Genomic DNA, 144,179 nt, shown 5'->3' on the forward strand with positions numbered 1-144,179 from the left:
CTGTTCGCAGATGACGTGAAGTTGATGAGAAGAATTAAATCGGACGAGGATGAGGCAGGACTGCAAAGAGACCTGGAGAGGCTGGACATGTGGTCCAGTAACTGGCTCCTCGAATTCAATCCAGCCAAATGCAAAGTCATGAAGATTGGGGAGGGGCAAAGAAGACCGCAGACAGAATATAGGCTAGGTGGACAAAGACTACAGACCTCACTCAGGGAGAAAGACCTTGGGGTGACCATAACACCGAGCACATCACCGGAGGCACACATCAACCAAATAACCGCTGCAGCATACGGGCGCCTGGCAAACCTGAGAATAGCGTTCCGATACCTTAATAAGGAATCGTTCAAGACACTGTACACTGTGTATGTTAGACCCATACTGGAGTATGCAGCACCAGTCTGGAACCCACACCTGGTCAAGCACGTCAAGAAGTTAGAGAAAGTACAAAGGTTTGCAACAAGGCTAGTCCCAGAGCTCAAGGGAATGTCGTACGAGGAAAGGTTAAGGGAAATCGGACTGACGACACTGGAGGACAGAAGGGTCAGGGGAGACATGATAACGACATACAAGATACTGCGGGGAATAGACAAGGTGGACAGAGATAGGATGTTCCAGAGAGGGGACACAGGGACAAGGGGTCACAACTGGAAGCTGAAGACTCAGACGAGTCACAGGGACGTTAGGAAGTATTTCTTCAGTCATAGAGTTGTAAGCAAGTGGAATAGCCTAGCAAGTGAAGTAGTGGAGGCAGGAACCATACATAGTTTTAAGAAGAGGTATGACAAAGCTCAGGAAGCAGAGAGAGAGAGGATCCAGTAGCGATCAGTGAAGAGGCGGGGCCAGGAGCTGAGTCTCGACCCCTGCAACCACAATTAGGTGAGTACAATTAGGTGAGTACACACACATACACACACAAGAGATGTTAGGAAGTATTTCTTCAGCCATAGAGTTGTGGGAAGTGATGTAGTGGAGGCAGGATCCATACATAGTTTTATGACGAGGTTTGATAAAGCTCATGGAGCAGGGAGAGCGTGGACCTAGTAGCGATCAGTGAAGAGGCGGTGCCAGGAGCTATGAATCGATCCTTACAAACACAAATAGGTGAGTACAAATAGGTGAGTATACACACATACACACACACACACACACACTGCAGGTGGTGGAAATTGCACTCAATAACTGTGACATACAAGACATGGTATATGAGATGACCATTTGTGACAGCATATGTAGGAGTGAGCGTAGAGAGAAATATAGCAGAGCAAAGAATGGGTATATTTGAATTCAGACAAAAAAACTATGCAGGCTTGAGGCTTTTCCTGAATGTATGCAAAGAGGAACTTAGCAAACCATTTCTTAGTTTTTCTCAGTAGATCGCTGTAAGTGTCAACTAATGAAATAAACAATTACGGATGGAATTTGAAGCCATCTTGAAAGATATAATTTGGCCAATGAATTTCAAGGAGCCTTCTCTCAAATTTAAAAACCTTTTAAACCGCTATGGTTTTCGAGATGGTAGACCAAGAAGGAATACAATATTACGAACAGATGTGATGAAGGCCTCTGACAGAATTCTATACAGAAGACTGATAAAGTAGCGGCATATGACATCTCTAGATCTGAGTAACGGCTGACAGATAAACAAAAGTGTTTGTCTATAAATGGGAAGAAATCAGAATGAAGACCCATTACAAGTGGTGTTGTACAGGAGTAGGTACTGCATCCCACGTAGTTCATTATGTACGTTAAAGATGAAGGTGAGGGAATAAAGAGCGAAATATATAACTTTGCCCTTGACACAAAAATAGGCCATGGGGGGGGGGGAATTTCTAATGAGGACAAAAGGTAAAACAAGAAGATGACGTGGGTGGGTTGATGTGTTCGGAAACGTTGCAGATGAAATTAAATGCAGAGAAATGTAAGATTCTAATCAAAAGAAAAGATAATAAGTGTGGTACATAAAAAGTAAATAACGCTGATGTTAAACTGAATGCGATAGATAAAAGAGAAGATATATACAAAACGTGTTGAAAGTATCTAAGACAAAACTCTTACCAATGAATTTAAAATGGACAAGTTAAGATTTAGGAAGCATATGAAGTACAAAGTATGTATAAAGTGTGTAAAGGAAGTTGAAAATGAACATAAATATGAGTGAGGTAATAAGGGTATCAAACGAATTAGATAAAGAAAAGCTGGATATCACACTGGAGGGAGGAAGTATAGAAGAAGTTAATGTTTTCAGATATTTGGGAGTACATTTGTCAGCAAATGGGTTAAGAAGGACGAAGTTAACCATAGAAATTATGAAGGAAAAAAGATAAGTGGTGCACAGAGGTGTCTGTGCTGATAAAAACGTTATCTATGGAGGCAAAGAAGGGAATGTACGAGAATATAGTGGTACCAACTCTCTCACATGGGTGTGAAGCTTGGGTTGTAAATGCTGCAGCGAGGAGGAGGCTGGAGGCAGTAGAGATGTTGTGTCTGAGAACAATGTTTGGTGTAAATATGCAGAGAATTCGTAGTGTGGACTTACTGAAAGTATTATTGAGAGGGCTGAAGATGGGCTGAAGAGGGGCTGAAGAGGGTTTGAAGAGGGGCTGTTGAGGTGGTTTGGCCATTTAGAGAGGACGGTGCAAAATAGAATAACTTGGAGGGTGTATAAATCTGTAATGGAGGGGAGGAGGGGTAGGGGTCATCCTTGGAAATGATGGATGGAGGGGGGTAAAAGAGGTTTTGTGTGCAAGGGGCCTGGGCATGTAGCAGGCATGTGAGAGTGTGTTAGGAGTAAATGGAGACGAATGGTTTTTGGGACCTGACGAGCTGTTGAGGTGACAGCAGGGTAATATATTGTGAAGGGATTCAAGGAAACCGGTTAGCCGGATCTGAGCCCTGGAGATGGGCAGTACAATGCCTGCACTTTAAAGGAGGAGTTTAGGATATTGATTGTTTGGAGTGACATCTAAACTGTCACATCTGGGCACGTCTGCAAAGACAGTGATTATGTGTGAATGATGGTGAAAGTGTTGAATGATGGTGGAAGTGTTGAATGATGGTGAAAGTGTTTCTTTGTTGGGTCACCCTCCCTCAGTGGAAGATGGCCGATGTGTTGAAAAAAATGAAGTACCGTCTTGGCAATAGAGTTGTAGATGAGCGAAACGAACTACCAGGTATCACCAACTGAGTGAAAATTTTGGATGGCTGAAAATATGGGTTGGAGGGGTATACGAGCAGGTGTGGTTGGGTGTGAGTTAGATCTCCCTAGTATGGGCAAATAGGCCTGGTGCAGTGTTCCTTCATTTTTATATTCCTAACCATAAACTAAAATTTCAAAATGTTTATCCTTAATCATGTCGATCTCACTACCTAATTAAGTTATCATACCCAACACTGGTGTAAAAATCACGAACCACCCCTGATCGTGATAGACATGTGACAAATCATTACGTTTTCCTGCTGGGAGACTGACATTTATCACACCTCGGTGTCAGGTAATGTAATCACTCCTACTACTGCTGCCTGATAGGTTAGCTGACAGAACAATATACTATGTACAATGTGCTACTGACAGGAAAAAAATTGCTACCAATAATTAACCTGTCCAATATAATACTAAAATTTAGAAAAGGGCCATTGGTGGCTGAAGCAAAAATAATTCATATTAACCATATTGGGATCTTAATACTTAGGAATTCTTCGCTTGCCTAATTCTTGGGCACGACCTACTTCCACACTGAACAAATGTGACACTACCTATGACTGCTACACCTCTCCTGCCATACGGTTTATAAGCTGCTTCTCCGCTCATATACCGCATTCTACGCAAGACTGATGGACTAAACACATCGACTCAAGGTTGAGGGACTGATTACCTCATTCTCCTCCTGTTCTTCAAGTTTCTCCTACGTATGGACTGATGAAGCCACTGTGTGGCGAAACGTTTCCTCAATAAAGATACCCAAGAGTTGCACATGTGTCTAATTTATCAACATGTCGGTTCTCTGAATCATCCATCTAAAAACCATATAACAGTCTGACCCTTTTCTAGACTTGAATTTATCAAAGATCTATCAATTTATCATTCATAATGCAGGGACACACATCCACCTTTTAGGAGAGATACGCTCAAAAATTTGGGAACAAACTTTATAACTCTATCTAAATTAAATATTTCTATTATGTTACCTGTTCCCTGTTGAGAAGCAAATTCTCTCTCTCTCTCTCTCTCTCTCTCTCTCTCTCTCTCTCTCTCTCTCTCTCTCTCTCTCTCTATCTATCTGTCTCTCTCTCTATCTGTCTCTCTCTCTCTCTCTCTCTCTCTCTCTCTCTCTCTCTCTCTCTCTCTCTCTCTCTCTCTCTCTCTCTCTCTCTCTTTCATTAGCCCTAAGGTTATCTAATTAATTTTTCTTCTGGATCTTTGTATGTCCAGTCTTTCTGAGTTCTTTTCGTTCACTAAGTCTAATTTCAACATTAAAATCTCTGCGTCCTTGCTTCCTTTATGGGCAGTGGGATTTGCTCCCGGGTCTTCTCCAAGATCCCCGTCACACTAGTGTCTCTACTGTCTCACGAAATCGTAATGACACGATTGCAAACAAACCATACCACGGGTAGGGTTAGAACCCGCTATCAGAGAGTATTGTAGCTAGGTGGACCAGTAGCTAACGCGTCGGTCTGGAGTTTTGTGACGCTAATCGCGGGTACTAACTCCACCCGTCACACTAGAGTCTACTCTTTAAACATTTTGGCAAAGAGTAGAAAAAGAAGCGTCTTTATTATTACCGCAGAAAACTAGTGAGGAGAGATAGTAAAGCATAATAAAGCAAAACACCAGAACTGTTACTCAGAATTTTGTTACATTCGTGGAGAATTACTTTCGTGAAATGATTCCCTGAAATACACTTGACCTCATCTTCACTAATAATGATGACCTGGTACAAAGTATAACAATATCAAAGAGAATACATTCATATCACGACATAGCAAAAGTCCAGACATGTATGGGTAGGACTCCAGTCCAACAAAATGAGATCAGTTATGAGGGTGCCCTCCCCAGATCCAACTTCAATAAGAAAACCATTCAGTGGAATGAAATCAGCCATTTCCTAAATGAAACTACCTGGGAAGATTCCCTAAACAGCACGGATCCGAACGATTGTCTAAAAGGAATTAATTCTGTGGCTCTTGAGGTGTGCTCAAGGCTTTCAAATTAGCTGAGATAGGCAACAGATCTTTGTCTGTTAATGAATATAGGAACTCTCAACCTAGCACTGTGAAATCCCTTGTGTAATGAGAGAGAGAGAGAGAGAGAGAGAGAGAGAGAGAGAGAGAGAGAGAGAGAGAGAGAGAGAGGGAAAGAGACAGACAGAGACAGAGACAGAGAGAGATAGGGTTTGACAAGGTTAAGCTCTATGTAAAAAGAGAGAGAGAGAGAGAGAGAGAGAGAGAGAGAGAGAGAGAGAGAGAGAGAGAGAGAGAGAGAGAGAGAGAGAGAGAGAGAGAGAGAGAGAGCATACATGCAGTATATAAGCAACAACAAAGCACATTCGCCTAAAGTTCAATAAACTGGCCACAGTTGGCTGCTAAAGTTTGCTAACAATGTACACTTGAGCAATTATAAATTTAGAAGATGAGTGTTATTAGTTTAGCAGCAGCTGCTTATAATAAGTCCTGTAGCAGCTGCTTATAACAAGTCCTGTAGCAGCTGCTTATAACAAGTCCTGTAGCAGCTGCTTATAACAAGTCCTGTAGCAGCTGCTTATAACAAGTCCTGTAGCAGCTGCTTATAATAAGTCCTGTAGCAGCTGCTTTAACAAGTCCTGTAGCTGCTGCTTATAACAAGTCCTGTAGCAGCTGCTTATAACAAGTCCTGTAGCAGCTGCTTATAACAAGTCCTGTAGCAGCTGCTTATAACAAGTCCTGTAGCAGCTGCTTTTAACAAGTCCTGTAGCAGCTGCTTATAACAAGTCCTGTAGCAGCTGCTTATAATAAGTCCTGTAGCAGCTGCTAATAACAAGTCCTGCAGCTGGATATAGCAAGTCCACCTGCAGCAGCTGCTTATAAAAAATCCAGCTGCAGTAGCTGGTTATAACAAATCCAGCTGCAGCTAGTCATAAAAAAGTCTAGCAGTAGCAGCTTGTTAAATCAACTCCAGCAGCAGCAGATGGTCCTAACAGGTGCAGCAGACGTAGCTGCTCAGAGCACGTCCAGAAGAAGCTGGTCATAACAAGCTCAGCAACAGCAGCTTGTCAGAACAGTTGCAGCAGATGCAGCTGGTCATAACAAGCCCAGGAGCAGTAGCAGCTGGTCGGAACAGATGCAGCAGACGCAGCTGGTCATAACAAGTTCAACAGCAACAGCTGATTCTAACAGGTATAACAGCAGCAGCAGCAGATAATCATAACAAGTGCAGCACCAGCTGGTGAAAACAGTTGCAGTAGCAGCTAGTCAAAACAGGTGCAACAGCAGCTGGTCAAAACAGGTGCAGAAACTGGTGGTCATAACAAGTGCAAAAGCAGCTGGACACAACAGATGCAGCAGCAGCAGCTGGTCATAACAAATGCAGTAGCAGCTGGTCAAAACAGGTGCAACAGCAGGTGGTCATAGGTGCAGCAGGTGGCTAAAACAGGTGCTGCAGTGGCAGAAGTTGCTCAAAACATTTGGACAGTATGAGATAACAGGTGCAACAGTAGGAGCAGCAGTTGATCAAAACAGCTGCAGCATCTGGTCAAATTTGGTACAGCAGCAGTTAGTCACGAAAGGTGCAGCAGCTCCTGGTCATAAGAGGCGTAACAGCTCCTGGACATAACAGTTACAGCAGCAACTGGTTAAAATAGGTGCATCAACAGCGGTTGGTCAAAGCACTTGCAACACTAGCAGAAACTGGTCAAACCAGGGGCAGCAGCAGCAGTTGGTCAAAACAGGTACAGTAGCAGCAGCTGGTCCAAAGAGGTGTAGCAGCAGCAGCAGCTGGCCGAAGAAGGTGCAACAGCAACAGGAGTAGCTGGTCATAGGTGGAGCAGCGGGAGCTGCTGTTCATAAGAGATGCAACAGGAGCAGCCGGACATAATAAGTTAAGCATCAGGAGATGGTCATAACAGGTAAAACAGCAGCAACAACAGCAACAGCAGCAACAGCAGCTGGTCATAACAGATGCAACATTAACAGCAGTAGCAGCTGGTCATACCAGGTGCACCATCAGTTACAGCAGCTGGTCATAACAGGTGCACCATCAGCAGCTGGTCATAAAAGGTTGGCCATCAGCTGCAGCAGCTGGTAATAACAGCTGCAGCAGCTGCTCTGAATCTGGTGTTACAACTACGCTGGCATCCAACTCTCCCTTAAAATTAAACAATTGGAAAACTTTAAGTTGTGTATATTTCTCAAGTTGATAAATAAAGTTAACGTTATCAGAGGTAATTTGGAGTAGGTTGTGGCGTGTGGTGAAAATTAGACACATTTTGCAACTTCTGGGTACCTTTACTGTAGACGTTTCCCCATGCAGTGGCTTTATTAAAGTAAATTCAAGGACATAGTTGGAAGACAGTAGAACTACACACGAAAGATGTGGTAATCAGTCCCTCAGTCTTGGAATTGGTGAAGAGCATCGCAGCTGTGAAGTGTGTTTAGATTCTTCACGACTACGGTGCTCGTCACTCCAACTCCAAGATTGAGCGACTGATTACCTTAAGTTTTGTGTATAGTTCTACTGTCTTCCAATTATGTCCTTGAATTTGTATTGATAAAGGCACTAGATGGCGAAACGTCTGAAATAAAGATATCCAGATGTTGCAAAAGTGTCTAATTTCTTCTTGTCGGTATTGTACACCATGGCCATCACAGTTTGTATACACGGAGTATACTTGGAGATGGTTTCTGGGGTCAACGCCCCAGTGACCCTGTCTGTGCAGGTGTGGAAACACCTGCAATATAACACTGAGTCCAGGGTAGCAATACTACCCAAGTACTTTGAGGAAAATGTAATTAAAGGAGAGTTCCCTCATACTGTGTGTCTCTCTCACTTACTCGAGGTCTCTATCTTACTTGAATTACCAGCTCGTTATTATTTTCTTAATGTTACAGTCAGAGGGGAATCAGAGTTGTCTAGCAAGTGATGTAGTGGAGGCAGGAACCATACATAGCTTTAAGACGAGGTATGATAAAGCTCAGGAAGCAGAGAGAGAGAGAGAGACAGAGGACCTAGCAGCGATCAGTGAAGAGGCGGGTCCAGGAGCTGAGTCCCGACCCCTTCAAACACAATTAGATGAGCACTAAATCCGTACGAGTAATATTGTGCCTAGGAAATGGGGAGCCATCAAGTTCGACAAGAGTTAAGGGAGGATAGTTCAGGTAGAAGGACTTTGTTTTCTATTTCGTATTAATTTAAGGATCAGATTAGGTTGAGACGAGGTTTTTATAACTGGAAGATTTTCTCTGATTTTGTACAGTGTCTGTCACAGACACACACGCACGCACACATACACGCAAAAACATCCGCGTGCGTTCGTGTGTGTGTATGTATGTGTAAGAGAGTACAGAAATTTTAACTCTTACGATGTGAAGGATAATAGTGCACACAAGAAAAGTTTTCGTTGGTTTTCTCTTCATTTTGAATTTAAAATCATGGTTCCCCTTGATAATTAAGACATCTCTAAAAGGCAATGTTATTTTGCTGAAACTCAGCAGTAAAATTTATAGAATGAGCTAGACTATTTAATTTACATAAGGAAATGATTTATATCTATATTCATCATCAACATATTTGTACCAACTCTACGGTGCACAAATTTCAAAGAGAATTCCCATTTCCATACCAAACTTCTGAGTGTAAAACTCGTCCTTAAACACAAACTTTGCGTCAGCAATACAAAGTTTAATAAGCACAGTGATTGTGGATACTGGCAATGGTATATCGTAATTACCGAATATTTCCGACAGGAAACTTAATGAATCACCAACTGGAAACAATGAATCACCAACTGGAAACAATGAATCACCAACTGGAAACAATGAATCACCAACTGGTAGCAATGAATCACCAACTGGAAACAATGAATCACCAACTGGAAACAATGAATCACCAACTAGAAACAATGAATCACCAACTGGAAACAATGAATCACCAACTGGTAGCAATGAATCACCAACTGGAAACAATGAATCACCAACTGGAAACAATGAATCACCAACTGGAAACAATGAATCACCAACTGGAAACAATGAATCACCAACTGGTAGCAATGAATCACCAACTGGAAACAATGAATCACCAACTGGAAACAATGAATCACCAACTGGAAACAATGAATCACCAACTAGAAACAATGAATCACCAACTGGAAACAATGAATCACCAACTAGAAACAATGAATCACCAACTGGAAACAATGAATCACCAACTGGTAGCAATGAATCACCAACTGGAAACAATGAATCACCAACTGGAAACAATGAATCACCAACTGGAAACAATGAATCACCAACTGGAAACAATGAATCACCAACTGGAAACAATGAATCACCAACTGGTAGCAATGAATCACCAACTGGAAACAATGAATCACCAACTGGAAACAATGAATCACCAACTGGAAACAATGAATCACCAACTGGAAACAATGAATCACCAACTGGAAACAATGAATCACCAACTGGAAACAATGAATCACCAACTGGAAACAATGAATCACCAACTGGAAACAATGAATCACCAACTGGAAACAATGAATCACCAACTGGAAACAATGAATCACCAACTGGAAACAATGAATCACCAACTGGAAACAATGAATCACCAACTGGAAACAATGAATCACCAACTGGAAACAATGAATCACCAACTGGAAACAATGAATCACCAACTGGAAACAATGAATCACCAACTGGAAACAATGAATCACCAACTGGAAACAATGAATCACCAACTGGAAACAATGAATCACCAACTGGAAACAATGAATCACCAACTGGAAACAATGAATCACCAACTGGAAACAATGAATCACCAACTGGAAACAATGAATCACCAACTGGAAACAATGAATCACCAACTGGAAACAATGAATCACCAACTGGAAACAATTAATCACCAACTGGAAACAATGAATCATCAACTGGAAACAATGAATCACCAACTGGAAACAATGAATCACCAACTGGAAACAATGAATCACCAACTGGAAACAATGAATCACCAACTGGAAACAATGAATCACCAACTGGAAACAATGAATCACCAACTGGAAACAATGAATCACCAACTGGAAACAATGAATCACCAACTGGAAACAATGAATCACCAACTGGAAACAATGAATCACCAATTGGAAACAATGAATCACCAACTGGAAACAATGAATCACCAACTGGAAACAATGAATCACCAACTGGAAACAATGAATCACCAACTGGAAACAATGAATCACCAACTGGAAACAATGAATCACCAACTGGAAACAATGAATCACCAACTGGAAACAATGAATCACCAACTGGAAACAATGAATCACCAACTGGAAACAATGAATCACCAACTGGAAACAATGAATCACCAACTGGAAACAATGAATCACCAACTGGAAACAATGAATCACCAAGTGAATCACCAACTGGAAACAATGAATCACCAACTGGAAACAATGAATCACCAACTGGAAACAATGAATCACCAACTGGAAACAATGAATCACCAACTGGAAACAATAAATTACCAACTGGAAACAATGAATCACCAACTGGAAACAATGAATCACCAACTGGAAACAACTGGAAACAATGAATCACCAACTGGAAACAATGAATGGAAACATCACCAACTGGAAACAATGAATCACCAACTGGAAACAATGAATCACCAACTGGAAACAATGAATCACCAACTGGAAACAATGAATCACCAACTGGAAACAATGAATCACCAACTGGAAACAATGAATCACCAACTGGAAACAATGAATCACCAACTGGAAACAATGAATCACCAATTGGAAACAATGAATCACCAACTGGAAACAATGAATCACCAATTGGAAACAATGAATCACCAACTGGAAACAATGAATCACCAACTGGAAACAATGAATCACCAACTGGAAACAATGAATCACCAACTGGAAACTTTGTAAACATAGACGTAACATCAAACTTGACCATATTATAGTCATCTGAATCAGTTATGGCGCTTAATTTATCAAATCGATATTATAATAACATAAAAGTGAGAAATTTCTCCAAGAATTGGGTTCAACATATCTACTAATTATTTAGGTAATTTATAGGAAAGTGAACCTATTGAGCTAATAAGAGTTCTGGCTGGATTACCTGGTTTATATGTTTTTATTAATGATACATATAAGACAAGATCTAAAGCGAATTTATTAATTTTGGGATTTCATCCACAAAGAAACTGACTGGGACTGGTAGCCCCACTGGGAAACTGACTGGGACTGGTAGCCCCACTGGGAAACTGATTGGGACTGGAAGCCCCACTGGGAAACTGACTAGGACTGGAAGCCCCACTGGGAAACTGACTGGGACTGGTAGCCCCACTGGGAAACTGACTGGGACTGGTAGCCCCACTGGGAAACTGACTGGGACCAAGCTCCACTGAGAAACTGACTGGGACTGGTAGCCCCACTGGGAAACTGACTGGGACTGGAAGCCCCACTGGGAAACTGACTAGGACTGGAAGCCCCACTGGGAAACTGACTGGGACTGGAAGCCCCACTGAGAAACTGACTGGGACTGGAAGCCCCACTGAGAAACGGAAACATGGAGAGCCAAGATGAGGGAGGTAGCTATTGATAACTTTTATACCAGAACGTTAAGAACATGGCAAGAGAGAGTGCAGACTAATGAACAAAACTGGATGATGTATTTACCACAAGTATATCTGACATAGGTGAAATAGAATGAAGGAGCGCCTGTGCTCAAGCAATCATCCAGTATTGAACTTTGTATTTCTTGTGCAACTAAATATTTAAGGACGAGAGGCAGGTGGAGGGTGAGACTCCAGACTTCAGAAGAGGGAACTTTGAGGGGATGAGAGAATTCTTAAATCCAGTGTAGTGGGAAACAGAGGTGGACAGAAAGTCAACGAATAAGATAATGGATTACTAGCCGGGAAGTGCTGGGAGGGAGAAGAGAAATTTATACCCAGAAGGATGGGAAATCTCAAAAACACAGCTCCTGTTCCAACTCAAAATGCAGTGAAGAAAAACTCTAAGAACACAGGAGCTAGGAAAATAATAGAAAGTGAAGAAGAATTGACAGCAAAGAAGTGAGAAGAGAATCAGAAAGGAATATGCAAGGGAGAGAAGAGAGGATAAGCAGTATTTGAGAGTGACTTAGCAGCAAAAGCCAAGACTGAATCAAAACTACCTCACATCCACATGTGAAAAAAGACGACAGTAAACGATTAGTAAATTCCACTGAAGAAGAAAGGAGAGCACACGAGTAATTATATTGAAGAAACGGTTAAAGATGTTCTTTCTTTGTAAATGGCCAATACCTCATGGCCAAGAGCAACGGAGACACCAACGAGTACTGGAAAAAATAAATATACAATAGGGGAAAAGAAAAAAAATCTTTTGTGTGTGCTGGATACATCAAACGCAATTAAACCAGGCAAGGTGTCACTATAGATTCTCTAAGAGGGGCCAGAGCACAATATAAGCCAGTGGCTAGAATTTACAAGGAACCATTGGACACTGGACAGTTGCAATACAACAGGAAAATAGGGAAAAGAGCCACAAAATAAGACAGAGAGAAACTAAAAGCCAATATTATTACATGCAAACCATATATCAGAGAATTGTTGAGCGCTTGAAGGTTGTGATTTCATAAATAGTAATCAGAACAACTTTAGAAATGGCAAGTATTCTCTTGCTAACCTTCTGGCAAAGTGGCAGAATTGAGGCAGAAGATGGGTAGCTTGCATATTTTTAAACTGCAAGGAGGCATTTGATACTGTACCTCACAGGGGTCTGGGGCCAAAAACATGAGGTATAGGTAAGGGTATTAATGAATGTACTCCAGTGGATCAAAGAGTATCTTAGCAGAAGCAGATAAAGAGTGATTTCCCATGAAAAGATGTCAGAATGGAAAAGAGTGACAAACGAGGTTCAACAAGGAATGAGATTAGGGCCAGTACTGTTTCTGATGAACGTGAATGACTTATCAGACGGGACTGAGTAATATGTATCTATTTGCTGACGATGTAAAACTAGGGAGAAAAATGAAAGCCAATGAGCACAAAGAAACACATCTAAGCAAACTGCGCGATTGGTAAAATAGGTGGATACCTGAATTCAGCCCCAGCAAATGCACTGTTATAAAGTGTGGGGAGGAGGCAACACGCCAGAGACGGAAAGCAGACTCTGGAGACAGATACTGAAAACCTCACTCAGAGGGAAAGACATAGGGATGAACACAGTACTAAGCATATCGCTAGGAGGCACACAGCAACTGAATAATTTCTGTATCCAATGCAGAGTTATAAAAGACCCACTACACAACATAAGCCAGAACCATCTTGGAGTGCACAGAATCGTCATCGAACTCACGCTTGTGAAGAAACTGGAGAAAGTGCAGATGTGTGCAACGAGACTCGTTATGTGGAGAGACTAAAAGAATTGAAGTTGATAACATTACAGGAAAGCTGAGCAAGGAGAAACAAGATAGCAACTTACAAAATTGTTGGTAGAATTGACTGGTAGATAGGGATAGACTTTTTGAAAGGCGAGAAACAAACATACAAAGCTTCTATTTGGAAGCTAAAGTCATAGATGTGTTTGAGGAATGTCAAGAAATACTTCTTCAGCCCCAAACTGGTAAGGAAGTGGAATGACATAGACGAGGGTGTGGTGAAGGCAAACCCCATAATTAATTTTAAGAGCAGGTACGACAGGGCCCACGAGGCTTGGAGAGGGGAGCAAATCTGGCAAACGCTAAGTTGAGGGGCGGGGCCAGGAGCTGAGACTCCACCCTTGCAACCACACATAAGTACAAATAAGTAAATACATTACACCCATGTTGAACATGTAACTCAGCAAAGATATCGTTCTGTAAACTATTGTACATAGTGCGATGTCCCTTCCTGGATCCCACACATCAGTGCACCTCGCCGAGATTATTTAAAAAGCAATGCACTGATTTTCCAGCACCCTGATTTCCAAAGCCTTGCCGGATTATCCGTTTTGCTGGACCAACAGGGGACACGTAATAATAATTCAACAATATACGCCCCTGACCCACTAATTATGCACCTCTCATGTCTCTAAAGCACCCTGGATTAATGATGCCAATGTTATCAAAGGGAGAGACGGTACGAGATACAACAGCATACCGTGTTTTCTTCCTGGACTTCAACTGGTTATCCATGATTGTATTCTAGAGCAGAGATTAATACAAGACGTTACTGAAAGCAACTTCAGTGACTCTCCACTAACTTGCAGTAAATAGATCCCTTTCAGGGTCAAAAGAAATGATAAAAATACAAGTCCATTCAAAAAGCTCCTGCCCTCTGGAAAAATGCTAAATGTTAGGTCGCATCTGTAAATAAAAAAATAACCATTGCTTCTTCGGTGTCAAAGCAGAGGATGAGTCATGTAAAACAAGACTTGATAAAATTGAGAATGAACTGATAGAAACACAGGAGAGTGTTCAGCAGATCGGCTATCAGCAGCTGGTCGGGTATCAGCATCAAGCAGCATCTATTCTGACACTTGTGCAACATATGGGAATCTTTATTGAAGAAACGTTTCGCCACACAGTGGCTTCATCAGTCCAGTACAAAGCAGAAGGGTATAAGGAGAGGAGGAGCTTGAGGTAATCAGTCTCTCAGCCTGGAATCGATGTGCTCAGTCCATTAGTCTTGTAGAAAGTATAGCATAGGGCCAGAGAGAGGGCTTATATACTGCAGTCAGGTGAGTGGAAGCAGGAGGAGGCGGGATCACAGTGGAACCATCCACTAGTGTAAGTTGGTCTTCGTCCAAAGGTTGGACAAGTGTTGAAGAATTCCTTGTATCAAGTTCCCATGATGTTGCAGTGTCTGACATTTGTGATAAATGGTTTGAAAACTAAAGAAGCCACTGTGTGGCGTAACGTTTTTTCAGTAAAGATTCCTATACGTTGCAAAGTGTCTCCATCTTCGACTTATCGGTTTTCAAAACCATTTATTACATCTGACAGACACTGCAACATCATGGGATCTTGATACAAGAAATTTTTCAATACTTGTCCAACCTTTGGACGAAGACCTACTTACACTAGTGGATGATTCCACTGTGATCCCGCCTCCTCCTGCTTCCACTCACCTGACTGCAGTACATAAGCCACCTCTCTGGCCCTATGCTATACTTTCTACAAGACTAATGGACTGAACACATCGACTCCAGGCTGAGGGACTGATTATCTCAAACTCCTCCTCTCCTTACGCCTTTCTGCTTTGTATTGGACTGATGAAGCCACTGTGTGGCGAAACGTTTCTTCAAAAAACATTCCCATATGTTGCATAAGTGTCTCAATCTTCAACTTGTCGGTTTTCAAAACCATTTAGTATAGCATTGATTCTTGTGAAGAAAGTCAAGATGATGTAACAACCACTGATAAACTTGATTAGATTGATACTGATAAGTATTATGAATAAACTGTACCCAGTGTTCCCAACAAAAAGTAACATTGCAAACAAAATCACTTGATTCATATTGTCACAAACGTAAAGACAGAAATAAACAAATATATGACAGTGGGATTATTGCCTAAGTAAGGAAATCCACTAAAGTGGTGGAGAGAAAAATATGACAACTCTTACATCACTGGGCAACCTAACTAGTAAATATACGAGTCCACCTTCCTCTTCTACAGTGTGTCAGAGATGGCTTAGTATTGAAGGAAGATCTACTGTCATCTTGGCAATAAAGAATAACTTCATAAAATGGGTGAATGTTGCCATTCCTTAACTTCATTTTGGGATTTTTAAGTTTAGCTATTCTTAATTTTTAATTTCAGTTATTATGTGTGGTTTTTTTTTCATATTTTTCGACGTTTTTCATCAAAGTTTACAAAAATCAAATTTTGTAGTGGAGACGTATCAGTTAATTTCGCTTATTAATAGAGAGACGTTGATTAAATACTAAACCGAAATTTAAAATTTTCCTACATCCTACAATGCGTTTTTTTCAATGTTCGAAATGTGTTTGAAATTTTAACTGAAACAGTATTGGATACTTTTATTTTCGTAACTGATTTCTGATTATGTCTTCATCAGATAACTAAATATGAAGAAAGATACAGAAATCAGATGTTTTCTTTGATCTCTTTATAAGCTTCATGGAGGAGCTTGTAATTAGATGTTCAACATGAAAAATTATATTGCCAAAGATATTCGTAGGTAATTAGTGCAGTTTATATATATAGCAACAATACTGTTTACTGTGATCTTATTGTATGTATATATATATATATATATATATATATATATATATATATATATATATATATATATATATATATATATATATATATATATATATATATGCAATAAGATCACAGTAAACAGGTGATTTCGGAATATGCAAAACAACCACTCTGAAAAAATAGAGAAATTCCAAGCGCTTTCGTGACTACTCACATTATCAAGGAACTATGAAAGTAAAGCATACAAGGAAGCTATATAAGGGGTCAGGCCAGCACCTCACTATCAGATCCCACAACGGTTAAACACCTGACGCGCGCCGACCCAACTTGGATAGGTCCTTTGCATAACTCACCCCACAAACTATTCTACCCAAGAAAATTTAAAAATTATTTGTCCAGTGTATTATTAAATTCTTCCCAAATTCTATTAATTATAAATGGATCTAATTTATATAAACCAAAGGAAATATTCATATTATTGTCAAAACTGCTTTTTATGAAACAAGATTCAATTATATTCCTGTCGACCATGGACTTGCTTGATACTACTTTCTCAACTTTTTGAAAATCAATTGGATGGTTAAAATCTCTTACATGAATAAATAGAGCATTGGAATCTTGTCCAGTTCTAATGCTATATTTATGTTGTTTTAATCTTAGTTCGAGATTTTTACCAGTTTAACCGTAATAAACTTTATCGCAAATTTTACAAGGAATCTTATACACACATCCATCAGCATTTTGGGGGAAATTCTTTATCAACAGTTTTTTTACTGTATCAAGATTTTTGAATACAACTTTAATATTAAAAGTCTTAAGAAGAGAAGGCATATCAACCAAGTTTTTATGGTAAGGGAGAACCAACATATTTTTAGTTGAATAAGGCTGGTTGTCCCTTTTTGGATTGTAAAAAGTATTTCTAGCAACTTTAAAAGATTTATCAATTACATTTCTTGGGTATTTTAAATCATTACCTATTTCATATAGATGAGGAAATATCCAAAATTTATGAAATAGGTAATGATTTAAAATACCCAAGAAATGTAATTGATAAATCTTTTAAAGTTGCTAGAAATACTTTTTACAATCCAAAAAGGGACAACCAGCCTTATTCAACTAAAAATATGTTGGTTCTCCCTTACCATGAAAACTTGGTTGATATGCCTTCTCTTCTTAAGACTTTTAATATTAAAGTTGTATTCAAATATCTTGATGAAGAATTCCCCCCAAAATGCTGATGGATGTGTCTATAAGATTCCTTGTAAAATTTGCGATAAAGTTTATTACGGTCAAACTGGTAAAAATCTCGAACTAAGATTAAAACAACATAAATATAGCATTAGAACTGGACAAGATTCCAATGCTCTATTTATTCATGTAAGAGATTTTAACCATCCAATTGATTTTCAAAAAGTAGAGAAAGTAGTATCAAGCAAGTCCATGGTCGACAGGAATATAATTGAATCTTGTTTCATAAAAAGCAGTTTTGACAATAATATGAATATTTCCTTTGGTTTATATAAATTAAATCCATTTATAATTAATAGAATTTGGGAAGAATTTAATAATACACTGGACAAATAATTTTTAAATTTTCTTGGGTAGAATAGTTTGTGGGGTGAGTTGTGCAAAGGACCTATCCAAGTTGGGTCGGCGCGCGTCAGGTGTTTAACCGTTGTGGGATCCGATAGTGAGGTGCTGGCCTGACCCCTTATATAGCTTCCTTGTATGCTTTACTTTAATAGTTCCTTGATAATGTGAGTAGTCACGAAAGCGCTTGCAATTTCTCTATTTTTTCAGAGTGGTTGTTTCCTGGCCCTAAGCGAAACAAAGCTGAAGGGGGTAGGAGAGTTTCAGTGGGGGGAAATAAATGGGATTAAATCTGGAGTATCTGAGAGAGTTAGAGCAAAGGAAGGGGTAGCAGTAATGTTAATTGATCAGTTATGGAAGGAGAAAAGAGAATATGAATGTGTAAATTCAAGAATTATGTGGATTAAAGTAAAGGTTGGATGCGAGAAGTGGGTCATAATAAGCGTGTATGCACCTGGAGAAGAGAGGAATGCAGAGGAGAGAGAGAGATTTTGGGAGATGTTAAGTGAATGTATAGGAGCCTTTGAACCAAGTGAGAGAGTAATTGTGATAGGGGACCTGAATGCTAAAGTAGGAGAAAATTTTAGAGAGGGTGTGGTAGGTAAGTTTGGGGTGCCAAGTGTAAATGATAATGGGAGCCCTTTGATTGAACTTTGTATAGAAAGGGGTTTAGTTATAGGTAATACATATTTTAAGGAAAAGAGGATAAATAAGTATACAAGATATGATGTAGGCCGAAATGACAGTAGTTTGTTGGATTATGTATTGGTAGATAAAAGACTGTTGAGTAGACTTCAGGATGTACATGTTTATAGAGGGGCCACAGATATATCAGATCACTTTCTAGTTGTAGCTACACTGAGAGTAAAAGGTAGATGGGATACAAGGAGAATAGAAGCATCAGGGAAGAGAGAGGTGAAGGTTTATAAACTAAAAGAGGAGGCAGTTAGGGTAAGATATAAACAGCTATTGGAGGATAGATGGGCTAATGAGAGCATAGGCAATAGGGTCGAAGAGGTATGGGGTAGGTTTAAAAATGTAGTGTTAGAGTGTTCAGCAGAAGTTTGTGGTTACAGGAAAGTGGGTGCGGGAGGGAAGAGGAGCGATTGGTGGAATGCTGATGTAAAGAGAGTAGTAAGGGAGAAAAAGTTAGCATATGAGAAGTTTTTACAAAGTAGAAGTGATGCAAGGAGGGAAGAGTATATGGAGAAAAAGAGAGAGGTTAAGAGAGTGGTGAAGCAATGTAAAAAGAGAGCAAATGAGAGAGTAGGTGAGATGTTATCAACAAATTTTGTTGAAAATAAGAAAAAGTTTTGGAGTGAGATTAACAAGTTAAGAAAGCCTAGAGAACAAATGGATTTGTCAGTTAAAAATAGGAGAGGAGAGTTACTAAATGGAGAGTTAGAGGTATTGGGAAGATGGAGGGAATATTTTGAGGAATTGTTAAATGTTGATGAAGATAGGGAAGCTGTGATTTCGTGTATAGGGCAAGGAGGAATAACATCTTGTAGGAGTGAGGAAGAGCCAGTTGTGAGTGTGGGGGAAGTTCGTGAGGCAGTAGGTAAAATGAAAGGGGGTAAGGCAGCCGGGATTGATGTGATAAAGATAGAAATGTTAAAAGCAGGTGGGGATATAGTTTTGGAGTGGTTGGTGCAATTATTAAATAAATGTATGGAAGAGGGTAAGGTACCTAGGGATTGGCAGAGAGCATGCATAGTTCCTTTGTATAAAGGCAAAGGGGATAAAAGAGAGTGCAAAAATTATAGGGGGATAAGTCTGCTGAGTATACCTGGTAAAGTGTATGGTAGAGTTATTATTGAAAGAATTAAGAGTAAGACGGAGAATAGGATAGCAGATGAACAAGGAGGCTTTAGGAAAGGTAGGGGGTGTGTGGACCAGGTGTTTACAGTGAAACATATAAGTGAACAGTATTTAGATAAGGCTAAAGAGGTCTTTGTGGCATTTATGGATTTGGAAAAGGCGTATGACAGGGTGGATAGGGGAGCAATGTGGCAGATGTTGCAAGTGTATGGTGTAGGAGGTAGGTTACTGAAAGCAGTGAAGAGTTTTTACGAGGATAGTGAGGCTCAAGTTAGAGTATGTAGGAAAGAGGGAAATTATTTCCCAGTAAAAGTAGGCCTTAGACAAGGATGTGTGATGTCACCGTGGTTGTTTAATATATTTATAGATGGGGTTGTAAGAGAAGTAAATGCGAGGGTCTTGACAAGAGGCGTGGAGTTAAAAGATAAAGAATCACACACAAAGTGGGAGTTGTCACAGCTGCTCTTTGCTGATGACACTGTGCTCTTGGGAGATTCTGAAGAGAAGTTGCAGAAATTGGTGGATGAATTTGGTAGGGTGTGCAAAAGAAGAAAATTAAAGGTGAATACAGGAAAGAGTAAGGTTATGAGGATAACAAAAAGATTAGGTAATGAAAGATTGAATATCAGATTGGAGGGAGAGAGTATGGAGGAGGTGAATGTATTCAGATATTTGGGAGTGGACGTGTCAGCGGATGGGTCTATGAAAGATGAGGTGAATCATAGAATTGATGAGGGAAAAAGAGTGAGTGGTGCACTTAGGAGTCTGTGGAGACAAAGAACTTTGTCCTTGGAGGCAAAGAGGGGAATGTATGAGAGTATAGTTTTACCAACGCTCATATATGGGTGTGAAGCATGGGTGATGAATGTTGCAGCGAGGAGAAGGCTGGAGGCAGTGGAGATGTCATGTCTGAGGGCAATGTGTGGTGTGAATATAATGCAGAGAATTCGTAGTTTGGAAGTTAGGAGGAGGTGCGGGATTACCAAAACTGTTGTCCAGAGGGCTGAGGAAGGGTTGTTGAGGTGGTTCGGACATGTAGAGAGAATGGAGCGAAACAGAATGACTTCAAGAGTGTATCAGTCTGTAGTGGAAGGAAGGCGGGGTAGGGGTCGGCCTAGGAAAGGTTGGAGAGAGGGGGTAAAGGAGGTTTTGTGTGCGTGGGGCTTGGACTTCCAGCAGGTTTGCATGAGCGTGTTTGATAGGAGTAAATGGAGACAAATGGTTTTTAATACTTGACGTGCTGTTGGAGTGTGAGCAAAGTAACATTTATGAAGGGGTTCAGGGAAACCGACAGGCCGGACTTGAGTCCTGGAGATGGGAAGTACAGTGCCTGCACTCTGAAGGAGGGGTGTTAATGTTGCAGTTTAAAAACTGTAGTGTAAATCACCCTTCTGGCAAGACAGTGATGGAGTGAATGATGGTGAAAGTTTTTCTTTTTCGGGCCACCCTGCCTTGGTGGGAATCGGCCAGTGTGATAATAAAAAATAAAATAATATTGTACAAAAGATTTAAGAGATACATTGTTGATATAAAGGTTGCATATACGGTACATTATATATATATATATATATATATATATATATATATATATATATATATATATATATATATAAAGAGAGAGAGAGAGAGAGAGATTGGATCCCCTCTTGTTCAGTCTGTGAGGATCCATAGCCTCGGAGAAGCAGATACATGCATTTTTAAAACTACACAGATATTCACCTTTTACAACTCACAGACTCCACAAAGTTATCCTGCTACCCGATACTGAAATAAAACAAAATCAGTAAATACCCCCTTTACCATTATTCATGTAAATCTGTAATACTAACCATGGCGACTACCACCCTTCTCCACGCTATACTGCTATAACGGTAACGAATGGAACGATCAGCTTTACAAAAATACACAAGACTTTATGTTTGGTGCTCGACTTTTGTGTTGACTCACTGATCACACAGCAGGGCGGGTAACTTCTACAATAAAATGAAGATGAAGATTGCGCATGTTCCCTCTGCGTGATCACAGGCCAACAAAATTGGCGTGTTGAGTGAAGACTCACTTGGACGGTGATCACGGACTCATCACAATGTCCATCGGACTCACTATAAGGGTCATTTCAGAAGCAATAATATATAATAAGATTCGCGACAGGGAAGAACACTTTCACAAGATTAATCCCACACTCACAACAAAGGTGATCACAGACACACTACAAAGGTATCAGAAACCCAAAAGAATGATCACACTTACCTCAAGGGTGCTGACAGGCTTACGAAGGTGATCAGAGACCCATTACAAGGATGATAACAGATTTACCACACAAACTCACCACAAGATTAACGACATCTGACGTCTCATATTGTGTCTCATAATACTGCTCATTCTCACACCTTGGGTGACATCCGCTCATATTTGGACCTTAGCTGGTTTTAGGAAAAGTATCGTGGCCTAAAGCAAGTCAACATCACCTAGCCTAACTTATCCAAACTTACAATAAGTGTCATGGTATTTGCAAGTTCAGAAGTTGACGTTCGGCTGAGAAAATTAAAAGTTAATTAAGGAAATTATTAGAGTTTCTAAATTATTTTCATTCCATTTATGCGTAGTGAAGATATTGATCACTGCGTATATAAACAAACCATACCACGGGTGGGGTTAGAACCCGCTATCAGAGAGTCACAAAACCCCAGACTCTCTGATCGCGAGTTCTAACCCCACCCTTGGTATGGTTTGTTTGCAACCGTGTCATTACGATTTCATGAGTCACTGCATTTATAATTCATGGCTATATATTTTTTTTTTCTGCAGGAAGGAGTTTGTTGCGTCATTACAGACAGAAGGCGAGTATCTTGACTCGGAAATCATATTCATTAGCAACTTAAAGCTCGTACTAGTTATGCAGTAGATTTTAGTTTTAAAACAGTAGAGTCGGAAGGTAGACTTTATTCATGTCAACAGGCACTTACTGAAGTGATTTGCTGCAGTAGAACCCACTAAAAAGTGCTCTTTAATATGACTACAGGGCATTAAATATAGCCCAGCTTGGCGATGGTACAGCAACACCCACTAAACAGTACGATGTAATTACGGGTAATAGTGTTAAAGGGGTTGTTATCAGCTCAACGTTGTACAAATCACCCCACCAAACAACGTTCAGCAATAAACTTTACGGCTACTGAAACCACCAGACGTCTATAAGACCATAACTATGCCAGACCTTCACTACATCATCTCAACATTCTTCCTTTATCATATATTTTTCCCAGAGTGAAGGACTTACCGAGACATTCCAGTTAAAATGACGCCTTCTTCGTGTCCTCGACGCTCGTAAAAACAGGCTTTTGGTCGCACCTTCTGGACATTTACAACGTATGGTTTCTGCCGCAGATGTGTACAACTAACAAAGACATTAATGGCATTATTAGGGAAATATGGTGTTATTTGTTATTTGATACAATCATAAGAATAGCTGTCCGTTGTCTTTACTTTCTCCACAAGGGTTAAACTCTGAAACTAGTTTTTGTCACAGATGCCCCATTCCCTGGTACCATTCTTTTAGCAGCGAGTTGCCCAGGAAAGTGGCGCGGGAAATCTTCAGGTGGATAGACAATAGGGATTTTAGGGGCAGTGCAGCAGCGATGGCTGGCTTACTGATGATAGTGTTGGAGATGCTATAAGGACCTCATATTGATCCTAAAGAGATAGTGAGGTACCCAGACGAAGATGGCAGTGATATGCTGGTAGTGAGGTACCCAGACGAAGATGGCAGTGATATGCAGGTAGTGAGGTACCCAGACGAAGATAGCAGTGATATGCAGGTAGTGAGGTACCCAGACGAAGATAGCAGTGATATGCAGGTAGCGAGGTACCCAGACGAAGATGGCAGTGATATGCAGGTAGTGAGGTACCCAGACAAAGATGGCAGTGATATGCAGGTAGTGAGGTACCCAGACGAAGATGGCAGTGATATGCAGGTAGTGAGGTACCCAGACGAAGATAGCAGTGATATGCAGGTAGTGAGGTACCCAGACGAAGATAGCAGTGATATGCAGACAGTGAGGTACCCAGACGAAGATAGCAGTGATATGCAGGTAGTGAGGTACCCAGACGAAGATAGCAGTGATATGCAGGTAGTGAGGTATCCAGACGAAGATAGCAGTGATATGCAGGTAGTGAGGTACCCAGACGAAGACAGCAGTGATATGCAGGTAGTGAGGTACTCAGACGTAGATAGCAGTGATATGCAGGTAGTGAGGTACCCAGACGAAGATAGCAGTGATATGCAGGTAGTTAGGTACCCAGACGAAGATGGCAGTGATATGCAGGTAGTGAGGTACCCAGACGAAGATAACAGTGATATGCAGGTAGTGAGGTACCCAGACGAAGATGGCAGTGATATGCAGGTAGTGAGGTATCCAGACGAAGAGGGCAGTGATATGCAGGTTGTGAGGTACCCAGACGAAGATGGCAGTGGTATGCAGGTAGCGAGGTACCCAGACGAAGATGGCAGTGATATGCAGGTAGTGAGGTACCCAGAAGAAGATGGCAGTGATATGCAGGTAGTGAGGTACCCAGACGAAGATGGCAGTGATATGAAGGTAGTGAGGTACCCAGACGAAGATAGCAGTGATATGCAGGTAGTGAGGTATCCAGACGAAGATAGCAGTGATATGCAGGTAGTGAGGTATCCAGACGAAGATAGCAGTGATATGCAGGTAGTGAGGTACCCAGACGAAGATGGCAGTGATATGCAGGTAGTGAGGTACCCAGACGAAGATAGCAGTGATATGCAGGTAGTGAGGTATCCAGACGAAGATAGCAGTGATATGCAGGTAGTGAGGTACCCAGACGAAGATAGCAGTGATATGCAGGTAGTTAGGTACCCAGACGAAGATGGCAGTGATATGCAGGTAGTGAGGTACCCAGACGAAGATAACAGTGATATGCAGGTAGTGAGGTATCCAGACGAAGATAGCAGTGATATGCAGGTAGTGAGGTACCCAGACGAAGATAACAGTGATATGCAGGTAGTGAGGTATCCAGACGAAGATAGCAGTGATATGCAGGTAGTGAGGTATCCAGACGAAGATAGCAGTGATATGCAGGTAGTGAGGTACCCAGACGAAGATAGCAGTGATATGCAGGTAGTTAGGTACCCAGACGAAGATGGCAGTGATATGCAGGTAGTGAGGTACCCAGACGAAGATAGCAGTGATATGCAGGTAGTGAGGTACCCAGACGAAGATAGCAGTGATATGCAGGTAGTGAGGTATCCAGACGAAGATAGCAGTGATATGCAGGTAGTGAGGTACCCAGACGAAGATAGCAGTGATATGCAGGTAGTGAGGTACCCAGACGAAGATAGCAGTGATATGCAGGTAGTGAGTTACCCAGACGAAGATAGCAGTGATATGCAGGTAGTGAGGTACCCAGACGAAGATAGCAGTGATATGCAGGTAATGAGGTACCCAGACGAAGATAGCAGTGATATGCAGGAAAGTGAGTTCTATCTTTTCACAGGCACCCGCATTTTTTTTTAATTAAACCAGTGTTTTCATAACATATGATTTTTTTGCTTTAGGGTTATACTGATTTTTCTCGGAGTTGCATCTGAATTTTCCGAATGGCGCCCTCATTTTCAGAGTGTCAGTCGAATTTTGAGAGTAACACCCATTATTTTTTGTCTGCAACATGACATCTGTATTTTAAATGATATTCGTGTCTATTAAATTGACTCAAACATTTTCAGACACACATCTGTAATTTCAGCGTAAAAAAATTTGTTTTTGGCATGGTATCTGAATATTCAGAGTTACGTTTGTATTATCAGTGATGCTAGTGTATTTTCAAAATAACACTTATATTTTAAGTGGCACTTGTATTTTCAGTATATCATGTATATTTTCTCAGTGGCACTTGCAATATTTGAGTGCCAACTTTATTTTTAGAGTGACACCCGTGTTTTTTCCAGACATATCCGTATTTTCTTCCCCACTCGGGAAGCCTCACGACAGCACTTGTTCTGCAACTCCGGCAAGCCACTCAGTAAGCCTCACGACAGCACTTGTTCTGCAACTCCGGCAAGCTATCAACAGTATTATTTTCCCCACCCATAGACTAGGAGATGACTTATCACTGGCTTTATCTTGACGTAATGTTGATTAATCATTTTGTTTACAATTACACCACTAAGCCTGAGCTTCAAGTGCTGTGAGACGTTATATCTCAGTGTCCTGCGAGATATACCTGGACTCTCTCTTTATTAAGTAATTTTTATTGTTTGACCTGTTGAAGTGTAAGCAAAGTAACATTTATAAGGTGATTTGGGGAAACCGGTTAGCCGGATTTGAGCCCTAGAGGTGGGAGGTACTGTACGGTGCCTACACTCTAAAGGAGTAAGAATGTTGTAGATCAGAATGTCACTGAAACTATGGCGTCTGCGCCCCTCATGCGAGACAGCTATTGAATGAAAGATAGTGAGTGAGTTTCCTTTCCCTGGGTCACCCATCACGAGGCATTCCCATTCTAAATTTATCTGCAATATTCCTGATCCCGTTTCATTTGCGTCATCTTCTGTTGAGCATCTAGAATTACCATTGGACTGAAGGGAAGAAAAAGGTGGGAAATTTGATAATCAAGAAAAACAATAAGATAAATTAATCATTTATTAAACTTTTAGTTTATAATATTCATTAGGAATTTATTTGTATTTTGACGATGAATTACGTCGTAACGCAGTTCCCCAGAGCAGGTTAAAAGCCTTGGTACAAAGTGCAGTACTTCTTAATAGTCAAACAATCGGATATTTAATGTGTGACTCTCTCCTGCTGGCGTTGAACGCAAAATATTCTTTCTTCTATTTTTAAGAAGTCGACAGCTTATAGCGTCTCGAGTCCAATAAGATCGCTGGAAGGAGATCGCTGGAAGGTCTGATGGGTACAGTGAGATCGCTGGAAGGTTTGATGTGTGCAATGAGATCGTTGGAAGGTCTTATGTGTACAATGAGATCGTTGGAAGGTCTGATGTGTACAATGAGATTGCTGGAAGGTCCGATGTGCACAATAAGATCGCTGGAAGATCTGATGTGCACAATAAGATCGTTGGAAGGTCTGATGTGCACAATAAGATCGCTGGAAGGTCTGATGTGCACAATAAGATCGTTGGAAGGTCTGATGTGCACAATAAGATCGCTGAAAGGTCTGATGTGCACAGTGAGATCGCTGGAAGGTCCGATGTGTGCAACAAGAACACTGGAAGATCTAATGTGTACAATGAGGTCGCTGGAAGGTCCGATGTGTACAATGAGATCGCTGGAAGGTTTGATGTGTACAATGAGATCGTCGGAAGGTCCGATGTGTATAATGAGATCGCTGGAAGGTCCGATGCGTAAAATCTTATCAAATTACTTGGGGAAAGTCTACACTGTCACTCAGACGTCGCTTGATACTCTCTCCTTCCATCGTCTCAATGGCCAGCGGATTTCAGAGATCAAATTATTTTCTTTCATGCAAACATATCTTCTTTAATATCTCCTTATTGGTTCTCAATAATCATTATATATTAATATTATGCTCAGCAAGAATTTGAATAACCATAAAAATGAATATTGAATTTAATATTCACGTCGAAACAGGTGTTTTAATTTGGTAATGATTTTTAGATGTCACCTTCCGGCTCACTCAGGATAAGCATCGGTCGCCTGATTGGCAGCAATTTTATAAACCCGAATATCGTATTAAATCACAGCATTATCGATATTGAGTAATAAGAAATACCTTTCTGATTCCTTTGTCAATAGTTTCTTTAGCAACAGCTGGTAAATATTTGTTCAAATATTATTTGCATTGCATCATTAAAATTTCTTCCTGGTCTTTCATAAGTTGTAGATTCGATTATTAATTATCTTGAATTATTAGTGCTTAAGATGGCTTCGAAATTAATCTTTAATTACCGAGCTCTCTTCGTTTTGGAAGCCTAAGACATTAATTATTACTTAAACTAAACATATATAGATATTTACACACATGGAACATAGAACTTCACCACGTCATCTGAAACACGGCAGCTGTCAGACGTCTAGAAAACAGATATTGGATCCCATTATTTAATAAAAGGAGACAGACAGGTGGCATTGAGCTGCAAGTTAGTGTCACTAACATGCATATCATGTAAGGTTATGGAGAAGATTATCAGAAGAGTAGTGGAGCACCTGGGACGAAGCAGAATCATGAAGAGCAACTAGTACGGTTTAAGAGATCTCGAATCCTGTCTGACAAATCTGCTAGAGTCCTAAGTCAAAGTAACAATGATGTTTCGCCCACACAGTGGGCTTTATCAAGTCACAAACAGATCTGTCTGTGACTTGATAAAGTCCACTGTGTGATCGAAACGTTGTCAATAAAGGATCACATAATACCGCATTTGTGCTTATTTTTACTCCGTGGTGGTTGGAAGTGTGGAACACAGCAAATGTTGTCCCAGTTTTTAAGAAAGGAGACAAACAGGCAGCATTAAACTACAGACCAGTGTTTCTGACATGTACAGTATGTAAAGTCATGGAGAAGATTATCATGTGAAAAGTGGTGGAGCACATAGAGAGGAACTGGCTAATGCATGATATCCGGTACGGATTCAGGCATGGGAAAACCTGTGTCACAAACCTAATGGAGCTCTACGACAAGGAAACAGTAGACAGGAGAGAGAGACTGATGGGTAGACTGCATTTTCTTGGACTGTAAAAAAGCTTTCTACACAGTACCAAACAAGAAACTGGTTGAAAAGCTAGAGGAACAAAAAGGAATAATATGAAAAGTTGCGAAATGGATCAGGGAATACCTAACAGGAATGAAACAACCTGTGTTGGTACATGACGAGGTGTCAGAGTGGGTGCATGTGTCGAGTGGGGTTCCACAAGCGTCAATCCTAGATCAAGTGTTATTTTTTGTGCATGTGAATGACATGACGGATGGGATAGATGCAGAGGAATTCATGTTTGCAGACGATATCAAATTAATGAGGAGAATACAAGCGAACGATGATCAGTTATGTCTACAAGGGGATCTAGACATGCAGTAAATCTTCTCTGACAAATGTTTCCTGGAGTTTACCCCTACCAAGTGTAAAGTCATGAGACTTGGGGATGGGCAAAGAAGACCGCAGACGGAATATAGCCTTGGGGGTCAGAGGCTGCAAAACTCACTCAAGAAAAATGAGCTCGGGGTGAGCATTACACAGAGAACATCTCCTGAAGCGCACATCAACCAAATAACAGCTGCAGCATATGGCGCCTGGCAAATCAAAGAATAACATTTCGACATCTAGATAAGGAGTAATTCATAACACTGTATACCACGTACGTCATTTGTGGCATGCAAAGAGTACGTAACCTTTATTCGGCGCATGTACACACCCTCATTTACAGGCTATCTCCCCCAACCAGCGAACCAGGTTGCTAAGAGTTGGTGATGGGGCCCCATCGTTCAACTAGTGACCAGGTTCTAGCCAATAAGAAGGTGGGATTGGCAATCGCAGAGGTTATGTGGATACCGCTCTCCTGTCTGCCCTTGTCATTCCCATTCTAGAGCTGGTTGAAGCACGGTCTGCTATCTTGTGGCTTCTATTTCTGCTTTGCTTACCGTGGAGTGCACTATACTTATCACTGTACATAGTGTACATAGTGTACATATTGCTGTTATAAATTGGTGAAGGATAATATAAGTCTAAACTTTTTCTACTGTGTTTATTTGCTCCCATTACACCTGGGATAACAGGCCTTTGAAATCCTAGGTTGTAATATGGGTAGCCTGTCCGAGAGCTGGAGCTGGACTTAGAGAAACGGTTGAGCTTAGGGTGAAGCTTGTAGCAGGAACATTGTGTAGCTTGCTGTCTCGCTTCGCTTTACAAATTTTGCGTGTCAGTTGCTTATGATCAGCCTTGCTATTGTGTGATCGTTCAACAGCTCGCTACTAGCTTGTTCAGTGTGCTCGCTTCGCTACGGTCAATCTTGTGTGCAGTCGGCTTTGCTTGTATGCGTATTCTGCAATCGTACTGTGCATAGCTAAGCGTGTTCTGCAAATTAACGTGTTACGTTGGGGTATTCGTACTGTGCATAGCGAATAACTTATGCCACCTAGACGAGTCAGACGCCTGGTGTCGGCATATACTTTGCATAACCTACCTAAATTGTCCCTACAGCGTTGTTGGCAAATTGCTCGTTCCATTGGCATTCCCTATAAACGCACTCTCACAGCTGCGCAACTGCGTTCACTTATTGCTGACAAACTTATTGAAGAAGAGATGGCACATCAAACTCCTCCCTCTACGGGAGCTGGGGCAAAAACTCTTATGTTCTCGCATGAGGAAGATGATACACCTACGGAGCAAAATGGTCAGTATAGTGCAGCTGGGTTGTCTCGAGGTGAATCAGCGTCGTTGGCACTTGAGCTGGCAAAAATCACGCTGGAGCAAACTAGGGAACAGAGAGCATTCGCAAGGGAAGAATTTGATAGGGAAAGAGAAAGGAGGCAGTTTTCGCATTCTGTAAACGATTTCAGTTTACAAAAAGCAGTACAGCTTGTTCCCCGCTTCAATGAGGCCGAACCAGAGCAATTTTTCGAAAGCTTCGAAAATCAGGCTCGAGCCTTGAGGTGGCCGGAACAGCACTGGGCAGCGTTGGTTCATACAGCATTATTGGGTAAGGCACAGGAATTTACGTCGGTATTAACTGACGCTGAATTCTCTGATTATCAAGTAGTGAAGACCACAGTGTTGGGAGCATATACATGTATCCCAGCTAAATATCGTAAGACCTTCAAATTGAACAGGCGGCAGCTTGGTCAATCCCTGGTGGACTTTGTGAGACAGCAAACCAAAGCTTTTACCAGCTGGTATAAAGCGAGTGGTGTCTCTAACTTTGAGGAGCTGGTGCAGCTTATTCTGATTGATAACCTGCTGGAGTCTGTGGGACCAGAGGTTCGTGTCTTTCTGCAGGATCGTGACTTAACCACTGCATTGGAGGCGGCCAGGTTGGCTGATACCTTCGAAACGAACCGCTCCTTGTCCGAGCGGTCCCGTCTCTCTTTTCAACAGTCTGGCGTGAGCAGAGATCGACAACATTGGAGAATGAAGTGCCAGCCGGAGGGAGAGCGTCTACGTCATCCAACCAAGTCACCTGGTGAGCCACGCTTCTCAACATATGGTCCCCCTGCGGAGAGGCAAACTACTTATGGAGCATCTCGACAACAATATCCAGAGAGGCACCAGCCAGAACGACACCACTTGCAACGTCATCAGGGAGTAAAGGGCAAGCCTGTCGTCTGCTTCAGGTGCAATAAAGTAGGTCACATCAGTTCCAACTGCCCCCAAAAACCTCAACCCATTGGGAAAATCTCTAATATCCCTAGTAACATGTCCCCTAGAGAAGTAGAAAAAGGTATGGCCCCTTATTATTGCGAAAGTCTTATTTCCCTTCAGGAAAACTCAGAACCAACTAAAGTAAATACCTTTAGAGATACTGGAGCATATTGCTCACTTGTCAGAGAAGGAATATTACCCCTTTCAGAGAATACTTCTTTGAATTCCTCAGTTTTATTGGAAGCATTTGGAGGAGCTATTTATTCTGTTCCTTTGCATAAAATTTATGTACAGTGCAAATATTACACTGGGTACTTGACTGTAGGTGTCTCAAAAGGATTTCCCATGAAAAATGCCATGTTATTACTGGGTAATAACATTACTACTGTTAGTTCGTGTCCTGAACCTATAATGATTAATGCTTCTCCGGTGTTGGCCATAACTCGGGCAACATCCCAAGGGTTGTCTGGAGAGAATGTTGACCTATCCTTGGACGACTCCGATCTCGGAATAGCCACATTGTTTTACGAGGAAAACTGGCCAGAGCCTCGTAGATCAAGTGAACAGACCCCGATCAAGCCTTCCTATTCCCAGGTTGCAGGATTGCCAGATGTCTCTGTTTCCATGCCCGAGGGACTGTCCTTCCGGGAGGAACAACGAAAGGACCCTTCTTTAAAATTCGCTTTTGAGGCAGCCATGGGTAAATCCTCTTTGGGTCATCCAGTCAAGTATGAAGTTAAAAATGATTATTTGGTCTGCACTGAGACTGGTAAGGAGATAGAGGGCCGGCAATTATACGACAGGTTAGTGGTTCCAACCAAGTATAGACCTCAGATATTAAATATAGCTCATAATACGTCATTAGGAGGTCACTTAGGAATTACAAAAACCTTGTATAGAATCACAAAAGAATTTTATTGGCCAACATTAAAGAAAGATATGAAGAATCATATTAGGTGTTGCCGAGAATGTCAGCAAGTTGGAAAACCTGGACATTCCATTAAACCTGCACCTCTCCAACCCATACCTGCTGATGGAGAACCTTTTGCAGATTTAATTATAGATTGTGTAGGTCCACTACCTAGTTCAAAGTCTGGAAACCAGTATTTATTTACAATTATGGATAAAGTAACCAGATATCCTGAAGCAATCCCTATGCGTAGTATCAATACTAAAGCTATTCTCAAAGCTTTAACAAAATTCATTTCTTGTTTTGGCATTCCTAAAACTATACAAAGTGATCAAGGTACTAACTTCACTGCCAAAGCATTTAGGGAAGTATTAACTAGGTTAGGGATAATTCACAACTTATCCACTGCCTATCATCCTCAGTCCCAAGGCGCCTTGGAAAGATTCCACCAAACATTAAAAACAATGATGAGAAGTTTTTGCATGCACTTTCCGACAGATTGGGATGAATCTCTACCGTTGTTGCTGTTCTCAGTACGAGAGACGGTGCAAGAGTCTACAGGGTATAGTCCGTTTGAGCTGATCTTTGGGCACAATGTACGAGGTCCTCTTCGGGTGCTCAAAGAAGGATGGATGGGAGAAGACGTAAGCTCAGCACTCTACAACCCGTCTTCAAGGTTGCAGGTGGCACGTGAGTTAGCCAAGGCTAACCTAAAGACAGCTCAAAGTAAGATGAAACAGAGGTATGACAGAAGTGCACAATTCCGCTCCTTCCATCCAGGAGACAAGGTGTTGGTGCAGGAACCTATACCTGGCCACACCTTGAAAGCTAGATTTACGGGACCTATGCAGATAGTAAGTAGATTATCTGATTTAAATTATGTGGTAGCTCCCATTGATAAGACCTCAAAAACAAAAACTTACCACATTAATCAAATCAAGGCCTTTCATACACCAGATAAAGTCCCAGTAATGACTCTGTCCTCTACCTCTGAGGACGACTCGGACTCTTTGCACTCTATCTCTGAAATTAATACTAAACTTTCAAATTCTGTCCTCCTCAAGGATCCTAGCCCTTTAATGGCTGGATTATCTGAAATACAAGCAATCAATTTAACTGAGCTTCTACAGTCATATCCTAATATTTTTTCGGATGTGCCGAAAAAATGTACGTTAGGTTACCATGATGTAGATGTGGGAAAATCTAAACCAATTAAACTCTCCCCCTACAGAGCTAATCCTGAAAAGCAAAGGCTACTTCAGCAGGAAGTAGACTTCTTGTTAGAACATGGTTTAGTGGAGGAGTCATCTAGTCCATGGGCTTCACCGTGCATCCTAGTAAAAAAGGCTGATGGAGGGTTTCGTATGTGCACAGACTACCGTAAAGTGAACGAGGTCACAATTACAGATGCTTACCCTCTTCCTCGTCTGGATGACGTAATTGACTTTGTGGGTAAGGCTACTTTTGTGTCCAAATTAGATCTCCTTAAAGGTTACTATCAGGTACCTTTGACAGATAAGGCGAAGGAAATCTCTGCCTTCGTAATTCCAGGAGGTCATTATCAGTATACAGTTACCCCCTTCGGAATGAAAAATTCCCCCTCTTCATTCCAGAAACTCATCCATCAGGCTATTAAAGGACTTGAAGGCACGGCAGCATACCTAGATGATATTGTTGTGGTGTCTGATACTTGGGATCAACACCTACTTAGACTTAAAGCTCTGTTTGAGACCTTTAAGAATTCCCAATTAACAGTTAATTTATCTAAATCTTCCTTTGGCCAGGCCACTGTCACTTTTCTAGGCCATGAAGTAGGTAGTGGTAATGTTGCACCTAAACTTGCTAAAATTCTTTCGATTAAAGAATATCCAGTTCCTCATGATAGGAAATCTCTTCAACGTTTCCTAGGCATGATCGGATTTTACAGAAGATTCTGTAAGAATTTCTCAGATATTGTAGCCCCTCTTACCTCTCTTACCAGTCATAAAGTTCCCTTTATTTGGACTTCAGATTGTAACACTGCTTTTAATAAAGCAAAAAGATTATTGTGCTCTGCACCCATTCTCCTGTCTCCAGACTTCTCCAAACCTTTTTCATTACAGGTTGATGCTTGTGAGTCTGGGGTTGGGGCGGTACTATTACAAATCGGGAACAAGGAGCTGCAGCCAATAGCATACTTTTCAGCCAAGTTCCAGCCACATCAGAGAGCTTACTCTACCATTGAAAAAGAAGCCCTCGCGCTGGTACTGGCTTTGGAGCATTTCGATGTTTATGTGGGCCAGACATCGCAGGTGGTCACAGTCTACAGTGATCACAACCCGTTAGTCTATCTCCAAGCCATGAAGAATCACAACACAAGGCTTATGCGTTGGACGCTCAGGCTGCAGCCCTACAACATAAAAATTAAATATATTGCCGGCAAAGAAAATGTGTTGGCAGACTCTTTGTCAAGAGTCTAGTTTAATATTTTATTTAGGTTAGGATGTATTTGTGGTAACCCCCTTTCAAGCTCTTTTTTTTTATCCCCTGATGTGGGGTTTTTTTTTTAGTGAGGGGATACGGGCTACCGTCCGCTTGTATCTTGGACCTATGTTGGCCTATCTGACTGCTGTCTCACTCTAAGTTTAGGGTTTGGCTTTGGTCACTAGGAAAGCTGAGCTCTATCTAAGAGTTGGATGGTGGAGAGGATAGGCGGTCCCATTATTTTGTGCCATGGCGGCACGGTTACCACTGGGAGGTGGCAGCCTAATCCTGAGCCTTCTCGGGGGTGGGGGTGTGGCATGCAAAGAGTACGTAACCTTTATTCGGCGCATGTACACACCCTCATTTACAGGCTATCTCCCCCAACCAGCGAACCAGGTTGCTAAGAGTTGGTGATGGGGCCCCATCGTTCAACTAGTGACCAGGTTCTAGCCAATAAGAAGGTGGGATTGGCAATCGCAGAGGTTATGTGGATACCGCTCTCCTGTCTGCCCTTGTCATTCCCATTCTAGAGCTGGTTGAAGCACGGTCTGCTATCTTGTGGCTTCTATCTCTGCTTTGCTTACCGTGAGTGCACTATACTTATCACTGTACATAGTGTACATAGTGTACATATTGCTGTTATAAATTGGTGAAGGATAATATAAGTCTAAACTTTTTCTACTGTGTTTATTTGCTCCCATTACACCTGGGATAACAGGCCTTTGAAATCCTAGGTTGTAATAATTGCATCCAGCTAAGTGAAACTTGAGGAGCAGAGAAATCTGAAGGTAGAAGCCAGGTAGGAGATGACTGGAAGCTGAGGAGGACTGCAGCACTAGTGTGGATTCCAAACCCAAGAAACCCAATGAAATGGAGAAAGTGCCAAGAGACAATTCACATAGCTAAGGAGTATATGCAACGAGGAGAGAAAGAAGTGCTAGGGGGTGATATAAGAATGTACAAAATATTGAGTTGTATACATAGAGTGGATATGGTCAGAGTGTACAAGGGTACAGTTATAGGTTGAAATTGCAGATGAGTCACAGGGATGCTAGAAAGTGTTCCTTTGGATTTCGAGTGGTCAGGAAATGGAACGACCTGGTCAGTAAAGTGGTAGCTTCATGAAGTCCATAGCTTCCGAAGAAGGCTCTCGATGCCAGGAGTAATCCTAGTACTGACCAACGTAGAGACGGTTACATGAGCTAAGACTCGACCCTGCAACCACACTTAGGTGAGTACACACACACATACACAGGACCTGTGTCTCGACCCCTGCAGCCACAAATAGGTGAGTACACACACCTCATAGGTCTACCTGAATGAAATATTAACCGGTTCCTTCACTCGAAGTTCACTAGTTCACTAGTTCAGACTATAGTACAGTTATCAATGTGCTTTGATACTCTCTTCTTCCTAAGATATCACGAATCAACATTTGATAGATATTACGTTATCATTTAATGTTACAGGTACAAGAGTGTCGAAAATCATAAGTCGGGCCTTGAAGCACCCATGTACAGTGGAACCTCAAAAATCGAACTGCTCCCAACACAACCAATTATGTAAGTGTATTTTTGTAAGTGCTTTAATAAGTGTATTTTTGAGGGTCTTAAATGGTCTAATCTAATTTACATTATTCCTGGTGGGAATAAATTCGTTCAGTAGTGGCACTCGAACAGCCTTCTGGACCGAAGAAAGTTAGATATTTGAGGTTCCACTGTATACAGGAAATTCCGTTACTTCATCGCATCCGCCAAGGATTTACTCGCCAAGTCGCCACAGTTGACCACCCCTCACGTAGCTGTGGTCGTGCTGACGACCACTCACCACAGAGTCAACAGTTGTGCCAGCCATACAGCATTCTTGTTTCACATTTCTCATACATTTGCTATTCTTTCCTCCGCTTTTATTTCTACCCAGGGTTTTCAGTGGAGAGTTCCCCACCCTTGTACAGGTATACTGTATACGTCCTTATGTATTTATCGCCTTTGCTATAGAATCTACACCAGTGCCAAGAACTATGAGAGAGAATTAGTTCCTTTTCTAGTCATTAGAACAGGTTGAAATGTTCTTTGTGGCTATCGTATTTGCCACCAACGGCCTAAACAGCTGAGACACCGTCTGGCGCCGGCACTTGGCCTAGCGTACGAGGAGTTTCTCTGCCCAACACTGAGAACCAAACTGTATGGGAAAATGAAGGAAACAGAAAACTAGAACCTAGGTCACTGAAATGGGAATAATTTGTTAATGGTATACTCGTAAATACATCTACCCCTCTAAATCTAACCTGAGAAGGTATAAATAATATTTCTAGGCATAAGTGGTAATGTTGCATATTCTTTTTCTTTAGAAGCTCACTAGTTCAGACAGTAATACAGTTAGAAGCTCACTAGTTCAGACAGTAATACAGTTAGAAGCTCACGAGTTCAGACAGTAATACAGTTAGAAGCTCACTAGTTCAGACAGTAATACAGTTAGAAGCTCACTAGTTCAGACAGTAATACAGTTAGAAGCTCACTAATTCAGACAGTAATACAGTTAGAAGCTCACTAGTTCAGACAGTAATACAGTTATAAGTTCACTAGTTCAGACAGTAATACAGTTATAAGCTCACTAGTTCAGACAGTAATACAGTTATAAGCTCACTAGTTCAGACAGTAATACAGTTAGAAGCTCACTAGTTCAGATAATAGTACAAGTAGAATGCCGCTAGTTTAGATAATAGCACAGCTAGGACTCATTAGTTCAAACAGTAGCACAGCAACAATCTCACTAGTTCAGACAATAGTACTGTTGGAAGCTCACTAGTTCAGACCATAGTACAGCTAGAAGCTCACTAGTTCAGACAGTAGCACATTTACATGCCCACTAGTTAAGACACTAAAACAGCTAGAAGTTAACTAACTCGCACACCTTCTCACCCGAGAGGTTACTAGATCAGAATAAATTCTGAATAAATTACTACTGACCTCGCTATCGTTATATATGTAATTCAGATCTTACATTCTTGTAAAAATATCTTAAATACTCTATTTCGCTTGAATCTACACAACCCTTGAACCGTATCCAAGGGCCTTTGATTTGACTCGATAATATTTTGACTACTGTTCACAGTATGAGTTTGAAGTGAATGATTAATCTGTCAAATCAAATCATAGCTGGGTGACGGGGAGGCACTGGCTGGAAATCACTGAAAGTGGTAAATCAAATCAGGGAACGGAAGGGGATTGAACTCATGGCAAGTGAGTCATACAACTCACAGGCCAGTGCGTTAACCTAACGACCAGCTGGATCTAATAAGATTCATCAGTCCAACTATATATATACTACCTTTCAGCCTCTGTATGTTAGAAGTGATCAAGGTCCCAGGACCGTAATGTTTCATAATAAATATGATCTAGTGAGATGGTTGTGAAGCAGATAGACAGACTGAAGCAAAATAAGTCACCGGGTCCTGATGAGGTTTTTTCAAGTGTTCTAAAGGAATGCAAAATGGAACTCTGTGAACCATTAACTAATATTTTTAATTTATCTCTTCAAACAGGTGTAGTGTCTGACATGTGGAAGATGGCTAATGTAATTCCTATTTTTAAAACAGGGGACAAGTCGTTACCGTCAAATTACCGCCCAATAAGCCTGACCTCAATTGTAGGCAAATTACTAGAGTCAATTATAGCTGAGATTATAAGAAGCCATCTCGATAAGCATAGCTTGATTAATGATACTCAGCATGGATTCACAAGAGGCCGGTCTTGTCTAACTAATTTATTAACTTTCTTCAGTAAAGCTTTTGAGGCTGTTGACCACAATAAAGAATTTGATATTATTTACTTAGATTTTAGTAAGGCTTTTGATAGAGTTCCGCACCATAGACTGTTAAAGAAAGTGGCAGCTCATGGCATTGGGGGAAAAGTGCTCTCGTGGATCGAGTCATGGCTCACAGACAGGAAGCAGAGAGTGTCCATAAATGGGGTTAAATCCGAGTGGGGATCTGTAACAACTGGCGTTCCACAGGGATCAGTCTTGGGCCCGTTGTTGTTTATAATATATATCAATGATCTTGATGAGGGAATTACTAGTGATATGAGCAAATTCGCCGATGACACAAAGATAGGTAGGATAATTGATTCAAACGTAGATGTTATGGAACTTCAGGAGGATTTAAACAAACTCTATTCTTGGTCAGAAAAGTGGCAGATGCAGTTCAATGTAGATAAATGCAAGGTTCTGAAGCTTGGGAGTGCCCATAACCCTAGTACTTATAAGTTAAATGATGTAGAACTTAGCCATACAGATTGCGAAAAGGACTTGGGGGTTATGGTGAGCAGCAACCTTAAACCAAGACAGCAATGCCTAAGCGTACGTAATAAGGCAAATAGATTACTGGGATTTATATCAAGAAGTGTAAGCAACAGAAGTCCAGAGGTCATACTGCAGCTTTATACATCATTAGTAAGGCCTCACCTAGATTATGCAGCTCAGTTCTGGTCTCCGTATTACAAAATGGACATAAATTCGTTAGAAAACATTCAGCGTAGGATGACTAAATTAATGCATAGCATTAGAAATCTTCCTTATGAAGAAAGATTGAAGACTCTTAAGTTACATTCACTTGTTAGACGAAGAATGAGGGGAGACCTGATCGAAGTGTATAAGTGGAAGATAGGTATTAATAAAGGGGATATTAATAAGGTCTTGAGGATGTCTCTCCAAGAGAGAACCCGCAGTAATGGATTTAAATTAGATAAGTTTAGATTTAGAAAGGACATAGGAAAGTATTGGTTTGGAAATAGGGTAGTTGATGAGTGGAACAGTCTACCTAGTTGGGTTATTGAGGCTGGGACTTTGGGTAGTTTCAAATCTAGGTTGAACATCAAAATGGTATACAATACCGACAGGTTGTTAGGTAAGACACATATGCAACAGTTAGACATCTTTATTCCGAAACGTTTCGCCTACACAGTAGGCTTCTTCAGTCGAATACAGAAAGTAGGCAGGAGCAGTAGAGATGTGAAGACGATGTAATCAGTCCATCACCCTTAAAGTCGTAGAATTTGAGGTTGTCAGTCCCTCGGCCTGGAGAAGTTCAGTTCCATAGTCAGGAACGTTTCGCCTACACAGTAGGCTTCTTCAGTCGAATACAGAAAGTAGGCAGGAGCAGTAGAGATGTGAAGACGATGTAATCAGTCCATCACCCTTAAAGTCGTAGAATTTGAGGTTGTCAGTCCCTCGGCCTGGAGAAGTTCAGTTCCATAGTCAGGAACTATCTGAAGATCAAGCGACAGTGCGGAGACTTAAGTACTGTCGGAAGGAGAGGTGCAGGGTAGTAGTAGTAGAAGTAGTAGTAGTAGTGAGAGGCAACTGAGAGGTCATGTCCCTCTCAGATCCAACCCTTCTCACTTGAAAAGCTTGTCCAAGGTGTTTTCTGTACCAAGATGCCACGTGTTGCAGTGTCTGACAAGATGAACATCAAAATGGTATACAATACCGACAGGTTGTTAGGTAAGACACATATGCAACAGTTAGACATCTTTATTCCGAAACGTTTCGCCTACACAGTAGGCTTCTTCAGTCGAATACAGAAAGTAGGCAGGAGCAGTAGAGATGTGAAGACGATGTAATCAGTCCATCACCCTTAAAGTCGTAGAATTTGAGGTTGTCAGTCCCTCGGCCTGGAGAAGTTCAGTTCCATAGTCAGGAACTATCTGAAGATCAAGCGACAGTGCGGAGACTTAAGTACTGTCGGAAGGAGAGGTGCAGGGTAGTAGTAGTAGAAGTAGTAGTAGTAGTGAGAGGCAACTGAGAGGTCATGTCCCTCTCAGATCCAACCCTTCTCACTTGAAAAGCTTGTCCAAGGTGTTTTCTGTACCAAGATGCCACGTGTTGCAGTGTCTGACAAGATGAACATCAAAATGGTATACAATACCGACAGGTTGTTAGGTAAGACACATATGCAACAGTTAGACATCTTTATTCCGAAACGTTTCGCCTACACAGTAGGCTTCTTCAGTCGAATACAGAAAGTAGGCAGGAGCAGTAGAGATGTGAAGACGATGTAATCAGTCCATCACCCTTAAAGTCGTAGAATTTGAGGTTGTCAGTCCCTCGGCCTGGAGAAGTTCAGTTCCATAGTCAGGAACTATCTGAAGATCAAGCGACAGTGCGGAGACTTAAGTACTGTCGGAAGGAGAGGTGCAGGGTAGTAGTAGTAGAAGTAGTAGTAGTAGTGAGAGGCAACTGAGAGGTCATGTCCCTCTCAGATCCAACCCTTCTCACTTGAAAAGCTTGTCCAAGGTGTTTTCTGTACCAAGATGCCACGTGTTGCAGTGTCTGACAAGATGAACATCAAAATGGTATACAATCTAGGTTGGATAAGTACATGAGTGGGAGGGGTTGGATTTGAGTGGGACTTGCACATCAGATCTTATTTCTTGGGTGGCATTGGAAACTGGGTTGGGCAAATGTTTTGTTAGTGGGATAAATTGTAAAGGACCTGCCTAGTATGGGCCAGCAGGCCTCCTGCAGTGTTCCTCCTTTCTTATGTTCTTATGTATGTTCTTACGTGTTTTTCTAAATCAATTTGTCGGTATATATTACTAAGGTTTAAACCATATTTCTATACACCATAGGGAAGTTAGCATGGGCCACCACTGCGACCACAAATGCAACATTTTTTGCATTCACCTGTGACTTTTACGACTCATTTTCTACACGCTCCAAACCCATCCATTTCGTAATTTGTTTGCGATCGTGTTATTACGATCACTTTATATTGACGTTAAAAAACACAGATTGTACGATATTATATTTTATTTCTTCCATGTCCATGATCTATCTGAGACAAAAATCAGAAAGGAAGTGAGAAAGTTACGAGAAAGAGAAATGACGAAGTGACACTTACCAGGATATTATGGTCTATCACGCCATTTTATCACTCAGTCAGAGAGTCTTTATGCGCCTTTTATAATCGTCAAGAAAGGTGAGGCACAATAACTGAGAGAAGATGCTAACAGCCTCACCAGATGTTGATAGAGAAGTTAAACAATGAATTCGAAATTAAAACGATAAAATTCGTATTTTGTTCTATCTTCTCCGAAATAAAATATACGCTGCTAAAAAAAATAACAGCTTTGTGAAAACTATTTATACAATGAGTGAAAAAAAGAAGATGGATTTTGTAAAACGTTTAAAGGAGTTTGTTGAGACTAATAACTTTATGGGTCTGAATAATGTTCAGTTTGATGCCAAGTGCTACGAAACATAAGTGAATGTGAAGATTATAATAATCTTCACATCCACTTATGTTTCGTAGCACTTGGCACTTGTTGTCATCGTTCAGGTGAAATCACCTGAAGTGTTATTATCAAGGGGTGAAGCCACATCAGGGGATCCCAGGGGATCATCGAGCACATAAAAAACTGCGTCACCTGTTATCTTAAAAGGCACCATTCATTAGTTTAATGAGTCATATATTGTCTTAACAATACTTAGTTTGTGGTAATAGCAATTGTAACAGGTTACAGTCTCAATTTTATAAAGTAAGACAACCAGTAGTTAACAACTTCATCATCAAGTGCAACTAATGTGACATTTATTGTGGCAACGTTTCGCTCTCCAGGAGCTTTATCAAGCCATTATGGCTTGATAAAGCTCCTGGAGAGCGAAACGTTGCCACAATAAATGTCACATTAGTTGCACTTGTGTCCTTTTACTTTACATATTGTCGGCAATTCTACCAACTTTATTACAACTTTATCATCACATGAAAGAAATGCAATTCCGACACGTTGATAAATATTCTAGTATATACATTTGATACAGTAATGTTTGACGGATAAAACGACACTGTTAGAATCTGATTTCCACTAGTTGGTCCCACCCACTTGTGACAGTGTCTTCACTTGCTGCACCTCATCACTTCCTCCAATGGCTCCAGTATAACCTTCTCTTACAGTCAGCAAGACAAAGGAATCTGAAAGCCTTTCATAGAATGTTAATCAAAACTAGGGGACTGAACATGTGTGTCAGCTGAGGCAGCCATTGATTCACTATTCCATTGCTTTCATACCAGGAAGGTGACAAAGCCGGTTACAGAGAAAAAAAACAATACACCAGTAAAGAAATTTAGGTTTTATACATGTGTCTTTACTCATTATTTCCACCATACATAACCTAACAATGCCAATATTCCCCTAGTGTTAAAAAGTTAAGTCGACTTCAAAAGTGTTACGATCTTTGACGTCACTGAAATGAAAATTTTCCGTCAATTTCGACTCGCTATCCTATATTTTCTGTGTATTTTCTTATATAATGTTAGAGTGTTATAATGGTAGAAAAACAATATGTTCTGAATATTAATTGAATACAAATCGGAAAGCTACAGTAACTGACAGAAGCAGAGGGAAGCGACTGCTTCATCTCCTTCCCTTCTATAAATGACTTTCTATGTCATATTGTAACTCAATCAACGGAGTTACCAGTCATATAACATGGTCACAGCATGAGTCAACCGTGGGTGTACGACTGTGTTAGTCACTGGACCGATGGCTGGTCACAGCAGATTGCCTCTGTCAGTTAGACTATTGTACGGGAGAGTAAAATTCACGATGATGGATTGTATTCACTAATGATCCTGACTACAATCAAATGCTCTTCTTCAACTCAAGCAGCAAATGTTCGTTGGCTATTTGAACATTTCTATGTTTACATTGCATTTATATATGAAGTGCAAACTTCAGTAGTCTACAGAAATGCGCACAGGCGGAGACCTTCAGCAGCATATAATAAACCTCCGGTACTACTCGATCATACATTAAACTCTGTCGCTTCAAAGAGCATAAAAAATGCGGAACACTGCAGCAGGTCTACTGGTCCATACTTGGCAGGTCCTTGTCAAACCCAAACCCACTAACAAAACTATTCCCCTGAACCATCATCAATGTTACTCAAGGAACAAATTTTTATACCCTTATTAATTGAGGCTACCCAAGCTTTTAGCTTCAGTGACTCTACTAGGTAGACTGTGCCATTCATCGACTACTCTATTTCCAAACTAGTGTTTCCCTATATCCTTTCTAAATCTAAATTTATCAATTAATCCATTATTTCGAGTTTTTTCTTGAAGGGATGTCCTCAGAGCATTGGTTTAGAAAAACACAAATTCAAATACTAGGACATAATTATTAGAAAACGTTTCGATGCTGGGATTTTGATCCCTTCCAACATACGGAGGTTAAAAGACAGTGTATATAGGCGGAGAGTGAGGTGTGAGTGACGCATCGTGACCTGAAGAATGACATTGGGATGAGGACGGGTAGACGATGAGATTATGTGACTCCTATGTTGACTGAGAAACGTATGCATCATATGGGAATCTTTATTAATTAAGGAAACATGTCGCCATACAGTGGCGATTCCCATATGTTGCATAAGTGTCTCAATCTTCAACTTGTCGGTTTTCAAAACCAGTTATCACTACTCCTGTGTTGTTGGGTAGGTGGTGCTTTTTCTGGCTGAATATCATGTATGCTAATGCTATAGTTTCAAGTGTTAAACTATGGTGTTGGTGACGGCTATTAGCGAAGCTTCTGGACTTCGTCGGCGTTTAAGATCTTGTTCGGTGAGAATGTGTTGTGTCTCATCCCAGTTCATCAAATGCCCAGTGAGAGTCCCTGTGGAGGACACAGGCTTGTGTGTGTTGGCATCACTGAAGATATTTAATTAAGACTTCATTGTGATTCAAACACGAACCAGCTTGTTTCAGAATCACTGTTACTGTAAGGCACCCAAACGTTTCTTTAAAAGGCCCGTAACATCTTACGAAAATCAGAACATGGCAAGAAACTTCTAAAACTTTTATCAGGTCAGCCGAAACCAGGACGCCTGTATGGCCTTCCTAAAACACATAAGCCTGTCATCCCACTACGTCCTACCACTTCGGGCATAAGGAGCACACCACACAGGTTATGTGGCCACCTTGCCAAATACCTGTCAGCACTTCCGGGCACCATTAGTCAAATCCACCTCAAACACTCAGGTGACATTCCCTCTCGAATTTCCAATCTCAATATTAAAAACAAAAGTATGGCTTCCTTTGATGTCACAGCCCTCTTTACCAACGTTCCTACTGATGCTGCGATACACATTCTGAGACAGAAGTTCGCCAGTAACCACGCTTCCCATTACATCATCCAGATTTCATCACTCTAGTGGATCTGTGTTAATTTCACCCTCTACAAATATCAGGACAATTGTTACATTCAAAGCTTTGGGATGGCGATGGGCAGCCCGCTCAGTGCTGTGCTTGCCATTCTCTTCATGGAGGACCTAGTGACTGAGAAATTCAGCACCCTCATTCTTAACACCGTTACCTGGCTAAGACACGCTGACGATATACTGGTTTTCTATCCGAGACGTTTCAATATCCAATCCCTCAAGATCGATGCTGCCGAGTTATCAGTAAAGTTTACACTTGAACTCGAGAAAGATGGCAAAGTTCTTTTCCTCGACGTCCTCCTATGCAGGTCTCCCGACAGTGACAAACTTCTCTTCAACGTGTATAGAAATCCTACCAACAAGAACGATCTTACACACTTCTCTTCGCTCCAACACACCCACACTAAAAGAGGTAAACTCATTGGCTTCTTGAGAGCTCTTCATATCTCCAACTCTAGTTTTCTTGAAGAAGAATGTACCTACATAATGCAAGCCTTTACACTTCTTCAATTTCCAAATTCTTCATCCGAGATTGCAGAATTAAGGCACGAGCTATCCTCAACAAATCGCCCATCGAACAGCTATCTAAGCTGTTAATAGTGCTCCCGTGTGGTGACGTTGCCATGAATACTCGCCAGGTACTTGCTAAGAGTAACAAATCATTCCACCATAAACACATCATCTATCAAAGACCTCGCTATGAATCGTATCCCCACACCTCTTACTTCTACAGTGGGCTTCTACACAATAATAATAATAATAATAATAATAATAATAATAATAATAATAATAATAATAATAATACAAGTACATGTATATAGTATACAGGCGTAGCTGACATCAATGACATACTACTATATAGAAAGCCGCTTGTATGTTAAGCATTTCGGACAAATTAGGTCAATTTTGTCCCACACCAATCTACTAACACCCAGGTACCCATTTTACTGATGGGTGAACATCGATAACCGGTGTAAAGAAACACACACAATGATTCCACTCTCGCTAGGAATTGAACTCAGGCCCTCAGCGTATAAAGCGAAACCTTTTGCCACCAGGCCACGGACAAGTGCTGTGGATACTGTCCCAAGGAATATTTAGGCAAAACAAGCAGAGATCTTTCAGTCCCCCAGAACGAGCATCGAAATGCCAGTAACACAGACGACTTAAGATACGCCTGTGTCCTCCGCAGACTCCACGGGGCATTTGATGAACTGGGATGAGGCAGAACTCGTTCTCACCGAACAAAACCTTAGACACTGACGATGTCTAGAAATTTCGCTAATCGCCATCACCGACAGTATAACACTGGAAACCACAACATTTCTAAGACATTAGACAGCGTAACACTAAAAACTACAAAATTTCTAAGACATTAGCATACATGATACACTTGAGTACATTTCATCATAACAACGTACAAGTAAGAGTAATACAGTATCTTATTTTGTATATTGCACCATATGATTATATGTACATAATAACTACGATATATAATTACACAAAGTTATACTCAATGAGTTGTATAGGAGCTTATCCGTTAATTATTCAAATATTATAATCATGTGGAGCGCTGAACCCATAGGAATTATACAACGCCTGTAGGGGGAAGGGGGTGGAAGTTAATCAGGCTCAGTTCAGGGAACTGGAAAACAGATCCAATTCCCTAGATCAAGAGCCCCTCACCAGCGTCAAGGAACCTCCCATGAGGGATTAATTATTCAAACTATATTAACTGTAATTACCACCTAGACATCTTCGTTATTAAAGAAAACCTAAAAGCTGGATTCTTTGATGGTTCTCAAATTCGAATATTCATCAAGGATTCAAATTTTACAAAATGCATGAATGTTGTTGAAGTTTGTGCATGATGCAGTTATTTGTCAGGACCTTCTTGGGTAATCACAGCGCAGACAGTTATGAAGAACTGGTGCAAAACATGCTGACAAGCTTTAAGAATTTAGGTACTAATACAAGCATGAAGGTCCACTTTCTTCTTAGCCACCTAGACAGATTTCCACATAATCTTGGTGAGGCGAGTGAGGAACAAGGGGAGAGATCCAGCAAGATATAAAGGTGATGGAGGACAGGTATCAAAGCAGATGAGACACACACATGATGGTAGACTATTGCTGGAGCCTCCAACGGGACTGTGGTTATGACCAACATAAAAGAAAATCGTACAACGTTTACGTAAACAAACCATACCACGGGCGGGGTTAGAGCCCGCGATCAGAGAGTCATAACGTTTACGTATGCAGTAATTAGTGGTATGTGAATTATCTTACTATGTTAATCTGTTATTATATAGAATGAAGTGCTAGTATGTATTATATGATTCGACATTTGCAAAATCTAAAAAATCTAATCAATATATTTTCACATCTTTTATGCTTTTTAAATGGATACGAAATTTGTGTAAAATATTTCTCTAAAAAAGTAGCATTTACAAATATAAATTAGGGAGGGGAGAGGGATGGAGAAAATGTTGCTCAAAGGAAATGGAATTAAGATAAAGTCTTTTGGAAAACAAACCGAAATTTCATCCGCTGAAATCTTGGAAAGAAAAATTGTAAATATTTTTTGGATACGAGAAAATGGAGCTTGCCTCTCTTAAATGGACCCTGAGGGGGGCGGCATAAAGTTCGCCGCCCTGAGATTCGCCGCTCTGAGTTACAACCTACTACTTAGTTCTTAGCTTGGATTTTGCACAAGAATAGAGATATTTAGAATTACTTGCAATATCCTGGATGGTTATTACGAACACAGGTGTTTCGTTGTGGCCTGCACACCTGTTTCTAACTGAGTCAGCTAGATAACCAATTAGCAATGTAGGGACAAGCAAAAGACAGCGGAGAATAACTAATCAAATATATTTTCCTTCATCAAAGATATATGCAGTATGTGCAGTATATGTACAGAATATACAAAGGGTACGTGCTATGAGACTAATTTACAAGCGAAGACACGGTTGAACCGTCTTCAACCAGACTTGGTGGTAAGTCTACCAGTTTTGCTCCATGTGTGGCAGACATCGCTTCACAGAATTGGTAGGCTTCCCTTTGATTGGCCGGATTAACGGAGCAATTAGTATTGCAGTGGGGCCTCTCCTTCTACACTCTTAATTGCCAGTTTGCTGGCCTTGAGGGCATGTCTACATGGGCGAGCAACATATATTTGTCGGATAAATTGCAACATACTCTTCACATGCCGCAATGGCCTTTCGTTACATTTGTTATTCTGTTGGCTACGACTTGTTAAGTAATTGCTCTAAATAGGTGATCTCTCAGATAAAACCATCTTTTCTTAATACCCAGAATTTCAGTGTAGCACCATAATACTTGACACTTAAAAATAGCAGCCTAAGACAAACACTGGTTGCACAGCCGGGCACCATAATATATTAAACATTGTTAATATTCAAGTGTAACTAAACAAGAGCCTCTGCAGCTTTACAATATGTCGCATTATACATATTATCCACCTAATTCCTGTTCTTACGCCATAATACTCTTTTTTTTAAATAGTATGTTGGTAAAGTGGTGTCGGAAAACCTTTCAACGCACAAATGACGCCGTCTACCATTTTCTTCATAACATCTCAGGAGTGCTGGCCAGGGCATAAAACTTTTATCGTACACGCTTGAGCGAGGCACGCTGCCGGTAGTGAGTTAATGGCAGCTGCTGCCGCAGGTGAAGGTAGTAAAGGCAGCAACACCTCGCCAGAGGTGAGGCTAAAACAATGCGCTCTTCAGGGATGGTGAAGGTAAAGCTTGCACGCGCACTCTTGTTCATCAAAAGAAACTTGATTTGGCCCCTGTAGGCCTATGGCAGTTACTCGCTATATCTTGATATACCTCTCCTTTGTTCCCTGGGTGATTGTTTATGTTGTTTGTATCTTATATCTGGCATGTACTATAGCAAGTACTCCCGTGGATGAACCCATGTAACCAGAAGAGACTTTACTGTAGTGTGTACGGTACAGTAGTGTGTACGTCACTGTAGTGTGTACGTCACTGTAGTGTGTACGTCACTGTGGTGTTTACGTCACTGTAGTGTGTACGTCACTGGTCCAGACTACATCTTAGGATAGAAGCAGTTACCCTCCTGACACCAGCTAATGTAGCTTTTTTGGTGAATACCACCACTACCACCACCACCACCAATACTACCACTACAACCACCACCACCAATACCAGCACTACCACCACCACCACCACCACCACCAATACCACCACTACAACCATCACCACCAATACCAGCACTACCACCACCACCACCACCACCAATACCACCACTACAACCACCACCACCAATACCACCACTACCACCACCACCACCAATACCACCACTACAACCATCACCACCAATACCAGCACTACCACCACCACCACCACCACCAATACCACCACTACAACCACCACCACCAATACCACCACTACCACCACCACCAATAATACCACCACTACAACCATCACCACCAATGACTTAAGAAATCGTAATGACACGATTGCAAATAAACCATACCCCCGGCCGGGATTGAACCCGCGGTCATAGAGTCTCAAAACTCCAGCCCGTCGCGCTAGCCACTAGACCAGCTAGCCACAATAAGATTCATCCAACTAGGTATATTTCTACACCATAGGAAAGTTAGCACAGGCACCTCTGTGACCACAAATGCAAGTTTTTACAGACGAATCTAACTAATCTAACTTTCCTATGGTGTAGAAATATACCTAGTTGGATGAATCTTATTGTGGCTAGCTGGTCTAGTGGCTAGCGCGACGGGCTGGAGTTTTGAGACTCTATGACCGCGGGTTCAATCCCGGCCGGGGGTATGGTTTATCACCACCAATACCAGCACTACCACCACCACCACCAATACCACCACTACAACCACCACTACCAATACCACCACTACAACCACCACCACCAGTACCACCACTACAACCACCACCACCACCACCACCAACACCACCACTATTACCACCACCAACACACCAACACCACAACAACCACTACAACCACCACTACCAACACCACCACCACCAACAACACCAGTACCACAACCACCACCACCACAACCACCACCACCACAACCACCACCACCACAACCACCACCACCACAACCACCACCACTACCACCACCGCCACCACAACCACCACCATAGCCGCCATTACCACCAGTACCACCGCAACCACGACCACTACCTCCACTTCCACTACTACTAACACTACCACCACAAACTCCTCTACCACTATCATCAGTACAACTGTCACCACTACGACCACTACCACCGCCACTTCCACCACCTTCACCACCACCACTTCTATTACCTTTACCACCACCATCGCAACTTCCATTACTACTACCACCACCACCACCATCACGACTACCACCACTAGCACTAGTTTCAGCACAGTCACAACATCCACCACCATCATAAATACTACTATTAGTACCACCATCACCACCTCTATCACCATCACTGCTACCACCATCACCATCACTGCTACCACCATCACCATCACTGCTACCACCATCACCATCACTACTGCCACCATCACCATCACTATCACTGGAGTACCATATGGGAACACTATCACTGGAACACCAGATGTGAACATTATCACTGGAGCACCAGATGGGAACACTATCGCTGGAGCACCAATTGGGAACACTATCACTGGAGCATCAAATGGGAACACTATCACTGGAGCACCAGATGTGAACACTATCCCTGGAGAATCAAATGGGAACACTATCACTGGAGCACCAATTGGGAACACTATCTCTGGAGCATCAGATGTGAACACTATCACTGGAGCACCAGATGGGAACACTATCACTGGAGCACCAAATGGGAACACTATCACTTGAGCACCATATATGAACACTATCACTAGAACACCAGATGGGAGCACTGTCACTGGAGCATCAAATGGGAACACTATCACTGGGGCACCATATATGAACGCTATCAATGGAGCACCAAATAAGAACACTATCACAGGAGCACCAGATGGGAAAACTATCACTGGAGCACCAGATGGGAACACTATCACTGGAGCACCAGATGGGAAAACTGTCGTGAGAATACCAACCCGGATACACCACCAAGGAAAGGAGAGAGAGATAGCCTGTTGGATACTGAGCATAATAAATAACGGAAGGTCCTAATTGGACTCTGGTTCACTCGCCAAAGCAATCAATTTAGTTTCCAACTCACTGCAGTAACGCAACATTTAATGGCAAGCTAGATTGTTATTAGCCAATATGGCCTTTAACTGGAGCCCAGCAAACGGTCTGTCGATAATTACGCTTCCATCTACTTTCCGGTCCCGGATTCTCTGACATGACGTGTGTTCAGTCCAACACTGATCCTCTTTCACTGTTTGTACTATAATAGTTGAGAAAAAGCCAGTGTAGTATTTACACACAATTAGTTAATTGCTAGTTAATTATGTTAGTAAAAGATTATCATACACGAATACACCCAAACACACAATACTGCGAGGAACTGACAAGGAGGACAGAGACAGGATGTTCCAGAGATGGGACACAGAAACAAGGGTTCAGAATTGGAAGTTGAAGACTCAGATGAGTCAAAGGGATGTTAGGAAGTATTTCTTCAGCCACAGAGTTGTTAGGAAGTGGAATAGTCTGGCAAGTGACGGAGTGGAGGCAGGAACCATACATAGAGGCGGGGCCAGGAGGTATGTATCGACCCCTGCAATCACAAATGGGTGAATACACACACACACACACACACACACACACACACACACACAATGGATCAGAGAATACCTAACAGAGAGGCAACAGCGAGTCATGGTCCGTGATGAGGTATCACAGTGGGCGCCGGTGACGAGCGGGGTCCCACAGGGGTCAGTCCTGGGATCAGTGCTATTCTCGGTATAGCGAACGACATAACGGAAGGGATAGACTCAGAAGTGTCCCTGTTTGCAGATGATGTGAAGTTAATGAGGAGAATTAAATCAGATGCAGACCAGACAGGTCAACAAAGAGACCTGGACAGGCAGGAGACGTGGTCCAGCAAATGGCTCCTAGAACTTAACCCCATCAAATGCAATGTCATGAAGATCGGAGAAGGGCAAAGAAGACCGCAGACAGAGAATAGGCTAGGAGGCCAAAGACTGCAAACCTCACTCAAGGAGAAAGATCTAGGAGTGAGTATAATACCGAGTACATCGCCAGAAGCAGACATTAACCAAATAACTGCTGCGGCATATGGGCGCCTGGCAAACCTGAGAAGAGCGTTCCGATACCTCAGTAAGGAATCGTTCAAGACTTTATACACTGTGTACGTCAGGCCCATACTGGAGTACGCGCCACCAGTTTGGGACCCACAACTGGTCAAACACGTCAAGAAATTAGAGAAAGTGCAAAGCTTTGCAACAAGGCTGGTTCCAGACCTAAGGGGAATGTCCTATGAAGAAAGGTTAAGGGAAATCGGTCTGGCGACACTGGAGAACAGGAAGGTCAGGGGAGACATGAAAACGACATACAAAATACTGCGTGGAATAGACAAGGTGGACTAAGACAGGATGTTCCAGAGATGGGACACAGAAACAAGGGGTCACTATTGGAAGCTGAAGACTCAGATGAGTCAAAGGAATGTTAGGAAGTATTTCTTCAGCAACAGATTTGTTAGGAAGTGGAATAATCTGGCAAGCGATGTAGTGGAGGCAGGAACTATACATAGTTTTAAGACGAGGTATGATAAAGCTCATGGAGCAGGGAGAGGGAAGACCCAGTAGTGGTCAGTGAAGAGGGGAGGCCAGGAATCTCGACCCCTTCAACCACAATTAGGTGAGTACACAGGATGTTTCAGAGATGGCGCACAGCAACAAGAAATACATCTTAACATCCCTGTGGCTCATCAGAGTCACAGGGATGTTAGGAAGTATTTCTTCAATCACAGAGTTGTCAGGAAGTGAAGCAGTCTGGAGAGTGATGTAGTGGAGGCAAGATCCATACATAGCTTTAGGAAGAGGTATGATAAAGCTCATGGAGCAGGGAGAGAGCGGACCTAGTAGCAGCCAGAGAAGAGGCGGGGCCAGGAGCTGTGACTCGACTCCTGCGATCACAATTACGTGAGTACACACACACACACACACACACACACACACACACACACACACACACACACGTGCCCAGTCGGTAAAACTAAAGATTTTGGATTAAATAGCAACGTTCTTCTTGCCGAATAAGGCAAGTGAAATTTTTATGCATACAATAATTTTACAAAAAACATTCTGAACCTAACGAGAAAAAAATATATTTCTTTGTGTGTGCTTATTATTAAATTATTGTAAAGTTATCTAGAATATATTTAGTTGGATTAGGCTAAATTAAATTACGCTTGTTATAATAAGATTAGGAAAGTTTTCTAAGGTTTTTTGTTAAAATAATATTAATTTTTACATTACCATAAATGAAAACATGTATGCTTAAACGTATAAGAGAAAATTCTAGAAAGGACTTAATTGACTCACGAAATCGTAATGACACGATTGCAAACAAACCATACCACGGGCGGGATTTGAACCCGCGGTCAGAGAGTCTCAGAGTTTTGAGACTCTCTGACTGCGGGTTCAAATCCCGTCCGTGGTATGTTTTTTTTTTTAAGGACTTAATTGTAAATGAGTTCTTGCTAACTGACGAATTATATACATACATAATATATATATATATATATATATATATATATATATATATATATATATATATATATATATATATACATATATATACATTATTGTAACCACGAACGAGTGGTATTGATCAACAACAACACTGCGCTAGCCAAGGATTCGAACCCATGTTGTACTGGCCTGCCTCATGGTAAGCGAGAACCACATGACACTTTAAACCGCAGGACCAGGTTGGGTGGTCCTGTGGTTTAAAGCGTCATGTGGTTCTCGCTTACCATGAGACAGGCCAGTACAACATGGGTTCGAATCCTTGGCTAGCGAAGTGTTGTTATTGATATATATATATATATATATATATATATATATATATATATATATATATATATATATATATATATATATATATATATATTTATATATTCAACAAGTCGGCTGTCTCCCACCGAGGCAGGGTGACCCAAAAAAGAAAGAAAATCCCCAAAAAGAAAATACTTTCATCATCATTCAATACTTTCACCATCATTCAACACTTTCACCACACTCGCACATTATCACTGCTTTTGCAGAGGTGCTCAGAATACAACAGCTTAGAAGCATATACGTATGAAGATACACAATATATCCCTCCAAACTGCCAATATCCCAAACCCCTCCTTTAAAGTGCAGGCATTGTACTTCCCATTTCCAGGACTCAAGTCCTACTATATGAACATAACCGGTTTCCCTGAATCCCTTCACTAAATATTACCCTGCTCACACTCCAACAGATCGTCAGGTCCCAAGTATCATTCGCCTCCATTCACTCCTATCTAATACGCTCATGCACGCTTGCTGGAAATCCAAGCCCCTAGCCCACAAAACCTCCTTTACCCCCTCTTTCCAACCCTTTCGAGGACGACCCCTACCCCTCCTTCCTTCCCCTATAGATTTATATGCTTTCCATGTCATTCTATTTTTATCCATTCTCTCTAAATGACCAAACCACCTCAACAACCCGTCTTCTGCCCTCTGACTAATGCTTTTATTAACTCCACACCTTCTCCTAATTTCCACACTCCGAATTTTCTGCATAATATTTACACCACACATTGCCCTTAGACAGGACATCTCCACTGCCTCCAACCGCTTCCTCGCTGCTGCATTTACCACCCAAGCTTCACATCCATATAAGAGTGTTGGTACTACTATACTTTCGTACATTCCCTTCTTTGCCTCCATAGATAACGTTTTTTGACTCCACATATACCTCAACGCACCACTCACCTTTTTTCCCTCATCAGTTCTATGATTAACCTCATCGTTCATAAATCCATCCGCCGACACGTCAACTCCCAAGTATCTGAAAACATTCACTTCTTCCAAACTCCTCCTCCCCAATTTGATATCCAATTTTTCTTTATCTAAATCATTTGATACCCTCATCACCTTACTCTTTTCTATGTTCACTTTCAACTTTCTACCTTTACACACATTCTCAAACTCATCCACTAACCTTTGCAATTTTTCTTTAGAATCTCCCATAAGCACAGTATCATCAGCAAAAAGTAACTGTGTCAATTCCCATTTTGAATTTGATTCCCCATAATTTAATCCCACCCCTCTCCCGAACACACTAGCATTTACTTCTTTTACAACCCCATCTACAAATATATTAAACAACCATGGTGACATTACACATCCCTGTCTAAAACCTACTTTTACCGGGAAGTATTCTCCCTCTCTTCTACACACCCTAACCTGAGCCTCACTATCCTCATAAAAGCTCTTTACAGCATTTAGTAACTTACCACCTATTCCATATACTTGCAACATCTGCCACATTGCTCCTCTATCCACTCTATCATATGCCTTTTCTAAATCCATAAATGCAATAAAAACTTCCCTACCTTTATCTAAATACTGTTCACATATATGCTTCAATGTAAACACTTGATCTACACATCCCCTACCCACTCTGAAACCTCCCTGCTCATCCGCAATCCTACATTCTGTCCTACCTCTAATTCTTTCAATTATAACCCTACCGTATACTTTTCCTGGTATACTCAGTAAACTTATTCCTCTATAATTTTTACAATCTCTTTTGTCCCCTTTCCCTTTATATAAAGGGACTATACATGCTCTCCGCCAATCCCTAGGTACCTTCCCCTCTTTCATACATTTATTAAACAAAAGTACCAACCACTCCAACTCTATATCCCCCCCTGCTTTTAACATTTCTGTCATGATCCCATCAGTTCCAGCTGATTTACCCCCTTTCATTCTACGTAATGCCTAACGTACATCCACCACACTTACATTCTGGTCTTCTTCACTCCTAAAAGATGGTATTCCTCCCTGGCCAGTGCATGAAATTACCGCCTCCCTTTCTTCCTCAACATTTAAAAGTTCCTCAAAATATTCTCGCCATCTACTAACTCCCCTACTCTGTTTTTAACTGACAAATCCATTTGTTCCCTAGGCTTTCTTAACTTGTTTAACTCACTCCAATTTTTTTTCTTATTTTCATTAAAATTTCTTGACAGTGCCTCTTACACTCTTTCATCTGCTCTCCTTTTACACTCTCTCACCACTCTCTTCACCTTTCTTTTACTCTCCATATACTCTGCTCTTATAACACTTCTGCTTTATAAAAACCTCTCGTAAGATACCTTTTTCTCTTTTATCACACCCTTTACTTCATCATTCCACCAATCACTCCTCTTTCCTCCTGCCCCCACCCTCCTATAACCACAAACTTCTGCCCCACATTCTAATACTGCATTTTTAAAACTATTCCAACCCTCTTCAACCCCCCCACTACTCATCTTTGCACTAGCCCACCTTTCTGCCAATAGTCGCTTATATCTCGCCCGAACTTCCTCCTCCCTTAGTTTATACACTTTCATCTCCCTCTTACTTGTTGTTGCCACCTTCCTCTTTTCCCATCTACCTCTTACTCTAACTGTAGCTACAACTAAATAATGATCCGATATATCAGTTGCCCATCTATAAGCATGTACATCCTGGAGCCTACCCATCAACCTTTTATCCACCAATACATAATCTAACAAACTACTTTCATTACGTGCTACATCATACCTTGTATATTTATTTATCCTCTTTTTCATAAAATATGTATTACTTATTACCAAATTTCTTTCTACACATAGCTCAATTAAAGGCTCCCCATTTACATTTACCCCTGGCACCCCAGATTTACCTACTGCTCCTTCTATAACATTTTTACCAACTTTAGCATTGAAATCCCCAGCCACCATTACTCTCACACTTGATTCAAAACTCCCCACGCATTCACTCAACATTTCCCAGAATCTCTCTCTCTCCTCTACACTTCTCTCTTCTCCAGGTGCATACACGCTTACTATAACCCACTTTTCACATCCAATCTTCATTTTATTCCACATAATCCTTGAATTTATACATTTGTAGTCCCTCTTTTCCTGCCATAGCTTATCCTTCAACATTATTGCTACTCCTTCTTTAGCTCTAACTCTATTTGAAACCCCTGACCTAATCCCATTTATTCCTCTCCACTGAAACTCTCCCACCCCCTTCAGCTTTGTTTCACTTAAAGCCAGGACATCCAGCTTCTTCTCATTCATAACATCCACAATCATCTCTTTCTTATCATTTGCACAACATCCACGCACATTCAGACTTCATACTTTGACAATTTTCTTCTTATTCTTTTTAGTAATCTTTACAGGAAAAGGGGTTACTAGCCCATTGTTCCCGGCATTTTAGTTGACTTTTACAACACGCATGGCTTACGGAGGAAAGATTCTTATTCCACTTCCCCAAGGATATAAAAGGAAAAGTAATAAGACCAGGAATTATTAAGATAAAATCAAAGAAAACTCAGATGAGTGTGTATAAATAAACGTGTACATGTATGTGTAGTGTGACCTAAGTGTAAGTAGAAGTAGCAAGACGTACCTGTAATCTTGCATATTTATGAGACAGACAAAAGACACCAGCAATCCTACCATCATGTAAAACAATTACAGGCTTTCGTTTTACACTCACTTGGCAGGACGGTAGTACCTCCCTGGGTGGTTGCTGTCTACCAACCTACTCCCTGTATATATATATATATATATATATATATATATATATATATATATATAGAGAGAGAGAGAGAGAGAGAGAGAGAGAGAGTAGAGAAGACTTAAAACCTTTCTAAAATTTTCTTCTATATATTTAAAGATATATTTTTTCATTTACGTTAATGTATAAATTAATAATTTTGTAACAAAAGAACCTTAGAAAACTTACCTAACCTTATAACAAGCCCAATTTAATTTAGCCTAATTTAACTGAATATATTTTAGATAAGTTTACAATAATTTAATAATCAAGAAACACAGTGTAATATATTCTTTTTGTTAGGTTCATAATGATTTTTCCGAAATTATTACAAACACAAATTTTTGCTTGCCTTATTCAGCAAGAAGAGCGTTGCAATTTAAGCCAGAATCGCAAGTATTACCTATTCAGCACGACATTATATATATATATATATATATATATATATATATATATATATATATATATATATATATATTATATATATATATACAGGGAGTAGGTTGGTAGACAACAACCACCCAGGGAGGTACTACCGTCCTGCCAAGTGAGTGTAAAACGAAAGCCTGTAATTGTGGGAGTTGTCACAGCTGCTCTTTGCTGATGACACTGTGCTCTTGGGAAATTCTGAAGAGAAGTTGCAGAGATTGGTGGATGAATTTGGTAGGGTGTGCAAAAGAAGAAAATTAAAGGTGAATACAGGAAAGAGTAAGGTTATGAGGATAACAAAAAGATTAGGTGATGAAAGATTGAATATCAGATTGGAGGGAGAGAGTATGGAGGAGGTGAATGTATTCAGATATTTGGGAGTGGACGTGTCAGCGGATGGGTCTATGAAAGATGAGGTGAATCATAGAATTGATGACGAGAAAAGAGTGAGTGGTGCACTTAGGAGTCTGTGGAGACAAAGAACTTTGTCCTTGGAGGCAAAGAGGGGAATGTATGAGAGTATAGTTTTACCAACGCTCTTATATGGGTGTGAAGCATGGGTGATGAATGTTGCAGCGAGGAGAAGGCTGGAGGCAGTGGAGATGTCATGTCTGAGGGCAATGTGTGGTGTGAATATAATGCAGAGAATTCGTAGTTTGGAAGTTAGGAGGAGGTGCGGGATTACCAAAACTGTTGTCCAGAGGGCTGAGGAAGGGTTGTTGAGGTGGTTCGGACATGTGGAGAGAATGGAGTGAAACAGAATAACTTCAAGAGTGTATCAGTCTGTAGTGGAAGGAAGGCGGGGTAGGGGTCGGCCTAGGAAAGGTTGGAGAGAGGGGGTAAAGGTTTTGTGTGCGAGGGGCTTGGACTTCCAGCAGGCATTCGTGAGCGTGTTTGATAGGAGTGAATGGAGACAAATGGTTTTTAATACTTGACGTGCTGTTGGAGTGTGAGCAAAGTAACATTTATGAAGGAGTTCAGGGAAACCGGCAGGCCGGACTTGAGTCCTGGAGATGGGAAGTACAGTGCCTGCACTCTGAAGGAGGGGTGTTAATGTTGCAGTTCAAAAACTGTAGTGTAAAGCACCCTTCTGGCAAGACAGTGATGGAGTGAATGATGGTGAAAGTTTTTCTTTTTCGGGCCACCCTGCCTTGGTGGGAATCGGCCAGTGTGATAATAATAAAAAAAAATATATATATATATATATATATATATATATATATATATATATATATATATATGTGTGTGTGTGTGTGTGTGTGTGTGTGTGTGCAAAACAACCATAGAGTTGAAAGACAGCTCTAGGACTTTCTTGTAATCAACACATCAGGAGCTAGCAATGTTGCAGGAAACAGGATAAAATCCGAGCACACACGTTCAGAGTGAGAGTTATTGGTATAATGAGGGAAGAAGGAAGCAAAGAATAAATGCCTAGGTGTGCCAACCAGTGCCTGGTGCCTGGAAGGTTGGCTATATTTTGAAGCATTGTAGGACCGCCATCCCACAAGCACTGATATTGTCTCAATTATCAAGAATTCTGTCAAATCCTAAGTATTGAACCTGGCAACTGTGTAGGTATTTTTCCCTACGTTAGCATACGGGTCCATGACGACTCATTTAAAGGAGAACTCAAGTAAAGGGGGAACTCAATTAAAGTGGGGGGGGGGGTCATTTAAAGGGGAGACATTTGTAGTTTACTCACAGGGTCGAAGGTCATAGTTACATCATATTTTTATCCCACAAGGTTCATAGGGAGACTAGTCTAACCATCGGAATTAACCCATTCCTCTGTGTGCTATGTTTAATAGCAAACAAGAATATGGTACCCGAATCGGTGTACTGAGCCACACACACACACAAACACACACACACACACACACACACACACACACACACACACACACACACACACACACACACACACACACACACACACACACATACTCATACATCACTAAGAAAACAAGGATCATAGACCAGGTAATCAGGCTGAGGAAGGAAGGAGAAGAGCTCACAGGGAACCACCAGGAAGTATGTGAAGAGCTCAGATTGCAATTCAGGGAGGTATTAACAGTGAAGACAGAGAGGCTTCCATCAAACCGAAGCGGTAGGGTGCACCAGCAAATGCTGGACACACTGCACACAACCGATGAAGAGGTGAAGAAGCTGCTGAGGGAAATAAATACCTCAAACGCAGTTGCCTCAGATAAAAACTCTTCTTGGGGGCAGATGCACTGTGTGTGCCACAAACAACAATTTTCAATAAATTTGACAACACTGGAGGACAGGAGAGATAGGAAGGACATGATAACTGTGAAGGCTTACTCAGCCCTGTAACAACTTCAGACAGTATTACCAAGGCTGGCTCCTCCTCAGGAAAATTAGTGAATAGAAAAAGAAATAATAACAGACAAACATAAACACTTTATTATATAGAAAATATAAAACACTTAAATATGAAATATTAATCCTACATTTAAAGAAAATGAAAAATGGAAAATATAAATGATAACTGAATTCAACGCTAATATATATAGGGGTGTCTGGTGTTGGTGACACTGAGTGTTGAAATCGTAGCCGTTGCCGATGATGGGGGGGGGGTCGCAGGTGTTGGTTACAACCCACTGGCTAGTTCTTCACAGTATAGCCTTGAGTATTATATCCCGATGACAGGAAAGCAGGTTCTTTACCACTGCAATGATGAGGGGTTACGTCCTGCAATTTCATACAGGTGCACAGGTACTTAAATCCAAAAAGGGGAAGTCTCAGGACGTTAGTCCATCTCCATCAGTTCTGCTCGTTGATTGGCAGGTGACCCTCTCTGTCATCCAAGAGAAGTGCTGGGAGCTGTGAGTCTAGTGATTACTGTTTGGACCGGAGCCCCACACGTCACCTTTCGGGGGGGGGGGAAGAAGGAGGGGAAGGGATAGCGGGAGCTAGACTGACCCTACCTTAACAAGCAGCCGGCAGTCAAACTATCACTTTCGGGGAGGGCGAAAAAAGGCGGGAAAGCGGGAGCTGGACTTACCCTACCTTAACAAGTAGCCGGCAATGAAACTATTGTTACTATATACTCCCTCGCTACTCCTATCTATTGAACTTTTCCCTCACACTCCCCCATACCAAGACTTGTACTCAAGGAGTATAAGAAGAATTGGCGAGGAAAAAGTTCTAACATGTGGAAGTTGCGTAAGGCAACAAATCTACTGACTGTCACGACAACCAGTCAGAGAAATAATTGGATGAACCATTGATATACACAATATGGAACTTAAAAGCCTGGAGTGCCAATGTCCACCTCAAGATGCGACTGTTGGTTCCCTTAAAAGTTTCTAGGTATATCAAAGGTTTGTGGTCCGTTTCTAAAATGAATTCTTTTCCCAGCAAATAAAATTTAAGTTTGGAGATACCCCACACAAGGGCCAAACATTCCTTTTCTATGGTGGAGTATCTCGTTTCTGCGGGAAGGAGTTTCCGGCTTAGGAAGCATACAGGGAAGGGAGTACCATCATGGTATTGTAGTAGCACCGCACCTAAGCCAGTATTGGGGGCATCAGTTCTTAAACAAAATGTTTTATTAATATCTGGAATCTTAAGTATAGGGTCTTTCGAAAAGATACTTTTAATCTCATTAAACTTTTCCCGAGCTACGTCAGAAAGTTCAAGAGGTTCCTTCACAGACTTTTTTAAGGAAGTCGGATAAGATGCCTGTAAGATCAGTAAGGTTCAGGATAAACCGTGCATAAAAATTTACAGAACCAAGAAAGCTACGCATGAGCTTCTTGGTTTTGGGGAATTTAAATTCTAATAAAGCTTTGATCTTACTGGGGAGAGGCTGCAGAGAGTTATAAGAAAGTATCAGTCCAAGATATCTAATCTTGTTATACCCAAGGAAGCATTTCTTCGGCTTGGAAGTGAGGCCATGTGAGCGTAACCTACGCAAAACTGATGTTAATGTTTGGATATGTTCGCCCCACGTGGATGTCATTAAGTAAATGTTATCAAAATAAACTGAAACATTTGGCATATTACCCAAGACCTTTCTCATCAGTCTCACGTAGGTAGCACAGGCAGTTACCAAACCGAAGGGCATAGTTCTATATTGCATCAGTCCTTGGTGTGTAGGAAAAGCGGTGTACTGCTTAGAAGAAGGATCTAACATTACTTGATGATATGCCTGCGCAATATCAATCTCTGAAAAGAAGGAAGCGTCATAAAATTTGTGTAGATCTCTATATATTAAGGGCATAGGCTCAGCATCCCACCGAGTTATAGCATTAAGGCCTCTGAAGTCAATAGCAAGTCTACATGAATTATCCTCCTTCTTAACCATGACTACTGGTGAACAATATGAAGATACTGAAGGTTCAATGATCTTTAGTTTTAATAATTTGTCTTCCTCTCGGTCAAATGCATCCCTAAGGTGAACTGGAACTGAGTATAATTTTCGTTTGATAGGATTGTCCGTCACTAAGTCAATCTTATGGACTACCGTGGAGGTAACACCTTGAATATCAGTAAAGACGTCTGAAAAGTTACTCACACATTGAAGTAGTTCATGTCTCTTATGGTCATCCAAAGATTCATTAATATTAATATTGGTTGCGTCCGAGTGGTCAAAAGTCATGTATTTCTTCATCATAGTCTAAGCTAGAGGTGTCAATTACGCACACCTTACATTCTTCAGTTGTCGTATCAAGATCGTGTGGAAAAACTAAGACAAAGTTATTAAGGCAGTTAACCGAATTTCTTCGGTAATATTTCTTAAGGATGTTGATATGACAAAGCTTAGGTTTCCCCTTGACTTCTATGAGGTAGTCAACTTTCCCACAAATTTTTAGTACTTTATATGGATCTTTCCATGCTACTAATAATTTGACTTGATCGGCAAAAGTACAAGAACTTAATCCCCTACGTTAAAACATCTCCTCTGACTTTTGGAATCAAAATAAGTTTTGTACTGGTCCATTGACAAGCTTAGGTTTTTCGAAACTATGTCAGAGGTCTCCTCAAGTTTGAATCTAAGGTCAAGGAGAAACTGGTAAGAAGACTGAACCTCAGCACTCATCTCCTCATTAGTCCATAAGTCATGAAGGATGGACAATGGGCCTCTGGCCTGTCTACCATAGAGAAGTTCAAAAGGTGAAAACCCCAAAGAGTCACTGGGAACTTCCCTCATGGCAAACAAAGCACAGGGTAGGTAACGATGCCAAACCTTAGGTTTAAGGGAGAAAAGTTTCCTTAAAATTGACTTTAGAATCGAATGCTGGCGCTCAATCCTCCCATTACAGCTGGGATGATAGGGTGTGGTGAAGAGAGGCTTCACTCCCAAAAGTTGGTATAGATGTTGCATTAAGTCAGATGTGAATTGTGTCCCACGGTCAGACAAAATTTCTCTAGGGATGCCCACTCTGGAGAAGATGGACAAAAGGGCTTCAGCCTCCTCTGTAGTGGTTATGGTCTTTAAGGGTATGGCTTCAGGGAAACTCGAAGCATAATCAACTAATGCTAATATATATCTATGTCCCCCAGATGAAAGTGGAGATAAAGGACCAACGATGTCAATAGCTACTCTTTCAAACGGTACCGTGAAGACTGGCATTTTGACCATAGGTACTCGCCTGGTACCTCGGGAGGATGACAGTTGGCAAACTTTACACGATCTACAATAGGTAGTGATATCTGAGGACTTTTTTGGCCAAAATTAGGTTTCCCTAATTTTATTTAAGGTTTTACGATGCGAGAAATGTCCGGCCACTGGCAGGTCATGAGCCATTTTAAGAATAGTCTCTCTGCATTGACTTGGAACAACTAAGATGGAATAGTCTATCTCATCTGAATTTAATTTGAATACTGACTTGTACAAGATACCTTTTATATATTCAAATTTATATGAAAAGTTTTTCCTTTGGATAACTTGATTTTGTTTAGCGGCATTATGGCAATTCTGAAAAGAATGGCAATTACGCTGTAAATTGACAAAGGAGTCCTTCGATATATCTAAAGGCTTAAAGTCAGGGAAAATCAAAGGATGAATAGTAGGAGAAGCCTGGGCTTTGGTCTGAGCCCTAGTCAAGAGATTTATGGTATCGGAGATGATATCTTCACTTTCATCTAACAAGTGAACCGGTGATCCTACTACCTCGCTTTCAAGAGTATCATTACTGGTTTTTAATCCCACATGAATCTCACGAGACATTGTCTCATCTGAACTTTCTAGGGGATTCTCTGACTCTACAGGAAGAGGATCTGAAACACTTATGACCACCTTTGGTGATGAAAGGTCAACCTCAGTACGGAGCAAGAAGTGATGGGAGCTAGTACGGCTTCAGACCAACCTGTGAACCATTTAGACCTAATGAAACAACGGATGGTAGGAAAAGTGTCCGTACGGCCCAAGTAGTCTGAAAGTATAGCAGAGGAATGAGTTTCTTTAAGGTTAGGGAACAGCTTATCAGAAATGACTATACATGTGCATCCAGTGTCTCATAAAATGGTAGATATATAAAGTCCATTAACTGTTCCTGAACAGAAGGGTGCTTGGTCATTACAGTCTTTAAAACATCTTCCAACTTTTTGGACCTTCTTAGAAGGACAATCTGGAAGTTTATGTCCCTTAACACCACACAAATGACAAACAGGAATAAAAGAAGTCATTTTACTTTCCACTAGAGGATTTGATTTCTTAAGGTCTGATGAACCCTTGACCTTAGGGTTCGATCCCTTTAGGTCTTTTTAGGAATTGTGAGCCTCAGCATACAGGTCAGCAGCCTCAGCAACTTCCTCAGCTTTAATCAGGTTATGTTCTCTGATGAATGTTCGTATCTGATGGGGAAGAGCTGTCAGGAACTGGTCAGCAACCATGAAGTCTCTAAGAGATTCATAACTGCGATCAATTCTTGAACTCTCTATCCAAAAGTCGAACAAACGAAAGAGTGTTACCTGTAACTGTTGAAAGTTTTGGCCAGGCTGTAAGGTGGCATACCTGAAATCTTTCCTGTAAGAATTAGTGGTTTTTTGGTATACTTTAAGTATTGCCTTCTTCAGTAGGTTATAATTACATATAATATCCTGCGGCAAAGTTGCATAGATATTCAAGGCTGTACCTGAAAATAACATTCCTAACCTGGTAGCCCAGGTGTCAGCAGGCCTTTCACAGAGGGTAGCGGTATTTTCAAACCTGATAATGTATGAAGTTATGTCGTCCCCCTCTGTGAAGGGAGGTATATTAGGTGTTGGAATATGTGCACTGACTGCACGTTGTTCCATTACTCCTTCCTCTAATTGTTGTTGTGTAACAGTTAACTTTTTATTCTCTAATTCAAGGCGAGATTTTTCGAGCTCGCGATCCTTTTCTCTCTCTATTAACTCATGTTCTCTAGCTTTTTCCTCAACTTCTCTATCCTTGCTCTTTCCTCAAGTTCTCTTAATTTAACCTGTTCCTCACGTATCTTAGCTTGTTCCTCACGTATTTTAGCTTGTTCCTCACGTTCCCTATCCTTTGCTCTTTCCTCAAGTTCTCTTAATTTAACTTGTTCTTCACGTACTCTAGCTCTCTTCTCACGATCAAGCCTATCACACTCCTTTTTGTCTTCTCTCTCTCTTTCTAACTGTCTTCCTTGGATTTCTCTCTCAATTCTCTCTCTCTCCTTTTTCTCTTCTCTTTCGATTCTCTCTCCTTTTCTTCTTCTCTTTCCCTTTCTAACTGTATTTCATCTCTCTCAATTCTCTCTTTTTCAAGTTTTTCCTGGATCTTAGCACTAATGAAAGATTCTAAATTTTTCCCTGTTATTCCTAACTTACTTTCAGCATTCATCCAAAACTGGTATTCATCCATACTTGCAAGAATAACTTAAACTATCAGGGGAAATGAAACGGGTATTAAAGAAAACGGAGGGTTCAATTCCTGCTCCGCTCAAACTGTAAATAAACCAGAGGGCTCGATCCCTGCTTCAATTAAACAATATGTATTAATTAAAACGAAGGGTTCTATGCCGGCTCCGAGCAAACAGTAAGTAGAATGGGGTCACTTGACCATCCAATCTTCTCACCAACAAATCAAGAGTGCCCTATGACAGTTCCCTTGATATAATAAAGAACTCAATGAAACAAATTGTCACTGGAAAATCTCGGGTCCCTAGAGTCTAATCCTCCAAAGTGTTTCAAGCTCGAACAAAAATAGATGGCAGAATTATCTAGTATTCCTGCCTTGACTTGACTTACAATAAATTGAGACTAACAATCACCAAATCTTTTAAATACCTGTACTGTAGTCCTACCATAGAGAATGATTACTCATGGCTGGTGGTAACCGTCTGTGGTATGCAGCGTTGACGTTCCAATGGTAGATTCGAGATGGATTTAAATCTTGATTCAGTAGAGTTGATCCTGGCAAGGTCGCCACTTGTGAAGGCTTACTCAGCCCTGTAACAACTTCAGACAGTATTACCAAGGCTGGCTCCTCCTCAGGAAAATTAGTGAATAGAAAAAGAAATAATAACAGACAAACATAAACACTTTATTATATAGAAAATATAAAACACTTAAATATGAAATATTAATACTACATTTAAAGAAAATGAAAAATGAAAAATATAAATGATAACTGAATTCAACGCTAATATATATAGGGGTGTCTGGTGTTGGTGACACTGAGTGTTGAAATCGTAGCCGTTTCCGATGATGTGGGGGGGGGGGGGGGTCGCAGGTGTTGGTTACAACCCACTGGCTAGTTCTTCACAGTATAGCCTTGAGTATTATATCCCTATGACAGGAAAGCAGGTTCTTTACCACTGCAATGATGAGGGGTTACGTCCTGCAATTTCATACAGGTGCACAGGTACTTAAATCCAAAAAGGGGAAGTCTCAGGACGTTAGTCCATCTCCATCAGCTCTGCTCGTTGATTGGCAGGTGACCCTCTCTGTCATCTCCCCCCCCCTTTCGGGGGGGGGAGAAGGAGGGGAAGGGATAGCAGGAGCTAGACTTACCCTACCTTAACAAGTAGCCGGCAATGAAACTATTGTTACTATATGCTCCCTCGCTACTCCTATCTATTGAACTTTTCCCTCACAATAACAACATATACAATTCTGGGAGGAACTGATAAGGTGAATACTGACAGAATGTATCAGAGATGAGTCACGAAATCGTAATGACACGATTGCAAACAAACCATACCACAGCCGAGAATTGAACCCGTGGGGAGTGAGTGGTAAAAGTCCAGGCCAGTGCGCACGCCACTGGACCAGCTGGTAACAATAAGATTCATCCAACAGGTATATTTATACATCATAGAGAGGATAGCACAGGCCCCACTATGACCACAAATGCAAGTAGAGAGGTTTGTGATCGTGTCATTATGATTTCGTGACAAATGATGACAGCTTCGAGGGGACTACAGCTAGAGTTCGTCATGGCCACACTGGCGGGAGATTCGTCTGTGAACACGTGCATTTGTGGTCACAGTGGTGCCTATGCTAACCTTTGTATGGTGTAGAAATATACCTAGTTGGGTGAATCTTATTGTAGCTAGCTGACCCAATGGCTAACGCCCTTTCCTGGAGTTTTACGACTAAATCGCCACGAGTTCAATCCCCGCCCTTGGTATGGTTTAGTTTCAGAGATGTGACACAGCAACAAGGGATAACCACTGGAAGCTGAAAACCAGATGAGTCACGGGGATGTTAAGAAGTACTTCTTCAGTAATAGAGTTGTCATGGAGTGGAACAGTTTGGAGAGTGATGTAGTAGAGGCAGGAACCATACGTAGCTTCAAAGGGTTTGATAAAACTCACAGAGCAGGCAAAGAGTGGTGGAGCTAGTAAGGTCCCAGTGAAGACAATGCAGGCCCAGTAGCTATGACTCGACTATTGCAACCATTATTACACGAGTATTACGTGAGTACACACACACACACACAGAGTAGTCAGGAAGTGGAGTAGTTTGGGAAGCGATGTAGTGGAGGCAGGATCCATACATAGCTATAAGCAGAGGTACGATAAAGCTCATGGTTCAGGGAGAGTGACCTAGTAGCGACCAGTGAAGAGGCGGGGCCAGGAGCATGGACTCGACCCCTGAAACCTCAGCTAGGTGAGTACAACTAGGCGAGCACACACACCAGGAGCAATGAAATGACCCTGGCACCCACAATTAGGTAAGTATATATATATATATATATATATATATATATATATATATATATATATATATATATATATATATATATATATATATATATATATATATATATATATATATATATATATATATATATATATATGTCGTGCCGAATAGGTAAAACTTGAGATTTTGGCTTAAATATTAACGCTTGTTATAATAAGGTTAGGTAACTTTTCTCAGGTTCTACTGGTACAAAATTATAATCTTTTACATTAACATAAATGAAAAAATATCTTTCAGCGTATAAGAGAAAAATTTAGAAAGGACTTAGTTATAAATGAGTTCTTACTAATTGACCAATTTTACCTATTCGGCACGATATATATATATATATATATATATATATATATATATACATCAATGAGTTTCATTTCAGGGAACCCATCCCCAGCACCAGTGGGTTTCATTCCAAGCCATTCACACTTATGATTAACCCGCTCTCATTATATAAACAGGCAAAAAAATTGGTTTGGTAAATATGTGAAAAATATCGAGATAAAAGATTGTGGAAAGAGAGACGAACGCTTTAAATTTGATCTCATTTCCCTACAAGTTTGAATGTGATCAGTTTGCAAGTGAATGAAAGTTGTGATTGCAATATCTCCTTGTGGAACTTTCTTATGCCGCTGACTACACACGAATAACCTAACTCACTAATATTTCTGGCAAGGGGGAAAATAAGATTAGAGAACTTCATTGCAAGATGCAAAGTTCATCTCAGCCATCTTTCCTTCCCCACTAAACTGGAGGCACGATTACCAGTTCCTGGAGAATTTCCCCCTGACGTGTATCAAGACGACAGATTTTACTGACTAGTGTTAACATGAGGAAGAGATAGAACGACAGAGAGCTGGGTTAAGCGATAGAGAGCTGGGTTAAACGACAGAGAACTGGGTTAAACGACAGAGAACTGGGTTAAACGACAGAGAACTGGGTTAACGACAGAGAACTGGGTTAACGACAGAGAACTGGGTTAACGACAGAGAACTGGGTTAAACGACAGTGAACTGGGTTAAACGACAGAGAAATGGGTTAAACGACAGAGAACTAGGTTAAACGACAGAAAACTGGGTTAAACCTTGAACCTTTTTCACTCAAATGTTTCTTTAGTGTTACAGCGACTGTCATTCCGTTACTTTGATTCAGGAAATTATCTCTTGTTACTAACGTACATAATACAGTTGAGATCAATTATCCGGGTATGATGCTTCACCATAACTTGTTGTATCAATATGTTGTAACAATATGTTGTAACAATATGTTGTAACCATCTACCACATGCATTGTGGACTTTATTGACTTATCTACTAATGCTTCATATAATATCGAATCAATTATGTTTTTCACAATACTGTTAACATCAATGACGTTAATATCATTCGATTATGTTAAACAATTTAGAAAATGTAGTTATATTGCTTTAATCATGGGACAGATCTAACTCCACCTAACAACAATGTCATCTCATTTAACATCTCTGGTCCATGACTATGCCTCGTGATAGATCAGGACCTAGTCAACCAGGCTGTTACTGCTGGATACTCGTAAACCGACGTAGGAAACACAGACTGGCTGATCTGGTGTTGACTTTAGGTGTCTCTCCAGTTCCCTCTTGCAAACAGCCAGGGGTCTATTAGTGATCCCTCTTATGTATGCTGGGACACTGCTGAACAGTCTTAGACCCCTGACACTTACTGTGTTGTTTCTTATCGCACTCATGACGCTCCTCCTTTTCATTACGTGGGATGTTACATCTCATGCTGAGTCTTTTGCTGTCGTAGAGAGTGGTTTTCGTGTGCAGATATGGGACTATTTTCTCTAGCATTTTCCAAGTGTATTTTTTGATGTATCTTTCTCGTTCCAGGTAATTTAGGTGCTTTATCGTGCTTGTACGAGCCGTGAGAGTTCTCGGTATATTCTCAAGATCTACAATTTTGCCTTCCATGAAATGGGCCGTTAGTGCACAGCAATATTCCAACGTAGAAAGAACAAGCGATTTGAACAGAATTCTCATTGGCTTGGCATCACTAGTCTTGATGGTTCTCATTATCCACCATATATATATATATATATATATATATATATATATATATATATATATATATATATATATATATATAGGTAGTAGGTTGGTAGACAGCAACCACCCAGGGAAGTACTACCGTCCTGCCAGATGACTGAAACAGAAACCTGTAACTGTTTTGCATGATGGTAGGATTGCTGGTTTCTTTTTCTGTCTCATAAAAACGCTAGATAACAGGGATATCTTGCTACACCTACTTACACTTTGGTCACACTTCACAGACACGCACATGCATATATATATATACATACATCTAGGTTTTTCTCCTTTTTCTAAATAGCTCTTGTTCTTCTTTATTTCTTCTATTGTCCATGGGGAAGTGGAAACGAATCTTTCCTCCGTAAGCCATGCGTGTCGTATGAGGCGACTAAAATGCCGGGAGCAATGGGCTAGTAACCCCTTCTCCTGTAGACACTTACTAAAAAAGAGAAGAAGAAAAACTTTATAAAACTGGGATGCTTAAATGTGCGTGGATGTAGTGCGGATGACAAGAAACAGATGATCGCTGATGTTATGAATGAAAAGAAGTTGGATGTCCTGGCCCTAAGCGAAACAAAGCTGAAGGGGGTAGGAGAGTTTCAGTGGGGGGAAATAAATGGGATTAAATCTGGAGTATCTGAGAGAGTTAGAGCAAAGGAAGGGGTAGCAGTAATCTTAAATGATCAGTTATGGAAGGAGAAAAGAGAATATGAATGTGTAAATTCAAGAATTATGTGGATTAAAGTAAAGGTTGGATGCGAGAAGTGGGTCATAATAAGCGTGTATGCACCTGGAGAAGAGAGGAATGCAGAGGAGAGAGAGGGATTTTGGGAGATGTTAAGTGAATGTATAGGAGCCTTTGAACCAAGTGAGAGGTTAATTGTGGTAGGGGACCTGAATGCTAAAGTAGGAGAAACTTTTAGAGAGGGTGTGGTAGGTAAGTTTGGGGTGCCAGGTGTAAATGATAATGGGAGCCCTTTGATTGAACTTTGTATAGAAAGGGGTTTAGTTATAGGTAATACATATTTTAAGAAAAAGAGGATAAATAAGTATACAAGATATGATGTAGGGCGAAATGACAGTAGTTTGTTGGATTATGTATTGGTAGATAAAAGACTGTTGAGTAGACTTCAGGATGTACATGTTTATAGACGGGCCACAGATATATCAGATCACTTTCTAGTTGTAGCTACACTGAGAGTAAAAGGTAGATGGGATACAAGGAGAATAGAAGCATCAGGGAAGAGAGAGGTGAAGGTTTATAAACTAAAAGAGGAGGCAGTTAGGGTAAGATATAAACAGCTATTGGAGGATAGATGGGCTAATGAGAGCATAGGCAATAGGGCCGAAGAGGTATGGGGTAGGTTTAAAAATGTAGTGTTAGAGTGTTCAGCAGAAGTTTTGTGGTTACAGGAAAGTGGGTGCGGGAGGGAAGAGGAGCGATTGGTGGAATGATGATGTAAAGAGAGTAGTAAGGGAGAAAAAGTTAGCATATGAGAAGTTTTTACAAAGTAGAAGTGATGCAAGGAGGGAAGAGTATATGGAGAAAAAGAGAGAGGTTAAGAGAGTGGTGAAGCAATGTAAAAAGAGAGCAAATGAGAGAGTGGGTGAGATGTTATCAACAAATTTTGTTGAAAATAAGAAAAAGTTTTGGAGTGAGATTAACAAGTTAAGAAAGCCTAGAGAACAAATGGATTTGTCAGTTAAAAATAGAAGAGGAGAGTTATTAAATGGCGAGTTAGAGGTATTGGGAAGATGGAGGGAATATTTTGAGGAATTGTTAAATGTTGATGAAGATAGGGAAGCTGTGATTTTGTGTATAGGGCAAGGAGGAATAACATCTTGTAGGAGTGAGGAAGAGCCAGTTGTGAGTGTGGGGGAAGTTCGTGAGGCAGTAGGTAAAATGAAAGGGGGTAAGGCAGCCGGGATTGATGGGATAAAGATAGAAATGTTAAAAGCAGGTGGGGATATAGTTTTGGAGTGGTTGGTGCAATTATTTAATAAATGTATGGAAGAGGGTAAGGTACCTAGGGATTGGCAGAGAGCATGCATAGTTCCTTTGTATAAAGGCAAAGGGGATAAAAGAGAGTGCAAAAATTATAGGGGGATAAGTCTGCTGAGTATACCTGGTAAAGTGTATGGTAGAGTTATTATTGAAAGAATTAAGAGTAAGACGGAGAATAGGATAGCAGATGAACAAGGAGGCTTTAGGAAAGGTAGGGGGTGTGTGGACGGACCAGGTATTTACAGTGAAACATATAAGTGAACAGTATTTAGATAAGGCTAAAGAGGTCTTTGTGGCATTTATGGATTTGGAAAAGGCGTATGACAGGGTGGATAGGGGAGCAATGTGGCAGATGTTGCAAGTGTATGGTGTAGGAGGTAGGTTACTGAAAGCAGTGAAGAGTTTTTACGAGGATAGTGAGGCTCAAGTTAGAGTATGTAGGAAAGAGGGAAATTATTTCCCAGTAAAAGTAGGCCTTAGACAAGGATGTGTGATGTCACCGTGGTTGTTTAATATATTCATAGATGGGGTTGTAAGAGAAGTAAATGCGAGGGTCTTGACAAGAGGCGTGGAGTTAAAAGATAAAGAATCACACACAAAGTGGGAGTTTTCACAGCTGCTCTTTGCTGATGACACTGTGCTCTTGGGAGATTCTGAAGAGAAGTTGCAGAGATTGGTGGATGAATTTGGTAGGGTGTGCAAAAGAAGAAAATTAAAGGTGAATACAGGAAAGAGTAAGGTTATGAGGATAACAAAAAGATTAGGTGATGAAAGATTGAATATCAGATTGGAGGGAGAGAGTATGGAGGAGGTGAATGTATTCAGATATTTGGGAGTGGACGTGTCAGCGGATGGGTCTATGAAAGATGAGGTGAATCATAGAATTGATGAGGGAAAAAGAGTGAGTGGTGCACTTAGGAGTCTGTGGAGACAAAGAACTTTGTCCTTGGAGGCAAAGAGGGGAATGTATGAGAGTATAGTTTTACCAACGCTCTTATATGGGTGTGAAGCATGGGTGATGAATGTTGCAGCGAGGAGAAGGCTGGAGGCAGTGGAGATGTCATGTCTGAGGGCAATGTGTGGTGTGAATATAATGCAGAGAATTCGTAGTTTGGAAGTTAGGAGGAGGTGCGGGATTACCAAAACTGTTGTGCAGAGGGCTGAGGAAGGGTTGTTGAGGTGGTTCGGACATGTAGAGAGAATGGAGCGAAACAGAATGACTTCAAGAGTGTATCAGTCTGTAGTGGAAGGAAGGCGGGGTAGGGGTCGGCCTAGGAAAGGTTGGAGAGAGGGGGTAAAGGAGGTTTTGTGTGCGAGGGGCTTGGACTTCCAGCAGGTATGCATGAGCGTGTTTGATAGGAGTGAATGGAGACAAATGGTTTTTAATACTTGACGTGCTGTTGGAGTGTGAGCAAAGTAACATTTATGAAGGGGTTCAGGGAAACCGGCAGGCCGGACTTGAGTCCTGGAGATGGGAAGTACAGTGCCTGCACTCTGAAGGAGGGGTGTTAATGTTGCAGTTTAAAAACTGTAGTGTAAAGCACCCTTCTGGCAAGACAGTGATGGAGTGAATGATGGTGAAAGTTTTTCTTTTTCGGGCCACCCTGCCTTGGTGCAATAATATCACAGTAAACAGGTGATATCATAATATGCAGAAAGACCACTCTGAAGATTGGTTTGAGCCTTCAAATGCTTTCGTGATTTCTCACATTATCAAGGAACTATTCAAATAAAAGATTAGCAGAAGGCGTGTAAGGGCGAGATTATAGTTCAGAGTCAACATGCAACACCTGATCACTTTATGATGTGGGTGAGGTGGTCAAAGACCTGTCAGACACAGCTTGTATTCTACCTAAGCTTTGAAATTTTAACTTGTCAAATATGTTTTAGATTCTTCCCAAATTTGAATAATTATAAATGAATCTAATTTGTATAATCCTAAACCACTCCAAGAAGTTGCACTGATCATCAAAAATCAGTGGAGTTCTGAGATGATGAGAGGAATGGACAGAGGGAAAGCAGCAGTCTTCATAATAGGAACACTTCACATAGGAGGTCCGAAGGTGATGATAGCAGTGATGTACAATCCACCGCTCAACAGCAGAAGACCAAGACAGGAATATGATGCGAGCAACAGAGCAATGGCGGATATAATAGCCGAGATGGCCAGAAGGGTGCACATGCATAGAGTATAGTTACTCATCACAGGGGATTCAAGTCACAAGAATATTGACTGTAAATCTAGAGCCATATTGGGAACCAAAAACGTGAACGGCTAAGATGCTGGAGACAATATTGGAAAACTCCATGCACCAACATGTTAGGGACACAACCAGAGAGGGAGAGGAGAGCCTATACCAGGAAGGCTGGATATCCTATTCACCTTGAACAGTTCAAACATAGAGGATATTACGCACGAAATGTTCCTTGGAGCTAGTGATTACGTAGTTCTGAGTTTCGAATACCTTCTATAGTTCACAGCGGAGAGTGAAGCAGCACGAGAGAAGCAAAGCATCAAAAATGGGAGTACACAGGTATGAGGCAATTCATGCATGAGATGCAGTGGGAAAGAGAACTAGAAGAAAAGACGGTGGATGAAATGATGGAACAACTGACCACAAATTGCCGGCAGGTGAAGAAGCTCGTGCCAAGGGGCAAGAGAAACAATGGGAAGACCAGAGTGAGCCCATGGTTTACCTGGAGGTGTAAAGAGGCCAAAGACAAGTATGCTACAGCTTGGAAAAAGTATAGAAGGTAAAGAACTGAAGGAAGCAAGGAGTTGAGCTGCAGAACCAGAAACCTGCGTGTATGGCTAAGGACAGAAGCCTACCTTAAGTATACCTGAAGAGGGTTTCGGGGGTCAACGCCCCTGCGGCCCGGTCTGCAACCAGGCCTAGTGGCAACACGAAAATGACAATAGCATGAAAAGCCAAATCTTACAGAATTTGTTAAACAATCACATCAGGAGGAAAACATTCAAGGACCAGGTGATCAGACTGAGGAAGGAGGACAGCTCACAAAGAGGGACTAGGAAGTGTGTGAGGAGGTCAGCACAAGACTTAGAGAAGTATTCACTGTAGAGACAGAAATGTTTCCAGTAAACAAACTCAGTAGGGTACACCAGCAAGTGTTGCAAGCACAGCACATAATCAAGGAGGAGGTGAAGAAACTGCTAGATGAACTAGACACCTCGAAAGGGAGGGGCCCAGATAATATCTCTATATGAATCCTGAGAGAGGGAGCAGAGGAACTGTGTGTGCCGCTAGCAGCAATCTTCAATGTATCTTTAGATACAGAGTAACTGACTTAGGTATGGAAGACAACAAATGTAGTCCCATTTTTTTTTAAGAATGGAGACAGGCACTACAGAGCAGTGCCTCTGACTTTTATAGTATGTAAAGTCATGGAGAAGATTATCAGAAGAGTGGTAGTGGAGCACATATATGTAGAAAGGAATGAGCCTATATATGACAACCAGCATGGCTTCAGGGGTGGGAAATCCTGTGTCACAAACCTACTTCAGCTCTACGACAAGGTAACAGATTTAAGACATGAGAGAGAAAGGGATGGGCAGGTGGCTTTCAACTTCTCATCTCATTCCCTGCATGCATCGACCGACAAGATGTGGTTGAAAGCCACCTGCCTGAAGGCTGGCAGGGTTGGACCAAAACGTCTAGCGTTAGCTGGGCGCCACGGTATTAGACCAATGTGGTATGGTGGCAGATCACTGCGTTCTTTGTTCCAAGGTTCGTAGGTTCGAGTCTCTTTCGACCTGAGATTAGTGTTTGTGAATATATATATATATATATATATATATATATATATATATATATATATATATATATATATATATATATATATATTTATAAATCATAATATAGGGAAGTACCACCTCTATAGCTGGAATGGGGACCCTCATCCTCAGAGAAGACAATATATGTATATGTATATATATATATATATATATATATATATATATATATATATATATATATATATATATATATATATATATATATATTACTTGTCACAATACCGTGGCTTGAATAATTACCACAAAGCAACACGCACATAGGGAGAGAACCTAATGAGGACATTTCAGTCCGTCGCCGACAATTGTGAGGTCACAAATGAGGCAAGCAAACTAGAGAAGGACCGCAGACATAATAGGAAGGTTGAGAGGGGAGATGGTAATAGTTGTAATAGTAGTAACAATAGTAGTTGTAGTAGATGTAGGAATGGTAACAACAGTGGAAAAAGCGAGGAGGAGGTAGTAGCAATGGCAGGAGTAAGAGTAGACTCTATTAGTGGTAATGGTAGAAGAAGAAGAAGAAGAAGAAGAAGAAGAAGAAGAAGAAGAAGAAGAAGAGAGATTCTGGTATATTAACAGTGACTTCCGCTTGCAAGCACAAGCTTCTGCCATGGTAGTATATGCTCCTGGCAACGTACCAAGACTCCCTGCATGGTAGCAGAGGCTCCCTGCATGGTAGCAGAGGCTCCCTGCATGGTAGCAGAGGCTCCCTGCATGGTAGCAAAGACTCCCTGCATGGCAGCAGAGGCTTTCTGTCCTTGTGTATATTGACTTATTAAAAACTGCAGCAAGTGGCTTACAAAGTGCTTCAACACCCTCTCTCAGGACACACTGAAAGATATTTGATCACCTTGCCTTCCAGGTATTTTCATCGCATAGTAGTTATTTCACATCTTTTCCTATTGTACCGAGATTCGATTCCCGGCATGAGTGGAAACGTTACTCGTGTTTCTTTACACCTGTTGTCCCTGTTCACCCATCAGTAGAATGGGTATCTAGGTGTTAGTTGATTGGCGTGGGTCGCATCCTGGGCCAAAACTGTCCTAATTTGCCGGAAGTGCTCTGCATAACAAGGGGCTTTCTATGTAGTAGTATGTCATTTATGTCAGCTATGTTCTGTATACCTTGTACTTGTAGTAAATAAAGGTATTATTATTATTATTATTATTATTATTATTATTATTATTTAGTACTTGCTGTGGACTCATCTCTATTTCCTTGTAGTAGTATGTCATTGATGTCAGCTATGTTCTGTATACCTTGTACTTGTAGTAAATAAAGGTATTATTATTATTATTATTATTATTATTATTATTATTATTATTTAGTACTTGCTGTGGACTCATCTCTATTTCCTTCATAAATCATGTGTATTTTCCTAACTACTTATTCAGCCTGAATACCGGATCCTTGACTGTTATCATCTTGGTGTAGCAAATCTGTGTTGGATTATGGGTTCTATGCTGTCATTCTCAAACTGATTCCCATTTATAAACTGAAGAAAGCTTTAAGTTGTCGGCTTTAAAAAATAAACATGAGAAGGACGACATTCGGTAAATTTAGACCATTTTGGTCTAAATTTAAAATTTTGTTGGAAATGTTAAATATCCTTCGAATCACAGGATTCAGAGTAAATACTTTTTCGGAGTATTTTCTCTAAAAAAAAATAATGATTTTTCAAATAGGATTCAAACTTTCAGTGCTATTGCGTTTATTAAATAAGAGTTTGGCTTTCAATATTTTGAGCTAGTTATTTATAATTTGCCGATTTAATTAAATAAATTTGTTTCCACGTAAAAACTAGAGAATGCCTCGTCTGCTCGGCTTCAAACTCTGAAGCCTTGGTGCAACGTTACTTGAAGTATTTCTTAACGAATTTCTGCTTTCTACAATTTGTCAGTTTTATAGGACCATCTTTTATCAAATTGAAATGTCTTAAAAAACGCCAAATCAACTGGTTTTTAGAGGACTGCTGACAGTTTTAAATAGAATAAAACTACAAAACTAAAACTGGGAAATTTACAAATCTTACATTTTACCAGAATTTTTAATTTTCAAAGTTTCGTTATCATTGAAAAACCACAGAACTTGATATCATCGCCGCCTCACTGTTCCCGGTCCAATTACTTCCACCAAGACTTTTATCTATAACTTAATAACGCCTCCGATCGGCTTCAACTTTTTAACCTGGTTCAGCTATAACTTGGTGAAGGTTCGTAGTGACAAAACCAGGTGATCTCTGATTTGAAATAGATTTTCTCTTTAATTCTCCTCAAAGAGATAGCTTTAGAGAACCTCTAATTCTTGGCATCAAAATTTCAAGACTGTTTTGTCTTGATAATAGAGTTTATTGGCGACATATTGCAACGATTAATTTCGAAAAGAGATATCATTTTGTATACTTTTTGAAATGGGTGCCTTCATGCTGTAGAAGGGCTCTTGATCCAAGGAACTGAACATTTCTTCCTCCTTAATGCTGCCCATTCCATTGGCTTAATATAATTACTTCTCGTTTAGAGCTTTTCACCTAATTTAAATACAAAAAAAATTGAATAGCAATTATTTTAATTAGCTGATGCATGGCATTTAGCGGATGAATTTTTATTATTGATAATGGCTGTGAAGGTTCAAATTTTGTTGGATTTTTTTGCATTGTTTTGAGAATTCATGTTCTGGTCACCTCTACACTCTCATGGTGATGTGTTTTTCGCTAATTATTATTATTATAATCAAGGGGGAAGCGCTAAACCCAGAGGATTATACAGCGCCTGGGGGGGGGGATGTGGAAGGCATTCAGGCTTAATTCGGGGAACTGGAGCACAAATCCAATTCCCTAAATCAAGAGCCCCTCACCAACATCAAGGAACCTTCCTTGAGGGGGGGAGAACGTTTTTCTCTAAGAAATCGTCACTTTGATTTTAGGTCATGTATTAATCCAATTAAATTTTAATAACTACATAATGTCTTCTGGTCAGAAAGAAGTCAAATTATTTGACTTTACTGGGATCCTAGGATGTTAAATCTACAAAATTATTTTTAATTCAGGGTTTTTAACATTTATGTTTCATCAAATCCATTGTAAATAACTTGTATATGTTCCCAAACTTAAATATAATTTAAATGCCTTATTATTACTTGTTAGTCAGTCTTAGAAAAATGGCTGGTTTCTGGACTGTGTAGTCACCATTTGCTTTTCCTTATTGAAGAAATTGGGAAAATTGAATTACTGCTTTTTCTGTGCAATAATTGATAATTCTGTCTTGATCGACTTCAAGCTTTATATGGTGGTGTATTCTAGGATATTGGTCACTCTAATTAGAGAATGCCTCTTCAGTCTAGCTGCAAAGCTTCTTTTCTTGGAAGGTGTGAATTAGATTTAGATTGTGTATGTCGTAATTCAGTCTGCACGCTTTGAGGCACAAGTGACGGTTTATGCAATACAGAGATACCTTCTTCGGATCACCCAGTGATAAAAATACTCGTACATCTGTTTTCATCTCCATTTGTGTTCCGTACTCTCAGATTCCTATCTGCTAATGTCTTCTAGTTTTCGGGTTCTTGATTTCTTGGTGGTTTCACGTGGTTGAGGTGTAGAAAGAACTGATAGGAGTTGGCAGTAAGGGTGAGCGACAGTTTAGAGGGGTTTATTGCACTGGAATTTGTCATGGTGGATGTAGATAAGGGAAGATAGGAAGGATGGGGTGAAGAGGAAGGTGAGAGTTGAAGGCTTGGGTGAGGGGGAGGGGGCAGCAGTGAAGAAGGTTTTAACGCTGTGAAGGGTGCGGACCCTGAATGTAGCAGATATATAATTGGAAGACAGTAGAACTGTATACTAAAGCTAGGGTAATTGTGAAGGTTCACGCAACCTTATTAGACTCTCAAAGAGTATTTGATAAAGTTGGCTTCTCCTAAAGCAAATAAAAAAGACAGAAAATTCAATAATAACACAGTAAGACAAAAAAAAGTTATTATAATTAAAATCTGTGAAGAATATAAAACATTTAAACATGAAATTAATCCTACTTTAAGCAAAAATGAAAAAAATAAATAAATAAAAAAATTGTGATTCAAAGCTGATATGTACACAATGATGTAGGGTAGAATGGTGCCCATGTTATGGGTACGTAGCTCTGGTGCCCATGTTATGGATACGTAGCTCTGGTGCCCATGTTATGGGTACGTAGCTCTGGTGCCCATGTTATGGGTACGTAGCTCTGGTGCCCATGTTATGGGTACGTAGCTCTGGTGCCCATGTTATGGGTACGTAGCTCTGGTGCCCATGTTATGGGTACGTAGCTCTGGTGCCCATGTTATGGGTACGTAGCTCTGGTGCCCATGTTATGGGTACGTAGCTCTGGTGCCCATGTTATGGGTACGTAGCTCTGGTGCCCATGTTATGGGTACGTAGCTCTGGTGCCCATGTTATGGGTACGCAGCTCTGAATCATGATTTGTAACGCAGAGCCGTTGTTGATGATGGGGGGGGAGGGGGGTCAACAGCTGGTCGTGACTAAAGACACAAGACAGTGTCCCCAACACGCTTATATATTCTCCCGAGGATAGTTTGAGTGATCCTGTGACTACCACAATACTGTTAAAGCAGTTAGGTAGCCAATCAAGAACTACCATGAACAAACCATACCACGGGTGGGGTTTAAACTCACGGTCAGCCTCAAAACTCCAGACCGTCGCGTTAGCCACTGGGCCAGCCAGCTTCAATAAGATTCATCCAACTAATTTTGAGACTCTCTGACCAAGGATTCAAACCCCACCCGTGGTGTGGTTTGTTTGCAATCGTGTCATTACGTTTTCGTGAACCACAATGAACGCTGGTGTAGTTACAACTGCGAGAGGCAGCTGGAATGGTGTGTAGCTGACTGGGTGGTCGGCTTCGTCTGGAAGGTGGATCAGTGAAGGTAGAGAGGTCCAGGTGACGTCTCCGATCTTGGCAAGATCAAGGCTGCCCTTTATCCCGCATGAGCCGGATGACCTGAGCCTAACAATCAATGAGATATGATGGGAGCCGCAAGTCAAGTGACTGACCACCGGTCAGAGAGACCTTTCGTCACCTCCCACCGGGTGCAGAAGGGGAAGGGGGAGGGTGAATAGCGAGAACTATGCACCCACCCTAACTGAACAAGCATACTACCCACCGAACTACCACCACCACCACCACCATTCATTTGTACTTCCATCACTTCTATCTAATGAACTTTTCCCTTGCAGTAATCAGTCCCTTAGCCTTAGAGTTGGTGTGAAGAGCACCGTAGTCGTGAAGAATCTGGAGCACAGGCAAGAAGGCTGGAGCTTATATTCTAGCGCTTATGTACTGAATTTCCACTACTGTTAGTGCACTCTTTTTCTCTCCTTATATCTAGATATTTTTTGTCGTCTTGTGTAGTTGTTCCTCCTTGTCTGTCGTGTGCTAATCAGAGTACATACATCAGTATCTTTTCGAATGTCTTAACCTCAGGTTTCCGTTGCGATATTTCGTCTCTTTCCACTGTTGTTTTAAGGGTAAATTTGAGTGGATATTTACCCCTTGCGTACGTTCTGAATCCGTAAAAATTTATCTTAATTTTTTTAATATCTCTTTCCCTCACTATCCACATTTTTCATCAGTCTTCTCTTTGGTCTCCTGGAGACCAGGCATAATCAGCGTCCTCTCTCTTTTTTTCTCTCTCTCTCTACATCCCGGTGTCTGTTCTGAACAGTTTCCTTGCTACACTCATCTACAAATCTTCGAACACCCTCTGCAAAGGCCTTCTTTACTCCCTCTTCCCCTTCTTATATCTCCCTTACATGCTCTTATTGTTCCTGTCTTCACTTCATTCCTCCTTCCCTTCATCTCTCCCAGCTGCTTCCTCTGCTCCCTTAGATCTTCTTCTTGGATTCGTACTTTTGCATTAGCAACTACTATTCAATTTCAATTTTTTACGGATTCCGTCTGTTCTCTTTTCTCCATGTCTATCCGAAAATCACAAACGCACAAAAAAAAATGCAAGCCTCTTCCATCTTTTGTCTGTAAACCCATCTAACATCAATTCCTTCTCTGCTCTCTCTCATCTACTTTCTTCCTCTTCAGATCACTTCCAATTTCGTTGGGCTTTGGAGATGCCATTTTTCCATTCCCGAGGCTTCACTTAGTGGGGGTACAATTATTTCTTGTGATGCAGCGTGTACCAGTGATTGAATGTGTGATCCCTGCCCTTGCCTGTGTTATAAAGACTGCAGTATTGTACTGATAAGCTGTGCAGATAGACAGTGTGTGTGTGTGTGTGTGTGTGTGTGTGTGTGTGTGTGTGTGTGTGTGTGTGTGTGTGTGTGTGTGTGTAATCACCTAACTGTGCTTGCAGGGGTCGACTCATAACTCCTAGCCTTACCTCTTCGCTGGTCGCTACTAGGTCCAATGTCTCCCTTCTCCGTGAGGTTTATCATACCTGCTCTGAAAGCTATGTGTGGATCCTGCCTCCGCTACATCACTTTCCAGACTATTTCACTTCCTGACAACTCTATGGCTGAGGAAATAAATTCTAATGTGTGTGTATTCACCTAATTGTAGTTGTAGGGGTCGATTCATGGCTCCTGCCCACGCCTCTTCACTGGACGCTGCTAGGCCACTCTCTCCTAGCTCAATGTGCTTTATCATGCCTCTTCTTGAAGCTATGTACGGATCCTGCCTCCACCACCTCACTTTCCAAACTGTTCCACTTCCTGACAACTCTGTGACTGATGACGTACTTCCTAACATCCCTGTGACTCATCTGAGTCAAAGTTCCAATTGTGACAGCTTGTTGCTGTGTGCCATTTCTGGAACATCCTGTTTCTGTCCACCTTGTCGATTCCTCTCAGAATTTTATTTTGCCATTATCATATACCCCCATCTCTTCTGTCCTCCAGTGTTGTCAGATCGATTTCCCATAACTTCTGCTAGTAGGACATGCCCCTTAGCTCCGGGACTAGTCTCGTTGCAAAGCTTTGCACTTTCTCTAAGTTCCTAATGTGGTTTGCCAGGTTGCGAGTTCCAAACTGGTACGGCATGTTCCAATATGGGCCTGACGTACAAAATACGCAGAGTCCTAAACGCTGCAGCAGTTACTTGGTTGACGTGCACCTCAAGATCCTTTTTCTTAAGTGAGGTTTGTATTCTCTAGCCCGCTAGACTGTACATCATAACTATGCCAGAAATTGGCTCCTGGAGCTCAATCTGGAGTCCTGTGTTTGTGTGTGTGTATGTGTGTGTGTGTGTGTGTACTCACCTAGTTGAGGTTGCGGGGGTCGAGTCCGAGCTCCTGGCCCCGAAATTGGCTCCTGGAGCTCAATCTGGAGTCCTGTGTGTGTGTGTGTGTGTGTGTGTGTGTGTGTGTGTGTGTGTGTGTGTGTGTGTGTGTGTGTTTATGCTCACCTAATTGTGGTTGCAGGGGTCGAGTCCTAACTCCTGGCAGCACTTCTTCACTGGTCGCTACTAGGCTGCTCCCTCCCTCCCTACGTGAGCTTTATCATACCTCTTCTTAAAACTATGTATGGATCCTGCCTGCACCATCTCCCTCTCCAGGCTATTCCACTTCCTGACAACTCTTTAACTGAATAAATACTTCCTAACATCCCTGTGATTCATCTGAGTCTTCAACTTCCAACTGTGAGACATTGTTGGCGTGTCCAATCTCTGAAACATCCTGCCACTGTCCACTCTGTCAGTTCCTTGCAGTGTTTTATATATCGTTATCATGCCTCCCCTAACCCTTCTGTCCTACAATGTCGTCAGGCCAATTTCCCTTAACCTTTCTTCGTAGGACATTCCCTTTACCTCTGTTTTGTTGCAGACCTATGCACTTTCTCTAATTTCTTGACGTGCTTGACCAGATGTGGGTTCTCAACTAGTGTTGCATACTTCAGTATGGGAATGGCGTTGTTAGGTAAGACACATATGCAACAGTTAGGTATCTTTATTTCGAAACGTTTCGCCTACACAGTAGGCTTCTTCAGTCGAGTACAGAAAAGTTGATAGAAGCAGAAGAGACTTGAAGACGATGTAATCAGTCCATCACCCTTAATCTTTTGAGGTGGTCAGTCCCTCAGTCTGGAGAAGAGCATTGTTCCATAGTCTGAAACAATATGGAGTTGAAGTGACAAGATGGAGCCTTATATAGCGCCAGGAGGTGAGACGTAGGTCACTAGTAGAACGCAGATGTTGGGAGGTCAGGTCCCTCTCAAATTTTATACCATTTTAATGTTCAATCTGTCAGACACTGCAACACAAGGGTATCTTGGTACAGACCTGAAATCAACTTCGACTACCTCTACTAGTGAGAAAGGCTGGATATGAGAGGGACCTGACCTTCCAACATCTGCGTTCTACTAGTGACCTACGTCTCACATCCTGGCGCTATATAAGGCTCCATCCTGTCACTTCAACTCCATATTGTTTCAAACTTTGGAACAATGCTCTTCTCCAGACTGAGGGACTGACCACCTCAAAACTTTAAGGGTGATGGACTGATTACATCGTCTTCAAGTCTCTTCTGCTTTTATCAACTTTTCTGTACTCGACTGAAGAAGCCTACTGTGTAGGCGAAACGTTTCGAAATAAAGATACTTAACTGTTGCATATGTGTCTTACCTAACAACCTGTCGGTATTTTATTCCATTTTAATGTTCAATGGGAATGACGTACACGGTGTGCAGAGTCTTGAACGATTCCTTACTGAGGTATCGGAATGCTATTCTCAGGTTTGCCAGGCGCCCATATGCTGCAGTAGTTATGTAGTTGTGCAAGAATGGTATATAATACCGACAAGATGAAATTAAGACACATGTGCAACATCTGGGTATCTTTATTGCAGACGTTTCGCCATCCAGTGGCTTTATCAATACAAATTCTAGGACATAACTTGAAAACAGTAAGACTATGTACAGAAGATGAGGTAATCAGTCCCTCAACCTTGGAGTAGGTGCGAATAGCACCATAGTCGTGGAGATTCTGAAGCAGAAGCAAGGAGCCTGGCGCTTATATAGTAACGTCAGGTGTAGCAGACGAAGGCATAGTCACTGGTAGGCGGGATTCCCCAGTGGAAGTAGGTCCTTCCCAAAGAGATGGGTTAGTTGTAGTAGCAGTTGTCGTAGTCGTGAAGGTTATGTACCTGTCCTCAGAATCAAGATTCCATGATGTTGCAGTGTCTGACAAGTTGTGCTTCTGCTTCAGAATCTCCACCACTACGGTGCTCTTCGCACCTACTCCAAGGTTGAGGGACTGATTACCTCATCTTCTGTACATAGTCTTACTCTCTTCAAGTTATGTCCTAGAATTTGTATTGATAAAGCCACTGGATGGCGAAACGTCTACAATAAAGATACTCAGTTATGTAGTTGATGTGCGCCTCAGGAGATGTACTCATTATTATATTCACCCAAAGATCCTTTTCCTTGAGCGAGGTTTGCAGTCTTTGGCCACCTAGACTATACTCTGTTTACGGTCTTCTTTGCACTTCCTGGATCTTCATGACTTCGCATTTGGCGGGGTTAATTCCAGGAGCCAGTTTCTGGACAAAGCTTGCAGCCTCTCCAGGACTCTTTGTAGTCCTGCCTGATTCTCATCCGATTTAATTCTCCTCATTAACCTCACATCAGTCCTAGTCCTAGGACTGTGCAACCCCGCTCGTCACATGCGTGTATGTGTTTGTGTTTTTGTGTGTGTGCATATTTCCTTATTTTTCTAATATTAAATTGCTAATGTTTTTTCGTTAATAGCTCAAGCAAAAATATCATAATTCTCCCAGTTACTTAAGTCTTAAAACTTCAAGACAACATATAGTAATTTGATTATCTTATTTGTTATACATTGTAATGCAACAAATTTGTAAAACTAAAATGCTTCATTATCGAAATGTTCAAATTTCATTGTTTCAAATGTTAATTGTGCTTCATATTGTTCATTGCTTGTTAATTTTAAGTTTAGTTTAAGCCTGCCCATTAATGCTTTTCATACAAGGGGCTTTTGGCATGTACACTCAACTTGTGCTATAATTCCTTGTAAGACTATGTATCATGTCTAAATAAACTATGTGAATATGAATAGTATTAGTTTTATATCTTTTTAAGTACATCTACTGGTGGGATGTTACACAAACTACATTCTGTGCTCGTAAATTCTCTTGTTTGATTTCTGGGTTGAGTGGTAAGCCGGAAGGGCATCTGATCTCTCACCTGCAGCGTTCCTTCACTCTCTCTCGGGTTAGACATCTCTAATCTGTCTAGGAGAACGATGTTCTCTGCTCGCATTATGTAGCGTATATATCTGTCGGTGGGCCGGGATACACACATCTCATAACTCTGTTGAGCTCTGTTCACTGAGCCTTATTTAGAAGTAGTGATTTCTGACATTTTCTGATGTATGTGGTGAGACACTTCTGTGCTTCAGGTCCCGAGTCTAATTCTTGACCTACCTAGTTCTAACAAGCATCTGCCTACTGTCGTCGTCGGGTTTTGGAAGTTGCTTGACTAAGATTCGGCAATTTATAAGTTTTTTGCCTTACATGGACGACTTTTCGACTGTCTCCTGTTATGGTCGTTTCTTTGTTTGCTTGACGCTGTGGTGCTTGCGGCTCCTTGGTGTATTTTACTGCTTGCCGAATTGGTCGCTTTACTGTTCAAGCAATCTACGCTTATTGTGTCTCTTTTTGATCAGGTGTGTGTTCTTGTACTCAACTGTTAGTGATTGCAGGAATCGAGTCACAGTTTCTGGACCCCCGCCTGTTTGTTGATCGCTACTACGTCCACTCTCTGCTATCTGCATCTTAACTGCTATATATTTTCCTGCAGGGAATACCACATTGTGAATAAATTATAAGTAAAATCATTCATAGCCTATTGAGTAAAATAACGAATATATCAGTGTACTGCAAAACTATCAAAGTAACTGTGAACAAAATACATTTGCATAACTGGGTGTATTTACAAAAATCATCACATTGGTTTATTACATAGAAAGTTTGATATTAAGTTTATATATATATATATATATATATATATATATATATATATATATATATATATATATATATATATATATATATATATATATATATTGTAATTCACCCTTGGCATCTAGCTACTGCTGGTCGTGTATCTAGGATGTTACTCTGGTATCATGATGACAGACCTGGTGCTGACGAAGGAGGTGCTGACGGAGGCGGTGCTGATGGAGAAGGTGCTGAAGGAGGAGGTTCTGAAGGAGGCGGTGCTGACGGAAGAACTGCAGAAGACGAAAATGGAAGAGGTCTTGCCTCAGGAGGGACCGGAGTTTGCTCCGTCACACAACTTGTACTGATGCATCAGCCTTGTCTTATGTTCTTATTGGAAACTGTTGCCATCTTGTAGAATTCATTTTTACGAGGTATATACTGACTACTTTTCTGTTCAAAGAAATACCAACAACGACCTCAGTACCAACCTTTCTTATTAACTTCCCACGCCAGTGTTACCTGTTGACACACGCTACCCACTACACCTGTCCATACAGGCTACCTTCATTCCCTTTACTTACTCACGGAAAATAGGTGTAATCCTTTCATATTTTATGTATACGAAGGTTGAGACAGTGTATGGTCGATACCTGCTCGACGCAAAAAATAAAATTTCTCATTGTAAGAACGCCTGTTCATATTCCAGTGTGTCGTGTTCCAATCTCTTTTAATGAAAGTCATTGTTCATTTCATCTGCCCGTATCTTTCACTGTGTGTCTAAAAAAGTTTATACAAGCTTTTTTCTTTTGCTAGGCCTCTATGCCTGTGCTTCAGGGGTAGTATCAAAGAGAAGAGAGGCTGCGTTAGCGTGTATGGTGCGATAATCACCCATAACCAAAGATATTTATCTGGGCTGTTATCACAGTTGACCGGTATGGTGATGCGACCCTTCCTCCTGTCATTCTAAAAATATCTGATCTTCCTGTGCCACTCTTCTCTATACCTGATACCTGTCAGCACCAACTGTACCTGTCTGACCTCTCTTCTACCTTCTCTCTGACAGTTCACACACACACACACACACACACACACACACACACACACACACACACACACACACACACACACACACACACACACACACACGCACGCACATCAACTTCATCTGCCTCTCATTCTTTATCTATGCCTGTCTGTCTTTCTGTCTGACTCTAACTCTGGCTCTGTGTCTGTCTCTCTCTGAGCCTACTAATAATGACCTATACGAACTCAAAGAAATATATGTGTGTATCAGTATCCTTGATAACTGGAGATATATATACCTCAGATAAACTCTATGCTACCTTAAACTATTCAATTAATTCTTGCTCGTTTGCATAACAGTGGAAAACGTAACTGGCAGCTCTAATCAAGAAATATTTTATATTTGTTACTATATATGAATGTAAAGTTTCCAACCACAACAGTTAGACAAGAATATCGTCCATAAACTAAGTATTGATGACAGAATCGGAAATGCTGGTCATATAATGATTCACAAAATATCAGCATTGATGTTAGGAGATGATCTGTTTTTGGCAGTTGATGATTCAAAAATGATATTCGATTGATGATTTGTTAGAATATTTATCCCTGAGGGTTAGCCACCCAAGATAACCCAAGAAAGTCAGGGAGACATCGAAGACTGTCTGTCTTATTTCCGTTGTGGTGCTTCAATCTTGTCCCCCAGGATGCCACCCACGCCAGTCGACTAGCATCCCAGTACCTATTTCCTGCTAGTTGAACGGGTACAGCAGGAAATATGCCCAGCATTTTCACCCGTGTCGGGGATCGAACCACGGACACTCAGTGTCAGGGAAAACACTCACACTTGTCTAGCACGCGGATCTCACATAACTCATTATTTAAAGGGAAGGGACCTATACCTGTAGAATTTCATACAGTGGAACTCACATTATTCTCCTCAAATCGAGGGACTTGGGACAAATTGATATTCTGGCTAGACAAATATTTGTGAAGGGAAATTCAGACTCTCGCTGACATATGCAAATGAGTTTTAGCTAATTTCCCGTAAGAATTCTGACTCATTAACTTCTCTATGAATGTCCCAGAACACCTATGAACAAATGTTGTGGGTACATGTCTTTACGAGTTGGGGTTATGCACCAGGAAGTAGGTTCAGGTTGATCTCTTAATAGGTAAGTGTTTATGATGAAGCTGCTGATTTTTGATACTGATACTTGCTGGTAATGGTCTGGTTATACTGATACTGACTGTTATTGGTCTGGTGATACTGATACTGGTTGTTAATGGTCTGGTGATACTGATACTGGTTGCTCTTGGTCTGATAATACTGATACTGGTTGTTAATGGTCTGGTGGTACCGACAAACTGTGATAAAAGACACTTGTGTACAGTTCAGAACATCTTTTATAGCTAACGTTTCGCCACTAGTGACTTCATCAGTCATTAGACTGAAGATGTCACTCGTGGTGACACGTTTCCTTTAATAAGTGTCAACAACTGTACATAAGTATCATTTTCCACACGATACTATTGCAATATACCGTATTTCGCGGCTTATTAGACGCATTTTTTCCATGTCTCCGAAGATCAACCCCTAAGGGAAGGTTCCTTGATGTTGGCGAGGAGCTCTTGATTTAGGGAATTAGATCTGTGCTCCAGTTCCCCGAATTAAACCTGAATGCCTTCCACATCCCCACCCCCCAGGCGCTGTATAATCCTACGGGCTTAGCGCTTCCCCCTTGATTATCATAATAACAATAATCCGAAAATCACCCTGCGTCCTATAAACTGATTGTCAGTGACGGGAGCTGTAAGACTGGGGTGGGGGGGGGCTGTAGCTCTCCCAGTTACGTCCGATGCTGAGCCTTTGAAACTAAATTAAGTTCAGTGTTTCAAAATTACCGTAAATTAATAGCGTTTAGAGACAAGCTATTTGTGAAAAACGGATACTGTCCTGGGATAATGGCAGAAAACGAAATTCGTCGTTAAGTAATACCTTCCTTTCTTAAATTACCGAAGTCACAAAGCAGCGTCATTTATGGTAGGCACTATAAATTAGTTCCTCTTTATACTACGCTATCATTGGCACATGCTTGGTATTTTCACTTTATTACTAGGTACCGGTAATCATATTTACCGTATGTTATGGTACAACAGCTGAAGCAGCCATTTTTGTTTATATCAAAAGTCAGTGACAAAGACGGATCAGTATGCACTCTGGAAGCCTCACTATATGGAGTTACGTACACAGCAGCAACTCAGCCACCAGCCGCTGTTTCACCAGCTCAAACTGAGAGATCATTAGGGTGTTCAGGTGAGCACTAGGCCTATCAATAAATAACAAAAAAAAGGCACAATACTGTGACTGGAACGATTCACAAATAACCCGCACATAGAAGAGAGGAGCTTACGACGACGTTTCGGTCCGACTTGGACCATTTACAAAGTCACACTAACGAGAAGTAGAGCAGGACGGGTATATATAGGCAGGAAGAGGTAGTGGTGGTGGTAGTAGTAGTAGTAGTAGTAGTAGTAGTAGTAGTAGTAGTAGTAGTAGTAGTAGTAGTAGCAGCAGCAGCAGTAGTAGTAGTAGTAGTAGTGGTGGCGGAGATGGAAGGAAGTAATAATGGGGAATTAGGAGGAGGAGCCAGTCATATACAAAGAAAGGGGAGGACTGCAAGGGAGCTAGGTGCCCACAGAGGGAGAGCAAGAACACAGAGGTGGGGGGGAGAGGAAATAATGAAATAAATAATGAAGGAACAGAAACACAAGACAGAAGAAAGACAACCCAGAAGAGAAAAAAGGAAAGAAGGGGAAGAGGGAAAAGAAGAAAAAATGAGGAATCAGGTTAAGTCACGGGTGTTCTGAAGTTTTGAGCATTTTATAATGTAGTGGGAAAGGAAGGCATCTACAGAGACGAAGCCAGGACTGAGATTCATACAAGGAAAGTTATGTATTAGGGAGGATTCAACCAGACGGCGACTGTTAAAGTTGGAAGTAGGGAACAGAGTTTTAGCAGAAGACCAGTCAATAGGATGGCTATGATCTCTGACGTGACAGAAAAGAGCATTATAAGTGTCGGCAAGCCTAACACTATTTTTGTGCTCCCTAAGTCTGTCAGAAAGAGATCGACCAGTTTCTCCAAAGTATTGAAGAGGACAGGAGGAGCAAGAAATAGAGTAGACACCAGGAACATCTGTAGAGGGAGGAGAGGTATGAACGAGATTAGTGCGAAGAGTGTTAGTCTGGCGGAAAGTAAGCTTGATGTCTAAGGGACGGAGAGAATTGTTGAGATTAGAAAGACCGGAAATGTAGGGAAGGCAGAGGACAGAAGAGTTCTCAGGAGTAGAGTGTTTGGGAGAGAAGAAATTACGTTTAGCACGCGAGAGGGCAGAGTCTATGAAATGGGAAGGGAAGCCAAGACGGGAAAAGAATTATGAAGAGTGAAAATTTCTGCTGGAGGGAACTGTGGATCACAGATGCGGAGGGCACGGAGAAAGAGGGAGATAAGAACACTTTTCTTGACAGGGGAAGCATGATAAGAAAAGTAGTGAATGTACATGCCACTATGCATAGGTTTGCGGTAAACGGAAAAGGAAAAACCTGTATCTGAGCGGTGGACATTAACATCAAAGAAAGGAAGCAAGGAATTAGATTCCCATTCAGTTTTAAACTTAATGGAAGGAGCAAGATTATTAAGAGCATCAAGAAAAGGCTGGAAGAGACTAGAGTCATGAGGCCACAGAGCAAAGATGTCATCTACATAGCGGAGCCAGAGTGAAGGTTGCACATCGATGGTAGGAAGAACAGTCTCGAAGTATTCCATGTAAAGATTAGCAAGAACAGGAGAGAGAGGAGAGCCTATCGTATGTTTTGATCTACCCATAAATCAAACGTAACCTTTTCTCTGCATATGAAATTACCATAGGTTTCAGTGGAGTATAAATATTACTTGGTATTAGGCACTCTTTACTTTTTTTCTGATTATTATTTTTCTGATTATTCCTTCGGAGCGTCTTATGATCCGCGAAATACGGTACAATTTTTTTTTAATATACAGCACCAAATAAAAAGAGAAAACTTAGATATATTTAAGCTTAGTATAACCAATACTATTTGGTAGTCAGTTTCATGCAATATTAGAAGCTGTCGAGGCAGATTCATTGCAAAGATATTATGACTAGACGTTATGTAAGCTCCCGTAAATAACCAAAATCATTAAGAATTTAGCTCTACAGCTCACCGATCTGGGAGGATCATTAACAATACTTAATAAATATAATTCTAGAGTTTGTGTTATACATATGGCCAAAGTGAATATAACAATGTAAGTTGAAGGTAAATGTTATTCTCACATACTCTGTTATCACGAGGGCAGTGCTTCAACCTCAGCCTGTGGAGATCTTCACAAAACTCTTTAATCCCTATAATGGAAGGGGAAGAGGAGTTCTAGAGGTGGTCAGTCCATCAACCTGGAGAAGAGTTCAGCTCCATTATCTGGAACAATGTGAAGGTGAGCAAAGTCTCAGGTAAAGAGAGAAAGAGAGAGAGAGGGCAAGTACAGCTCCAGAAAGAAGTGTCTTCAGTCGTATACACAGATCCAGGGTTTAACCCAGAAGCATAAAGCTTGATGGCAAAGATGGGAACTACTGGCAGGAGCATGAGTTTAGGTAGAGTTCAATATACTGTCTTATTTAGAACGGCCCATTCTTGAAATTTTAAACATTAATTTTGGTAGGTACTTGAGCTGCGCGTTGTTGTCAAAGACTTCGATGAACTGTTTTTACACAATCTTGGTCATGTCGTGACTTGAAGTTATATGGAATAACTGAGGTATATTTCAAAGACGAAGGTGGAGTTCTTTAGTGAACATGGTGTTCTTGTTTGCAGGTGTAGAGAAGGACCTCAGGCTTTTCCAGGTGAGGCCGAGAGTGTGGTCGTCATCTCTAATTTCTCCATCAGAAGTGCGAGAACCTTGATCTACTGGTGGAGTTACAGTGGGTGTGGGGATAGTGGCAGGCTGGGCAAGCTGGTGAATCAGGATTGGACTGGCTATGGTTGGAGGATCTCGTGGGCTGGTGATATCTTTTACGAAAGAAAAGATTTTCAATAAATCTACTGATGGAGCAGTGTCAGGAAAAATGAAAATGGAAAGGTTATTGTGAGAAAGTTATTGTGGAGTTGAAGATTCCAGTGTAGACGGTGTTCACCGTGTGAGCATGTATCATGCAGAACATGATTTTAATTGAAGCGTTTAGGATTGTTGGAATAAAGTTGGCAGCAGAAGAAGCATGTTGTTTATTTTGGTTAATTCCTTAAGATTTAGTGTGAAGTCTAGTGACTGCAGCGTAAGTCGTAGTCTCATGCTGTTTTCTTTTTGATTTCTTTCCTAAAAGAACACTTGACTGCAATAATGTGTTGATCACTCTTACAGTTCATGCTGTTTGTACGGGTGTGTGTTCTTGTGTGCCCCAACTGGATCAGTATTTATTGTCCTTCACAGAGCAGTCCTTGGTGAAATGAGTATATGCAAAGTAGTTCCAACCTGAGGTAATGTGGCGAAATCACTCTGGTCCTATGTTACTGGGATTAACGTGGTATGTGACGCGTAGAGCTTCACTGACTTCATGAGATGTCAGCGTATGTGGCCCTGATCACAGAACTGGCAGTTTAAATTATGATGGAGTTAACGGTGGCTCTGTGATTGAGAGCTTCAATGAGTCGTTTCAAGTCATCTGACGATTGGCTGGTGACGTCGCGATCAGGTGTCTTTACGAACACCGATTTCATGGTCCTAATGCAGAGGAAGGTGTCACTTTGAAGTCATGGTCCTTGAGAAAGTTCAGTGCTGAAGTGGTTTGATCTCATAGGCTTCGTCATCGTTAAAGCAGACAGCGATGAGTCCTTAGTTCAGATGAGGTTGAATAATTTAACCTGCAGGGAATGTTGCCAGTATCTTTTCGTCGTGTCCGAGATAGTCACACGAAGTGTGTGAATGCGCACACGGTGCGACAATCTAGGAGACAGGAATGAGGAGTTATCTAGTGCTGAACTGTTCTCGTGACTTTTCGGATCTTATCTCTGTGGGCGGAACCCACTGGTAGAACTAGATGGTAAAAATTGAGGAGCATTGCAAACCCAAGTATAGCAGGTTCCTCTAAAATCAAACCCTTCTCACATAACTAGTAGTTAAGCAATTAAGTTATGTTGCTGTGTCGGACAGGTATAATGAAGAAAATGGTACACAATACCGACACAGATAAATACGATACACATGCAAAATAAGAACATAACATAAGAACATAAGAACGAAGGAACACTGCAGAAGGCCTACTGGCCCATGCGAGGCAGGTCCAAGTCTCCTACCGGCTTAAGCCAATGCACCCAACCTAGTCAGGTGAGGTCACATTGACTTAAGGGAGGAACACGGCAACCGACCTGGTAGCACAAGCTATCAGGTCCAACTCACACCCACCCACATCCACTCATGTATTTATCCAACCTATTTTTAAAGCTACACAACGTTCTAGCCTCTATAACTGTACTCGGGAGTTTGTTCCACTCATCCACAACTCTATTACCAAACCAGTACTTTCCTATATCCTTCCTGAATCTGAATTTTTCCAACTTAATACCATTGCTGCGAGTCCTGTCTAGGCTAGATATTTTCAGCACACTATTTACATCCCCTTTATTTATTCCTGTCTTCCATTTATACACCTCAATCATATCCCCCCTAATTCTACGTCTTTCTAGAGAGTGCAGATTCAGGGCCCTTAGTCTATCCTCATAGGGAAGGTTTCTGATACATGGGATCAACTTTGTCATCCTCCTTTGTACATTTTCCAGAGAATTTATATCCATTCTGTAATACGGTGACCAAAACTGTGCAGCATAATCTAAATGAGGCCTAACCAAGGATGTATAGAGTTAAAGAACAACCTGAGGACTCCTATTATTTATGCTTCTTGATATGAAGCCAAGGATTCTATTAGCTTTATTGCGAACACTTACGCACTGTTGTCTTGGTTTCAGATTACTGCTAACCAGAACTCCTAAATCTTTTTCGCAATCCGTAATATTAAGATCTACATTATTTAGTTTATATGTGGCATGGTTATTGTCCTGTCCAACATTTAGAACTTTGCATTTGTCTATATTAAACTGCATCTGCCACTTCTCCGACCACTGCATCAGTCTATTCAAATCTTCCTGGAGTGCTCTAATGTCCTCGTCAGAATGAATTCGACGGCCTATTTTGGTGTCATCGGCAAACTTGCCGATGTCGCTCTTTATGCCCTCATCTATGTCGTTTATGTAGATTGTGAACAGCAGGGGGCCCAACACTGACCCCTGTGGAACACCGCTCGTGACGCTTCCCCACTCTGATTTCTCCCCATTTATGCAAACTCTCTGCTGCCTATTTGTCAACCATGCCTCTATCCAGGAAAAAATTTCTCCTCCTATTCCATGTGCTTTAATTTTCCTCAATAGTCTCTGATGTGGGACCCTGTCAAAAGCCTTACTGAAGTCCATATACACAATATCATATTCATTACCATGATCTACCTCCTCAAATACCTTAGTGAAAAAAGTTAATAAATTCGTAAGGCAGGAACGCCCCTTTGTAAAACCATGCTGAGATTCGTTGATTAATTTATGCTTTTCAAGGTGGCTACGAACTGCCTCGGCAATTATTGATTCCATAAATTTTCCCACTATGGAGGTTAGGCTTATTGGTCTATAGTTCGAAGCTAAGGACCTGTCACCTGTTTTGAAAATAGGTATCACATTTGCCATTTTCCACTTATCTGGCACCATGCCAGTTTGTAGTGATATGTTGAAAAGATTAACCAAAGGTGTGCTAAGCTCCTCTTTACATTCCTTTAGAACCCTTGCATACAGTTCATCAGGGCCTGGGGATTTGTTAGGTTTTAATTTATCTATTTGCCTAAGGACCATGTCACTTGTGACCCTAATAGTGCACAGTTTATTATCGTCCTGTTCTAGATAATTTATCATTACTGGAATATCGCTGGTATCCTCCTGTGTAAAAACTGAGATGAAGTATGTGTTAAAACTTCTACACATTTCCTTATCACTGTCAGTGAGCTGACCAGAGGAACTTTTGAGTGGGCCTATCTTGTCCCTGATCTTACTTCTGTATACCTGAAAGAATCCTTTTGGGTTAGTCTTCGATTCTCTTGCAACTTTAACTTCATAATCTCTTTTTGCTTTTCTAATTCCTTTTTTTATTTCTCTCTTTAACTGAATATATCGATTTCTTAATTGCCCCTCTCCTCTTTTGATTTGCCTATATATGCCTCTCTTTTGACCAATCAGATATTTTAATCTATTGTTCATCCATTTAGGATCATTTTTGTTTGATCTGATTTCCCTATTTGGAACATAATTTGACTGAGCAGCTAGAACTATGCCCTGGAAAGCATCATATCGGCAACCATCACCACCTACCTGACCCTTAGTCAGGTCATTCCAGTTCAGCCCACCTAAGTAATTTTTCAGTCCTATGAAATCAGCCAAGCGAAAGTCAGGGACGGAGACTTGATTGCCATTATTAGGGGAATTCCATGATATATTAAACCTGAGTGATTTGTGATCACTTTCCCCAAGCTCATCATTAACCTCAAGATTATTAATTAGTGTTTCCCTACTGGCAAGAACCAAGTCAAGGAGGTTATTTCCCCTAGTTGGCTCTGTCACAAACTGTTTTAAAAAACAATCCTGGATCGTATCAAGAAAGTCACCTGACTCTAAATTTCCTGTCAAATTGCTCCAGTCAATCTGTCTATAGTTGAAATCTCCCATTAGCACAACATTTTCGTATGTAGATGCCTTACGAATTTCGTCCCATAGAAGTTTACTGCACTCCCTATCAAGATTTGGGGCCCTGTAAATCACACCCAAAATTAGTTTTTCTCGGCCCTCGAGAAGCTGTAACCAAACAGAATCAGTGGCTGACGCTTCTAATTTAATATCTTGTCTAACACAATAATTTAAATTGTCTCTGACATACATCGCTACTCCACCACCTTTCCTGTTGACCCTGTCAGTGTGGAATAATTTATAGCCTTGTATGTGACATTCAGAGGGCATCTCTCTATCTTTCAGATTGAGCCAGGTCTCTGTTATAGCAATAATATCTATGTTTCCTGCACTTGCAATTAATCTTAGCTCATCTATCTTATTTCTTACACTCCTGCTATTAGTATAGTAAACCTTAAGGGAGCTAGTCCCTTGCTGCCCTCTGCTGTCCCCCTTTGTTTGCTGACCTGATCTATTGTCTTTATTTATAACTTCATGCTGAATGCCTTTTATACATTTACTGTTTCCAACCCTAGTGTTGCAACCTGCTTGTTTCCCACACACACCCATACCTCTATCTTCCATCAGTTTAAAATCATAGGCATTTCACCAATGGCCTTCTCAATCGAGTCTGCAAGTGCTACCACCCCTGCCCCAGAGAGATGTACCCCATCCCTTGCATACATATCATGTTTGCCATAAAAGTTGTTCCAGTTGTCAATGAATGAGATTGCAAGTTCCTTGCAGTATCTGTCTAGCCAGCAATTTACACCAATTGCCCTAGACAACCATTCATTTCCTAATCCCCTTCTAGGCAAGATGCTACATATGATTGGGATCCCTCCCTTAGACTTAATGAAATCTATAGCTGACCTGTACTTATCTAGCAGCTCTTCTATCCTACCCTTTCCAATATCATTTCCACCAGCACTGAGACAGATAATGGGCTTGTTCCCATTACCTGACATGATATTATCCAGCCTGTTGACAATGTCCCCAACACCAGCTCCAGGGAAGCACACTCTCTCATCTTCTTATTCCTATTACAAAAAGCACGGTCAATATATCTTACCTGAGAGTCACCAACCACAAGAATGCGCTTACCTCCATTAGCAGGGGCAGTAGTACCCTTACCTTCACTGGCCACTGAAGTCCATTCATCCTGAAGAACAGAGAAGCGATTTCCTACCTTCAGATCTTCACTCTTACCTTTCCTTACTCTGATGCGCCTCCCATTACTGTGAACCACTCGCCACTTGTAGCAGGTGCTGGGCTGCACCTCACTGCTGGTAGCCGTTGCTACCTCCCCACCTACAGCCTCCTCACAGCGAGAGACAGACTGCACCTCACTGCTAGAAGCCTCATTCCCCACAACTCCAGCCACCTCACACTCTCTCCCAGACCCATTGAGGTGGACCTTCAGCCTCCTAATCTCCTCCTGGAGAAGCAAGACCTCCTCCTTCAACTCTCCAACCTCAATTTTTAAAACACTGCAGAAGCAAGCCATGCTTTGTAACCGTCCACGCTAATCCCCAAAGCAGCTCAGGGTCTGTGACCTCATGTGACGACTGACCAATGACCACTGACGACTGACCACTGACGACTGACCACTGACCACTGGTTGAAGGTATCTGATGTATACCCCACTCGGTACATCATCAGATGCAGCATTCTCCACCTGACCTCAGCATTCTGATCCTGACTATAAATACTCGCGTTCCTTCCACCCCAGGTAGTTATGTTTGTGACTTGAAAAAGCCCACTGTGTGGGCGAAACGTAGTCAATAAAGGATCACATTATACTGCATATGTGTTTATATTTCCATTGTGTCGGTATTTTTTACCATTTATTTCCACTGAGGAAACTTAATTACTGGAGACACTTTGTGGGGGAAAAGTTTAGTTAAGTATGGAAGAATGAATGGTAGAGGTAGTATAAATGACTGAATGCTTATTGGGTATAGGGTATGCATCGTTACCTCTCTAACTCCCCCCCCCCTTCCATCCCTTATTCACCTGGTGGAAGTTAACGTGGGACCCTCATAGCATATTGGGCATTACTTGACTTCCTGCTACCAACCTTAATCAAACTGAAGTAGAGGCAGAAAGATTGACACTAACATACTTCACCATCAGGCGTCTCCAAACTTTTCACTACGAGGGCCACATCATACATCTAACTCATTTTCGCTGATCGGAGAAAAAAATCAGTTTTATAAATAAAAAATGAATGAATAAACATTAAATGAATAACATTAGAACATAAGAAAGGAGGAACACTGCAGTAGGCCTGTTGGCCCACACTTGGCAGGGCTTTTACAATACCAATCCAATAACAGAACATTTGCTCAACACACTTACAGTGCTGTGCAAGACAGGTATACAGTACCGACAAGATGAAAGTTAAGACACTTGTGCAACATCTGGTTATCTTTATTGTAGACGTTTCGCCATCCAGTGGCTTTATCAATACAAATTCTTGGACACAATTAGAAAACAGAAGAACTATTACCTGGAGTTTACCTGGAGAGAGTTCCGGGGGTCAACGCCCCCGCGGCCCGGTCTGTGACCAGGCCTCCTGGTGAATCAGAGCCTGATCAACCAGGCTGTTGCTGCTGGCTGCACGCAAACCAACGTACGAGCCACAGCCCGGCTGGTCAGGAACCGACTTTAGGTGCTTGTCCAGTGCCAGCTTGAAGACTGCCAGGGGTCTGTTGGTAATCCCCCTTATGTATGCTGGGAGGCAGTTGAACAGTCTCGGGCCCCTGACACTTATTGTATGGTCTCTTAACGTGCTAGTGACACCCCTGCTTTTCATTGGGGGGATGTTGCATCGTCTGCCAAGTCTTTTGCTTTCGTAGTGAGTGATTTTCGTGTGCAAGTTCGGTACTAGTCCCTCTAGGATTTTCCAGGTGTATATAATCATGTATCTCTCCCGCCTGCCTTCCAGGGAATACAGGTTCAGGAACCTCAAGCGCTCCCAATAATTGAGGTGTTTTATCTCCGTTATGCGCGCCGTGAAGGTTCTCTGTACATTTTCTAGGTCAGCAATTTCACCTGCCTTGAAAGGTGCTGTTAGTGTGCAGCAATATTCCAGCCTAGATAGAACAAGTGACCTGAAGAGTGTCATCATGGGCTTGGCCTCCCTAGTTTTGAAGGTTCTCATTATCCATCCTGTCATTTTTCTAGCAGATGCGATTGATACAATGTTATGGTCCTTGAAGGTGAGATCCTCCGACATGATCACTCCCAGGTCTTTGACGTTGGTGTTTCGCTCTATTTTGTGGCTAGAATTTGTTTTGTACTCTGATGAAGATTTAATTTCCTCGTGTTTACCATATCTGAGTAATTGAAATTTCTCATCGTTGAACTTCATATTGTTTTCTGCAGCCCACTGAAAGATTCGGTTGATGTCCGCCTGGAGCCTTGCAGTTTCTGCAATGGAAGACACTGTCATGCAGATTCGGGTGTCATCTGCAAAGGAAGACACGGTGCTGTGGCTGACATCCTTGTCTATGTCGGATATGAGAATGAGGAACAAGATGGGAGCCTTGTGGAACAGAGCTTTTCACCGTAGCTGCCTCGGACTTTACTCTGTTGACGACTACTCTCTGTGTTCTGTTAGTGAGAAAATTATAGATCCATCGACCGACTTTTCCTGTTATTCCTTTAGCACGCATTTTGTGCGCTATTACGCCATGGTCACACTTGTCGAAGGCTTTTGCAAAGGCTGTATATATTACATCTGCATTCTTTTTATCTTCTAGTGCATTTAGGACCTTGTCATAGTGATCAAATAGTTGAGACAGACAGGAGCGACCTGTTCTAAACCCATGTTGCCCTGGGTTGTGTAACTGATGGGTTTCTAGATGGGTGGTGTTCTTGCTTCTTAGGACCCTTTCAAAGATTTTTATGATATGGGATGTTAGTGCTATCGGTCTGTAGTTCTTTGCTGTTGCTTTACTGCCCCCTTTGTGGAGTGGGGCTATGTCTGTTGTTTTTAGTAACTGTGGGACGACCCCCGTGTCCATGCTCCCTCTCTATAGGATGGAAAAGGCTCGTGATAGGGGCTTCTTGCAGTTCTTGATGAACACGGAGTTCCATGAGTCTGGCCCTGGGGCAGAGTGCATGGGCATGTCATTTATCGCTTGTTCGAAGTCATTTGGCGTCAGGATAACATCGGATAGGCTTGTGTTAGCCAAATTTTGTGGCTCTCTCATAAAAAAATAATTTTGATCTTCGACTCTCAGTCTGGTTAGCAGCTTGCTAAAAACTGAGTCATATTGGGACTTGAGTAGCTCACTCATTTCCTTGCTGTCATCTGTGTAGGACCCATCTTGTTTAAGTAGGTGCCCAATACTGGATGTTGTTCTCGACTTTGATTTGGCATAGGAGAAGAAATACTTTGGGTTTCTTTCGATTTCATTTATGGCTTTTAGTTCTTCCCGCGATTCCTGACTCCTATAAGATTCCTTTAGCTTGTGTTCGATGCTTGCTATTTCTCTGACTAGTGTCTCCCTACGCATTTCAGATATATTGACCTCTTTTAGCCTCTCTGTTATTCTTTTCCGTCGCCTGTAAAGGGAGCGCCTGTCTCTTTCTATTTTACATCTACTCCTCCTTTTCCTTAGAGGAATAAGCCTTGTGCATATATCGAGTGCCACCAAGTTAATCTGTTCTAGGCATACGTTGGGGTCTGTGTTGCTTAGTATATCTTCCCAGCTTATATCGGTTAGGACTTGGTTTACTTGGTCCCACTTTATGTTTTTGTTATTGAAGTTGAATTTGGTGAATGCTCCCTCGTGACTAGTCTCATTTTGTCTGTCTGGGGCTCCACGCATACGTGTCTGAACCTCAATTATGTTGTGATCTGAGTATATTGTTTTTGATATGGTGACATTTCTTATCAGATCATCATTGTTAGTGAAGATGAGGTCTAGTGTATTCTCCAGTCTAGTAGGCTCTATTATTTGCTGGTTTAAATTGAATTTTGTGCAGAGATTTAAAAGCTCGTGTGAGTGTGAGTTTTCATCAGAGCTGCCTCCTGGTGTTGTTACTGCAACAATATTATTTGCTATATTCCTCCATTTTAGGTGCCTTAAGTTGAAATCCCCCAGGAGCAAGATGTTGGGTGCAGGAGCTGGAAGATTTTCCAGACAGTGGTCAATTTTTAACAGCTGTTCCTGGAATTGCTGGGATGTTGCATCCGGAGGCTTGTAGACTACCACAATTACTAGGTTTTGGTTCTCGACCTTTACTGCTAAAACTTCCACTACATCATTTGAGGCATTTAGCAGTTCTGTGCAAACAAGTGACTCTGCAATGTACAGGCCAAGCCCCCCCTTTTGCTTGTTCACTCTGTCACATCTGTATAGGTTGTAACCTGGGATCCATATTTCGTTGTCCAAGTGATCCTTTATGTGGGTCTCAGTGAAAGCCGCGAACATTGCCTTTGCCTCTGCAAGCAGTCCACGGATGAAAGGTATTTTGTTGTTTGTTGCTGGCTTTAGACCCTGTATATTTGCAAAGAAGAATGTCATCGGACTGGTGGTATTGTTGGTACTGGGAGGGGATTTTTTTTCCGGCATTAGTATCTGTATCTGTTGGTTTGGAGTGGAGGCCATCGACTGTGGTTCCACTCCAGGAATGACTGGATTTGGTGTACGATTTCTGCCATTTCCTGCCAGTTTTTTTTCCTTCCTGGCACTAAAAAACCTCTCCCTCTTGAGTGGCTGTGGCTACCCAGGTTTTCCCATGGCCTGGATGTTTTGTATCTTTTTGTACCCTTTAGATGGTGTGCCTGGCAATTTAAGTTATAGCACAGTCTTTCCTGTACTGAAGAGGTACACATTTCAGGGTGAAAAAGCTTACAGGAAGGGAGTTTGCATTTTCCTGTTGTCATATGGGCATGGCATTTTCTAGGGTGGTCATAGTTGCACGTCCCGTCTGTTTTTCCAGATTTCCCATGTCTGCAGATACCAAGTGCATAGTATGTGCACAGGCTTGGTTTCCGTTTGCCTTGGGTTTCTGTGACTGTATTCCCTGTTGGTGCATGTTTCCCTGTCTTATTCCTATCCTCCCTAGCACCAACAATTGAGCTCCCACCAGTTGTTTTTGGTAATATATCCTCACTATAGCTAGTGGAGTCCTCTTGTTTGCTATTTCCTGTGGTATTTCAAGTTTGCAATATTGGTTTTATCTTATCTTTGACTACACTTGTTTCCCCACTACGGTTCCTGTCCCCTATGAGGTCATTTATATGTATTCCTTCCTGCGTATAATTCCCGACTACCTGGACAAAATCTCCAGCTTCACCATTACTGTCTCCCAGGACAGCACCTCCAGCTTCACCATTACTGTCTCCCAGGACAGCACCTCCAGCTTCACCATTACTGTCTCCCAGGACAGCACCTCCAGCTTCACCATTACTGTCTCCCAGGACAGCACCTCCAGCTTCACTATTACTATCTCCCAGGAGAGCACCTCCAGCTTCACCATTACTGTCTCCCAGGACAGCACCTCCGGCTTCACCATTACTGTTTCCCAGGACAGCACTATCAGCCCCACATTTACTGACTACCAGGACATCACCTCCAGCCTTACAGTTTCTGGCTACATGGCCAGTATCAAGGGCAGTACCATTCAGCCCAGACTTTTTATGTTCCCATCTGTTGTAGAAAGCTTCCAGGTTGTCTATGAAAGCAGCTTTGATGTTATCCTCTTTTAATACCCTTGTGATTTTAGTCCACAGATTTTCCTCATTTGGGCATACCCAAAAACACTTCCCTGTTTTAATACTGCTTGTAGCTAGTTCTTGGATATCTGCACAAGGGGCGTGACACCAATTTCCACAAAAATGACAATTTATCCATGTGGAAGCCCGTTTGTTTGATTGACTGCAGACTACACAGAGCTTCATAATGATTTGAGTGGTTGATTTACTGTAATTCTACTAGCAACCTCTTGAATACTCTATTAATAACCTCCTTAAATGAAGCTCTAGCTATTTGTATTTATATTTCTAACTAATTGGACAGCTTACCGTGTACGTTCCTGGTTTATATTTATTGTATGTGTTTGATAAGGGCTCCTACAACCCCATCCGTTTACAGTCTGCTTTATTGTCCAACGAATCCGTTTGAAACCAGTCAAGGGTTCGGACCATCAAGGGTTCGGACCAGTCGAGGGTTCGGACCAGTCGATCTGATCTGATCAGTGGGTCACTTATTTAAAACTTACTAGTCGGTGATTTGGGCTAACACATGAAGGATCTACTTGAAATTATCTACCCGAGTAATATGTGATTTGATTGATACAAAAGTATAACTTGCGTGTTGAAGAGCCGGTGATTTCTGGCAGCTCCTACAGTGACGAACGGTCGAGCCTCAACCCTTGTTTATCAATCGCTGTATCTAGCTTTTCTAGTTTTTTTTCCGTCTCCATCACAATAAATGCTATATTATCACTATAGTTGACTGGTGGAAATTTTGGAGGAAGGACGCTTTTTCTGTAGTAATAATTGCTTCTCGTTGTGTATATTGCGACCGCTGGTAACTACAGGTTATATGAAAAGATGAGGTAATCAGTCCCTCAGCCTTGGAGGTGGTGTTTACAACACCGTGGTTGTAGAGATTCTGAAGCACAGATAAGGAGACTGGCGCTTATATAGGCGTCAGTGAGGAGAGACGTGTAGCAGACGAGGGCATAGTCACTGGTAGGCGGGATTCCCCAGTGGAATTAGGTCCTTCCCAAATTGATGGGCTAGTTGTAGAAGTCGTGAAGGTCTTGTAGATGTCCTCGGAATCAAGATACCATGATGTTGCAGTGCCTAAGGCATCGCTATTGGGCCGTGCGGACGTGCTGCGCAGTAGCTCCTGATTGAGTTGGCTTTTGGGCAGTGTTGACGTGTACTTAGCTCTGTGAAGACCTGTTTGCGCGCTCTCTACGAATTGAAGCAAGATGCCCTCCATCGAGCAACTTTACCAACAGCTTAAGGAAGAATTGAGGATGGCGAAGTTGGAGATTCGGCGACTGACCGAGGAAAACAAGAAGATTCGTAGTACTCCTCCTGTTTTGAGTCCTCAGGTCAAGAAGGGAAACTGGTCAGTGGCTGGACAGCAGGGGACGAAGTTGACGATCAAGAAGACGAATGGAAAGGTAGAAACGATGAAGAAGAAGGAGACTGCCGTGGAAACTGTTGTGGAAACATCTAATTCATTCTCAGTGCTACCCGACGAATGTGAGTCGACTACTGGGAACAACACGACGAACGACACCAAGGAAGGTAAGAATATTGTTGTTGTTGGGGATAGCCAAGTTAGGTATATGGATAGGGCGTTCTGCTTGAAGGACAGGAGTAGGAGACAGAGAGTTTGCTTTCCTGGGGCTGGGATGGAGGATATTGTTAGCCGTCTGGATGACATCATGAGAGGTAATGGGAGCAATCCTATTATCTGTCTCAGCGCTGGAGGCAACGATGTTGGCAGACGTAGGAGTGGAGACCTGATTAGCAGGTATAGGTCAGCAATAGAAATAATTAGGAGTAAGGGTGGGAACCCTGTCATATGTGGTATTTTGCCAAGGAGAGGAGTTGGAAATGAATGGTTGTCCAGGGCAATTGGTGTCAATTGCTGGCTGGACAAATACTGTAAGGGAAATGCGGTAACATTCATTGACAACTGGGACCTCTTCTATGGCAGAAATGACATGTATGCCAGGGATGGGGTTCACTTATCTAGGTGTGGGGTGGGAGCACTGGCAACTGCAGTGGAGGGAGCAGTTAGGACTTTAAACTAGGAATAGTTAGTGGTATGGGTTTTGGCAGGAAAACAGTGAAGTCCCAGTGTAGTAATATTAGGAGTTCTAGGGGAACTAGTAATAAGCAGAATGAGGTAGATATTGAAAAGCCAGGGACTTTGGGTGATAAGGACAGTGATAGGTTTAATAGAAAAACAGAAATGAGCAGGTAGGGTAAAGAGAAAGGAGAGTCTTTCAATGTTTATTATGCTAATTGCCGTAGTGCTAGGAATAAGATGGACCAGTTGAGATTAGTGCTAGTGCAGGTAACATTGATGTATTTGCCTTAACTGAGACGTGGTTTAATTCAAAAAGTCGGGACATGCCTGCGGAATGTCATATTCAGGGTTTTAAATTGTTCCAAGTAGATAGAAGTATCGGGAAGGGGGGTGGGGTGGCATTGTATGTCCGAGATCGCTTGAACTGTTGCATAAAAACGGGTATTAAGTCTGAAGTAACACATACAGAGTCTGGATAGAATTTTCAGAGGGGCATGAAAAACTGATTTTAGGAGTGATATACCGTCCCCCAAACTTAGATAGGGACCAAGGGAGACTACTATGGGAGGAAATTGTTAAGGCCACAAGGCACGATAATGTAGTAATTCTAGGAGACTTTAACTTTAGTCATATTGATTGGAATTTCTTGACCGGGAATTTAGAATCATACTTCTTAGAAGTAGTTCAGGATTGTTTTTTGAAGCAGTTTGTGACAGAACCTACAAGGGGAAATAACCTGCTTGACTTAGTTATGGCAAACAATGAATCCCTTGTTAATAATTTAGAAATTTCAGAGGAACTGGGTGCTAGCGACCACAAATCAATTACATTTAGCATTGAATGGAAGTACGATAGTAGCGATAACTCAGTAACAGTCCCAGATTTTCGCTTAGCAGATTACGATGGGTTTAGAGAACACTTATCATCTTTGACTGGGGTAACGAAGTGAGCTATCAATATGACAGTTTTCTGAACACAATACATGCTGCTCAAAGAGCGTTTATCCCATATAAAGAAATTAGATCAAATAGAAATGACCCAAAATGGATGAATAGGCTCAAATATCTACTAGGGCATAAGAAAGGAATTTATAGGCGTATCAAAAGAGGTGAGGGTCATCTTATGAATCAGTATATTGACATTAAGAGGGACATTAAAAATGAGATAAGAAAAGCTAAAAGGGACTATGAAATTAAAGTTGCTAGCGATTCTAAAACTAACCCAAAAAGCTTTTTCCAGGTCTATAGAACAAAAGTTAGAGATAAGATAGGTCCCCTTAAAAATAACTATGGGCATCTTACTGACAAAGAGAATGAAATGTGCTCGATTTTTAATAATTATTTTCTCTCAGTTTTTACACAGGAAGACACTAACAATATTCCAGTAATTAATTTTTATAGTGGGCTAGAAGAAGATAAATTATGTAACATCAGAGTCACTAGTGAAATGGTTGTGAAGCAGATAGACAGACTGAAGCAAAACAAGTCACCGGGTCCTGATGAGGTTTTTTCAAGGGTTCTTAAGGAATGCAAAATGGAAGTCTGTGAACCATTAACTAATATTTTTAATTTATCTCTTCAAACAGGTGTAGTGTCTGATATGTGGAAGATGGCTAATGTAATTCCTATTTTTAAAACAGGGGACAAGTCGTTACCGTCAAATTACCGCCCAATAAGCCTGACCTCAATTGTAGGCAAATTACTAGAGTCAATTATAGCTCAAATTATAAGAAGCCATCTCGATAAGCATAGCTTTGATTACTGATACTCAGCATGGATTCACAAGAGGCCGGTCTTGTCTAACTAATTTATTAACTTTCTTCAGTAAAGCTTTTGAGGCTGTTGACCACGATAAAGAATTTGATATTATTTACTTAGATTTTAGTAAGGCTTTTGATAGAGTTCCGCACCATAGACTGTTAAAGAAAGTGGCAGCTCATGGCATTGGGGGAAAAGTGCTCTCGTGGATCGAGTCATGGCTCACTGACAGGAAGCAGAGTGTCCATAAATGGGGTTAAATCCGAGTGGGGATCTGTAACAAGTGGCGTTCCGCAGGGATCAGTCTTGGGCCCGTTGTTGTTTATAATATATATCAATGATCTTGATGAGGGAATTACTAGTGATATGAGCAAAATCGCCGATGACACAAAGATAGGTAGGATAATTGATTCAAACGTAGATGTTATGGAACTTCAGGAGGATTTAAACAAACTCTATTCTTGGTCAGAAAAGTGGCAGATGCAGTTCAATGTAGATAAATGCAAGGTTCTGAAGCTTGGGAGTGCCCATAATGCTAGTACTTATAAGTTAAATGATGTAGAACTTAGCCATACAGATTGCGAAAAGGACTTGGGGGTTATGGTGAGCAGCAACCTTAACCAAGACAGCAATGCCTAAGCGTAAGTAATAAGGCAAATAGATTACTGGGATTTATATCAAGCAGTGTAAGCAACAGAAGTCCAGAGGTCATATTGCAGCTTTATACATCATTAGCAAGGCCTCACCTAGATTATGCAGCTCAGTTCTGGTCTCCATATTACAGACTGGACATAAATTCGTTAGAAAACATTCAGCGTAGGATGACTAAATTAATACATAGCATTAGAAATCTTCCTTATGAAGAAAGATTGAAGACTCTTAAGTTACATTCACTTGTTAGACGAAGAATGAGGGGAGACCTGATCGAAGTGTATAAGTGGAAGATAGGTATTAATAAAGGGGATATTAATAAGGTCTTGAGGATGTCTCTCAAAGAGAGAACCCGCAGTAATGGATTTAAATTAGATAAGTTTAGATTTAGAAAGGACATAGGAAAGTATTGGTTTGGAAATAGGGTAGTTGATGAGTGGAACAGTCTACCTAGTTGGGTTATTGAGGCTGGGACTTTGGGTAGTTTCAAATTTAGGTTGGATAAGTACATGAGTGGGAGGGGTTGGATTTGAGTGGGACTTTCACATCAGAGCTCATTTCTTGGGTAGCATTGAAAATTGGGTTGGGCAAATGTTTTGTTAGTGGGATGAATTGTAAAGGACCTGCCTAGTATGGGCCAACAGGCCTCCTGCAGTGTTCCTCCTTTCTTATGTTCTTATGTTGTGCAAGACAGGTATACAATACCGACAAGATGAAAGTTAAGACACTTGTGCAACATCTGGATATCTTTATTGTAAACGTTTCGCCATCCAGTGGCTTTATCAATACAAATTCTTGGACATAATTAGAAAACAAAAGAACTATATACAAAAGATGAGGTAATCAGTCCCTCAGCCTCGGAGGTGGTGTTTACAATACCGTGGTTGTAGAGATTCCGAAGCACAGATAAGGACACTGGCGCTTATATAGGCGTCAGTGAAGAGAGACGTGTAGCAGACGAGGGCATAGTCACTGGTAGGCGGGATTTCCCAGTGGAAGTAGGTCCTTCCCAAATTGATGGGCTAGTTGTAGAAGTCGTGAAGAAGATCTTGTAGATGTCCTCGGAATCAAGATACCATGATGTTGCAGTGCCTGACAAGTTGTGCAAGACAGGTATACAATTTGTAGATGAATGGTTCAGAGAACCGACATGTTGATAAATTAGACACATGTGGAACTCTTGGGTATCTTTGAGGAAACGTTTCGCCACACAGTGGCTTAATCAGTCCATGCAAAGGAGAATCTTGAAGAACAGGAGTAGACTGAGGTAATCAGTCCCTCAACCTTGAGTCGATGTGGTCAGTCCATCAATCTTGAATAGAATACGGCATACGTGCGGAGAAGGAGCTTATAAACCGTTGGTAGGAGAGGTGCAGCAGTCATAGGCGGTGTCACATTTGTTCATTGTGGAAGTAGGTCGTGCCCAAGAATTAGGCAAGCGAAGAATTCCCAAGTATTAAGATCCCAAGAAGTTGCAGTGTCTGACAGGTTTGTAGATGAATGGTTCAGAGAACCGACATGTTGATAAATTAGGCACATGTGCAACTCTTGGGTTGCATGGACTGATGAAGCCACTGTGTGGCGAAACGTTTCCTCAATAAAGATACCCAAGAGTTGCACATGTGTCTAATTTATCAACATGTCGGTTCTCTGAACCATTCATCTACAAACCTGTCAGACTCTGCAACTTCTTGGGATCTTAATACTTGGGAATTCTTCGCTTGCCTAATTCTTGGGCACGACCTACTTCCACAATGAACAAATGTGACACCGCCTATGACTGCTGCACCTCTCCTACCAACGGTTTATAAGCTCCTTCTCCGCACGTATGCCCTATTCTATTCAAGATTGATGGACTGACCACATCGACTCAAGGTTGAGGGACTGAATACCTCATTCTACTCCTGTTCTTCAAGATTCTCCTTTGCATGGACTGATGAAGCCACTGTGTGGCGAAACGTTTCCTCAATAAAGATACCGAAGAGTTGCACATGTGTCTAATTTATCAACCTGTCGGTTCTCTGAACCATTCATCTACAAACCTGTCAGACACTGCAACTTCTTGGGATCTTAATGCTTGGGAATTCTTCTCTTGCCTAATTCTTGGGCACGACCTACTTCCACAATGAACAAATGTGACACCATGTGGAAAAAGACACTTATGTACAGTTCAGGACATTAATTAAAGGAAACGTTTCGCCACGAGTGGCTTCTTCAGTCCTAATACAGAGAAAAGTATGTATAATGTTAGCCAAGACCGTAGTCCTGGCACGGGTCTCAATCTTGCGATGACCCGTCTCTGGCTCCCGAGGAAGAAAGGTTTCTACAATGATGCGACATATGCTGTTCAAGCACTCTTCTGGCCAGTTCAACTGGTGCATCCTAACTATGGACACTAGCGAGGAGGAGGATATGTCGTTATCACAGGTAACAGCTTGTCTGGTTCGTTGACTCCATGGTACACTAGTGTGGCCGCAGTCATCTCTGGGTCCTCTTCGGGAGGGAATATCACTCCTAGTTGCCTGCGGAGTGTCTCAGTAACTTCGCACTCCAGAAGATAGTGTGTTAGGGGCCGCTGGACAACGTGCTGACAGTACTGGCACATCTCCTCCTCAGCCTTGTCTACCATCATCTTGGCTGTGGGAAAGCCCAAACGAAGCCGATGGATGGCGGTACACTGCGCTCTGGACCAGCTTCTATCATATGGAGGGGGTTCTCCCTGAGTCGCTGCTCGGTACCACTGTTGAGATGGGGTATCACCTAAGACCTCCCCCATAAGTTTCATGGCTCTGGCAGCCACCAGTTTGGTCTGTCGTAGGCTGATTGGGACAGTAATCCCAACATGTGGATAGTCTGTTGCTGCCTTGGCTGCATCATCTGCCGCCTTATTTCCCCGGATGCCAGCATGGCTGGGGATCCAGTTCAATGTCGATCTGTTACCCTGAACTTCTAAGGCTGTCATTATGCTCAGGATCGATGTGATGAGGTGAACATTGTCCTGTGGTTGAGGATGGGAGAGGGCATTGATTGCAGAGGTTGAATCAACATGTATGACAGGTCGGAGTCGATGTCGTAGGGCATGTGACAATGCCTGCTGAATCGCCACCAGCTCAGCTTGAAGGATCGTGCAGTGGTCAGGGTGTCACCAGCCTTGTGTGTGACCATTGTCCAGCTGCTGCTCTCTTCCTGTCAGGGTCGACAGAACCATCTGTGAAATACACTGCACATGTGCCTCCCTCTGCCAGTGCCATGCTTGTCTCAGCATGATTGCTGATGGTGTCTTGACTGCAGAGACGCTTAGAGATGGGTAGCTGTATGATGCAAACATCGGCCGGATTTGGGCGCCAAGGAGGTGGTGGATGGTACCCAGCATCAGAAAGGTCACAACTCTTCTCAAGGAGTAGTTGTATAGGCAGCAGCTTCCGCCCAGCAGCACAAAACGAACGAATCCAGGAGTAGTCCGTGAAGAGTGTGGGATCTTGTGCCATGGTTGTCAATATCCGTCTCCTTAGTGGGGTGCCTTGCTGCCTGTGCAGAATCGTGGCCACTTTGCAGGCGTTTATGTATCTTACTCTGTCAGCCAAGGAAGGAAGCCGGGCCTCAGATCTGAGACATACTGTGTTGGTCCAGATGGGGGCCCCAAGCATAGTTCTTATCGCCTGATTTTGTACGACCTCCACCATTTGCCTGCTCTGCGGGAAGAGATGAGCTAATGCCGGTGCACCGTAGTCAATGAGCGAACGTATAGCTTGTATATAGTACAAGCGAAGTACATCTTTGCTTGCCCCTGCACGGTGCCTCGTCATGGCTCTCATGGCGTTGAGTCTGAGTAGAGCACGTGACCTGACATACTCGGCCTGTTTCTGAAAGGTCAGCTTTTTATCAATGTAGATTCCCAAGTACAGGTAGGAGCCTGTCCACTCAAGTTCTATATCCTGAATACGTAATCTATTCACAGGATCTTGACCCTTGAACATCATTGCAAGAGATTTCTCAGCCGAGATCTTGAGGCCTAGTTCCTTGCAAGACTGCGTAATTAGGTCCAAAGCTCTCTGAGCCTGTCGTTCTAAATTGCCTTTCCCATTCACTACGAGTGCAAGATCATCAGCATAGCTGAGGAGCTGTGTACCACTATGAAAGGGAAGGCTCACAAGTTCCTGCATAAGGATGTTAAACAGGGTAGGAGAAAACTAATAAAACATTTATATATATAGTGGCAGGAGTCAGGTGAGGTGACGCGTGGGTAGAGGTGGTAGCAGTAGTAGTAGTAGTAGTAGTAATGGAACTAAGCAGGTGAGGCAAGAGAGGGACCTGCTGGCATCAAGTAACACCAGTTCCCAGGATGGGTAATATCCTCTTGCTTAGTAATTTTGAAATACTGTAACTACCGGATTTTTGCTTTATAGTGTTACTGACAGAAATCAGTGCAGCTTCAATGCATTTTCTCCGTCTTAAGTCGTCTTCTTTAATAACTAGTTTAGCTTCATTGAATTTCATGAGGTGTCCAACATCGTCTCTATGTTGAACACATGCGTTTTTGCGGTCATCATTTCTGCAAGCATTTTTGTGTTCTGCTATTCTAATGTCCAGAGTTCTGGCTGTTTCCCCTACATATACTTTGTCACACCCCCCACATGGTATAGTGTAGATTCCTGCACTTGTGCCAGAATCATGCTTGGGTTTTTGTATCAGGTTCCTAATAGTAGTTGAAGAGCTGGTAGATATTTTAGCCAGTTTTCTGTCAAACATTTTTGAAATATTAGAGGCAACGTTGCTGACCGGTAAAACGATGTAACTTGGAGGCTTTTCTTCAATTTGATAGGTGTTGGTCTTGCTGAGGATACGTGTCGCACGTTTCCTACAGTCACGTATGAAGTGTAGGGGAAAGTGCAGTGAACTAAAAGAGTTGGTGATGTATGTACATTCTTCGAGGAACTGTGGACTGGAAATTCTGTAGGCTCTCAGAAAGAAGCCAATAACTACCCCTCTTTTAGTTCTTGTGTCATGGTGAGAGAAGAAATGTAGAAGATCGTTCTTGTAGGTAGGCTTCCGGTAGACTTTAAAAGAAAGTTTATTTTCCCCTATGCGTAAGAGAACGTCGAGAAAAGGTAATTGGTTGTCCTTCTCCTCCTCTAGTGTGAATTTAATAGTAGGTTCCAGAGTGTTGATGGTGTTGAGGATGCCCCGTACGTCAAGATTTTTGGGTACAATGACCAAAATATCATCTACGTACCGCATCCATGTAACTGAGCGAGGGATGTTACTGAGGATCCTTCTTGATTCCAGGTCCTCCATATATAAATTGGCAAGAACTGCACTAAGTGGGGATCCCATGGCTAGTCCGAAGAGTTGTTTGTACTTCTTGTCCTCAGACCTAAAACAGTTATAACGAACACAAAGCTCGACAAGGCTCACAAAATCTTGGCGGGGTACAGGTAACTCTGTATCATCTTTAATCACCCTGCGATGAAGATCAATGGCTTGATCAACTGGGACATTGGTGAATAAGGCAGTCACGTCAAAACTTGCAAGCTTCTTATCACTCATGTCGAGATCCCTGATACGGTTAAGGAGGTCACCCGAATGCTTTAGATGAGCCTGACTGATTGTACCCAGGAGCTTTGACAAATATTTTGCCAAAACTCCTGCTAGACTGTGAGGGGCGCTGCCGATTCCAGATGTAATGGGTCTCATAGGCACATTTGATTTGTGGGTCTTTGGTAAACCATAAAGTCTTGCTGACTTCGGGTTGGTAGGGATGTGGCGCAAGAGCTTTTTACCTTCTTCTGATTTCCTGAGTATGCTGCGGGTCTTACTGAGAAAAGAATCTGTTTCTTTCTTCCATGCATGTTCTGGGATGGAAACGTATGTGTTGGCGTCGTTCAATAAATCTTGCATCTTACTAACGTAGTCTGTACTGTTGAGGATGACCACTCCTCCTTTGTCCGCTGTGGTGATGAGGATATCATTATTAGTAGCTAAGTTTTTGAGTGCCTGGATGTAGCGACGAGGAATGACTGGACGACTAGGTTCAGAAACTGCAGCTGCAATAAGTCCTTGTAAAAAAACCTTTGTTAAACTCAGAGTCACCGAAGAAATGGTTTTTGATCACTGTGTCTAACTCGCATTTAGGCTTCTGTATGCCAGTAGCAAACTTGAGACCTAAGCTGAGTGCTTCGGATTCTGTATCACTGAGAACATAAGAAGAAAGGTTATTGACGTACGGGGCATCCTCAACACCATCAACACTCTGGAACCTACTATTAAATTCACACTAGAGGAGGAGAAGGACAACCAATTACCTTTTCTCGACATTCTCTTACGCAAAGGGGAAAATAAACTTTCTTTTAAAGTCTACCGGAAGCCTACCTACAAGAACGATCTTCTACATTTCTTCTCTCACCATGACACAAAAACTAAAAGAGGGGTAGTTATTGGCTTCTTTCTGAGAGCCTACAGAATTTCCAGTCCACAGTTCCTCGAAGAAGAATGTACATACATCACCAACTCTTTTAGTTCACTGCACTTTCCCCTACACTTCATACGTGACTGTAGGAAACGTGCGACACGTATCCTCAGCAAGACCAACACCTATCAAATTGAAGAAAAGCCTCCAAGTTACATCGTTTTACCGGTCAGCAACGTTGCCACTAATGTTTCAAAAATGTTTGACAGAAAACTGGCTAAAATATCTACCAGCTCTTCAACTACTATTAGGAACCTGATACAAAAACCCAAGCATGATTCTGGCACAAGTGCAGGAATCTACACTATACCATGTGGGGGGTGTGACAAAGTATATGTAGGGAAAACAGCCAGAACTCTGGACATTAGAATAGCAGAACACAAAAATGCTTGCAGAAATGATGACCGCAAAAACGCATGTGTTCAACATAGAGACGATGTTGGACACCTCATGAAATTCAATGAAGCTAAACTAGTTATTAAAGAAGACGACTTAAGACGGAGAAAATGCATTGAAGCTGTACTAATTTCTGTCAGTAACACTATAAAGCAAAAATCCGGTAGTTACAGTATTTCAAAATTACTAAGCAAGAGGATATTACCCATCTTGGGAACTGGTGTTACTTGATGCCAGCAGGTCCCTCTCTTGCCTCACCTCCTTAGTTCCATTACTACTACTACTACCACCACTACTACTACTACTACCTCCTCTACCCACGCGTCACCTCACCTGACTCCTGCCACTATATATATAAATGTTTTCTTAGTTTTCTCTGTATTAGGACTGAAGAAGCCACTCGTGGCGAAACGTTTCCTTTAATTAATGTCCTGAACTGTACATAAGTGTCTTTTTCCACATCTTGTCGGTATCACCATACCATTTCCTCATATGTGACACCGCCTATGACTGCTGCACCTCTCCTACCAACGGTTTATAAGCTCCTTCTCCGCACGTATGCCGTATTCTATTCAAGATTGATGGACTGACCACATTGACTCAAGGTTGAGAGACTGATTACCTCATTCTACTCCTGTTCTTCAAGATTCTCCTTTGCATGGACTGATGAAGCCACTGTGTGGCGAGACGTTTCATCAATAAAGATACCCAAGAGTTGCACATGTGTCTAATTTATCAACATGTCGGTTCTCTGAACCATTCATCTACAAATTGTATACCTGTCTTGCACAACTTGTCAGGCACTGCAACATCATGGTATCTTGATTCCGAGGACATCTACAAGACCTTCTTCACGACTTCTACAACTAGCCCATCAATTTGGGAAGGACCTACTTCCACTGGGGAATCCCGCCTACCAGTGACTATGCCCTCGTCTGCTACACGTCTCTCTTCACTGACGCCTATATAAGCGCCAGTCTCTTTATCTGTGCTTCATAATCTCTACAACCACGGTGTTGTAAACACCACCTCCAAGGCTGAGGGACTGATTACCTCATCTTTTGTATATAGTTCTTCTGTTTTCTAATTATGTCCAAGAATTTGTATTGATAAAGCCACTGGATGGCGAAACGTTTACAATAAAGATAACCAGATGTTCCACAAGTGTCTTAACTTTCACACTTACAGTGCTACCCTAACAATAATCTTGACAAATCTATTTACTCACGTGCAAGTCCCACTCAAATCCAACCCTCTCATTCATGTATTTGTCCAACCTAAACTTGAAACAACCCAAGGTTTTAGCTTCAATAACCTTTTTTGTAATCATCATGATATGATTCAGAACAAAAGAGAAACGTGACAATCGGATAAAAACAATACAGTGCTTACACTGAGAAATTATATATAATTAGTAAAAATGTCAAACACATGCCAATGCTCTAATAGCATAATCAATTACTGAACTGCAGATGAGAAAAGTTGTGATGAATGGTTTGAAAAACCGACAAGTTGAAGATTGAGACACTTATGCAGCATATAGGAATCTTTATTCAGGAAACGTTTCGCCACACAGTGGCTTCATCAGTCCAATACAAAGAGGAGGGCGTAAAGAGAGGAGGAGTATGAGGTAATCAGTCCCTCAGCCTGGGGTCGATGTGTTCAGTCCATCAATCTTGTAGAATGTACAGCATAAGGCCGTAGACTTGGCTTATATACAACTGTCAGACACTGCAGCATCATGGGATCTTGTTACAAAGAATTCTTCAACACTTGTTCAACCTTTGGACAAAGACCTACTTCGACTAGTGGATGGTACCACTATGACCCCGCCTCCGCCTGCTTCACCTCACCTCACTACAGTATATAAGCCACGTCTACGGCCCTATGCTGTACTTTCTACAAGATTGATGGACTGAACACATCGACCCCAGGCTGAGGGACTGATTACCTCATACTCCTCTCCTTACGCCTTCCTCTTTGTATTGGACTGATGAAGCCACTGTGTGGCGAAACGTTTCCTGAATAAAGATTCCCATGCTGCATAAGTGTCTCAATCTTCAACTTGTCGGTTTTTCAAACCATTCATCACACCTTGTATGTTACAATATATCTCCTGATTAATATAGTGTACATTATCATCATTATTATACTGTCCATTGTTCACCGCAAAGATATAGTAAAGTTTAGTCTTTTTAAATTCACTCTCAGCATTAGATAATGGTGAACATCAAAATGGTATACAATACCGACAGGTTGGTAGGTAAGACATAGTCAGGAACTGACTATGGAACTGAACTTCTCCAGGCCGAGGGCCTGACAACCTCAAATTCTACGACTTCAAGGGTGATGGACTGATTACATCGTCTTCACATCTCTACTGTTCCTGCCTACTTTCTGTATTCGACTGAAGAAGCCTACTGTGTAGGCGAAACGTTTCGGAATAAAGTTGCCTAACTGTTGCCTATGTGTCTTACCATTAGATAATGGTAATATTTTGAAAAGACTACTGAACTGTATCAAAAGAATCTGGATGCTTATTTGAGCTCGTAAGAGCCCCGCGTCGAGTTGGCAGACGGATTCCTGGTCTGCCAGTGAGCGTTTTCGTAACATTGATGTCACGTTCTGGTTACGCAGCAGGTTTTTTCAAACTTCTGGAATGTCCTGATTACTCTAGTGGGTCCTCCTGCCTGCGACGAGACCATCACTTTCTTGACTTCTCTTTTGGTTCCAGTGTACAAGCGCTCATCCTCCTTCGTTGGTGTCTAAGACCCAGACACTGAACACCTGTGAAACTTAACACATGTGAAACTGAACACCTGTAAAACTTAAACCTTAAAATTACCTTTGCACTTCTACTGTCTCCAGTATTTTAGCTACTTTTGAATTAATTTGAAAATGTCTGTTTCTTAGGCAAGACGTAATTTTAGTAAAGATACCTAAGTGTTGCAAATATGTTTTACTCATCAGACAATGAAGGATAACTCAAGAGAATGAGAAAATAGATATAATTTACACCAGATGGAAAGAGTAACACTTTCAATTACCCCGATTGGTGTCATTGGGTACGGGAGTTATTTCTTGGGAAGCTTTAGGTAGTAGTCGTTTTGTGCAAGAAAGGTATAAAATACCGACAATATGAAAGTTAAGACACATGTGCAACATCTGGATATCTTTATTGTAGCAGACGTTTCGCCATCCAGTGGCTTTATCAATACAGATTCTAGGACATAATAGGAAGACAGTAGAACTATATACAAAAGATGAGGTAATCAGTCCCTCGGCCTTGGAGTTAGTGTTCACAGCATCATGGTGGAGGAGAATCTGGAGCAAAGACAAGAAGACTGGCGGTTTATATAGGCGTCAGTGGATAGGGACGGGCAGCCTATATAAACCGCCAGTCTTCTTGTCTTTCCTCCAGATTCTCCTCCACCATGATGCTGTGAACACTAACTCCAAGGCCGAGGGACTGATTACCTCATCTTTTGTATATAGTTCTACTGTCTTCCTATTATGTCCTAGAATCTGTATTGATAAAGCCACTGGATGGCGAAACGTCTACTACAATAAAGATATCCAGATGTTGCACATGTGTCTTAACTTTCAGTAGTCGTTTTGATAAGGACCTGCCTCGCATGGGCCAGTAGGCCTTCTGCAGTGTTCCTCCATTCTTATGTTCTTATGAATAATAAATGATCGTAATCCTCTTATTTATTAAAAACAAACAGGGAAAATAAAAGGTACAAATCGATTAACTGGCGGCAAAGAATGTTGCGATGAGACAGATTACTGGGTTAACTGATGTTCTGGAGTAGGAGTCATTGTTTCTCATTTCCACTGAAGACTAAGAAATCGAAGATAGTGAGTTGCTTGTTGGACTGTACTGGCCGTCGATTGGTGGACGAAGTGAAGAGTTAAAAGACGCAATAAAATAGCAAAGACTTAATGAAGCTAGAGCAGAGTGAATAATCAAAGAGTAAACCCGAAACAGGCTTTTGAGGAGACATCAGATTGCTGATCTAGGCTCCTGAAGATGTAGTCAGATCCCACCTAACAATTAATCCGAGAGTAATTAACATTTGGAAGGGAATTCAAGGTAGAGATACTGAAGACCAGTTACATCACTAGGCGGAAATAGTTTCTGCTATTAACATAACATGTATTTCTCTTGCTGATGTATCTGCACATCCTGGATAAACAATCCCAGACCTGTGGTGTAAATAGATGGCACAAGGGATTACCAGAACACGAAAATTTTATCATTTAGCAAAATTCAAAATAACTCGGTGTAAAAATTAATCCCAGCTCAAGAATAGAATCACAGCTGGTGGTGGAACATAAAATTATAATAAAAAAAAAAAGAAATTAAGACACATGTGTAACATCTGGGTATCTTTATTGAAGACGTTTTGCCATCCAGTGGCTTTATCAATACAAATTCTAGGACACTGGATGGCGAAACGTCTACAATAAAGGTACCCAGATGTTGCACATGTCTTAATTTCATCTTGTCGGTATTATATACCATTCTTTCAAAAAAAAAAAAAAAAGAAAACGAGTTGAACACTTTCTACTAACCGCGCGAACTGTTTATAAATAGCCGTAGTGGGTAAAGTGCAGACAGCCTTGTTTTAACTCAAGAAGATAGTATAAATAGGTTCATTATTCTCTAAGTCAGGTGAGAGCTGATTTATATCACCGAGAGAAACGGAAAGAATACAGGCAAGTCTTTAACTACTTACAAAGACGCACAAGAACTTTTCGTTCCTCACAATAGATTTTTTGAGTTACATTTATGTTATACCAAGAGATTTAAATGCTTTATTTATTAGGTAATAGAATAATAGTTTGTATAAATGGTTCAAAAACAGAAAATTTGATAATTTAGACACTTGGAATCTGACACACATTTAGGAATCTGATAAATTCTGTTAGAAGCAACAACATCTTGGGATCAAGATGCAAGGAATTCTTCGAAGCTTGTCTAACCTAAAGGCATGACCTATTTCCACTAGTAGGTTTTCCCACTGGTGACGCAGCCTCCCACTGGTGACGCAACCTCCCACTGGTGACGCAGCCTCCCACTGGTGACGCATCCTCCCACTGGTGACGCAGCCTCCCACTGGTGACGCAGCCTCCCACTGGTGACGCAGTCTGTCACTGCTTCACCTCATCTGTCTTCAGATGACTCATATGCTGTACATTTATTAAGATTGGTGGACTGAACACACACACTCAAGGCTAAATGACTGATTACCTTAATGTCCTTCTCATGTTCCATCGTTCTACTCTGAAATGGACGGAAGAAACCACTGGATGGCGAAACATTTCCAGAATAAAGATTCTCAAATGTTGTCCAAATGTCTAAATTATAAAAAAAAAAATAGTCCCAGTCCCCTGTTACACGGGTAAAACATCTACAACAGAGTATTTCTCAAACACTGTAGCAACGAGAAGTAAATTACCCATTTTTCTGAATCACCTAACATATAACAAATGAAGTAATTGTACCACGACAGCTAGAATACACACGACTCACAATTCGTGTTCATTGCCTAACTGCACGAATTATCCACAACAGAATCAGTTAAATAAAACATGGAAGCAAAATAAACTCAGATAACATTACAGCAATGCAGAAATAATGGTAATTTCAATGCGGATACATTTGTATGTTTATCCTGAAACTTTATGTATATAGTTTGTTACATCTTATGATTCTACATCATACTGGGGAAAAAATTAGTAAACTATTTTTTCTCAAAAACTGACCTAAAGAGAGACAAGAAAATTAAACCAAAATAAGATCTTGGATCGTTGGTGTCTCATTATGAGACTCATTACAAGGCTCGTGTTAACTATCACTGTTCATGAAAATTACCGTGACCCATGGTATACTGCAGTAATTATTGCGAGGGGCCACGCTGCTCATGGTGGTCCCATTACTGTCGTAAGGAGCCTCCCAGACTATGACCTACTAATTAATTCTGTGCTCTGAATTAGTCTGCCATAGTCTTACTTGTTGAATATGTGGTGAGCTGCCTGTGTGTCTGCCTGTTTGCCTGTCTGCCTGCCTAACTGTCTGCCTGCCTAACTGTCTGCCTGCCTGCCTGCCTGCCTGTCTGCCTGCCTGCCTGCCAGCCAGCCAGCTAGCCAGCCAGCCTGCCTGCCAGCCAGCCAGCCAGCCAGCCTGCCTGTCTGCCTGCCTGTCTGCCAGCTAGCCAGCCAGCCTGCCTGCCTGCTTGCCTGCCAGCCAGCTAGCCAACCAGCCAGCCAGCCTGCCTGCCTGCCTGCCTGCCTGCCTTCTTGCCTGCCTGCGTCTAATAACAAAATTATGAAAGTTAAGACACATGTGCAACATCTGGATATCTTTATTGTAGACGTTTCGCCATCCAGTGGCTTTATCAATACAGATTCTAGGACATAATAAGAAGACAGTAGAACTATATAGAAAAGATGAGGTAATCAGTCCCTCGGCCTTGGAGTTAGTGTTCACAGCATCGTGGTGTCTTAACTTTCATATTGTCGGTATTTTATACCTTTCTTGCACAACAAAATTATATTTGAAGAATTGAGACACTTATGCAACACATTCATCACACAAAATTATATTTATAGTCTTGTGTTATAAATCTATTGTCTGAGATTTGTAATTTTATTTAGGTGAGATGAGAAAGATTATTACTTCCATTTCAAGACTGCTAAATATAATTTTACTGCGCTATTTACTTCATATCTCATGTTTCTCAATTTGCAAAACTTTTATATAGCATCTTATTGATTTATTTCTTATGAAGGAACTGAATATATGATAAGAAATTAAAATGTTAGCATTTAATAAGTACATAAAAAACTAATCGGGCGTCCCTGAATTTCATGAGATGATTGGTGGAATTTCAGTGTTGTACGCAGGCGATGTTCAAGTTATCGTTCCTACATGCATGTGTTCATTGAGGCGTGATATAAGTTGTAGTAGTAGTAATAATACAATAAACACATCGATGCCTTAGGAGCAATAACCTGAACAACGCCGGAGCACAACACTGAAATTCCACCAATCATCTCATGAAATTCAGGGACGCCCGATTAGTGATCAAAGAAACTAATTTCCGCAGACGCAAGTGCCTCGAGTTAGCACTAATTGCTATTTGTAATACAATTAAACAAAATAAAGGCAGCTTCAGAATCCTCCTGAAAACAGTAAACCCTGCCATCACATAGTCTCTCCTGTTAATACTACACAAGCACATTACAGAGAATGAACACTGAAACAGACCTATAATTCAACCTCCAATAGAAATATTTGTCTAACCTATGCTACCCAAGTAATAGCTTTTATATCCTTTTACTCATGTGCAAGTTAATTGTTCTACCACATTGTATTACTACTGCTACTACAACTTATATCACTACTGCTACTACCACTAGTATTACACCTCACTTTAAGCCTATATATACCCTCTGTGTCCATGTATTGCTTGTAATGGCTTGACAAAGCTCCTGGAGAGACAAACGTTGCCACAATAAAATGTCATATTAGTTGCAATTGTGTCCTTTTACTTTACATGCTGTCACCTTGTCATAGAACTCCAACACCAGTCAAGTCGAAGGAAAGCCTCCAAGTTGCATCGTTTTACCGGTCAGCAACGTTGCCACTAACGTTACAAAAATGTTTGTTAGAAAACTGGCTAAAATATCTACCAGCTCTTCAATTACCATTAGGAACTTGATACAAAAACTCAAGCATGATTCTGGCACAAGTGCAGGAATTTACACTATACCATGTGGGGGATGTGACAAAGTATATGTAGGGGAAACAGCCAGATCTCTGGACATTAGGATCACCAAATACAAAAATGCTTGCAGAAATGATGACCGCAAAAACGTGTGTTCAACATAGGGACGATGTTGGACACCTCATAAAATTCAGTGAGGCTAAACTAGTGATTAACGAAGACGACTTAAGACGGAGAAAATGCAAACACGCTGCACTAATTCCTGTCAGTAACACTATAAAGCAAAAGTCCAGTACTTACAGTACATCAAAATTGCTAATCAACAGGATATTACCCATTCTGGAAACTGCTGTTACATGTAGCCTTAGTTCCACTACTACTACTAGTACTACTACTACTATCTTTACCCACACGACACTTCACCTAACTCCTGCCACTATATATACGCGTTTTCTTAGTTTTCTCTGTATTAAGACTGAAGCCGCTCGTGGCGAAACGTTTCCTTTAATAACATCTTGTTGGTAAATAACAAAAAAAGGCACAATACCGTGACTGGAACTATACACAAATAACCCGCACATAAAAGAGAGAAGCTTACGGCGACGTTTCGGTACGACTTGGACCATTGACAAAGTCACACTTGTTGGTACCACCAGACCATTTCCTACAGCAGGATTTCCCGTCCATGAATCCTTGCTGGTTGTCGTTGATAAGCTCAATCCTTTTTAGGTACTCCATCATCCTTCTCCTGATAATCTTCTCCATGACTTTGCATACCATGCATGTCAGTGAGACTGGTCTGTAGTTCAGTGCTGTGTGTATATGTGTGTGTGTGTGTGTGTGTGTGTACTCACCTAATTGTGGTTGCAGGAGTCGAGACTCAGCTCTTGGCCCCACCTCTTCACCGGGTGCTAATAGGTACTCTCTCTCCCTGTTCCATGAGCTTTATCATACCTCACCTTAAAGCTATGTATGGTTCCTGCCTCCACTACCTCACTTGCTAGGCTATTCCACTTTCTGACTACTCTATGACTGAAGAAATACCTCCTAACATCCCTTTGACTCATCTGGGTCTTCAACTTCCAATTGTGACCCCATGTGTCTGTGTCCCCTCTTTGGAACATCCTGTCTCTGTCTACCTTGACTATTCCACGCAGTATTTTGAATGTTGTTATCATGTCTCCCCTAACCCTCCTGTTCTCCAGTGTCGTCAGTCCGATTTCCCTTAACCTTTCTTCATAGGACATTCCCCTTAGTTCTGGAACTAACCTTGTCGCAAATGTTTGCACTTTCTCTAATTTCTTGACGTGCTTGTTCAAGTGCGGGTGCGAAACTGGTGCTGCATACTCCAGTATGGTCCTGACGTACACGGTGTACAGTGTCTTGAACGATTCCTTACTAAGGTATCGGAACGCTGTTCTCAGGTTTGCCAGGCGCCCATATGCTGCAGCAGTTATCTGGTTGATGTGTGCTTCTGGAGACGTGCTCGGTGTTATACTCACCCCAAGATCTTTCTCCTTGAGCGAGGTTTGCAGTCTTTGGCCACCTAGTCTATACTCCGTCTGCGGTCTTTTGTGCCCTTCCCCGATCTTCATGACTTTGCAGGTCTCTTTGAAGTCCTGCCTGATCCTCATCTTACTTAATTCTCCTCATTAACTTCACATCATCTGCGAACAGGGACACTTCTGAGTCTAACCCTTCCATCATGTCATTCACAAATACCAAAAATATCACTGGTCCTAGGACCGACCCCTGTGGGACCCCGCTCATCACAGGTGCCCAGTGTGATACCTCATCACGTACCATGACTCGTTGTTGCCTCCCTGTCAAGTATTCTATGATCCATTGCAGTGCCCTTCCTGTCATACGCGCCTGATTTTCTAGCTTCTGCACTTATCCCTTGTGAGGAACTGTGTCAAAGGCCTTCTTGCAGTCCAAGAAGATATGTGTTTGTGTGTGTGTGTGTGTGTACTCACCTAATTCACCTAATTGTGGTTGCAGGGGTCGAGACTCAGCTCCTGGCCCCGCCTCTTCACTGATCGCTACTGGATCCTCTCTCTCTCTGCTTCCTGAGCTTTGTCATACCTCTTCTTAAAACTATGTATGGTTCCTGCCTCCACTACTTCACTTGCTAGGCTATTCCACTTGCTGACAACTCTATGACTGAAGAAATACTTCCTAACGTCCCTGTGACTCGTCTGAGTCTTCAGCTTCCAGTTGTGACCCCTTGTCCCTGTGTCCCCTCTCTGGAACATCCTATCTCTGTCCACCTTGTCTATTCCCCGCAGTATCTTGTATGTCGTTATCATGTCTCCCCTGACCCTTCTGTCCTCCAGTGTCGTCAGTCCGATTTCCCTTAACCTTTCCTCGTACGACATTCCCTTGAGCTCTGGGACTAGCCTTGTTGCAAACCTTTGTACTTTCTCTAACTTCTTGACGTGCTTGACCAGGTGTGGGTTCCAGACTGGTGCTGCATACTCCAGTATGGGTCTAACATACACAGTGTACAGTGTCTTGAACGATTCCTTATTAAGGTATCGGAATGCTATTCTCAGGTTTGCCAGGCGCCCGTATGCTGCAGCGGTTATTTGGTTGATGTGTGCCTCCGGTGATGTGCTCGGTGTTATGGTCACCCCAAGGTCTTTCTCCCTGAGTGAGGTCTGTAGTCTTTGTCCACCTAGCCTATATTCTGTCTGCGGTCTTCTTTGCCCCTCCCCAATCTTCATGACTTTGCATTTGGCTGGATTGAATTCGAGGAGCCAGTTACTGGACCACATGTCCAGCCTCTCCAGGTCTCTTTGCAGTCCTGCCTCATCCTCGTCCGATTTAATTCTTCTCATCAACTTCACGTCATCTGCGAACAGGGACACTTCAGAGTCTATTCCTTCCATCATGTCGTTCACATATATCAAAAATAGCACTGGTCCTAGAACTGACCCCTGTGGGACCCCGCTCGTAACAGGCGCCCACTGTGATACCTCTTCACGTACCATGACTCGTTGCTGCCTCCCTGTCAGGTATTCCCTTATCCATTGCAGTGCCCTTCCTTTTACGTGTGCCTGATCCTCCAGCTTCTGCACTAATCTCTTGTGGGGAACTGTGTCAAAGGCCTTCCTGCAGTCTAGGAAAACGCAATCTACCCAACCCTCTCTCTCGTGTCTTACTTCTGTTACCTTGTCATAAAACTCCAGGAGGTTTGTGATACAAGATTTGCCTTCCATGAACCCATGCTGGTTTTCATTTATAATCTTGTTCCTTTCCAGGTGTTCGACCACTCTCCTCCTGATAATCTTCTCCATGACTTTGCACACAATACATGTCAGAGACACAGGTCTGTAGTTTAGTGCCTCGTTTCTGTTTCCTTTCTTAAATATGGGGACTACATTAGCTGTCTTCCATTTCTCAGGTAGTTGCCCAGTTTCAAGGGATGTGTTGAAGATTGTGGTTAGAGGCACACACAGCATCTCTGCTCCTTCTCTAAGGACCCATGGGGAGATGTTGTCCGGTCCCATTGCCTTTGAGGTGTCAAGGTCACTTAAGAGCTTCTTCACCTCCTCCTCAGTTGTTCGTATGTCATCCAACACTTGTTGGTATATTCCCTCTTGATGTTCCCTTCTGTGCTGTCTTCCCACAGCCCTTCCTGTCTCTACTGTAAAAACTTCCTTAAATCTCCTGTTCAGCTCCTCACATACCTCCTGATCATTTCTTGTGAGTTCTCCACCTTCTGTCCTTAATCTGATCACCTGGTCTTTGACTGTTGTCTTCCTCCTGATGTGGCTATACAACAGTTTCGGGTCAGTCTTGATTCTCGATGCTATGTCATTTTCATACTGTCGCTGGGCCTCCCTCCTTACCTGTGCGTACTCGTTCCTGGCTCTGCGACTGATCTCCCTATTTTCGTGTGTTCTCTGCCTTCTGTACTTTTTCCATTCTCTATTGCACTTTGTTTTTGCCTCCTTACACCGTCGGGTAAACCAGGGGCTTGTTCTGGTCTTCCCGTTGTTACTGTTGCCCTTGGGAATGAACCTTTCCACTGCCTCCTTGCATTTTGTTGCTACGTATTCCATCATTTCATTTACTGGCTTTCCTGCCAGTTCTCTGTCCCACTGGACCTCCCGCAGGAAGTTCTTCAACCCTATGTAGTCCCCTCTTTTATAGTCAGGCTTTTCCCATTCTACTCCTGTTATTCTCTCCACTTGCAGCTCTACTATGTATTCAAAGCACAGAACCACGTGGTCGCTAGCTCCTAGGGGACTCTCATACTTGATGTCCTCAATGTCTGAGCTGCCCAGGGTGAACACAAGATCCAATCTTGCTGGTTCATCCTCCCCTCTCACTCTGGTAGTGTCCTTAACATGTTGGTGCATGAGGTTTTCCAGCACCACGTCCAACATCCTGGCTCTCCATGTTTCGGGACCCCCATGTGGCTCCAGGTTTTCCCAGTCAGTCTCCCTGTGGTTGAAATCCCCCATAACCAGCAACTTTGCTCTGCTGGAGTGAGCTCTTCTTGCCACCTCAGCAAGTGTGTCCACCATTGCTCTGTTGCTCTCTTCATATTCCTCTCTTGGCCTCCTGCAGTTCTGTGGTGGATTATACATCACTGCAATGACCACTTTGTGTTCCCCAGACTGAAGTGTACCTGCTATGTAGTCTCTTTCTCCTGTCTCATCTATTCCTTCCATTTTCTCGAATTTCCATCTGTTTTTTACGAGCAGAGCAACCCCACCTCCCCCCCCTACCCCTTCTATCTTTCCTCATGATCTGGTATCCTGGTGGGAAGATTGCATCTGTTATTGTCTCCATGAGTTTTGTTTCTGTAACTGCTATGATGTCTGGGGACTTCTCATTGATTCTTTCTTGCCATTCCTCATGTTTATTCGTTAATCCATCTGCATTTGTGTACCAAACCTTCAACTTCTGTTCTAATACTGTAACTGTGGTGCGGGGGGTGGAAACAGAGGGATCGGTGTGTGATGGTTGGTTTGGAATGTTCAGTTGCCTTGGGGGTGTCGTGGCTGGAGTCCTTCTGCAGGTGTTTCTGGGGGGTGCGCTTGTCCTTCCATTTGATCCTGGGTTATTCTGCTCTCCTTTTTCATTTCCTCCCATTTCTCCTTTCGTTTTTGAACTCTCTCTTTCATTGTCTTCCTTTCGTCCTGTGTTCTGTCTCGGTCGAGGTACACACTCCGGAACTCCTGCTTGCCTCTCAGCCGTGCTTTCTCCTGTAGGATCATGGTTCGGGTTGATTCTGCCTTGAAAATTACTTTGAGAGGCCGATTCCTTTTCTTTGTGAACCACCCAATTCTCCGAAAATTTGCCACCTGGGTCATGTCCCCCTCGCCTATCACCTTCATGATGTCTTCAATCGCTTTTTTCTCCTCCTGCTTTCTTTCATCATAAGTTTCCCCTTTAGCTTCGTCTAGCCCATAGACAAACGAAGCTAAAGGGGAAACTTATGTGTGTGTGTGTGTGTGTGTGTGTGTGTGTGTGTGTGTGTGTGTGTGTGTGTGTGTGTGTATGTGTGTGCGTGTGTGTGTGTATTTAACAATTCGCAAACGAGCTGAATTATTTACTAACATTATCTCTCAATTCACAGCAGGATTCGAACCTGCAAACTCGCACCAGAGTACGCAGTACTTTACTACACAGCCAGACTCCGTAGTATAAGCATGGGCGCCTAGCAGAAGCTAGACGGTCACTCCCCCATACCCTGGAACACCAGGCTTGAACAAGGTTATTTCACTGAATATTGACACATGCAGTGAGCTATGAAAGAAATTTGAAATGCTTAACAATTAGAAATCCAATCTTTCATTACCTAATATTTTTGTCACTCTCGTCACCTTTCTCTATAATTTATTCCTTTTTTGTTGCAATTTTACATACCCTCCCAAATTCGTCCACTAACCTCTGCAACTTATCTCAGTCTGTCTTATATGCTTCGGTGTTAACACTTGGTCTACCCCAATGGAAATAAGTCACTCTGACGTTTTTGGGTTATCCCAGTTTCTCTACACATATGCTGTTATGTATGATAATCTGTTTGACTGTATTTGTGTATACCTGAATATACTTTCTTAAATACTTACCCTTCAATCAGCCTCCTTATTCATCAGCAATCCTGCTCTTTGTCTTAACCATAATTCCTTCACTAATGAGTCTACATCTTTCCAGGTATACTCAGCAGGTTTATTCCCTTATAATTTTTATACTCCCTTTTGCATTTACACAGAGGACCTATGCACGCTCTCTGCTAATCCCTAGATACCTTCCGATCTTTCATACATGTATTCAGTAAAAGCACCAATCACTGCAATGCTTTACCACCATTGCTTTTAACATTTCGGTATGACAGGTCCGCCACTCCTCAGTGTTGGTAAAACAGTACCCCAACACAACAGTGTCGGCAAGTCACCAGTGTTAGTAAGACAGTGCCAACACACCACAGTGTTAGTAAGACAGCACCACCACACCACATGGTTAGTAAGACAGTACCACCACACCACAGTGTTAGTAAGACAGTACCACCACACCACAGTGTTAGTAAGACAGCACCACCACACCACAGTGTTAGAAAGAGAGTACCACCTCACCAGAGTGTTAGTAAGACAGTACCACCACACCACAGTGTTAGAAAGAGAGTACCACCTCACCACAGTGTTAGTAAGACAGTACCACCACACCACATGGTTAGTAACACAGTACCACCACACCACAGTGATGGTAAGACAGTACCACCACACCACAGTGATGGTAAGACAGTACCACCACACCACAGTGATGGTAAGACAGTACCACCACACCACAGTGATGGTAAGACAGTACCACCACACCACAGTGATGGTAAGACAGTACCACCACACCACAGTGATGGTAAGACAGTACCACCACACCACAGTGATGGTAAGACAGTACCACCACACCACAGTGATGGTAAGACAGTACCACCACACCACAGTGATGGTAAGACAGTACCACCACACCACAGTGTTAGTAAGACAGCACCACCACACCACAGTGTTAGTAAGACAGCACCACCACACCACAGTGTTAGTAACACAGTGCCAACACACCACAGTGTTAGTAAGACAGCACCACCACACCACAGTGTTAGAAAGACAGTACCACCTCACCACAGTGTTAGAAAGACAGTACCACCTCACCACAGCGTTAGTAAGACAGTACCACCACACCACATGGTTAGTAACACAGTACCACCACACCATAGTGTTAGCAGGACAGTACCACCACACCACAGTGTTAGTAAGACAGTACCACCAGAGTGTTAGTAAGACAGCACCACCACAGTGTTAGTAAGACAGTACCACCACAGTGTTAGTAAGACAGTACCACCACAGTGTTAGTAAGACAGTACCACCTCACCACAGCGTTAGTAAGACAGCACCACCACAGTGTTAGTAAGACAGTACCACCACAGTGTTAGTAAGACAGTACCACCACAGTGTTAGTAAGACAGTACCACCTCACCACAGCGTTAGTAAGACAGTACCACCACACCACATGGTTAGTAACACAGTACCACCACACCACAGTGTTAGTAAGACAGTACCACCTCACCACAGTGTTAGTAAGACAGTACCACCACAGTGTTAGTAAGACAGTACCACCACAGTGTTAGTAAGACAGTACCACCACAGTGTTAGTAAGACAGTACCACCACAGTGTTAGTAAGACAGTACCACCACAGTGTTAGTAAGACAGTACCACCACAGTGTTAGTAAGACAGTACCACCACACCACAGTGTTAGTAAGACAGTACCACCACACCACAGTGTTAGTAAGACTACCACTAGACCAGTGTTAGTATGATAGTATAACAACACCACAGTGTTGGAAAGACAGTGCCACCATTCCAGTGTTGGTCAGACATTATCACTGGGAGTCGGAGGTATCCTAGTGTATCTAGTTTTCAGCGTTAACTGAGGATTTTGTAGTAATGCTGGTGTATTTGTAGGAAATTTAAGACGTATTAAATTCACACCTAAACCACAACAAGACTTCCACTGCCTTTTTAAAAACCAGCAGCACCAGTGTTGGTGGACATCACCAAGACTCCTTAATTTTAGGAAGACAGCAACTCATCACCCCATCTTAGGAAAGCTATCACCATAACACCACGGTAAGACAGGGCCATAACACAACTCATCAAAACATCCCCACAATAGTAAAGTGACAAGTAATTACCCCTGCTAATTTGGAACATGCCCAAGGCGTGAAATGAACTTCTCCAGTCCGTAAACCTCTTCATTAACCTCCGCTTCGCCTCTCTCTTCTTCCTTCCACCAACTAACCGACTTCTTTAATCTCTTTTGCTGATATGAAATGGGAAAACTATGTACTAAACACAGACGGTCTTTCAGAATATAAAAGAATTTAAAATTTTAATGTATTAGATTAGATATTTACAAAACGCTGCCCAGCTATGATAATTATGGAATATTCTGGACATAAGATTAATTAAATAGTAAAATATAAAGTCTTACATAACGGGGTACAAAGCCAAGTATTGTTTTATTTACAGTTAAATGAGGGATTTCATTATAATTAGAAATTCAGATAAAGGGACCTTGAAAATGTTGATAGAATGTTTTTTTTTTTTTTTTTAGTGCTCTCATGTTTACCTGTAAGGCCCTAGTGTGCAGAGGCCTGTTTTGGGAGAGTACTGTATGGTGTTCCTGCCTGTTGGTAGACAGACCGGCAGAAGGGGAGAGGTATCATGGAGCCTCCCTGTTTATGTTTATATATTTTGTATTACTCCCTAGTAGCAGTGTGCTAGTAAGCTGAAGTGAATAGGTGCTGGTATATAGTAGGATAGGTTGTATGTTGTATATACAAGTTTACTTTTAAAATATAATTTATTTTTGTATAGGCGAGTTTTTGTGTCCTTCCTTATAATAAATTTAATATTGACTAAATACCATTCCACATTTAATGTGAAGGTACAAGCTGGCCCTAGAGTGGTTTCTTTTGCTATTTTAAATAAAATAAATGCTTTAAATTAGGCAGGTCGTTTACGCGTTGGAAGCCAGGACTTTTATTTACATTACGCAGTCAAAAGCATAACACTGCATGGCAGTGATATTGGTCTGTAGTTTAGTGCTGTGTGTCTGTCTCCTTTTTTTAAAATTTGGGACTACATTTGCTGTCTTCCATACCAGAGGAGTTGCCCTGTTTCGATAGATGTGCTCAGGATTGTTGTAAGTGGTACGCATAGTGCCTCTGCTCCCTCTCTCAGGACCCATGGAGAATGATATCCGGCCCCATCGCTTTTGAGGTATCTAGTTGGCGCAGCAGCCTCCTCACCTCTTCCTCGGTTGTATGTAATGTGTCTAGCACTTGGTGTACCCCACCCCTCCGTGATTCTGGAATCATTTCTGTCTCAACTGTGAATACTTCATAAAATCTCACGTTGAGCCCCTCACATATTTCTCGGTCATTTCTTGTGAACTCCTCATCCTAGTTCCTCATCCTGATTACCTGGACCTTGACGGTTGTTTTCCTCCTGATGTGACTCTACAACAGCTTTGGGTCGGACTTGGCTTTCGCTGCTATGTCTTTTTCGTATTGTCGTTGGGCCTTCGTCCTTACCTGCGCATATTCATTTCGGGCTCTTAGAATACTCTCTTTATTCACCTTGACCTTTGCTTCCTATACTATGTCCATTCTCTAGCGCATTTAGTCTTACCTCTGGATAAATCAAGGGCTCGTTCTGGCCTTCTCATTATTTCTGTTGTCCTTGAGTACAAACCTCTCCACAGCTGCCTTGCTTGTTGTTGTCACACATTCCATCATCTCACTGACTGATTTCCCTGCCAGTTCTCTGTCCCACTGAACTTCGTGCAGGAAGTTCGTGAAGCCTGTGTAGTCCCTTCTTTTGTAGTTTGGCTTCCTCTGTTGTGACCTTCCTGTTTCCCTCAGTGTGTGTGTGTGTGTGTGTGTGTGTGTGTGTGTGTGTGTGTGTGTGTGTGTGTGTGTGTGTGTGTGTGTGTGTGTGTGTGTGTGTGTGCGTGCGTGCGCGTGCACTCGTACTCGTGTCTAGACAGATGGTCTGGATATTAAAGCAGAAGACTCGTCCTCTCCTCTCCAGTACCTCATCCGGACTCACTTTCAGCACAAATAAACTAAATTAAGGTAATCACCATCGTCCTAACACTTGCACAACTCTTAGATTTAATCAAAATACTTAGCGTATTAAATCCTCCTTTGCACAATCATCCTGGTCAAGTGCTGAACCCGTTATATTGTCTGGCAGGAGCAGTCACACAAATCTCTCATAATATATCACCTTGTAATAACTGGAAATTCTAAACAAATATTTCGTTTGGCTGGACTATGAAATAACTTTGGAATTTCACCGACCACTGTCGATTTCTCTTTAGGATTGAGTTTCGTTATATCCACAACTACCACGGGGAAGCGTTAAGCCGGTATGGGTCATACAGCTCCTTAGAATTAAAGGCTAATCTACCTCGAGCCTGGGGAAGTGGAAGACACGTCCAATTACTTGGATCAAGAGCGCTCTCAGTTGCCTCCAGGTACTTCCGTGACGGGTGAGCCCAACTAAGACTTATATTTGAAAGACTTAGTTACATGCTAAATTTATACTGATTTTTTTTCAGTGAACTCTGTGACACATTGACGCTTGATCAGACACTAAGTCTCTTTATCCACAGTTATGCTTCTGTGATCATGACCATAATAGCTCCATTACAAATAAACCTGGGAAAAGGTGGAGTTTCAACCAACGGCGAGTGAATCGTAATACTCCAGGTCAGAGTGTAAGCCGTAGACTTAAGCAATGACCTGGAAATTTTATACTCGCTGGCCATGGTTTCAAACCCCACCCGTTGCTGGTATTTTTTCTACGCTATTGGAATCGTCCTACCCCTCTACGCCCCCCACCCATTGGTTCCTGCTGGGAAACACGTTTCAACTCTGTCCTAGAGAATATCTGTAGTGAGACGCTCAGTCGCTCTCCATCTGTCACAGAATTTACTAATACAAACTTATCATGAACTTTTACGGTGCAGCAAATATAATACCTTTCAGTAAATGTGATTCAGTGACGCAAATATTATACACTTAAAGTAAATGAGGTGGAATAAAGCATAAGGAAGCAATATAGCAAAAGTGGTACAATAAAGCAAAGGTGAAACAGTAAAGTAAAAGGGATACAATAATGAGGAAAATAACACAAAAGGGAGACAATAAAGCTAATATGATGTAATAGAGCATTGGAAATGCACTAAAGCAAAGTTGACGCAATGATACAATAAAGCAAAGGCGATGCCAGAGGGTAAAATGGATTCAATAAAACGAAGGGGATACATTATGAGAAAACTTATTCCAAAAGGCAAATGTGACAGACTAAAGCAAAGTTGATACAACGAAAAATAATTAGAGCAATAAAGCAAAGTCGGTAGTGTTCGAACTGTGAAAAGTTCAGTGTCCGAAACACTATTTCCCATTGAAATATCTATAATTGTAATTAAATGGTTTTGGGCCACGAAAAGTTACCACCGAAATTTACTATATTTTTTTTATGCTACAAAACACTAATTTAAATAATATAATGCCGGTAAATATAATAAATGAACAAAGAAAGTAGCACTTTACCTTTGCTGACTTAGTTGACTGTCACAGGTGGAAGTTGCAGAGGAAAGTGGCTACTGTGTGGAGGTAACTCCACCTATAAAGTGCTGTGGTCTGGTTTCTGTTTGTTTGCACTAACACTGGAGGATTCTGGGGACTCTGAACTGGCAGGTCCATACGTTTTTTTTTTAAAGGAATCTGATAATGTGATCTGTGTCTGCCCACTCGTCTTATTCTTCCTGAAGTGTTCAACTGCATTATCACTTAAGGTATTAATGTGGCGGCGGCGTCGCCACCACCTCCGCCATCACCGCCGCCGTCGCCACCGCTGTCCCTGCCGCTACCACCGCCACCACCACCACTACCACCGCCACCGCCACCACCACCACTACCACCGCCACCGCCACTACCACCACACCACTACCACCACACCACCTCCTGCTCCCCTTAAATTCCTTTCTTTGTGTACTAGTTCCAGGGTAATCTTTCTTAAGTTTACTGAAGTGTTTTGCCTTTTCAGAATTTGTTACCTCAGAGACACTATCACCAGCAATGTGTTTCTCTTTAATCTAAACTAGCAAATGTTTTCCTTCGTTTCAATTATCTGCGATCACTGTACAGTAAGAGAAGCGACTCCTATAGCCACATCTGCCCATGTTCTTAACTACGGTACCTACATCTGTTCTTAACTACGGTACCTACATCTGTTCTTAACTACGGTACCTACATCTGTTCTTAACTACGGTACCTACATCTGTTCTTAACTACGGTACCTACATCTGTTCTTAACTACGGTACCTACATCTGTTCTTAACTACGGCACCTACATCTGTTCTTAACTACGGTACCTACATCTGTTCTTAACTACGGTACCTACTGTAGCTTGAGAAATACTGTACACTCTGGCAAGTTCCCAGTAATTTCTTTTCAAGATTAAATTGTGTTTCGTACTGGTCTTTTTCGAGGCTCCGGTCACTAATTTTCAGTAATGATTATTAGTATTTACAATTATTTACCACAAAGCCACAGTAAAAATGATATATTAAGAGAACACGGAAGCCAAACGCAGTGCTGAAGCACGACACCAACTGAATGGTAACCGAACCGTCGTGTTCGAACTCTAGAAAACTTTCAAAGATTGAGTCAATCTTTTTCTGAGCATAATTGTTCGAGGTTCGGTTCGTTTGAACACCAAAGTTCCACTGTATAAGGAATGCAATAAAGCAAATTCGATACGGTAGAGAAAGTACAGTACAGTTTAATTGATGCAATAAAACATAGGTGATACAGAAAAGCGAATATATTTTCCGCAATGATGCAAAGGTGATTCAATAAATAAAAAGTGATACACTAAAACAAAGGTGATATAATAAAGCGAAGGTAATACAATAAAACACGGATGTAACAACGAGGCAAAGACAGTACCGTAAATAAAAAGTAATACAATAAAGTAAACATTGCTGAACAGAAGTGACAATAAAATAATATTGCTATTTTAACTTTCGCAAGTGATAAAAATCCCAATAAAAAGCACTTCATTACTCATTTTCAAATTTGATCCCGGAATAAAATCTTCAAGTCAGTCGGAATTACGAATAAAATGAGCGGAGGCTAGAAGGGTCCCACAAGATGCCGGTTACATGACAGAATCTAAAGTTCGTGTCACTCAGTACCAGCAAATCAGCAGCAGTTGAAGGCAGAGTAGAGCCGCACGCGGCCGAATACTCAATACAAGTGGAAATAAATGGTATAAAATACAGACACAATGGAAATTTTTTTTTCTGACAACGTTTCTCCCACATAGTGGACTTTATCAAGTCACAAATAGATCTACCTGGGCGAAAGGTACGTGAGTATTTACAGGTTGGAGTCAGGTGGAGAATGCTGGGTAGGCTGGATCTGACGAGGACCTACACTGGACGGGTGCGTATGTAGTTAAGTGGGATAACGCTGAAGAAGTTTCTTGGCAAGGGGTTCAAATATGTTACAGAAGCCGTTGTTTTGGTTGAAGTTGTTGAATATACAGGTAAGTGGTGATTCCAGGATTCTGCGGTATTAAGTGTTATCTTCTCTGGCGATAAGTCTTGCGTTTCTGTAGTTGATTAAATTGTTGTGTGGATTTCGGTGTCGAACACATGCATTCCTTAAATCGTCCGATCTGCAATACCTCATTCCAAGTATCTACCTCCACATCCACCACCATCAAGGACATTACCAGTAACAGACAGGACAGGCTTCAATCCTCTGTAGGGGTATACATAATCCCTTGTAATGACGGCAGCAATTTATACATGGACGAAACTTCCAGAGATTTCCAAACACGTATTTCAGAACACCAGTACACAGGCAGATCGGACGATTTAAGGAATGCCTGTATTCAACAACGAAATTCACACAACAATTTAATCAACTACAGAAACGCAAGACTTATCGCCAGAGAAGAAAACACTCGATACCGCAAAATCCGGGGATCATCATCCAAATCTTTAATTTTTTTCATTATTCTTGTACTTTCGAGACAATTCCTAATATATCGATGGATCATCTGTGTCTTCAGCATCCACATGTATCCTTATTTTGTAGGGAAACAATATATAAAGGAAAGAAGAGGGAAAAGAAGGGAGGGGAAGAAAGGAATGGAAAGAATTGGAAAAAGAAAAATGGAAGGGAATGAAAGGGAAATTAGAGAAAAGAAAAGGAATGGAAAAGGTAGGAATGGAATGGCAAGGAAAAAAGAAAGGAATGAAATGGAAGGGAAAAAAGGAAAGAAATGAAATGGAAAGGAACAGAATGAAAAGGAAAGAAAATAATGGAAGGGAATGGAAAGAAAGAAAAAGGAAAGGAAAGGATGGCAATACCCTGGAAAGCATAAGCGCTAAGATGGTCTGAGAATATTTTCACACTTAAATTTCACCTTTACTATTCATCCTAATGAAGTCTGTCACACACGGATCCTCCCGATACCTGTATTGAGCATCCTGCCGCCGCGTGCGGCTCTCTGCTCTCCCCTGAACTGCGGTTTGTCACTGATTTGTCATGTAGCCGGCACCTTGTGGGGCCCTTCCAGCCTCCGCTCATTTTTATCCATAATTCCGACTGACTTGTAGATTTTATTCTGGGATAAATTTCGAAAATGAGTAATGAAAAGCTCTTTATTGGGATTTTTTTTACTCGTGTAAGTTAAAATAGTAATGTTATTTTATTATCACATTTGCTCTGCTGTGTCACATTTATTACATCACTTTTTATTTACCTCGTTGTTACATCCGTGCTTTATTGTATTACCTTTGCTTTATCTCACCTTTGTTTTAGTGTATCACTTTAAATTTATCGACTCACATTTGTTCTATTGTGGAAAATATATTTGCGTTTCTGTATCACATATCTTTTACTGCATCAATTAAACTTTACTGTATTTTCTTTATCGTATCCCCTTTGCTTTATTGCACTCTTTATACAGTGGAACATTGGTGTTCGAACGAACCGAACCTCGAGCAATTTTGTTCGGAAAAGGCTGACTCACTTTCAGCAGTTTTCGTTACCATTTAGTTTCTTGGTGCTCCAGCACAGTGTGTTTGGCCTCCGTGTTCTCTTAATATATATATATATATATATATATATATATATATATATATATATATATATATATATATATATATATATATATATATATATATATATATATATATATATATATATATATATATATATATATATTTTACTGTGGTTTTGTGATAAATAATTTTACAGTGGTAATTAAATATTATTATTAAAAATTAGTGACCGGAGCATCGAAAGAGACCAGTAGTGAAAATAGAGGTAGAAGACAAACTGTGCGAAACACAATTTAATCTTAAAAAGAAATTACTGGGAGCTTGCTAGAGTGTACAGTATTTCTCAAGCTACAGTAGGTACCGTACTTAAGAACAAAGACACTGTTAAGGGGAACAGGGGATGATGATAACGAGGAGGAGGAGTAGGTGGTTTGTAGTGAAGAAATTTCCAGTGATGGACTAAAGTGTTTTTTTATTGGTCAAAAACGCAGAGCATAGGTGGAAAAATGATACCCTGACATTGTTCTGGAGAGCAACGTTAATACCTTAACTGATAATGTAGTTGACCACTTAAGAAAGAATAAGACGGGTGGGCAGACACAGACCACATTAGACAGATTCCTTTTCAAACAGAAAAAAACGTATGGACCTGCCAGTTCAGAGTCCGCAGAATCCTCCAGTGTTAGTGCAAACAAACAGAAACCAGACCACAGCACTTTATAGGTGGAGTTACCTCCACACAGTAGCCACTTTCCTCTGCAACTTCCACCTGTGACAGTCAACTAAGTCAGCAAAGGTAAAGTGCTACTTTCTTTGTTCATTTATTATATTTACCGGCATTATATTATTTAAATAAGTGTTTTGTAGCATAAAAAAAATATAGTAAATTTCGGTGGTAACTTTGCTTTAGTGCATTTCCAATGCTCTATTACATCATATTAGCTTTATTGTCTCCCTTTTGTGTTATTTTCCTCATTATTGTATCCCTTTTACTTTACTGTTTCACCTTTGCTTTATTGTACCACTTTTGCTATATTGCTTCCTTATGCTTTATTCCACCTCATTTACTTTAAGTGTATAATATTTGCGTCACTGAATCACATATACTGAAAGGTATTATATTTGCTGCACCGTAAAAGTTCATGATAAGTTTGTATTAGTAAATTCTGTGACAGATGGAGAGCGACTGAGCGTCTCACTACAGATATTCTCTAGGACAGAGTTGAAACGTGTTTCCCAGCAGGAACCAATGGGTGGGGGGCGTAGAGGGGTAGGACGATTCCAATAGCGTAGAAAAAATACCAGCAACGGGTGGGGTTTGAAACCATGGCCAGCGAGTATAAAAACTCCAGGTCACTGCTTTAAGTCTGCGGCTTATACACTGACCTGGAGTATTACGATTCACTCGCCGTGGGTTCATACTCCACCTTTTCCCAGGTTTTTGTAATGGAGCTATTATGGTCGTGATCACAGGAGGATAACTGTGGATAAAGAGACTTAGCGTCTGATCAAGCGTCAATATGTCGCAGAGTTCACCGAAAAAATCAGTATAAATTTAGCATGAAACTAAGACTTTCAAAGAAAATATAAGTCTTAGTTGGGCTCACCCGTCACGGAAGTACCTGGAGGCAACTGAGAGCGCTCTTGATCCAAGTAATTGGACGTGTCTTCCTCTTCCCCAGGCTCGAAGTAGATTATCCTTTAATTCCAAGGAGCTGTAAGACCCATATTGGCTTAATAATGTAATAATGTAAGTATTTTAGTTAAAACAGGGTTGTGCAAATTATAGGACGACAGTGATTACCTTACTATTAGTTTCTCTGCTGAAAGCGAGTCCTGATTAAGTACTGGAGAGGCGAGGACAAGTCTTCTTGAATATTCAGACCATCTGTCTAGGCACGGCAGCAAAGGAGAGGTTTGTACTCAAGTACAACAGAAATGAGAAGGCCAGAACGAGCCCTTGGTTCACCCAGAGCAAAAGCTAAATGCACTTGAGAATGGAAGAAGTATAGGAGACACACGAAAGGGTGATTAATGAGAGTAGTCGAACAGCCAGAAATGAAAATACACAGGTAAGAAGGGAGGCCCAACCTCAGTACGAAAATGACATAGCACTGAAAGCCAAGTCCGACCCAAAGCTCATGTATAGTCACGTCAGGAAAAAAAAACAATAAAGACCAAGTAATCAGGATGAGGAAAGGAGGAGGCCAGATCACAAGAAATGACCGCGAAGTCTGTGATAAGCTCAACGTGAGATTTAAAGAAGTATTCACAGTGAAGACAGGAAGCACTCCTGAAACACGGAGGGGTGGGGTACACCACCAAGTGCTAGACACAATACATATAACTGAGGAAGTGATGAGGAGACTAAGTGAACTAGATATCTCAAAGGTGTTGGGGCCAGATAACATCTGTGTGGGTCCTGAAAGAGGGAGCAAAGACACTGTGTGTACCACTAAAAACAATCTTCAACACTATCAAAACAGGGCGATTACCTGAGGTATGGAAGACGGCAAATGTAGTCCCAATTTAAAAAGAAAAGGAGACAGACACGCAGTACTAAGCTACACACCAGTATCATTGGCATGCATATTATGCAAAGTCATGGAGAACATTATCATAAGAGTGGTAGAGCACTTAGAAAGGAATGACAGCAGTAAGACAAGAGAGATGTGGGTAGATTACGTTTTCTTGGACTGTAAAAAGTCTTTTGACACAGTTCCACACAAGAGATTAGGGCAAAAGCTGGATGACCAGGCAGGGATAACAGGGAAGGCTCAGCAATGGATCAGATAATACCTAACAGGAAAGTAGCAGCCAGTCATGGTACGTGACGAGGCGTCGGAGTGGGCGCCTGTGACGTACGGGGTATATGTGAATGACATGGCAGAAGGAATAGATTCAGAAAGGTTTCTGTTTGCAGTTGATGTCAAGTTAATGAGGAGAATTCAATCGGAGAAGTACCAGGCAGAACTACAAAGGGATCTGGACAGGCTGCAGGCCTAGTCAAGCAAATAGCTCGTGCAGTTCAACCCAGCCAAGTGTAAAGTCATGAAGATCGTGGAAGGGCAAAGAAGACAGCAGACAGAATACAGTATAGGGGACCAAAAACTACAAACTTCACTCCAGGAAAAGGATCTTAGGGCGAGTATATCACCGAACACATCTGAGGCGCATATCAACCAAATAACTGCTGCGGCATACGGGCGACTAGCAAACCTAAGAACGCCATTCGACTTGTCAGCAAGGAATCGTTCAAGAATCTGTACACTGTGTATGCCAGGCACATATTGGACAATGCAACACCAATTAGGAATGTACACCTGATAAAGCACATCAAGAAATTACTGAAAGGTTTGTAGCAAGACTGGTTCCGGAGCTAAGGCTTGTGTCCTACGATGAGAGGTTAAGGGAAATCGACCTGACGTCACTGGAGGACAGGAGGAACATGATAATGGCATATGAAATTATGAGATGACTTGACAAGGTGGACAGACTGGATGATCCTGAGATGGGTCACAGTAATAGTCACAATTGGAAGTTAAAGATTCGGATGAGTCAGAAATGTTAGGAAGTATTTCTTTAGCCATAGAGTTGTCAGGAAGTGGAATGCTCTGGCAAGTGACGTAGTGAAGGTACAAACCATACATAGTTTTAAGACGAGGTATGATAAATCTCATGGAGCTGGAAGAGAGAGGACCTAGTAGCGATCAGTGAAGAGGCATGGCCATGAGCTATGTCTCGATCCCTGCAACCACAAATAGGCGAGTAAACACACAAACACACACACACACACACACACACACACACACACAAGACCGTAGACGGAGTACAGTCTAGGGGGCCAGAGACTACAAACCTCACTCAAGGAAAAGGATCTTGGGGTGAGTATAACACCAGGCACATCTCCTGAAGCGCACATCAACCAAATAACTGCTGCAGCATATGGGCGCCTAGCAAACCTCAGAACAGCATTCCGACATCTTAATAAGGAATCGTTCAGGACCCTCTACACCGTGTACGTTAGGCCCATATTGGAGTATGCGGCACCAGTTTGGAACCCACACGTAGCCAAGCACGTAAAGAAACTAGAGAAAGTGCAAAGGTTTGCAACAAGACTAGTCCCAGAGCTAAGAGGTATGTCCTATGAGGAGAGGTTAAGGGAAATCAACCTGACGACACTGGAGGACAGGAGAGATATGGGGGATATGATAACGATATACAAAATACTGAGAGGAATTGACAAGGTGGACAAAGACAGGATGTTCCAGAGATTGGACACAGTAACAAAGGGACACAGTTGAAAGTTGAAGACACAGATGAATCACAGAGGTGTTACGAAGTATTTCTTCAGCCACAGAGTAGTCAGGAAGTGGAATAGTTTGGGAAGCGATGTAGTGGAGTCAGGATCCATACATAGCTTTAAGCAGAGGTATGATAAAGCTCATGGTTCAGGGAGAGTGACCTAGTAGCGACCAGTGAAGAGGCGGGGCCAGGAGCTAGGACTCTACCCCTGCAACCTCAACTAGGCGAGTACAACTAGGTGTGTATACACACACACACACACACACACACACACACACACACACACACACACACACACACAACAAACGCACATGCAAGCACACACAAAAAGAAAGAGAGAGAGAGAGAGAGAGAGAGAGAGAGAGAGAGATAGCGAAAGAAAGGGTCATAAAAATGAGAAGTCTTTGTGTGCACTTGACAAGGAGCGTCTCTTGTGTAACCACACACATCCTGACAATACAGGTCCATCAACTCAAAGATCTCCAGTAACACACACCATTCACAACCTCTCCTTCTCTTGGTTCCTCTTATTATTTTCTCCTCGTTCCTCTTCTTCTATTTCTTCTTTTTTCCTTCTCTTGTCCTTTTACTCTTCCTCCACCTTTTTCTTTTTCTCTTAATAACGGATACACAGAAGATAAATGAGTGAATCATCCACTTTAACTGTCAAAATTCTAGTGAATATATGAATATCCTTGACATTTACACAACTAGTGTTTGGTAAGTGATGAGAAACAGTAAAGGAAGCTATATCTTGTTGCTTGTCATGTCCCTCGTCGCTACTTCACATTATAAACAAACTGGCCACGGCACGCCATTTCACATCAGTATAGGTCTCATTTTGGCTCTAAGACTTCTTGATAGAACAACTGCAAACCCCCGGTCTCAATAATTTCCTCGTGTCCATACTACCAAAAGATTTTTTCTATATCTCACTGTTACGCAGTGTGCTGCAGTAAAAATTTATATAGATAATGCTCCATAGTTCCGGGATTGTACTGAAACAAGACGCATATTACAACTGGTCAGGCAGAGTGGCCAGAAGAGAAGAGTGTGTGGTGTGTGAGTTGCAGCACTCGCAACAAGATGTCTTAATACATCACGGTTTGTGTTTACTAGGGATGGTGTTTCTTGTGAGGTGATACCATAGGTTATTTGATTGTTCTCATGTTTACCTGCAAGACCCTAGTGTGTGTGCAAGAGCTGGTGTTTTGGAGAGTATTTAACGTTTTAACTGTAGGCTAAGTAGCCTACAGGAAGGAGGAGGAAGGGGGGGGGGGTCACGGAGCCTCCCTGTTCATAAATGTTCATATATTTTATTCGCTAGTAGTGTGCTAGTGAGCTAATGTGAACTAGAGTTAGTGATGTTGTAGTGGAGTAGGTTGTAAGTTGTATGTAAGTTACTTATTCATATATAGATATATTTTTATATAGGAGAGTTTTTGTGTTATTCCTTACAATAATAATTTATATTGTTTAATACACGAGTGCATGCTGGCCCGAGAGTTGCTGTGTTTTTTCTGTGTAATTTAAACGCTCCTAGACAGCAGATTGAGCAGCCATTTAGGAGCCAGGACATTTTATTTAAATTACGGCATCGAAGTCGTAATACTCACCCATAATACACATCAACCACAGAATTCCATTCCTTATAACTCAATTTATATTTTAATTAACAAAAGGTGCAGAATGATAGAAAATGAATGAAGATCCGAATGTGTGATAGTCTTGGGTATGTGAATGCTCACTGAAGTTATTGAAATAGGATCTCTAAATCCACCGAGTTCAAGGTACGTTTTTAAGTTCACAAAGTTTCATAAATTGCAAGTGCAAATGGGAAAAAAGTTAGGTGACACCTGTTGACTCATAGTAACCAAACCTGACACTTTGTTATCAAGGACTTAACGCAAATTGTAATGATGGTGATTGAGAAATTTCCTTTCACAGACAGACACAGACAGACACAGACAGACACAGACAGACACAGACAGACACAGACACAGACAGACACAGACACAGACAGACAGACACACAGACAGACACACAGACAGACACACAGACAGACACACAGACAGAC

This window comes from Cherax quadricarinatus, chromosome 32, assembly GCF_038502225.1.
Source record: "Cherax quadricarinatus isolate ZL_2023a chromosome 32, ASM3850222v1, whole genome shotgun sequence".
NCBI classification, from domain to species: domain Eukaryota; kingdom Metazoa; phylum Arthropoda; class Malacostraca; order Decapoda; family Parastacidae; genus Cherax; species Cherax quadricarinatus.